This window comes from Chelonia mydas, chromosome 7, assembly GCF_015237465.2.
Source record: "Chelonia mydas isolate rCheMyd1 chromosome 7, rCheMyd1.pri.v2, whole genome shotgun sequence".
Taxonomy (NCBI): Eukaryota; Metazoa; Chordata; order Testudines; family Cheloniidae; genus Chelonia; species Chelonia mydas.
The window spans coordinates 50,258,240-50,385,702 of NC_057853.1; the positions used below are offsets into that span (position 1 = coordinate 50,258,240).

Below are 127,463 nucleotides of genomic sequence, written 5' to 3' on the forward strand. Positions count from 1 at the left end.
AACCAGTCACACTGCCACAGAGGATTGCCCAAAAAAAAGAAGGCTGGCATTCAATAAATTTTAAAGTTGTAAACTTTTAAAGTGCTGGGTGGCATTTTCCTTCCCTCCTCCACCACCCCTCCTGGGCTACCTTGGTCGTCATCCTCCTATTTGTGTGATGAATGAATAAAGAATGCATGAATGTGAAGCAACAATGACTATATTGCCTCTGCAAGCGGTGATCGAAGGGAGGAGGGGAGGGTGATTAGCTTACAGGGAAGTAGAGTGAACCAAGGGGCGGGGGGGGGGGGGGGTTCATCAAGGAGAAACAAACAGAACTTTCACACTGTAGTCTGGCCAGTCATGAAACTGGTCTTCAAAGCTTCTCTGATGCATACCACGCCCTCCTGTGCTCTTCTAACCGCCCTGGTGTCTGGCTGCGCATAACCAGCAGCCAGGCGATTTGCCTCAACCTCCCACCCCGCCATAAACGTCTCCCCCTTACTCTCACAGATATTGTGGAGCACACAGCAAGCAGTAATAACAGTGGGAATATTGGTTTCGCTGAGGTCTAAGCGAGTCAGTAAACTGCGCCAGCTTGCCTTTAAACGTCCAAATGCACATCCTACCACCATTCTGCACTTGCTCAGCCTGTAGTTGAACAGCTCCTGACTACTGTCCAGGCTGCCTGTGTACGGGTTCATGAACTATGGCATTAAGGGGTAGGCTGGGTCCCCAAGGATAACTCTAGGCATTTCAACATCCCCAAAGGTTATTTTCTCGTCTGGGAATAAAGTCCCTTCCTGCAGCTTTTGAAACAGACCAGAGTTCCTGAAGATGCGAACATATGTACCTTTCCCGGCCATCCCACGTTGATGTTGGTGAAACGTCCCTTGTGATCCACCAGAGCTTGCAGCACTATTGAAAAGTATCCCTTGCAGTTTATGTACTTGCAGGCTTGGTGCTCCGGTGCCAAGATAGGGATATGGGTTCCGTCTATGGCCCCACCACAGTTAGGGAATCCCATTGCAGCAAAGCCATCCACTATGACCTGCACATTTCCCAGGGTCACTACCCTTGATATCAGCAGATCTTTGATTGTGTGGGCTACTTGCATCACAGCAGCCCCCACAGTAGATTTGCCCACTCCAAATTGATTCCCAACTGACCGTTAGCTGTCTGGCGTTGCAAGCTTCCACAAGGCTATCGCCACTCTCTTCTCATCTGTGAGGGCTGCTCTCATCTTGGTATTCACGTGCTTCAGGGCAGGGGAAAGTAAGTCACAAAGTTCCATGAAAGTGCCCTTACGCATGCGAAAGTTTCGCAGCCACTGGGAATCGTCCCAGACCTGCAACACTATGCGGTCCCACCAGTCTGTGCTTGTTTCCCGAGGCCAGAATCGGCGTTCCACAGCATGAACCTGCCCCATTAGCACCATGATGCATGCATTGTCAGGGCCCATGCTTTCAGAGAAATCTGTGTCCATGTCCTGATCACTCACGCGACCGTGCTGACGTTGCCTAACCCGGTATCGCTCTGCCAGGTTCTGGTGATGCATATACTGCTGGATAATGCGTGTGGTGTTTAATGTGCTCCTAATTGCCAAAGTGAGCTGAGCGGCCTCCATGCTTGCTTTGGTATGGCGTCCGCACAGAAAAAAGGCGCAGAACGATTGTCTGCCGTTGCTCTGACGGAGGGAGGGGCGACTGACGACACGGCTTACAGGGTTGGCTTCAGGGAGCTAAAATCAACAAAGGGGGTGGCTTTCCATTAAGGAGTATTTCAGGCAGGACTTCACGGAGGGTTCCAATAAGAAATGGTGCACCTAAGTTATTGTTCTTATTGGAACAAGGAGGTTAGTCTGGCCTCTGATTGATACATGGCTAGATTTACCTCGCTGCACCTTCTCTGTGAGTGACTACAGTGTGACCTAGAGGAATGAGTCCCCTAGACGGGGGGAAGCAAATGAGTACAAAACAAATCTGGTCTATTTCTTGTTTTGATACATTCCATCTATCTTTTACATCTTTGACTGGCAGCAGACAGTGCAGAAGGACTGCATGCCATCCACATCTCAGGGCTGCTCGGCAGAAGATGGTACAATACGACTGCTAGCCATCCTCATCTCTTGCCTGCCTGGCAGAAGATGGTACAATACGACTGCTAGCAATCCATATCGCCTGCCTGCTCACCGTAAGATGGTTCAATAGGACTGACTGCAGGACTAAAGAGAATGACTTGATCAAGTCACTCCAAATTTAGTCCCTGCGCCCATGTCTGGCCAGAAGCACCTCGGACATGACGATGATGGGTACCAGTCCTATTGCACCCTCTGCTGCCACAAGGCAATGGGTTGCTGCTGCTGTGTAGCAATGCAGTACCACGTCTGCCAGCACCCAGGAGACATATGGTGACAGTGAGCTGAGCAGGCTCCGTGCTTGCTGTGGTATGGCGTCTGCACAGGTAACTCAGGAAAAAAGGCGCAAAACGATTGTCTGCCCTTGCTTTCATGGAGGGAGGGAGGGAACGGGGGCCTGACGATATGTACCCAGAACCACCCGTGACAATGTTTTAGCCCCATCAGGCATTGGGCTCTCAACCCAGAATTCCAATGGGCAGCGGAGACTGCGGGAACTGTGGGATAGCTACCCTCAGTGCAACGCTCCGGAAGTCGACTCTAGCCTCGGTACTGTGGAAGCACTCGGCCGAGTTAATGTACTTAATGCACTTAGAGCATTTTCTGTGGGGGGGGACACACTCGAATATATAAAACCAATTTCTAAAAAACCGACTTCTATAAATTCGACCTAATTTTGTAGTGTAGACATACCCTAACCGTGTAAATCACCAAACAGGAGAGGGACATTAACTAGTGTAAAGTGTGATCTCCATCAACACCAGCTGGACAAAACACTTGGGTGGGCTCTCCCCCCACCACCCTGAAGATGAGTCTTGCAAGTAAATTCCTCCCAGCAGCTGAGTTTGCAGCTCAAAGCAGAAATGGGAAAGGGAATAAAAAACCCCTAACAAGGAGGAACTGTATCTTTTATACTGCCTGGACTGAGTGCGGGGGGCGGGGGGGGGGCGGGGCAAGGATTACTACTCATAAGCAAAAGATTTCCAGTGCTTAGCCTGGGTTAGTCCTAAAGGACATAGAGGGTGAGTCAACACTGGAATAAAAGACCTCTGGCATAGCTGCGGCTTGCCCAGGTCAGCTGACTTGGGCTTGTGGGTCTGTTTGTGAGGCTAAACACTGCAGTGTAGACCTTTAAGCTTGGGCTGGAGCCAGGGCTCTGGGTACCTCCCCCCTCGCAGGACCCTAGACCTTGGGCCCCAGCCTGACCCCAAACGCCTACACAGCACTATAACCCAACCCTTATGAGCCCAAGCCTGTTGACCCAGGCCAGGCCAGGCCAGCTGCTGTGTAGATACAGCCTCAGAAGCGTCTATAATAAGCAAGCTCTATTACTTTTTGAAATGTAAGACTGGCACTCACGTGTGTGTGTGTGTGTGTGTACATTTACCTGCTTTAACCTTGTTAAAAAAAACCTTGTTTCCTTTACCTATTAAATAGTTCATTATAGGATTGGCTACAAGTGTTGTCTTTGGGGTGAAATCTAAAGTGCAATTGGCCTGATCCTTTGGGACTGGCACTAATCTGCATATTGCTGTGAACCTTGGGACTCAAGATCAGTGAGGATAAAACCAAATATATGGGTGTGAGCTGAGGAGAAGATCTTAGACATGCTTACCTAGCAATCAATTACCACGGACATCATGCACACATATCACTCATACAAATATTAGACAATTCCCCCTTCATCACAAGCACCAGCCCCCTCCCCCCATTCATACTGTTTCACCTGTGTAGAAAAAACACTGTTCAATGGATTGGGCCAGTAGCTGAGAACCATTCAAAAAGCTGAAGCTCCAAGACTGCCTGCCATCTTGATGGCTCTTAGGGCATGGCTACACTTGCAGATGTAGAGTGCTCTGAGTTAAACCAGCCCTCGGAGAGCACACTCTGGAAAGCGCTGCAGTCTGTCCACACTGACAGCTTCAAGCGCATTGGCATGGCCACATTTGTGGCACTTGCAGCAGCATTGGGAGCGGTGCATTATGGGTGCATGCAGCATGCAAGTGGCTGCAATGTGCTTTTCAAATGAGGAGGATGGAGTGTGACAGGGAGTGTGTTGTGTGTTTGGGGGGAAGAGAGAGTGGGTTTTGGGGGACTGAGAGCATGTCAGCGTGCTGTCTTGTAAGTTCAGACAGCAGCAGACCCCCCCTCCCCCACCCTGCCTCTCTCTCTCACACAGCATTCCACACTAATGGCTTGCTTTGTCTCGGAGCAGAGAAGCAGCCTGCTGTCAGAAACAGAGCTTTCAAAGGGCATATCCGCACTCCTGCAGCGATTCAAAAAACAATGACAAGAGTGGCCACTTGACTTAAGGGCATTATGGGACATTTCCGGAGGCTGATCAGAGTGGAGTAAAGCAACACCTCATTCACACTGGCGCCACAAACGTTATTGCACTCGCTGAGGTGGAGTACCAGCAGCACTGTAGCTATGGAGTCAGAGCACTCAACGTGCCTTGCCACCGTGGACAGGTAGTGAGCTAGTGCACCTGGGGCTCCTTTATTATGCTGTAACTCGCAAGTGTAGCCAAGCCCTTAGTGTTATTTCTTCAATGAGGTTCACAGGCGTCGTCAGCAGGACAGCTGTCTCAATGTAGTACAATAGTGTTGTCTTTGGGACTGCCCAGCCGGACCCTGTGTCAACACAGAGTACACAGTGCAGTTCATAATACCCTGCTCCTCCCAGTAGCAACCACTTATTTCAGCTCTGGGTCTTTGTCACCTGGAGCTTGGATCCTGCCACAAACTCTGGCTGGGGTCACCTTTGCAGAACATCTAGAGTGCAGTGGTCCACTCTTTCCATGGAAGCAGACTAATACACTTTGGCTCTGGGGCCTGCGGTGCCTTCTAATTTGTACAGTGCTGATGGCATGGGGATGGGCTGTCTCATGCCAGTTCCTGTGGGTGGGTCAGAGGGCAGGTCCCTAGGGAGGGGGTGATTCCCAGCAGTTCCTGAGAGGTGGGTCCCAGAGAGGCAGAGTCAGCAGGGTGGGATCAGAGGGTGGGTCCTATGGGGGGGGTCAAGAAGGAAGGGGTCAGAGGACAGGTCCTATGGAGGGGTCAGAAAGGGTCAGAGGCCAGGTCCCATGGGGAGTCAGAGGGAAGGGGTTAGAGGCTAGGTCCCATGGGGGATCAAAGAAAAGGGGTCAGAGGGCAGGTTCCATGAGGGTCAGCGGGCAGGTCCCATTGGGAGGGTCAGACAGCAGGTCCTATGAGGTGGTCAGAGGGCAAATCCCATTAGGGTGGGGTCAGAGGGCCGATCCCAGGGGGGTCAGAGGGAAGGGGTCAGAGGATGGGTCCCATGGGGGGGGTCAGGAAGGGGTTAGAGGGTGGGCCCCATGGGAGGTCAGAGGGAGGGGGTCAGAGGCCAGGTCCCATGGGGGGGTCATAGGGCAGGTCCCATGGGGGAGTCAGAGGAAGAGGATGGGCCTGATGGGGAGGGTCAGAGGAAAGGGGTCAGATGCCAGGTCCCAAGGGGGGTCAAAGGGAAAGGGTCAGAGGGCAGGTCCCATGGGGGGGGTCAAAGGCCAGGTCCCATGGAGGGTTAGAGGCCAGGTCTCACTGGGGGAGTCAGAGGAAAGGACTCAGAAGGCCTGTCGGGGGGTCAGAGGGCGGGGGTCAGAGGGCAGGTCCATGAGGGGTCAGAGGGAAAGGGTCAGAGGCCAGGTCCCATTCAAGGGGTCAGAGGGAAGGGGTCAGAGGCCAGGGACACCCATTGGGACGGTGTCACGGAGTGTGGTGGAGTCAGGGCCCTGCACCCCCTACTTCCTCCAATTTACCGTGACTCTCAGCCAGCCTGTAAAACAAACAGGAACACAGTCTAAAACAGAGCTTGTAGGTACAGAAAACAGGACCGCTCAGTCAGGTCCCTCGTGGGGGGTGGGGAGCCCAGACCCAGGTTCTGGGCCTCCCCCCATCTCCCCAAAACTGACACCCCTTCCTGATGTGTCACCCAGCCACACCCCCGGCCCCTCCTGCAGCCTTTGTCCAGTTTACTGGGCAGAAGGTGTCACCTGGCATCAACCCCCTCCTGGGCTCAGGTTATGAAGGTCAGCCGCCATCGTTTATGCGCTGGTTGTCAAGTATCATCCCTCAGTGAAGTCACACCCTTACTTCCCATCACCATCTAGTATTGGTGCAGTACCCCAAGGAAACGGAGGCACGCCCCGTGTTAGCAGAAGACAGTAAACTAGTAAAACTCCCATGCAACATTACCAGGTTAATACTCCCTACTCTGTCACATCTCTCCCCACTTCGAGACTGAACTGAGTGGGGTCACTCTAACCAGTTACCTGGTGAAGTTCAGGTCCCCCTCTCCAGAACAATGCATCAGCTATCAGATTGGCACTCCCCTTCGCATGGACCATATGGTAATCCTGGAGGAGCAGGCTCCACCTCAGGAGCTTGGCATTGGCTTCTTTCATCCGGTGTAGCCAGGTCAGGGAAGAGTGGTCAGTGTACACAGTGACATGTCGCCCAAATAGATATGGTTGTAGTTTCTTAAGGGCCCGTACCATAGCCACGCATTCCTTCTCTATGGCCATGTAGTTTTGCTCCAGAAGTAACAATTTCTTGCTCAGGTACATGATGGGATGTCTCTGCCCTTTTTCATCAACTTTCATTAACAGCGCACCCAGCCCCGGGTCTGAGGTGTCGGTGAACACCATAAAGGGCTTGTCAAAGTCTGGGTTTACCAGAACTGGGCCACTGACCAGAGCCTCCTTCAGAGCACAGAGAGCCTTCTGGCACTGCTCAGTCCAGACCACCTTGACTGGCTTTCCCTTCTTGCATAGCTCAGTGATGGGGGCGGCTATGGAACTAAAGTGTGGCACAAATCTTCAATAATACCCTGCCATCCCAATAAAGGCCTGGACCTGCTTTTTGGTTTGGGGAGGGGGCCAGTCTCTGAGCGCCTCCACCTTGGCTGATTCTGGATTTAGGCAGTCGCTCCCCACCCGAAGATACTTCGGCCATCCCCGTCTTGCACTTCTCAGCTTTTATGGTCAGCACAGCCTTCTGGAGTTGGTCCAGCACTTGTTTAACCTGGCACACATGGTACTCCCAGGTCTGGCTAAAGACACAGATGTCATCAATGTATGCCACAACAAAACTCTCCATCCCCCTCAGTAGCTGTTCCACCAGGCGTTGGAAGGTAGCAGGCATCTCCCTGAGGCCGAAAGGCAGGGTCAGGAACTCATAGAGCCACAGTGGGGTGATAAAGACCGATTTCAGCCTGGCATCTGCATCCAGTGGCACTTGCCAGTAGCCCTTTGTAAGAGCCATAGTGGTAAGGTAGCGAGCTCCTTCCAGCTTGTCTAGGAGGTTGTCAGGCCTGGGCATGGGGTAGGCATCAGACACGGTGATGGCATTAAGCTTCTGCTAGTCCACACAGAACCGGATTGACCCATCCTTTTTGGGGACCAACACCACAGGAGAGGCCCAAGGGCTGGAAGATCGCTGGATCACCCCCAAAGCCAGCATGTCACTGACCTCTCTTTCCAGGTCCTGAGCAGTTTCCCCTGTGACTCGGAACGGTGAGCATCTTATAGGAGGATGCGATCCTGTCTCCACCAGGTGGACAGTCAGATTAGTGAGTCCAGGCTGATTAGAAAACAGCTGTTGGTTCAAATGCAGCATCCCTCTGATCTCAGCTTGCTGGGCAGGTATTAGTAGATCAGAGAGGCAATTGTTTCCAGGGAGGAGCCAGCTCCTCTCTCAGGGAATAGATCTACTAAAGGGTCATCTCCCTGCTCCTCCCAATGCCTACACACGGCCAACAGCACATTCCCCCAGTCACAATATGGCTTCATCATATTAACATGGTAAACTCGGTGGCAGTGTGCCGGTTAGTCAATTCCACCACACAGCTTACCTCAGTTAGTTGCTTGACAACCTTGAAAGGGCCTTCCCAGGTGGCTTGTAGTTTGTTTTTTCTCATGGGGATGAGAACCATCACCTGGTCCCCGGTGGTGTAGGCGCGGGCCCAAACCGTGTAGTCATACCAGACCTTCCGCTTCCTCTGGGCTCTAGCCAGATTCTACTTGGCCAAGCCCATGAGCCCAGCAAGTCTTTCTTGGAAGGTCAAGACATACTCCATCACTTTGATTGTCCAACGGGACTGGCCTTCCCCTCCCATTCATCTCTCATCAGGTCCAAGGGTCCCCTTATCCTTCTTCCGTATAGCAGTTTAAAGGGCAAAAACCCGGTAGACTCCTGGGGCACTTCCCTGTACGCGAACAGCAGTTGAGGTAAACACTGGTCCCAATCCTGTGGGTGCTGGTTCATAAAGGTTCTCAGCATCATCTTTAGAGTTCCATTGAACCTCTCCACCAGCCCATTGAACTGGGGGTGATATGCTGAGGCCCAGATGTGCCGGACCCCACAATATTTCTCCCACAAGCACCGGAGCAGGGCTGACATGAAATTGGATCCCTGGTCTGTCAAGACTTCCTTGGGGAATCCCACTTGGCTGAAAATGGTCAGCAGAGCATCTGCCACTGTGTCTCCTTTGATAGAAGACAAGGCTACTGCCTTGGGGTAACGGATAGCGAAATCTACCACCACCAGAATGTATTTCTTCCCCGACCAGGACGTCTTGCTGAGAGACCCCACTATGTCCACAGCCACCTTCTGAAAAGGCTCCTCTATGATGGGCAAAGGTCTCAAAGCCGCTTTCCCCTTGTCCTGAGCCTTCCCACCCTCTGATAGGGCCGCTTCTATGATGAGCTGCATGCCATTTTAGGGGGTTCAGCCACCACTACCCCAGCCGTGTTGTTTGACTCCTTCAACGGAGATGGAGGCAACACGGAAGCAGGTTTTGGGGACGAAGAAGATGATGGTGATGATGAGGTTGTAGATAGCTCACAGCAAGCAAGCAGAGAAACCGCTTTTCCCGACAGCCAGGAACTGTTTCTCACCCTAGACCTGGAGCCAGTACCCCCCGAACCCACCCAAGGCTGCCTCCTGGACCCGGCAGGTGGAGAAGGGACCTCCGGTGAGTGTACCTTTTAAAATACTATACATGGTTTAAAAGCAAGCACGTGAAAGGATTAATTTGCCCTGGCATTCGCAGCTCTCCTGGATGTACTCCCAAAGCCTTTGCAAAAGGTTTCTGGGGAGGGCAGCCTTATTGCGTCCTTCATTGTAGGACACTTTACCACTCCAGGCCAGTAACACGTACTTGGGAATTATTGTACAACAAAGCATTGCAGTGTATGTTTGCTGGCATTCAAACAACATCCGTTCTTTATCTCTCTGTGTTATCCTCAGGAGAGTGAGATATCATTCATGGTCACCTGGTTGAAATAGGGTGTTTTTCTTCAGGGGACACTCAGAGGAGCCCGTTCCTGCTGGGCTGTTTGCCTGTAGCTGAACAGAAATGTTCCCCGCTGTTGGGAGCGGGGAGGGAGGAGGCAAAATGCGACCTTGTAACGAAAGCACATGTGCTATGTATGTAATGTTAACAGCAAGGTTTACCCTGAAAGAGTGTAGCCACTGTTTTATAAAATGTGTCTTTTTAAATACCGCTGTCCCTTTTTTTTTTCTCCACCAGCTGCATGTGTTTCAATGATCACAGGATCTTCTCCTTCCCAGAGGCTAGCGAAGATTAGAAAGAAAAAAAAACACACTCGTGATAAAATGTTCTCTGAGCTCATGCTGTCCTCCCACACTGACAGAGCACAGAGGAATGCATGGAGGCAAATAATGTCAGAGTGCAGGAAAGCACAAAATGACCGGGAGGAGAGGTGGCGGGCTGAAGAGAGTAAGTGGCGGGCTGAAGACAGGGCTGAAGCTCAAATGTGGCGGCAGCGTAATGAGAGGAGGCAGGATTCAATGCTGAGGCTGCTGCAGGATCAAACCAGTATGCTCCAGTGTATGGTTGAGCTTCAGCAAAGGCAGCTGGAGCACAGACTGCCACTGCAGCCCCTGTGTAACCAGCCGCCTTCCTCCCCAAGTTCCATAGCCTCCACACCCAGACGCCCAAGAACGCGGGGGGGGGGGGGGGGGGGGGGCCTCCGGCCAACCAGTCACTCTGCCACAGAGGATTGCCCAAAAAAAAGAAGGCTGGCATTCAATAAATTTTAAAGTTGTAAACTTTTAAAGTGCTGGGTGGCATTTTCCTTCCCTCCTCCACCACCCCTCCTGGGCTACCTTGGTCGTCATCCTCCTATTTGTGTGATGAATGAATAAAGAATGCATGAATGTGAAGCAACAATGACTATATTGCCTCTGCAAGCGGTGATCGAAGGGAGGAGGGGAGGGTGATTAGCTTACAGGGAAGTAGAGTGAACCAAGGGGCGGGGGGGGGGGGGGGGGGTTCATCAAGGAGAAACAAACAGAACTTTCACACTGTAGTCTGGCCAGTCATGAAACTGGTCTTCAAAGCTTCTCTGATGCATACCACGCCCTCCTGTGCTCTTCTAACCGCCCTGGTGTCTGGCTGCGCGTAACCAGCAGCCAGGCGATTTGCCTCAACCTCCCACCCCGCCATAAACGTCTCCCCCTTACTCTCACAGATATTGTGGAGCACACAGCAAGCAGTAATAACAGTGGGAATATTGGTTTCGCTGAGGTCTAAGCGAGTCAGTAAACTGCGCCAGCTTGCCTTTAAACGTCCAAATGCACATCCTACCACCATTCTGCACTTGCTCAGCCTGTAGTTGAACAGCTCCTGACTACTGTCCAGGCTGCCTGTGTACGGGTTCATGAACTATGGCATTAAGGGGTAGGCTGGGTCCCCAAGGATAACTCTAGGCATTTCAACATCCCCAAAGGTTATTTTCTCGTCTGGGAATAAAGTCCCTTCCTGCAGCTTTTGAAACAGACCAGAGTTCCTGAAGATGCGAACATATGTACCTTTCCCGGCCATCCCACGTTGATGTTGGTGAAACGTCCCTTGTGATCCACCAGAGCTTGCAGCACTATTGAAAAGTATCCCTTGCAGTTTATGTACTTGCAGGCTTGGTGCTCCGGTGCCAAGATAGGGATATGGGTTCCGTCTATGGCCCCACCACAGTTAGGGAATCCCATTGCAGCAAAGCTATCCACTATGACCTGCACATTTCCCAGGGTCACTACCCTTGATATCAGCAGATCTTTGATTGTGTGGGCTACTTGCATCACAGCAGCCCCCACAGTAGATTTGCCCACTCCAAATTGATTCCCAACTGACCGTTAGCTGTCTGGCGTTGCAAGCTTCCACAAGGCTATCGCCACTCTCTTCTCATCTGTGAGGGCTGCTCTCATCTTGGTATTCACGTGCTTCAGGGCAGGGGAAAGTAAGTCACAAAGTTCCATGAAAGTGCCCTTACGCATGCGAAAGTTTCGCAGCCACTGGGAATCGTCCCAGACCTGCAACACTATGCGGTCCCACCAGTCTGTGCTTGTTTCCCGAGGCCAGAATCGGCGTTCCACAGCATGAACCTGCCCCATTAGCACCATGATGCATGCATTGTCAGGGCCCATGCTTTCAGAGAAATCTGTGTCCATGTCCTGATCACTCACGCGACCGTGCTGACGTTGCCTAACCCGGTATCGCTCTGCCAGGTTCTGGTGATGCATATACTGCTGGATAATGCGTGTGGTGTTTAATGTGCTCCTAATTGCCAAAGTGAGCTGAGCGGCCTCCATGCTTGCTTTGGTATGGCGTCCGCACAGAAAAAAGGCGCAGAACGATTGTCTGCCGTTGCTCTGACGGAGGGAGGGGCGACTGACGACACGGCTTACAGGGTTGGCTTCAGGGAGCTAAAATCAACAAAGGGGGTGGCTTTCCATTAAGGAGTATTTCAGGCAGGACTTCACGGAGGGTTCCAATAAGAAATGGTGCACCTAAGTTATTGTTCTTATTGGAACAAGGAGGTTAGTCTGGCCTCTGATTGATACATGGCTAGATTTACCTCGCTGCACCTTCTCTGTGAGTGACTACAGTGTGACCTAGAGGAATGAGTCCCCTAGACGGGGGGAAGCAAATGAGTACAAAACAAATCTGGTCTATTTCTTGTTTTGATACATTCCATCTATCTTTTACATCTTTGACTGGCAGCAGACAGTGCAGAAGGACTGCATGCCATCCACATCTCAGGGCTGCTCGGCAGAAGATGGTACAATACGACTGCTAGCCATCCTCATCTCTTGCCTGCCTGGCAGAAGATGGTACAATACGACTGCTAGCAATCCATATCGCCTGCCTGCTCACCGTAAGATGGTTCAATAGGACTGACTGCAGGACTAAAGAGAATGACTTGATCAAGTCACTCCAAATTTAGTCCCTGCGCCCATGTCTGGCCAGAAGCACCTCGGACATGACGATGATGGGTACCAGTCCTATTGCACCCTCTGCTGCCACAAGGCAATGGGTTGCTGCTGCTGTGTAGCAATGCAGTACCACGTCTGCCAGCACCCAGGAGACATATGGTGACAGTGAGCTGAGCAGGCTCCGTGCTTGCTGTGGTATGGCGTCTGCACAGGTAACTCAGGAAAAAAGGCGCAAAACGATTGTCTGCCCTTGCTTTCATGGAGGGAGGGAGGGAACGGGGGCCTGACGATATGTACCCAGAACCACCCGTGACAATGTTTTAGCCCCATCAGGCATTGGGCTCTCAACCCAGAATTCCAATGGGCAGCGGAGACTGCGGGAACTGTGGGATAGCTACCCTCAGTGCAACGCTCCGGAAGTCGACTCTAGCCTCGGTACTGTGGAAGCACTCGGCCGAGTTAATGTACTTAATGCACTTAGAGCATTTTCTGTGGGGGGGGACACACTCGAATATATAAAACCAATTTCTAAAAAACCGACTTCTATAAATTCGACCTAATTTTGTAGTGTAGACATACCCTAACCGTGTAAATCACCAAACAGGAGAGGGACATTAACTAGTGTAAAGTGTGATCTCCATCAACACCAGCTGGACAAAACACTTGGGTGGGCTCTCCCCCCACCACCCTGAAGATGAGTCTTGCAAGTAAATTCCTCCCAGCAGCTGAGTTTGCAGCTCAAAGCAGAAATGGGAAAGGGAATAAAAAACCCCTAACAAGGAGGAACTGTATCTTTTATACTGCCTGGACTGAGTGCGGGGGGCGGGGCAAGGATTACTACTCATAAGCAAAAGATTTCCAGTGCTTAGCCTGGGTTAGTCCTAAAGGACATAGAGGGTGAGTCAACACTGGAATAAAAGACCTCTGGCATAGCTGCGGCTTGCCCAGGTCAGCTGACTTGGGCTTGTGGGTCTGTTTGTGAGGCTAAACACTGCAGTGTAGACCTTTAAGCTTGGGCTGGAGCCAGGGCTCTGGGTACCTCCCCCCTCGCAGGACCCTAGACCTTGGGCCCCAGCCTGACCCCAAACGCCTACACAGCACTATAACCCAACCCTTATGAGCCCAAGCCTGTTGACCCAGGCCAGGCCAGGCCAGCTGCTGTGTAGATACAGCCTCAGAAGCGTCTATAATAAGCAAGCTCTATTACTTTTTGAAATGTAAGACTGGCACTCACGTGTGTGTGTGTGTGTGTGTACATTTACCTGCTTTAACCTTGTTAAAAAAAACCTTGTTTCCTTTACCTATTAAATAGTTCATTATAGGATTGGCTACAAGTGTTGTCTTTGGGGTGAAATCTAAAGTGCAATTGGCCTGATCCTTTGGGACTGGCACTAATCTGCATATTGCTGTGAACCTTGGGACTCAAGATCAGTGAGGATAAAACCAAATATATGGGTGTGAGCTGAGGAGAAGATCTTAGACATGCTTACCTAGCAATCAATTACCACGGACATCATGCACACATATCACTCATACAAATATTAGACAATTCCCCCTTCATCACAAGCACCAGCCCCCTCCCCCCATTCATACTGTTTCACCTGTGTAGAAAAAACACTGTTCAATGGATTGGGCCAGTAGCTGAGAACCATTCAAAAAGCTGAAGCTCCAAGACTGCCTGCCATCTTGATGGCTCTTAGGGCATGGCTACACTTGCAGATGTAGAGTGCTCTGAGTTAAACCAGCCCTCGGAGAGCACACTCTGGAAAGCGCTGCAGTCTGTCCACACTGACAGCTTCAAGCGCATTGGCATGGCCACATTTGTGGCACTTGCAGCAGCATTGGGAGCGGTGCATTATGGGTGCATGCAGCATGCAAGTGGCTGCAATGTGCTTTTCAAATGAGGAGGATGGAGTGTGACAGGGAGTGTGTTGTGTGTTTGGGGGGAAGAGAGAGTGGGTTTTGGGGGACTGAGAGCATGTCAGCGTGCTGTCTTGTAAGTTCAGACAGCAGCAGACCCCCCCTCCCCCACCCTGCCTCTCTCTCTCACACAGCATTCCACACTAATGGCTTGCTTTGTCTCGGAGCAGAGAAGCAGCCTGCTGTCAGAAACAGAGCTTTCAAAGGGCATATCCGCACTCCTGCAGCGATTCAAAAAACAATGACAAGAGTGGCCACTTGACTTAAGGGCATTATGGGACATTTCCGGAGGCTGATCAGAGTGGAGTAAAGCAACACCTCATTCACACTGGCGCCACAAACGTTATTGCACTCGCTGAGGTGGAGTACCAGCAGCACTGTAGCTATGGAGTCAGAGCACTCAACGTGCCTTGCCACCGTGGACAGGTAGTGAGCTAGTGCACCTGGGGCTCCTTTATTATGCTGTAACTCGCAAGTGTAGCCAAGCCCTTAGTGTTATTTCTTCAATGAGGTTCACAGGCGTCGTCAGCAGGACAGCTGTCTCAATGTAGTACAATAGTGTTGTCTTTGGGACTGCCCAGCCGGACCCTGTGTCAACACAGAGTACACAGTGCAGTTCATAATACCCTGCTCCTCCCAGTAGCAACCACTTATTTCAGCTCTGGGTCTTTGTCACCTGGAGCTTGGATCCTGCCACAAACTCTGGCTGGGGTCACCTTTGCAGAACATCTAGAGTGCAGTGGTCCACTCTTTCCATGGAAGCAGACTAATACACTTTGGCTCTGGGGCCTGCGGTGCCTTCTAATTTGTACAGTGCTGATGGCATGGGGATGGGCTGTCTCATGCCAGTTCCTGTGGGTGGGTCAGAGGGCAGGTCCCTAGGGAGGGGGTGATTCCCAGCAGTTCCTGAGAGGTGGGTCCCAGAGAGGCAGAGTCAGCAGGGTGGGATCAGAGGGTGGGTCCTATGGGGGGGGTCAAGAAGGAAGGGGTCAGAGGACAGGTCCTATGGAGGGGTCAGAAAGGGTCAGAGGCCAGGTCCCATGGGGAGTCAGAGGGAAGGGGTTAGAGGCTAGGTCCCATGGGGGATCAAAGAAAAGGGGTCAGAGGGCAGGTTCCATGAGGGTCAGCGGGCAGGTCCCATTGGGAGGGTCAGACAGCAGGTCCTATGAGGTGGTCAGAGGGCAAATCCCATTAGGGTGGGGTCAGAGGGCCGATCCCAGGGGGGTCAGAGGGAAGGGGTCAGAGGATGGGTCCCATGGGGGGGGTCAGGAAGGGGTTAGAGGGTGGGCCCCATGGGAGGTCAGAGGGAGGGGGTCAGAGGCCAGGTCCCATGGGGGGGTCATAGGGCAGGTCCCATGGGGGAGTCAGAGGAAGAGGATGGGCCTGATGGGGAGGGTCAGAGGAAAGGGGTCAGATGCCAGGTCCCAAGGGGGGTCAAAGGGAAAGGGTCAGAGGGCAGGTCCCATGGGGGGGGTCAAAGGCCAGGTCCCATGGAGGGTTAGAGGCCAGATCTCACTGGGGGAGTCAGAGGAAAGGACTCAGAAGGCCTGTCGGGGGGTCAGAGGGCGGGGGTCAGAGGGCAGGTCCATGAGGGGTCAGAGGGAAAGGGTCAGAGGCCAGGTCCCATTCAAGGGGTCAGAGGGAAGGGGTCAGAGGCCAGGGACACCCATTGGGACGGTGTCACGGAGTGTGGTGGAGTCAGGGCCCTGCACCCCCTACTTCCTCCAATTTACCGTGACTCTCAGCCAGCCTGTAAAACAAACAGGAACACAGTCTAAAACAGAGCTTGTAGGTACAGAAAACAGGACCGCTCAGTCAGGTCCCTCGTGGGGGGTGGGGAGCCCAGATCCAGGTTCTGGGCCTCCCCCCATCTCCCCAAAACTGACACCCCTTCCTGATGTGTCACCCAGCCACACCCCCGGCCCCTCCTGCAGCCTTTGTCCAGTTTACTGGGCAGAAGGTGTCACCTGGCATCAACCCCCTCCTGGGCTCAGGTTATGAAGGTCAGCCGCCATCGTTTACGCGCTGGTTGTCAAGTATCATCCCTCAGTGAAGTCACACCCTTACTTCCCATCACCATCTAGTATTGGTGCAGTACCCCAAGGAAACGGAGGCACGCCCCGTGTTAGCAGAAGACAGTAAACTAGTAAAACTCCCATGCAACATTACCAGGTTAATACTCCCTACTCTGTCACATCTCTCCCCACTTCGAGACTGAACTGAGTGGGGTCACTCTAACCAGTTACCTGGTGAAGTTCAGGTCCCCCTCTCCAGAACAATGCATCAGCTATCAGATTGGCACTCCCCTTCGCATGGACCATATGGTAATCCTGGAGGAGCAGGCTCCACCTCAGGAGCTTGGCATTGGCTTCTTTCATCCGGTGTAGCCAGGTCAGGGAAGAGTGGTCAGTGTACACAGTGACATGTCGCCCAAATAGATATGGTTGTAGTTTCTTAAGGGCCCGTACCATAGCCACGCATTCCTTCTCTATGGCCATGTAGTTTTGCTCCAGAAGTAACAATTTCTTGCTCAGGTACATGATGGGATGTCTCTGCCCTTTTTCATCAACTTTCATTAACAGCGCACCCAGCCCCGGGTCTGAGGTGTCGGTGAACACCATAAAGGGCTTGTCAAAGTCTGGGTTTACCAGAACTGGGCCACTGACCAGAGCCTCCTTCAGAGCACAGAGAGCCTTCTGGCACTGCTCAGTCCAGACCACCTTGACTGGCTTTCCCTTCTTGCATAGCTCAGTGATGGGGGCGGCTATGGAACTAAAGTGTGGCACAAATCTTCAATAATACCCTGCCATCTCAATAAAGGCCTGGACCTGCTTTTTGGTTTGGGGAGGGGGCCAGTCTCTGAGCGCCTCCACCTTGGCTGATTCTGGATTTAGGCAGTCGCTCCCCACCCGAAGATACTTCGGCCATCCCCGTCTTGCACTTCTCAGCTTTTATGGTCAGCACAGCCTTCTGGAGTTGGTCCAGCACTTGTTTAACCTGGCACACATGGTACTCCCAGGTCTGGCTAAAGACACAGATGTCATCAATGTATGCCACAACAAAACTCTCCATCCCCCTCAGTAGCTGTTCCACCAGGCGTTGGAAGGTAGCAGGCATCTCCCTGAGGCCGAAAGGCAGGGTCAGGAACTCATAGAGCCACAGTGGGGTGATAAAGACCGATTTCAGCCTGGCATCTGCATCCAGTGGCACTTGCCAGTAGCCCTTTGTAAGAGCCATAGTGGTAAGGTAGCGAGCTCCTTCCAGCTTGTCTAGGAGGTTGTCAGGCCTGGGCATGGGGTAGGCATCAGACACGGTGATGGCATTAAGCTTCTGCTAGTCCACACAGAACCGGATTGACCCATCCTTTTTGGGGACCAACACCACAGGAGAGGCCCAAGGGCTGGAAGATCGCTGGATCACCCCCAAAGCCAGCATGTCACTGACCTCTCTTTCCAGGTCCTGAGCAGTTTCCCCTGTGACTCGGAACGGTGAGCATCTTATAGGAGGATGCGATCCTGTCTCCACCAGGTGGACAGTCAGATTAGTGAGTCCAGGCTGATTAGAAAACAGCTGTTGGTTCAAATGCAGCATCCCTCTGATCTCAGCTTGCTGGGCAGGTATTAGTAGATCAGAGAGGCAATTGTTTCCAGGGAGGAGCCAGCTCCTCTCTCAGGGAATAGATCTACTAAAGGGTCATCTCCCTGCTCCTCCCAATGCCTACACACGGCCAACAGCACATTCCCCCAGTCACAATATGGCTTCATCATATTAACATGGTAAACTCGGTGGCAGTGTGCCGGTTAGTCAATTCCACCACACAGCTTACCTCAGTTAGTTGCTTGACAACCCTGAAAGGGCCTTCCCAGGTGGCTTGTAGTTTGTTTTTTCTCATGGGGATGAGAACCATCACCTGGTCCCCGGTGGTGTAGGCGCGGGCCCAAACCGTGTAGTCATACCAGACCTTCCGCTTCCTCTGGGCTCTAGCCAGATTCTACTTGGCCAAGCCCATGAGCCCAGCAAGTCTTTCTTGGAAGGTCAAGACATACTCCATCACTTTGATTGTCCAACGGGACTGGCCTTCCCCTCCCATTCATCTCTCATCAGGTCCAAGGGTCCCCTTATCCTTCTTCCGTATAGCAGTTTAAAGGGCAAAAACCCGGTAGACTCCTGGGGCACTTCCCTGTACGCGAACAGCAGTTGAGGTAAACACTGGTCCCAATCCTGTGGGTGCTGGTTCATAAAGGTTCTCAGCATCATCTTTAGAGTTCCATTGAACCTCTCCACCAGCCCATTGAACTGGGGGTGATATGCTGAGGCCCAGATGTGCCGGACCCCACAATATTTCTCCCACAAGCACCGGAGCAGGGCTGACATGAAATTGGATCCCTGGTCTGTCAAGACTTCCTTGGGGAATCCCACTTGGCTGAAAATGGTCAGCAGAGCATCTGCCACTGTGTCTCCTTTGATAGAAGACAAGGCTACTGCCTTGGGGTAACGGATAGCGAAATCTACCACCACCAGAATGTATTTCTTCCCCGACCAGGACGTCTTGCTGAGAGACCCCACTATGTCCACAGCCACCTTCTGAAAAGGCTCCTCTATGATGGGCAAAGGTCTCAAAGCCGCTTTCCCCTTGTCCTGAGCCTTCCCACCCTCTGATAGGGCCGCTTCTATGATGAGCTGCATGCCATTTTAGGGGGTTCAGCCACCACTACCCCAGCCGTGTTGTTTGACTCCTTCAACGGAGATGGAGGCAACACGGAAGCAGGTTTTGGGGACGAAGAAGATGATGGTGATGATGAGGTTGTAGATAGCTCACAGCAAGCAAGCAGAGAAACCGCTTTTCCCGACAGCCAGGAACTGTTTCTCACCCTAGACCTGGAGCCAGTACCCCCCGAACCCACCCAAGGCTGCCTCCTGGACCCGGCAGGTGGAGAAGGGACCTCCGGTGAGTGTACCTTTTAAAATACTATACATGGTTTAAAAGCAAGCACGTGAAAGGATTAATTTGCCCTGGCATTCGCAGCTCTCCTGGATGTACTCCCAAAGCCTTTGCAAAAGGTTTCTGGGGAGGGCAGCCTTATTGCGTCCTTCATTGTAGGACACTTTACCACTCCAGGCCAGTAACACGTACTTGGGAATTATTGTACAACAAAGCATTGCAGTGTATGTTTGCTGGCATTCAAACAACATCCGTTCTTTATCTCTCTGTGTTATCCTCAGGAGAGTGAGATATCATTCATGGTCACCTGGTTGAAATAGGGTGTTTTTCTTCAGGGGACACTCAGAGGAGCCCGTTCCTGCTGGGCTGTTTGCCTGTAGCTGAACAGAAATGTTCCCCGCTGTTGGGAGCGGGGAGGGAGGAGGCAAAATGCGACCTTGTAACGAAAGCACATGTGCTATGTATGTAATGTTAACAGCAAGGTTTACCCTGAAAGAGTGTAGCCACTGTTTTATAAAATGTGTCTTTTTAAATACCGCTGTCCCTTTTTTTTTTCTCCACCAGCTGCATGTGTTTCAATGATCACAGGATCTTCTCCTTCCCAGAGGCTAGCGAAGATTAGAAAGAAAAAAAAACACACTCGTGATAAAATGTTCTCTGAGCTCATGCTGTCCTCCCACACTGACAGAGCACAGAGGAATGCATGGAGGCAAATAATGTCAGAGTGCAGGAAAGCACAAAATGACCGGGAGGAGAGGTGGCGGGCTGAAGAGAGTAAGTGGCGGGCTGAAGACAGGGCTGAAGCTCAAATGTGGCGGCAGCGTAATGAGAGGAGGCAGGATTCAATGCTGAGGCTGCTGCAGGATCAAACCAGTATGCTCCAGTGTATGGTTGAGCTTCAGCAAAGGCAGCTGGAGCACAGACTGCCACTGCAGCCCCTGTGTAACCAGCCGCCTTCCTCCCCAAGTTCCATAGCCTCCACACCCAGACGCCCAAGAACGCGGGGGGGGGGGGGGGGCCTCCGGCCAACCAGTCACTCTGCCACAGAGGATTGCCCAAAAAAAAGAAGGCTGGCATTCAATAAATTTTAAAGTTGTAAACTTTTAAAGTGCTGGGTGGCATTTTCCTTCCCTCCTCCACCACCCCTCCTGGGCTACCTTGGTCGTCATCCTCCTATTTGTGTGATGAATGAATAAAGAATGCATGAATGTGAAGCAACAATGACTATATTGCCTCTGCAAGCGGTGATCGAAGGGAGGAGGGGAGGGTGATTAGCTTACAGGGAAGTAGAGTGAACCAAGGGGCGGGGGGGGGGGGGGGGGGGTTAATCAAGGAGAAACAAACAGAACTTTCACACTGTAGTCTGGCCAGTCATGAAACTGGTCTTCAAAGCTTCTCTGATGCATACCACGCCCTCCTGTGCTCTTCTAACCGCCCTGGTGTCTGGCTGCGCGTAACCAGCAGCCAGGCGATTTGCCTCAACCTCCCACCCCGCCATAAACGTCTCCCCCTTACTCTCACAGATATTGTGGAGCACACAGCAAGCAGTAATAACAGTGGGAATATTGGTTTCGCTGAGGTCTAAGCGAGTCAGTAAACTGCGCCAGCTTGCCTTTAAACGTCCAAATGCACATCCTACCACCATTCTGCACTTGCTCAGCCTGTAGTTGAACAGTTCCTGACTACTGTCCAGGCTGCCTGTGTACGGGTTCATGAACTATGGCATTAAGGGGTAGGCTGGGTCCCCAAGGATAACTCTAGGCATTTCAACATCCCCAAAGGTTATTTTCTCGTCTGGGAATAAAGTCCCTTCCTGCAGCTTTTGAAACAGACCAGAGTTCCTGAAGATGCGAACATATGTACCTTTCCCGGCCATCCCACGTTGATGTTGGTGAAACGTCCCTTGTGATCCACCAGAGCTTGCAGCACTATTGAAAAGTATCCCTTGCAGTTTATGTACTTGCAGGCTTGGTGCTCCGGTGCCAAGATAGGGATATGGGTTCCGTCTATGGCCCCACCACAGTTAGGGAATCCCATTGCAGCAAAGCCATCCACTATGACCTGCACATTTCCCAGGGTCACTACCCTTGATATCAGCAGATCTTTGATTGTGTGGGCTACTTGCATCACAGCAGCCCCCACAGTAGATTTGCCCACTCCAAATTGATTCCCAACTGACCGTTAGCTGTCTGGCGTTGCAAGCTTCCACAAGGCTATCGCCACTCTCTTCTCATCTGTGAGGGCTGCTCTCATCTTGGTATTCACGTGCTTCAGGGCAGGGGAAAGTAAGTCACAAAGTTCCATGAAAGTGCCCTTACGCATGCGAAAGTTTCGCAGCCACTGGGAATCGTCCCAGACCTGCAACACTATGCGGTCCCACCAGTCTGTGCTTGTTTCCCGAGGCCAGAATCGGCGTTCCACAGCATGAACCTGCCCCATTAGCACCATGATGCATGCATTGTCAGGGCCCATGCTTTCAGAGAAATCTGTGTCCATGTCCTGATCACTCACGCGACCGTGCTGACGTTGCCTAACCCGGTATCGCTCTGCCAGGTTCTGGTGATGCATATACTGCTGGATAATGCGTGTGGTGTTTAATGTGCTCCTAATTGCCAAAGTGAGCTGAGCGGCCTCCATGCTTGCTTTGGTATGGCGTCCGCACAGAAAAAAGGCGCAGAACGATTGTCTGCCGTTGCTCTGACGGAGGGAGGGGCGACTGACGACACGGCTTACAGGGTTGGCTTCAGGGAGCTAAAATCAACAAAGGGGGTGGCTTTCCATTAAGGAGTATTTCAGGCAGGACTTCACGGAGGGTTCCAATAAGAAATGGTGCACCTAAGTTATTGTTCTTATTGGAACAAGGAGGTTAGTCTGGCCTCTGATTGATACATGGCTAGATTTACCTCGCTGCACCTTCTCTGTGAGTGACTACAGTGTGACCTAGAGGAATGAGTCCCCTAGACGGGGGGAAGCAAATGAGTACAAAACAAATCTGGTCTATTTCTTGTTTTGATACATTCCATCTATCTTTTACATCTTTGACTGGCAGCAGACAGTGCAGAAGGACTGCATGCCATCCACATCTCAGGGCTGCTCGGCAGAAGATGGTACAATACGACTGCTAGCCATCCTCATCTCTTGCCTGCCTGGCAGAAGATGGTACAATACGACTGCTAGCAATCCATATCGCCTGCCTGCTCACCGTAAGATGGTTCAATAGGACTGACTGCAGGACTAAAGAGAATGACTTGATCAAGTCACTCCAAATTTAGTCCCTGCGCCCATGTCTGGCCAGAAGCACCTCGGACATGACGATGATGGGTACCAGTCCTATTGCACCCTCTGCTGCCACAAGGCAATGGGTTGCTGCTGCTGTGTAGCAATGCAGTACCACGTCTGCCAGCACCCAGGAGACATATGGTGACAGTGAGCTGAGCAGGCTCCGTGCTTGCTGTGGTATGGCGTCTGCACAGGTAACTCAGGAAAAAAGGCGCAAAACGATTGTCTGCCCTTGCTTTCATGGAGGGAGGGAGGGAACGGGGGCCTGACGATATGTACCCAGAACCACCCGTGACAATGTTTTAGCCCCATCAGGCATTGGGCTCTCAACCCAGAATTCCAATGGGCAGCGGAGACTGCGGGAACTGTGGGATAGCTACCCTCAGTGCAACGCTCCGGAAGTCGACTCTAGCCTCGGTACTGTGGAAGCACTCGGCCGAGTTAATGTACTTAATGCACTTAGAGCATTTTCTGTGGGGGGGGACACACTCGAATATATAAAACCAATTTCTAAAAAACCGACTTCTATAAATTCGACCTAATTTTGTAGTGTAGACATACCCTAACCGTGTAAATCACCAAACAGGAGAGGGACATTAACTAGTGTAAAGTGTGATCTCCATCAACACCAGCTGGACAAAACACTTGGGTGGGCTCTCCCCCCACCACCCTGAAGATGAGTCTTGCAAGTAAATTCCTCCCAGCAGCTGAGTTTGCAGCTCAAAGCAGAAATGGGAAAGGGAATAAAAAACCCCTAACAAGGAGGAACTGTATCTTTTATACTGCCTGGACTGAGTGCGGGGGGCGGGGCAAGGATTACTACTCATAAGCAAAAGATTTCCAGTGCTTAGCCTGGGTTAGTCCTAAAGGACATAGAGGGTGAGTCAACACTGGAATAAAAGACCTCTGGCATAGCTGCGGCTTGCCCAGGTCAGCTGACTTGGGCTTGTGGGTCTGTTTGTGAGGCTAAACACTGCAGTGTAGACCTTTAAGCTTGGGCTGGAGCCAGGGCTCTGGGTACCTCCCCCCTCGCAGGACCCTAGACCTTGGGCCCCAGCCTGACCCCAAACGCCTACACAGCACTATAACCCAACCCTTATGAGCCCAAGCCTGTTGACCCAGGCCAGGCCAGGCCAGCTGCTGTGTAGATACAGCCTCAGAAGCGTCTATAATAAGCAAGCTCTATTACTTTTTGAAATGTAAGACTGGCACTCACGTGTGTGTGTGTGTGTGTGTACATTTACCTGCTTTAACCTTGTTAAAAAAAACCTTGTTTCCTTTACCTATTAAATAGTTCATTATAGGATTGGCTACAAGTGTTGTCTTTGGGGTGAAATCTAAAGTGCAATTGGCCTGATCCTTTGGGACTGGCACTAATCTGCATATTGCTGTGAACCTTGGGACTCAAGATCAGTGAGGATAAAACCAAATATATGGGTGTGAGCTGAGGAGAAGATCTTAGACATGCTTACCTAGCAATCAATTACCACGGACATCATGCACACATATCACTCATACAAATATTAGACAATTCCCCCTTCATCACAAGCACCAGCCCCCTCCCCCCATTCATACTGTTTCACCTGTGTAGAAAAAACACTGTTCAATGGATTGGGCCAGTAGCTGAGAACCATTCAAAAAGCTGAAGCTCCAAGACTGCCTGCCATCTTGATGGCTCTTAGGGCATGGCTACACTTGCAGATGTAGAGTGCTCTGAGTTAAACCAGCCCTCGGAGAGCACACTCTGGAAAGCGCTGCAGTCTGTCCACACTGACAGCTTCAAGCGCATTGGCATGGCCACATTTGTGGCACTTGCAGCAGCATTGGGAGCGGTGCATTATGGGTGCATGCAGCATGCAAGTGGCTGCAATGTGCTTTTCAAATGAGGAGGATGGAGTGTGACAGGGAGTGTGTTGTGTGTTTGGGGGGAAGAGAGAGTGGGTTTTGGGGGACTGAGAGCATGTCAGCGTGCTGTCTTGTAAGTTCAGACAGCAGCAGACCCCCCCTCCCCCACCCTGCCTCTCTCTCTCACACAGCATTCCACACTAATGGCTTGCTTTGTCTCGGAGCAGAGAAGCAGCCTGCTGTCAGAAACAGAGCTTTCAAAGGGCATATCCGCACTCCTGCAGCGATTCAAAAAACAATGACAAGAGTGGCCACTTGACTTAAGGGCATTATGGGACATTTCCGGAGGCTGATCAGAGTGGAGTAAAGCAACACCTCATTCACACTGGCGCCACAAACGTTATTGCACTCGCTGAGGTGGAGTACCAGCAGCACTGTAGCTATGGAGTCAGAGCACTCAACGTGCCTTGCCACCGTGGACAGGTAGTGAGCTAGTGCACCTGGGGCTCCTTTATTATGCTGTAACTCGCAAGTGTAGCCAAGCCCTTAGTGTTATTTCTTCAATGAGGTTCACAGGCGTCGTCAGCAGGACAGCTGTCTCAATGTAGTACAATAGTGTTGTCTTTGGGACTGCCCAGCCGGACCCTGTGTCAACACAGAGTACACAGTGCAGTTCATAATACCCTGCTCCTCCCAGTAGCAACCACTTATTTCAGCTCTGGGTCTTTGTCACCTGGAGCTTGGATCCTGCCACAAACTCTGGCTGGGGTCACCTTTGCAGAACATCTAGAGTGCAGTGGTCCACTCTTTCCATGGAAGCAGACTAATACACTTTGGCTCTGGGGCCTGCGGTGCCTTCTAATTTGTACAGTGCTGATGGCATGGGGATGGGCTGTCTCATGCCAGTTCCTGTGGGTGGGTCAGAGGGCAGGTCCCTAGGGAGGGGGTGATTCCCAGCAGTTCCTGAGAGGTGGGTCCCAGAGAGGCAGAGTCAGCAGGGTGGGATCAGAGGGTGGGTCCTATGGGGGGGGTCAAGAAGGAAGGGGTCAGAGGACAGGTCCTATGGAGGGGTCAGAAAGGGTCAGAGGCCAGGTCCCATGGGGAGTCAGAGGGAAGGGGTTAGAGGCTAGGTCCCATGGGGGATCAAAGAAAAGGGGTCAGAGGGCAGGTTCCATGAGGGTCAGCGGGCAGATCCCATTGGGAGGGTCAGACAGCAGGTCCTATGAGGTGGTCAGAGGGCAAATCCCATTAGGGTGGGGTCAGAGGGCCGATCCCAGGGGGGTCAGAGGGAAGGGGTCAGAGGATGGGTCCCATGGGGGGGGTCAGGAAGGGGTTAGAGGGTGGGCCCCATGGGAGGTCAGAGGGAGGGGGTCAGAGGCCAGGTCCCATGGGGGGGTCATAGGGCAGGTCCCATGGGGGAGTCAGAGGAAGAGGATGGGCCTGATGGGGAGGGTCAGAGGAAAGGGGTCAGATGCCAGGTCCCAAGGGGGGTCAAAGGGAAAGGGTCAGAGGGCAGGTCCCATGGGGGGGGTCAAAGGCCAGGTCCCATGGAGGGTTAGAGGCCAGGTCTCACTGGGGGAGTCAGAGGAAAGGACTCAGAAGGCCTGTCGGGGGGTCAGAGGGCGGGGGTCAGAGGGCAGGTCCATGAGGGGTCAGAGGGAAAGGGTCAGAGGCCAGGTCCCATTCAAGGGGTCAGAGGGAAGGGGTCAGAGGCCAGGGACACCCATTGGGACGGTGTCACGGAGTGTGGTGGAGTCAGGGCCCTGCACCCCCTACTTCCTCCAATTTACCGTGACTCTCAGCCAGCCTGTAAAACAAACAGGAACACAGTCTAAAACAGAGCTTGTAGGTACAGAAAACAGGACCGCTCAGTCAGGTCCCTCGTGGGGGGTGGGGAGCCCAGACCCAGGTTCTGGGCCTCCCCCCATCTCCCCAAAACTGACACCCCTTCCTGATGTGTCACCCAGCCACACCCCCGGCCCCTCCTGCAGCCTTTGTCCAGTTTACTGGGCAGAAGGTGTCACCTGGCATCAACCCCCTCCTGGGCTCAGGTTATGAAGGTCAGCCGCCATCGTTTACGCGCTGGTTGTCAAGTATCATCCCTCAGTGAAGTCACACCCTTACTTCCCATCACCATCTAGTATTGGTGCAGTACCCCAAGGAAACGGAGGCACGCCCCGTGTTAGCAGAAGACAGTAAACTAGTAAAACTCCCATGCAACATTACCAGGTTAATACTCCCTACTCTGTCACATCTCTCCCCACTTCGAGACTGAACTGAGTGGGGTCACTCTAACCAGTTACCTGGTGAAGTTCAGGTCCCCCTCTCCAGAACAATGCATCAGCTATCAGATTGGCACTCCCCTTCGCATGGACCATATGGTAATCCTGGAGGAGCAGGCTCCACCTCAGGAGCTTGGCATTGGCTTCTTTCATCCGGTGTAGCCAGGTCAGGGAAGAGTGGTCAGTGTACACAGTGACATGTCGCCCAAATAGATATGGTTGTAGTTTCTTAAGGGCCCGTACCATAGCCACGCATTCCTTCTCTATGGCCATGTAGTTTTGCTCCAGAAGTAACAATTTCTTGCTCAGGTACATGATGGGATGTCTCTGCCCTTTTTCATCAACTTTCATTAACAGCGCACCCAGCCCCGGGTCTGAGGTGTCGGTGAACACCATAAAGGGCTTGTCAAAGTCTGGGTTTACCAGAACTGGGCCACTGACCAGAGCCTCCTTCAGAGCACAGAGAGCCTTCTGGCACTGCTCAGTCCAGACCACCTTGACTGGCTTTCCCTTCTTGCATAGCTCAGTGATGGGGGCGGCTATGGAACTAAAGTGTGGCACAAATCTTCAATAATACCCTGCCATCCCAATAAAGGCCTGGACCTGCTTTTTGGTTTGGGGAGGGGGCCAGTCTCTGAGCGCCTCCACCTTGGCTGATTCTGGATTTAGGCAGTCGCTCCCCACCCGAAGATACTTCGGCCATCCCCGTCTTGCACTTCTCAGCTTTTATGGTCAGCACAGCCTTCTGGAGTTGGTCCAGCACTTGTTTAACCTGGCACACATGGTACTCCCAGGTCTGGCTAAAGACACAGATGTCATCAATGTATGCCACAACAAAACTCTCCATCCCCCTCAGTAGCTGTTCCACCAGGCGTTGGAAGGTAGCAGGCATCTCCCTGAGGCCGAAAGGCAGGGTCAGGAACTCATAGAGCCACAGTGGGGTGATAAAGACCGATTTCAGCCTGGCATCTGCATCCAGTGGCACTTGCCAGTAGCCCTTTGTAAGAGCCATAGTGGTAAGGTAGCGAGCTCCTTCCAGCTTGTCTAGGAGGTTGTCAGGCCTGGGCATGGGGTAGGCATCAGACACGGTGATGGCATTAAGCTTCTGCTAGTCCACACAGAACCGGATTGACCCATCCTTTTTGGGGACCAACACCACAGGAGAGGCCCAAGGGCTGGAAGATCGCTGGATCACCCCCAAAGCCAGCATGTCACTGACCTCTCTTTCCAGGTCCTGAGCAGTTTCCCCTGTGACTCGGAACGGTGAGCATCTTATAGGAGGATGCGATCCTGTCTCCACCAGGTGGACAATCAGATTAGTGAGTCCAGGCTGATTAGAAAACAGCTGTTGGTTCAAATGCAGCATCCCTCTGATCTCAGCTTGCTGGGCAGGTATTAGTAGATCAGAGAGGCAATTGTTTCCAGGGAGGAGCCAGCTCCTCTCTCAGGGAATAGATCTACTAAAGGGTCATCTCCCTGCTCCTCCCAATGCCTACACACGGCCAACAGCACATTCCCCCAGTCACAATATGGCTTCATCATATTAACATGGTAAACTCGGTGGCGGTGCGCCGGTTAGTCAATTCCACCACACAGCTTACCTCAGTTAGTTGCTTGACAACCTTGAAAGGGCCTTCCCAGGTGGCTTGTAGTTTGTTTTTTCTCATGGGGATGAGAACCATCACCTGGTCCCCGGTGGTGTAGGCGCGGGCCCAAACCGTGTAGTCATACCAGACCTTCCGCTTCCTCTGGGCTCTAGCCAGATTCTACTTGGCCAAGCCCATGAGCCCAGCAAGTCTTTCTTGGAAGGTCAAGACATACTCCATCACTTTGATTGTCCAACGGGACTGTTCTTCCCCTCCCATTCATCTCTCATCAGGTCCAAGGGTCCCTTTATCCTTCTTCCGTATAGCAGTTTAAAGGGCAAAAACCCGGTAGACTCCTGGGGCACTTCCCTGTACGCGAACAGCAGTTGAGGTAAACACTGGTCCCAATCCTGTGGGTGCTGGTTCATAAAGGTTCTCAGCATCATCTTTAGAGTTCCATTGAACCTCTCCACCAGCCCATTGAACTGGGGGTGATATGCTGAGGCCCAGATGTGCCGGACCCCACAATATTTCTCCCACAAGCACCGGAGCAGGGCTGACATGAAGTTGGATCCCTGGTCTGTCAAGACTTCCTTGGGGAACCCCACTTGGCTGAAAATGGTCAGCAGAGCATCTGCCACTGTGTCTCCTTTGATAGAAGACAAGGCTACTGCCTTGGGGTAACGGGTAGCGAAATCTACCACCACCAGAATGTATTTCTTCCCCGACCAGGACGTCTTGCTGAGAGACCCCACTATGTCCACAGCCACCTTCTGAAAAGGCTCCTCTATGACGGGCAAAGGTCTCAAAGCCGCTTTCCCCTTGTCCTGGGCCTTCCCACCCTCTGATAGGGCCGCTTCTATGATGAGCTGCATGCCATTTTAGGGGGTTCAGCCACCACTACCCCAGCCGTGTTGTTTGACTCCTTCAACGGAGATGGAGGCAACACGGAAGCAGGTTTTGGGGACGAAGAAGATGATGGTGATGATGAGGTTGTAGATAGCTCACAGCAAGCAAGCAGAGAAACCGCTTTTCCCGACAGCCAGGAACTGTTTCTCACCCTAGACCTGGAGCCAGTACCCCCCGAACCCACCCAAGGCTGCCTCCTGGACCCGGCAGGTGGAGAAGGGACCTCCGGTGAGTGTACCTTTTAAAATACTATACATGGTTTAAAAGCAAGCACGTGAAAGGATTAATTTGCCCTGGCATTCGCAGCTCTCCTGGATGTACTCCCAAAGCCTTTGCAAAAGGTTTCTGGGGAGGGCAGCCTTATTGCGTCCTTCATTGTAGGACACTTTACCACTCCAGGCCAGTAACACGTACTTGGGAATTATTGTACAACAAAGCATTGCAGTGTATGTTTGCTGGCATTCAAACAACATCCGTTCTTTATCTCTCTGTGTTATCCTCAGGAGAGTGAGATATCATTCATGGTCACCTGGTTGAAATAGGGTGTTTTTCTTCAGGGGACACTCAGAGGAGCCCGTTCCTGCTGGGCTGTTTGCCTGTAGCTGAACAGAAATGTTCCCCGCTGTTGGGAGCGGGGAGGGAGGAGGCAAAATGCGACCTTGTAACGAAAGCACATGTGCTATGTATGTAATGTTAACAGCAAGGTTTACCCTGAAAGAGTGTAGCCACTGTTTTATAAAATGTGTCTTTTTAAATACCGCTGTCCCTTTTTTTTTTCTCCACCAGCTGCATGTGTTTCAATGATCACAGGATCTTCTCCTTCCCAGAGGCTAGCGAAAATTAGAAAGAAAAAAAAACACACTCGTGATAAAATGTTCTCTGAGCTCATGCTGTCCTCCCACACTGACAGAGCACAGAGGAATGCATGGAGGCAAATAATGTCAGAGTGCAGGAAAGCACAAAATGACCGGGAGGAGAGGTGGCGGGCTGAAGAGAGTAAGTGGCGGGCTGAAGACAGGGCTGAAGCTCAAATGTGGCGGCAGCGTAATGAGAGGAGGCAGGATTCAATGCTGAGGCTGCTGCAGGATCAAACCAGTATGCTCCAGTGTATGGTTGAGCTTCAGCAAAGGCAGCTGGAGCACAGACTGCCACTGCAGCCCCTGTGTAACCAGCCGCCTTCCTCCCCAAGTTCCATAGCCTCCACACCCAGACGCCCAAGAACGCGGGGGGGGGGGGGGGGGCCACCCGCCCACCAGTCACACTGCCACAGAGGATTGCCCAAAAAAAAGAAGGCTGGCATTCAATAAATTTTAAAGTTGTAAACTTTTAAAGTGCTGGGTGGCATTTTCCTTCCCTCCTCCACCACCCCTCCTGGGCTACCTTGGTCGTCATCCTCCTATTTGTGTGATGAATGAATAAAGAATGCATGAATGTGAAGCAACAATGACTATATTGCCTCTGCAAGCGGTGATCGAAGGGAGGAGGGGAGGGTGATTAGCTTACAGGGAAGTAGAGTGAACCAAGGGGCGGGGGGGGGGGGGGTTCATCAAGGAGAAACAAACAGAACTTTCACACTGTAGTCTGGCCAGTCATGAAACTGGTCTTCAAAGCTTCTCTGATGCATACCACGCCCTCCTGTGCTCTTCTAACCGCCCTGGTGTCTGGCTGCGCGTAACCAGCAGCCAGGCGATTTGCCTCAACCTCCCACCCCGCCATAAACGTCTCCCCCTTACTCTCACAGATATTGTGGAGCACACAGCAAGCAGTAATAACAGTGGGAATATTGGTTTCGCTGAGGTCTAAGCGAGTCAGTAAACTGCGCCAGCTTGCCTTTAAACGTCCAAATGCACACCCTACCACCATTCTGCACTTGCTCAGCCTGTAGTTGAACAGTTCCTGACTACTGTCCAGGCTGCCTGTGTACGGGTTCATGAACTATGGCATTAAGGGGTAGGCTGGGTCCCCAAGGATAACTCTAGGCATTTCAACATCCCCAAAGGTTATTTTCTCGTCTGGGAATAAAGTCCCTTCCTGCAGCTTTTGAAACAGACCAGAGTTCCTGAAGATGCGAACATATGTACCTTTCCCGGCCATCCCACGTTGATGTTGGTGAAACGTCCCTTGTGATCCACCAGAGCTTGCAGCACTATTGAAAAGTATCCCTTGCAGTTTATGTACTTGCAGGCTTGGTGCTCCGGTGCCAAGATAGGGATATGGGTTCCGTCTATGGCCCCACCACAGTTAGGGAATCCCATTGCAGCAAAGCCATCCACTATGACCTGCACATTTCCCAGGGTCACTACCCTTGATATCAGCAGATCTTTGATTGTGTGGGCTACTTGCATCACAGCAGCCCCCACAGTAGATTTGCCCACTCCAAATTGATTCCCAACTGACCGTTAGCTGTCTGGCGTTGCAAGCTTCCACAAGGCTATCGCCACTCTCTTCTCATCTGTGAGGGCTGCTCTCATCTTGGTATTCACGTGCTTCAGGGCAGGGGAAAGTAAGTCACAAAGTTCCATGAAAGTGCCCTTACGCATGCGAAAGTTTCGCAGCCACTGGGAATCGTCCCAGACCTGCAACACTATGCGGTCCCACCAGTCTGTGCTTGTTTCCCGAGGCCAGAATCGGCGTTCCACAGCATGAACCTGCCCCATTAGCACCATGATGCATGCATTGTCAGGGCCCATGCTTTCAGAGAAATCTGTGTCCATGTCCTGATCACTCACGCGACCGTGCTGACGTTGCCTAACCCGGTATCGCTCCGCCAGGTTCTGGTGATGCATATACTGCTGGATAATGCGTGTGGTGTTTAATGTGCTCCTAATTGCCAAAGTGAGCTGAGCGGCCTCCATGCTTGCTTTGGTATGGCGTCCGCACAGAAAAAAGGCGCAGAACGATTGTCTGCCGTTGCTCTGACGGAGGGAGGGGCGACTGACGACACGGCTTACAGGGTTGGCTTCAGGGAGCTAAAATCAACAAAGGGGGTGGCTTTCCATTAAGGAGTATTTCAGGCAGGACTTCACGGAGGGTTCCAATAAGAAATGGTGCACCTAAGTTATTGTTCTTATTGGAACAAGGAGGTTAGTCTGGCCTCTGATTGATACATGGCTAGATTTACCTCGCTGCACCTTCTCTGTGAGTGACTACAGTGTGACCTAGAGGAATGAGTCCCCTAGACGGGGGGAAGCAAATGAGTACAAAACAAATCTGGTCTATTTCTTGTTTTGATACATTCCATCTATCTTTTACATCTTTGACTGGCAGCAGACAGTGCAGAAGGACTGCATGCCATCCACATCTCAGGGCTGCTCGGCAGAAGATGGTACAATACGACTGCTAGCCATCCTCATCTTTTGCCTGCCTGGCAGAAGATGGTACAATACGACTGCTAGCAATCCATATCGCCTGCCTGCTCACCGTAAGATGGTTCAATAGGACTGACTGCAGGACTAAAGAGAATGACTTGATCAAGTCACTCCAAATTTAGTCCCTGCGCCCATGTCTGGCCAGAAGCACCTCGGACATGACGATGATGGGTACCAGTCCTATTGCACCCTCTGCTGCCACAAGGCAATGGGTTGCTGCTGCTGTGTAGCAATGCAGTACCACGTCTGCCAGCACCCAGGAGACATATGGTGACAGTGAGCTGAGCAGGCTCCGTGCTTGCTGTGGTATGGCGTCTGCACAGGTAACTCAGGAAAAAAGGCGCAAAACGATTGTCTGCCCTTGCTTTCATGGAGGGAGGGAGGGAACGGGGGCCTGACGATATGTACCCAGAACCACCCGTGACAATGTTTTAGCCCCATCAGGCATTGGGCTCTCAACCCAGAATTCCAATGGGCAGCGGAGACTGCGGGAACTGTGGGATAGCTACCCTCAGTGCAACGCTCCGGAAGTCGACTCTAGCCTCGGTACTGTGGAAGCACTCGGCCGAGTTAATGTACTTAATGCACTTAGAGCATTTTCTGTGGGGGGGGACACACTCGAATATATAAAACCAATTTCTAAAAAACCGACTTCTATAAATTCGACCTAATTTTGTAGTGTAGACATACCCTAACCGTGTAAATCACCAAACAGGAGAGGGACATTAACTAGTGTAAAGTGTGATCTCCATCAACACCAGCTGGACAAAACACTTGGGTGGGCTCTCCCCCCACCACCCTGAAGATGAGTCTTGCAAGTAAATTCCTCCCAGCAGCTGAGTTTGCAGCTCAAAGCAGAAATGGGAAAGGGAATAAAAAACCCCTAACAAGGAGGAACTGTATCTTTTATACTGCCTGGACTGAGTGCGGGGGGCGGGGGGGGGGGCGGGGCAAGGATTACTACTCATAAGCAAAAGATTTCCAGTGCTTAGCCTGGGTTAGTCCTAAAGGACATAGAGGGTGAGTCAACACTGGAATAAAAGACCTCTGGCATAGCTGCGGCTTGCCCAGGTCAGCTGACTTGGGCTTGTGGGTTTGTTTGTGAGGCTAAACACTGCAGTGTAGACCTTTAAGCTTGGGCTGGAGCCAGGGCTCTGGGTACCTCCCCCCTCGCAGGACCCTAGACCTTGGGCCCCAGCCTGACCCCAAACGCCTACACAGCACTATAACCCAACCCTTATGAGCCCAAGCCTGTTGACCCAGGCCAGGCCAGGCCAGCTGCTGTGTAGATACAGCCTCAGAAGCGTCTATAATAAGCAAGCTCTATTACTTTTTGAAATGTAAGACTGGCACTCACGTGTGTGTGTGTGTGTACATTTACCTGCTTTAACCTTGTTAAAAAAAACCTTGTTTCCTTTACCTATTAATAAATCTTTACATAGTTCATTATAGGATTGGCTACAAGTGTTGTCTTTGGGGTGAAATCTAAAGTGCAATTGGCCTGATCCTTTGGGACTGGCACTAATCTGCATATTGCTGTGAACCTTGGGACTCAAGATCAGTGAGGATAAAACCAAATATATGGGTGTGAGCTGAGGAGAAGATCTTAGACATGCTTACCTAGCAATCAATTACCACGGACATCATGCACACATATCACTCATACAAATATTAGACAATTCCCCCTTCATCACAAGCACCAGCCCCCTCCCCCCATTCATACTGTTTCACCTGTGTAGAAAAAACACTGTTCAATGGATTGGGCCAGTAGCTGAGAACCATTCAAAAAGCTGAAGCTCCAAGACTGCCTGCCATCTTGATGGCTCTTAGGGCATGGCTACACTTGCAGATGTAGAGTGCTCTGAGTTAAACCAGCCCTCGGAGAGCACACTCTGGAAAGCGCTGCAGTCTGTCCACACTGACAGCTTCAAGCGCATTGGCATGGCCACATTTGTGGCACTTGCAGCAGCATTGGGAGCGGTGCATTATGGGTGCATGCAGCATGCAAGTGGCTGCAATGTGCTTTTCAAATGAGGAGGATGGAGTGTGACAGGGAGTGTGTTGTGTGTTTGGGGGGAAGAGAGAGTGGGTTTTGGGGGACTGAGAGCATGTCAGCGTGCTGTCTTGTAAGTTCAGACAGCAGCAGACCCCCCCTCCCCCACCCTGCCTCTCTCTCTCACACAGCATTCCACACTAATGGCTTGCTTTGTCTCGGAGCAGAGAAGCAGCCTGCTGTCAGAAACAGAGCTTTCAAAGGGCATATCCGCACTCCTGCAGCGATTCAAAAAACAATGACAAGAGTGGCCACTTGACTTAAGGGCATTATGGGACATTTCCGGAGGCTGATCAGAGTGGAGTAAAGCAACACCTCATTCACACTGGCGCCACAAACGTTATTGCACTCGCTGAGGTGGAGTACCAGCAGCACTGTAGCTATGGAGTCAGAGCACTCAACGTGCCTTGCCACCGTGGACAGGTAGTGAGCTAGTGCACCTGGGGCTCCTTTATTATGCTGTAACTCGCAAGTGTAGCCAAGCCCTTAGTGTTATTTCTTCAATGAGGTTCACAGGCGTCGTCAGCAGGACAGCTGTCTCAATGTAGTACAATAGTGTTGTCTTTGGGACTGCCCAGCCGGACCCTGTGTCAACACAGAGTACACAGTGCAGTTCATAATACCCTGCTCCTCCCAGTAGCAACCACTTATTTCAGCTCTGGGTCTTTGTCACCTGGAGCTTGGATCCTGCCACAAACTCTGGCTGGGGTCACCTTTGCAGAACATCTAGAGTGCAGTGGTCCACTCTTTCCATGGAAGCAGACTAATACACTTTGGCTCTGGGGCCTGCGGTGCCTTCTAATTTGTACAGTGCTGATGGCATGGGGATGGGCTGTCTCATGCCAGTTCCTGTGGGTGGGTCAGAGGGCAGGTCCCTAGGGAGGGGGTGATTCCCAGCAGTTCCTGAGAGGTGGGTCCCAGAGAGGCAGAGTCAGCAGGGTGGGATCAGAGGGTGGGTCCTATGGGGGGGGTCAAGAAGGAAGGGGTCAGAGGACAGGTCCTATGGAGGGGTCAGAAAGGGTCAGAGGCCAGGTCCCATGGGGAGTCAGAGGGAAGGGGTTAGAGGCTAGGTCCCATGGGGGATCAAAGAAAAGGGGTCAGAGGGCAGGTTCCATGAGGGTCAGCGGGCAGGTCCCATTGGGAGGGTCAGACAGCAGGTCCTATGAGGTGGTCAGAGGGCAAATCCCATTAGGGTGGGGTCAGAGGGCCGATCCCAGGGGGGTCAGAGGGAAGGGGTCAGAGGATGGGTCCCATGGGGGGGGTCAGGAAGGGGTTAGAGGGTGGGCCCCATGGGAGGTCAGAGGGAGGGGGTCAGAGGCCAGGTCCCATGGGGGGGTCATAGGGCAGGTCCCATGGGGGAGTCAGAGGAAGAGGATGGGCCTGATGGGGAGGGTCAGAGGAAAGGGGTCAGATGCCAGGTCCCAAGGGGGGTCAAAGGGAAAGGGTCAGAGGGCAGGTCCCATGGGGGGGGTCAAAGGCCAGGTCCCATGGAGGGTTAGAGGCCAGGTCTCACTGGGGGAGTCAGAGGAAAGGACTCAGAAGGCCTGTCGGGGGGTCAGAGGGCGGGGGTCAGAGGGCAGGTCCATGAGGGGTCAGAGGGAAAGGGTCAGAGGCCAGGTCCCATTCAAGGGGTCAGAGGGAAGGGGTCAGAGGCCAGGGACACCCATTGGGACGGTGTCACGGAGTGTGGTGGAGTCAGGGCCCTGCACCCCCTACTTCCTCCAATTTACCGTGACTCTCAGCCAGCCTGTAAAACAAACAGGAACACAGTCTAAAACAGAGCTTGTAGGTACAGAAAACAGGACCGCTCAGTCAGGTCCCTCGTGGGGGGTGGGGAGCCCAGACCCAGGTTCTGGGCCTCCCCCCATCTCCCCAAAACTGACACCCCTTCCTGATGTGTCACCCAGCCACACCCCCGGCCCCTCCTGCAGCCTTTGTCCAGTTTACTGGGCAGAAGGTGTCACCTGGCATCAACCCCCTCCTGGGCTCAGGTTATGAAGGTCAGCCGCCATCGTTTACGCGCTGGTTGTCAAGTATCATCCCTCAGTGAAGTCACACCCTTACTTCCCATCACCATCTAGTATTGGTGCAGTACCCCAAGGAAACGGAGGCACGCCCCGTGTTAGCAGAAGACAGTAAACTAGTAAAACTCCCATGCAACATTACCAGGTTAATACTCCCTACTCTGTCACATCTCTCCCCACTTCGAGACTGAACTGAGTGGGGTCACTCTAACCAGTTACCTGGTGAAGTTCAGGTCCCCCTCTCCAGAACAATGCATCAGCTATCAGATTGGCACTCCCCTTCGCATGGACCATATGGTAATCCTGGAGGAGCAGGCTCCACCTCAGGAGCTTGGCATTGGCTTCTTTCATCCGGTGTAGCCAGGTCAGGGAAGAGTGGTCAGTGTACACAGTGACATGTCGCCCAAATAGATATGGTTGTAGTTTCTTAAGGGCCCGTACCATAGCCACGCATTCCTTCTCTATGGCCATGTAGTTTTGCTCCAGAAGTAACAATTTCTTGCTCAGGTACATGATGGGATGTCTCTGCCCTTTTTCATCAACTTTCATTAACAGCGCACCCAGCCCCGGGTCTGAGGTGTCGGTGAACACCATAAAGGGCTTGTCAAAGTCTGGGTTTACCAGAACTGGGCCACTGACCAGAGCCTCCTTCAGAGCACAGAGAGCCTTCTGGCACTGCTCAGTCCAGACCACCTTGACTGGCTTTCCCTTCTTGCATAGCTCAGTGATGGGGGCGGCTATGGAACTAAAGTGTGGCACAAATCTTCAATAATACCCTGCCATCCCAATAAAGGCCTGGACCTGCTTTTTGGTTTGGGGAGGGGGCCAGTCTCTGAGCGCCTCCACCTTGGCTGATTCTGGATTTAGGCAGTCGCTCCCCACCCGGTGGCCCAGGTAAGATACTTCGGCCATCCCCGTCTTGCACTTCTCAGCTTTTATGGTCAGCACAGCCTTCTGGAGTTGGTCCAGCACTTGTTTAACCTGGCACACATGGTACTCCCAGGTCTGGCTAAAGACACAGATGTCATCAATGTATGCCACAACAAAACTCTCCATCCCCCTCAGTAGCTGTTCCACCAGGCGTTGGAAGGTAGCAGGCATCTCCCTGAGGCCGAAAGGCAGGGTCAGGAACTCATAGAGCCACAGTGGGGTGATAAAGACCGATTTCAGCCTGGCATCTGCATCCAGTGGCACTTGCCAGTAGCCCTTTGTAAGAGCCATAGTGGTAAGGTAGCGAGCTCCTTCCAGCTTGTCTAGGAGGTTGTCAGGCCTGGGCATGGGGTAGGCATCAGACACGGTGATGGCATTAAGCTTCTGCTAGTCCACACAGAACCGGATTGACCCATCCTTTTTGGGGACCAACACCACAGGAGAGGCCCAAGGGCTGGAAGATCGCTGGATCACCCCCAAAGCCAGCATGTCACTGACCTCTCTTTCCAGGTCCTGAGCAGTTTCCCCTGTGACTCGGAACGGTGAGCATCTTATAGGAGGATGCGATCCTGTCTCCACCAGGTGGACAGTCAGATTAGTGAGTCCAGGCTGATTAGAAAACAGCTGTTGGTTCAAATGCAGCATCCCTCTGATCTCAGCTTGCTGGGCAGGTATTAGTAGATCAGAGAGGCAATTGTTTCCAGGGAGGAGCCAGCTCCTCTCTCAGGGAATAGATCTACTAAAGGGTCATCTCCCTGCTCCTCCCAATGCCTACACACGGCCAACAGCACATTCCCCCAGTCATAATATGGCTTCATCATATTAACATGGTAAACTCGGTGGCGGTGCGCCGGTTAGTCAATTCCACCACACAGCTTACCTCAGTTAGTTGCTTGACAACCTTGAAAGGGCCTTCCCAGGTGGCTTGTAGTTTGTTTTTTCTCATGGGGATGAGAACCATCACCTGGTCCCCGGTGGTGTAGGCGCGGGCCCAAACTGTGTAGTCATACCAGACCTTCCGCTTCCTCTGGGCTCTAGCCAGATTCTACTTGGCCAAGCCCATGAGCCCAGCAAGTCTTTCTTGGAAGGTCAAGACATACTCCATCACTTTGATTGTCCAACGGGACTGTTCTTCCCCTCCCATTCATCTCTCATCAGGTCCAAGGGTCCCCTTATCCTTCTTCCGTATAGCAGTTTAAAGGGCAAAAACCCGGTAGACTCCTGGGGCACTTCCCTGTACGCGAACAGCAGTTGAGGTAAACACTGGTCCCAATCCTGTGGGTGCTGGTTCATAAAGGTTCTCAGCATCATCTTTAGAGTTCCATTGAACCTCTCCACCAGCCCATTGAACTGGGGGTGATATGCTGAGGCCCAGATGTGCCGGACCCCACAATATTTCTCCCACAAGCACCGGAGCAGGGCTGACATGAAGTTGGATCCCTGGTCTGTCAAGACTTCCTTGGGGAACCCCACTTGGCTGAAAATGGTCAGCAGAGCATCTGCCACTGTGTCTCCTTTGATAGAAGACAAGGCTACTGCCTTGGGGTAACGGGTAGCGAAATCTACCACCACCAGAATGTATTTCTTCCCCGACCAGGACGTCTTGCTGAGAGACCCCACTATGTCCACAGCCACCTTCTGAAAAGGCTCCTCTATGACGGGCAAAGGTCTCAAAGCCGCTTTCCCCTTGTCCTGGGCCTTCCCACCCTCTGACATGGGTCACAGGATCTGCAGTGCTATTGGACAGTATTAAAGACTCCAGCCAGTAAAAGTTCTGTAGCAGCCTCTGCCTGGTATGCCGGATTCCCAGGTGTCCTGAGAGAGGGATGTCATGGGCCAGGTACAGTAGCTTGTGGCGATACCTCTGCGGGACCACCAGCTGCCTTTGGATCCCCCATGACTCCACTTCCCCTGCGGGAGCCTATTCTCGGTACAGGAATCCCTTGTCCCACAGAAAGCTGTCCTGGCAGCCTTTCCCCATGGTCTGTGCCACACTGAGGACAGCCAGGTCCCTTAGCTTCTGCAAGGAGGGATCTTTCTGCAACTCGGCCTGTAACTCAGTGGGTGCGGAAGGGATGGGGGCTGCTCCCTCTTGCTGGCTGTGTCTGAAGCTGCAGCCCCTCAGAGCCTTGTCCCTGGGCACTCCGTTCCCACCAGGGCAGGGTCCTGCGCCTCCAGTGAGGTACCCTCCCTGATGTCAGGGTGTAGTGCCTCTTGCCGGCTCTGGCTACGGGTCACGACTAGGGCATTCTGGGGGTTGTTTGGCCAATCCTCTAGGTCACCCCCATCAACACCTCAGTGGGCAAATGATGGTGTACCCCCATGTCCTTGGGGCCCTCCTTGGCCCCCCATTTCAGATGTATCCTTGCCACAGGCACCTTGAATGGGTCAGGGTCAGGTAGCTATCTGGCACCACAGGATCTGGGGCCACCACCTCGAGCCAGGCCAGTGTCACCTCAGCGCCCGTGTCCCAGTATCCATTGACCTTCCTCCCATCCATCTCCAGGGGAACAAGGCACTCGCTCCGCAGGCACACGCCAGCACCCACCCTGTAAACTGAGAACCTTGAGTCTAGAGCATCAAGCCCCCGAGAGGAGCAGGTTGGGGAAACTCCTCCCTCCTGAGCAGTTGGTAAGCTGCCAGCCCCTCCTGCCTGGGAAGCCTGCCCCTCCTCCGGCTGGATCCCTACCCAGTTAACCCTGTGAGGGTTCGATTTGCTCAGTCTGGCCTTGAGCTTGGGGCACTGGGTCCGTATGTGGCCTCTCTGCCCACAGTAATAACAATTCACGTGGTTGTGTTGTAGGAGCAGCAGTGATCTGTATACCTGTATGCTCAAAAAGTCTGTTACCTCCCCACACCCCACCTTGTCTCCTCTCCCTCTTTGAATACCTGTGAAGTGGCTTTCCACCTCCACCTCCCTCCTGGAATGCTTATGGGATGAATGGGCTGTTTAAACAGCTGGAAGATCAGAAGAGCTCCAAGGTAGACAAGGTGTCTGTGACTCTAATCAAGCAGCGATCACACACCCAATGCATGGACACTGCCTGAGGTGGAGTGTGTTCAACCAGATGCGGCCAAGTCATCTCTAGTCGCAGGCCATGAAGAGCTGGTCCTTAAAAGGGGAAGGGGCCATGTGCTCAGAAGCGCATTCACAAGTTTGTACCTCCCATGAAGGCCCTTCGCCCGGTCCGCCTGACCAGTGGTTCGCCACACTGCATTCCATCGTACCTCAAGGAGACTTACCTTCATCATACCATCCATTGCTGTGCTGTGGGACACTTACCTTGAAGGATCCTGACATCTCCAGTGCTGTGCCTGTCCTTGGAGCATGAGTATGCAAGTGTGAGTGTGACCCCTCCTCCCCCCCCCCCGGCTTCTTTTGAGCTTATCTATCAATATAATAAATGTGCTGCTTTCTGCCAAACTCTGGTGGGTCATTAGTCCTCCCTAAGCTTACTAGCTGGCCCAATTTCGGGTAACATTAATGGTGGAGAATGCAGCCAGCTTAGTGGAGGATTTGACCCAAGAGTAGAAACCCCCTGGTTCCCCCCAGTGGTCTCTTGGGTGGGTCTGGCTCGAGCCTGAGTGGAAAAGTGATAGGCTAGCAATCCACTGCAGGGAGAAAAGGATGCCGCTGTTAAGTGCCAGTGTAGGGCAAGGGGGAGAATTAGGTGTAAACCCTCTGGTGGTCTCTTGAGTGGGTCCAGCTCAAGCCTGTGTGAAAAAGTGGTAGGCTAGCAACCCACTGCAGGGAGAAAAGGACGCCACTGTTGAGTGCTGGTATAGGGCAAGGGAGAGAATTAGTTGTAAATCCCCTGGTGCCCCCAATTGCTTCTTGAGCGGGTCCGGCTTGAGCCTGTGTAAAAAGTGGCAAACTAACAACCCACTGCAGGGAAAAAAGGATGCCGTTACTAAGTATGCTATTGTGGGGCAAGGGAAAGAAAAAGGCGAAGCAGCCCGAGTGAGAATATACCCCCCTTGGGGAGCAGCACCGCCACCCAGGGTGTTGTTAGAATGCCTCCAAAGAAAGGGGCAGACCCCTGGATGCCAGGGGCGTTTCCACCTGGGAGTACAATTCATGAGTTGGAGAAGGAATGTAATATGTGGAAGGCGCAGGCTCTGACTGCTAGCACCCAGGTGTCTTCCCTCTCTGTAGCCACAGTACAGGTGGTGGCAGCAGAGGAGGAGTGTGAGAATGCTGCTCTGACCCAGGCAGTTACCTGCCTGAAGGATCTGGTCGTGGAGGGGTCTGCTCGGGAGAATAGGGTCCGCGGGGCTTATTCAGCCCAGGTCGCTGCCGTTGGGGTGAAAGCCCAGGGGGGTGCGGGACCATATGATGATTGGGACAGGGATATCTGGTATGATCCGGATCCCCTGGATCCGGACCCCGGATGGCCGGACCCCAGACACCATGTTGCAGTGGTCCGGAGGGTGGTCCGAAACTACGGGCCTGCACCTGCAGGGGGTGGGGCAGCCCCAAGTACTGGACACACTGTGGCAGAGACCGAGTTGACTCTCACGCAAGCAATAGAGTTAACAAAAACCCCGGAGGGAAAATGGGTACACTGTGGACAACTCAAACAAGCAGGGTCTGCCACGATGGGAGCACTGTGCTAATTTGTTTCTAAGCTTCTATCTTTCAGCCTCCGAACCAGAACATCAGGAGAGTTGGTACCAGCTGAAGAGTTATAAAAATACCATGGTTATAGTGTCGCGACAAAGTCTGTGTTGCATTTTCTGTGTTGCATGTTCTGTGTCTGTCTCTGGTGGGTGTCCTGTGCTAGCACTGGGTCCAGAGAGAGAGGGAATACTACACTAGACAGGGTAAATGCCTTTTCTTCTCTCTACTTCCCCCATCTCCAACCAAATTACCAATCACATCCACCTCTGTCCAAAAGACTTTGGTCCCCAATACGTAAGGTTTATTTTTTTGTTAGGTTCTCTAATAATCATTTTGTTGTTGACTTTTGTTATTGATACATTTGTATTGTTAGTTACATTTGCTTGTACTGTTAATTCCATACTTTCCTCTATGCACTCTGGTTCTACTTCCCCAAGCCCTGAAGGGTACTTCATGGGCCCCCATAACCTGCAAGACCTTGGCCCGTGATTGTAGGGCCCTGTCTGTCAGGTCCCCAGAGACCTCTTGAGAACAACTGTTAGTAATAGGGGATTCTGCAACATTTTAGCAACTAAATGTTAGTATAAGTCCAAATCAGTTTAACCTTGCATGACAATTGTGGTACTCCTACAAAATCTTATTTGTTGTGTGTGCTTAAGGAGGTCCAGACCTCAGTGACTTTTATTGTTTGATGGCTATTGCAGCATCAAATTTGGGCCTCATTTTATTTGTCAGTGTACCCAATTATTGTAATGGTGATGGTTTTATTGTATTCCCAATTATTATGATTGTTTGCATTTATATTTATATCTGGTGTTTAGTCAGTTGTAATGGTTTCAGTTATATTCACCCGGATATGATTGTTTGGTTTGTTTGCAACAGATCACCTGTGCCCTACAACGACAATAACTATTGTACTGGTCATAGCTCAAGGGGCGGAGTGCTGTAGGAGCAGCAGTGATCTGTATACCTGTATGCTCAAAAAGTCTGTTCCCCCCACCCCACCTTGTCTCCTCTCCCTCTTTGAATACCTGTGAAGTGGCTTTCCATCTCCCCCTCCCCCTCCCTCCTGGAATGTTTGTGGGATGAATGGGCTGTTTAAAGAGCTGGAAGATCAGAAGAGCTCCAAGGTAGACAAGGTGTCTGCGACTCTAATCAGGCAGCGATCACACACCCAATGCATGGACACTGCCTGAGGTGGAGTGTGACCAACCAGATGCGGCCAAGTCATCTCTAGTTGCAGGCCATGAGGAGCTGGTCCTTAAAAGGGGAGGGGGCCATGTGCTTAGGAGTGCATTCACAAGTTTGTACCTCCCATGAAGGCCCTTCGGCTGGACCACCTGCCCAGTGATTGGTCGCGTTGCATTCCATCATGCCTTGGGAAGACTTACCTTTATCACACCATCCATTGCTGCTCTGTGGAACACTTACCTTGAAGGATCCTGACATCTCCAGTGCTGTGCCTGTCCTGGGAGCGTGAGTGTGACCTCCCCGCTTCTTTTGAACTTATCTATCAGTATAATAAACGTGCTGCTTTCTGCCAAACTCTGGTGGGTCATTGGTCCTCCCTAAGCTTACTACCTGGCCCAATTTTGGGTAACAGGTTGGTCCTGGTGCTGGTTGTTCCCCTGGAGAGGGGGTTCTTCACATTCCCCCTTTGGGAGGGCCCAAGGTGACTCTCTCTCTGCACCGTGTTGGGCTTATTCTTTTGGGACTCCTCCGTTCCACCCCCTGACCAGCTGTCCATCCCTACAGCTTTGGGGTCCAGTAAGGGGGTGAGAAACTGGAGCCTATGTCCTCCCGTTCCTTAAACTGGGACAGGATGTGCTTATCAAAGTTCCATGTAGTCCTGGGTCCCCCCTCACTCACCGCAGCAGAGGGCCCTCTGCTCCTCAACTTTGCCAACTCCAGTTCATGCTGCCGCTGTTTCTCCTGATCCTCCAGCTCTTTCAGTTTTATCTCCCTCTCCCATTCCAGCTGCCTCAGCTCCAGCGATGGGGAGCTTGGCTGTGAGAATCCCCTGCTGGCTGCGGGGGTCACGGTGTCCCTGGGTTTTGCCTGGCTGCTTCTAGCCCCTCCCCAAGCCATACGTAGGAGGGGCCTCGGAGTGCCCTTGGCAGCAGTCTGACCACTCCCAACTGGGACAGACACCGGTGCTGGCGCTGCATCTGCTGGGCTGCTTCCCTCAGGGACAGGGATCAGCTCCTCCAAGCGATCCTCCTCCTCCAGCTGGGCAATCAGCTGTGCTTTGGTGGCCTTCCCTCTGCGAAGCCCCCTCTCCTTGCACAGCTCTACAAGGTCCCTCTTAAGGAGATGGTTATACATTTCCCCACTGTTCCCAAATTGTTCTAGACTCAGGCTAGTGTGCTCTCAGCTCCCTCACAGTTTCTGTGCCAGCCCTTCTCCAGGTCACCACTTCTCTCCCAAGGTCAAGCCGCAGACTCCCCCGCCCCTGAAACCGCTCACCACAGTCCCCAAGGGGACCCCGTTACTGCAACAGTTCTTCTTTCTGGTCACACACTCCCAGGGGTTAAGCGTAGCTCCTCCGCCTCCTGAAACCGCTCCTCTCTGAGCCTTCAGTGCACCTGGTTCTCGTTCATCCCGCTTCCTTTTACTGTTCCCCAGTCACTTACTGCAGAAAGCGCCATCCATGGAGTATAGTACATCCCACCTCTCCCACCAGTTGTCACCGTGTGTGGGGGAAATCAGGTTCTGGGCCTTCCCCCCGACTCCCCAGCCAGCTCCAAACTGAAACTCCTTTCTGCTTTCTACCCCGCCCCTCATCCAGCCTTTGTCCAGTTCCCAGGCAGAAAGTGGCCCCAACCCCCTCTTGGGCTCAGATTAGGAAGGGCAGCTGTCATCATTTACATGGTGACCGTCAAGTATCATCCCTCAGTGAAGTCACACCCTTACTTCCCATCACCATCTAGTATTGGTGCAGTACCCCAGGAAAACGGAGGCACACCCTGTGTTAGCAGAAGACAGTAAACTAGTAAAACTCTCATGCAACATTACCAGGTTAATACTCCCTACCCCGTCACAGAGGGTCAGAGGAAGAGGGCAGAGGGTGGACTCAATGGGTGATCAGAGGGAAGGGGTCAGAGGCCAGGTCCCATTGGGAGGGTCAGAGGGAAGAAATCTGAGGGCAGGTGGGTCCCCTTGAGGGGGTCAGAGGGCGGGTCCCAGGGGGTGTACAGAGGCGTCACGGAAAGTGGTTCAGAGCTTGTTCCCCCCCATACCGCGCCGTGATTGGATGGTTCCCGATTCTGTTGGCCAATGGGCGGTCGCGGTCCCCGTGGGACAGGCGCGTCACGTGTACCTAGCGTGTGTCCGGAACCCGCCGGCGGCTCAGCTAGCTGAGCGACCCTGGTTCAAGTGTTTGAAGGACAGCTCCGTTAGCTTGTCAACGTTCTGGCGGCGCACTGGCGGGCGGGCTCGTGCTGTGATTGGTGCATCTCTCGGGGAAGCGGGGACCTGGCCGGTGCGGTTGCTATGACGGCAGGCGGTGGAGTCTCCGCCTTTCCGGGCGCCGCCATCTTGTTGTTGATTCGAACGGTTAGGAGCGGGCGAGGGGGCGCCAGGACCGAGCCGGAACCGGGGGTCCCAGCGCCGCGTCCCCCGGGCGGCAGGGAGAGCCCGTCCCGGTGAGTGAGGGCACCCGGGGGCGGGCTCCGCTCCAAGGCGCCGGGACGAGTGGGGGAGGGGCTAGCGGGCCGGGGGGGTGCGGGGCTGGGAACGGACCGGGGCCGAGAGGCACAGTGCGGTCTTGTCTCACCGCGGCGGCGGATGGGGATGGTTTGGGGGGGGGGCTTTGTTATAATGTTTCCCCAGACGTTGAAAGGACGGTTCCTTTCGTTGTTAGCACTGTTTGTTTATTCAGGAGGAGGCTTTACCGGGTTTACAATCCGTGCCATGTAAATGTCAGGGACAAAACAGCGATCGTTATAACAGCGAACTTCTGTTTAACGCGACATTCTACGGGACTCTGGCCATGGGATCTCTCTGTTTAACAGGTGTTACCTTACTAGGAGCGAGCATCGTTATAACGCTGTGCTGTCTAGTGACTTATATTACATTGAGTTGAATCTCTGGTACAGAGAGGGCATGTTTATCGAATGGCAGTGTTAAAAAAAAAGAGACAGGTGTGCTCATTAAAGGAAGTTTTAATTCTAATAAAAGGTGCCAGCTTGACATCCCTGGAGATGTAATATGCTTGTTTGCCCATTGGGCTGGGGAATTGGACTGAGACCAACATTTGTGAACCACCAGATAGGAGTCAGGCTAGACCATGTGAGACATGGTTACTGACTTTTGCTCACTTCTGACCTGTACTGGATTTGAACTAGTGATGGGATCTATAACCCTTGAGGGTCTTAATGTTCTAAGCCTGCTGCCCATGTTTCTCTCTGTAAATGTGCTGTGGTATATCTGTAGTACCTTCCCAATTACCCTGTGTCATGGCATGTTGCCACCTTAGCTGCTCCTCTTCCATCCAGAGTCACCTGGGTTTAACTCACCCAAAGCTGAATCCAAAATGGCAGTTTATTTACTAATACAGCACAGATTTCATGGATGGTATGATCTTCTGTATATTGCCCTGTCTTCATTTAACAGTTTTTGTTTGTTTTGGTTTTTTTTTTTAGAGTGGGCAAGTTAGTTTGTCTGAAGTTGGCTGACAGTTTGTCACAAGTTTGTCATAAAAACTCCATATGCCAATATGCTTAGAGCAGGTTCTGTTTATGAGCTGTGCCTGTGCATCTGCTAAATTAGTAAAGATGTGTATGTTGAGTAAATGGCTCTCAGGGAATCTGTATTGCAGTTAATATGGCAAAGAGCTAGGGCTCAGATTCCTCTTTTAAAAAAATCTTTCACATCTCAGTAGTGCTAAAATCAGTCTCTTTTACCCACTTGGCAGTTTCACTGTTAAGATGACTACGTAGTTAGGGTTGAGATAGATGTTCCTGGGAGTCTGCAGCTCTCTTATGTCTTCTTCCCTGTCCCTTAGAAATTCTGTAAAATATTTCTTGGGTTGTGATAGCTCAGCTCAGAGCTGAATCTTTTGTTTTCATTTCAGGGCTTTGAGTAGTGAAAGATGATGTGTTTTGGGAAAACTAAACACATGAACTGTCTATGGAGGCAACATTAGGCTGAGATTGAACTACATAAAACTCAGGGTCTCTCTTCGTTTTTTCGAGTATGCTAGGGAATGTATCTTCCCCCAGCATCTTCAAATGATGGTTTATACTTTCCCCATGCCCTTCAATGCAGCTTTTTACTTAGATAAGCTGCAGGCAGTCTTACGCTGCTTAGGTTTGCTTCACTGGCTTATGGTTTCCTGTTTACATCTTCTGGCTTCACTTCCCGTTTAAAGGTGGTAGGAGTATTTGGGACAGTATGAAAAATCACCCTCTGCTCCTTCTCTGGGATCCATCACATTCCAGCTGCTTGGGGTGGTGACCACATGAATTGAAGAGGACATTGCGTGGGGAAGGTTGAAGGCTACAAGGGCAGGGGGAGATCAGAGTTACTATTGGGAGTCTCTTCTGAACAGTGTGAGATGTTCCTTCCTCAGTGAGGTCCTGGCTTGCTGCTTACAGCAGCCAGCTCTGGTTCTTCACAACTTTCCCATGTGACAGCCTCTCCTGTTAATGAACAGTCTGTGGTTGAGATGGAGTGGGGGAAGGAGGTAACCACCTGACAGTGGGCCAAGAGCCACTCAGGTGTACCTCTTCCTTGAAGCAGCATTCGTCCACCAGCAACAGGCATTTGCTCAGATTCCCTGTCGCGCAGCTCTTATTTTTAGGATTAGCAGTGTAATGACCTAGCGATGCATACACAAACATCTCTTCTGCCTTGCATTTGTGCATTACTATAGGGTTTCTCAGGATATGATTCTCCAACAGTAGGGCACATGACAGTACTTGGCAGATATTACTGTACTAAATTCTAGAATGTAAAATTGTTGTCCGTCTTTTGGCATTGCTTCTCCTGACAGATACTAAGAGTAAAATGACTTGCACCTTATTTTATATTGCACATCAAAACAATGTTAGAAGAATGGTAAGGTTACAAAATCAAGCATTCAGAAGTTGGGCAACACCAGCCAAACGTGACAGCAAAATGGCGGCCGTAGCCCTAGCGGGGGCCCTGTGGCTGCTGCAGAGCCAGTCTCGGGACAAACCTGAGACCCCTCACCCCCATTATCCTGGGATTTTGGAATCCACTGAAGAATATAAATTTGTGGAGAGACTCATTCCACCCACCAGAATTCCTGCTCCCTCCAAACACACCCAATACCCCATCCCGTCTAGTTGGAGAGCGCCATCAGATACTCCACCTGCCCTTCCTTCCTTTGTGAGACGTTCCTGCAGGCACAAAATTCCAGTCTATATAAGGAATCACCTGTGGCAATAGGAGGATGATTGTCATCAGGAAAATCGAAGGAGATATCTGGGCCCTGGAAGAGGAAGTTAAGGAGTTCCTCGCTCAGCTCGCTGGGAAACCACCACCTATTCAAGTCAACGAAATCACTGGCAGTTGCTGAAGGAGGACTAGCATATGGTATAGCCAAGACATTTGGGTCAACGTTGAGTGTTGAATTTTGGGACTTTATAAGTTGCTCTCATTGAAAGCAAGCTGCAACCTTCTCCATTTTCTGTTTAATTTGCAAATGTGCCAAGTTGTCAACATAACTGTTGGGCAAAATTTGAGCATTGTCCCTGGCTCTGGGGGTCTACTGCAGTGGTTCTCCACTTATTTATCATTGTGGGCCACATATGCAACCCACAATGTGTTACCTGGCCACAGGGGCTGGGTGGCAGGGCAGCAGCAGCCCTGAGCCCAGACCGCTGCCCCCCATGGGGCCAGCTGGCTGTCCGGACCCCCTTCTTCCCCCCCCTCCCCCATGTTGGCCGGCCTTTAGCACACAGCTGAGCTGGGTCACAGCTGTGTGCTAATTGGGCCGCATGTGGCCTGCAGCCCGCTGATTGAGAACCGCTGGTCTACTGTGTAACAGCTCAGCAAAGCTGTACTCATTAGTTTATATAATGTGATGACTGGCATAAGGATGGCTGCTTCTGTTCATGTGTTCCCACATTCTCTGAAAAGGAGTCTTGCCTCAGAAAACCCCCCAAAACAACAGAGTAAATTGTAAGGGTCCTTGGCTAGTTCTGAGATGGGCAGCCTAGAGAAAGGGAGAGTGTGAGGAAAATACAGCAGAAATCTCTGTGGGAATCCTATCAAAAACTTCGATTCCCAGTTGTCATGAAGAACAGGCTGTTGCTGTCTAGAAACCGAAGGAACCTAGTCCAGTGTATGGAAAAAGTGGCTCTGGCTCAAGTAGGGAGCAGGCTGCCAACAGTGTTCTCACTGTCCTTGATGTGACTGAAGTGCGAAGCTGGAGGCTGGCCAGTGTCCCTTTTTAGGATTGCTACAACTGCTACCAGGGGTGAGGCTAAAAGCTGGAGATTGCTAGCCGTGGCCGCTCCAAGCCCTGCTTTCTAGACCCCTTTCACAAGTAGTGCTTGTGCTGCTCTGATGCTCAGATGGGGCAGAGAGACATTCTGCTCAGGACATTCAGAAATGTAAGTCACTGTTACCCCTCTGCCTCAGCAAGTGAGAGCTTTGCTGCTGCTAAGCTGTGCGTGAGCTTCCTGACACTCCAGCTTGTCTGATTGCCAGCAAACTCCTCGAGGCTCTGCCAGTCTGAACCTTACCTTTGCAGGTAACATTCAGTGAGCGCCAGCTCCCCAGAGACGTCTCCTTGCAGTGTCCAGTTCCTCTCACTGGACACTCACAGAAAGTAAGTTCACTGTCCCCAAAGAGATAGAGCACGCCCCAGACCGTTCGTTTAGCTGAGGACTCACACTTGCCTTAATATAGCAGCGCTGAGATGATTTATAGTAAAACTAAGAATACCCTTATTAACCGAGAACAGAGATTTAAGTGACACTAAGCAAAAAAATAAAAAGAGATAGGTCTACTTACAAACAGAACAAAACATGCTTTCTAGTGACTAAAACTTAATTCTAGCAAGTTATATCTTTGCCTAAAATAGTTGCTCGCTTACAGCAAATTCAGGAGCTCCTCCCCTTCAGGCTAAGAGGATCCAACCTTCGCAGGCTCTGAGGGTGCTGTTCCATATGTCTCCTAAGTGGTGGATAACTAGAATGTCTTGTTGCCTCCCCTTATGTTTTCCAGAGTCCATTATCTTTGTCTCAAGAGCCAGGAAGACTTCCTGTGGGGTTCAGACTTGGAACCCTGGTGGTGTGTTTACTAAATTGATTCCTCTGTTGCTTGTTAACTTGGTTGCCTTGTATATAATGTACTTTCTTTGTCCTCTGCCTGTAATCTAGCTGGTCAGACAGCTAATCCCATTGCTTTGTCTAGGCCAGGCTGGGTTGCCTCCCAAGCACATTTTTAAGAACACTTTTTTAGCACACCCATATAACTCTTTACACACAACCTGTGCACACAACATGCAGGGATTTTTCAGGACCAGCATGTCACCAGTTTACATCTGATACCTTATGTGACATTTTAGAGACATTTTCATGACAACAGTTTGTTGGGGGTAGTGAGCATGTCAGGCCTGAGATGAGTTACAGTATGGTGTGCCCTTTGCCAGTGAGCATTGAGGGCCTCCTGGGGTCACAGGTAGCAACTCTTGTTTGTTTCTCAGCCTTCTGAGTGATGCTCTTTGGAAACTAATGCTTTTCTTGTGAGTGCAGTTCCTTTAGCTTAAGTGCTAGTTATCAGTGCTTCCTGTGCAGACACTATCAGCTGTTACCTAGTTCTTGTCTACACTACAGACCATGTCAGCATAACCACATTGTTCGGGGTGTGAAAAAGCCACCCCCCGATTGATGCAGCTATACTTACCTAATCACCTGTGTAGACAGCGTTCCGTTGACGAGAGAGCTTCTCCCACCAACATAGCTTCCGCCTCTTGGAGGTGGATTAACTATGCCAATGGGAGAACTCTGTCAGCATAGAGCATCTTCATTTAAGCACTAGTGCAGTGTTTTAAGTGTAGACGTGCCCTCAGAGTGCACAGAGAGAATGAAGTTTTGGAGGACTAAGTCAGGTTAAATTGACTTTTTTCTATGGGCTTGTGTACACACACAAATTGTACCGCTTTAACTCTACCGGTAGTTTACTAAATTTAACCAGTATAGTTAAAGTGCTACAATCTCTCTGTCCCTCTAGGTGTGGACACGGTTCTATCAGAGTAAAGGTGCTTCTACTGGTATATCTAGTCTTGTAAGGAAAGGAGAATAGATTATACTAGGCTTTGTCTACACTACCAAGTTTTGTTGACAAAACTTATGTTGACACCCAAAAGTTGACAAAACAAAAATAGCCTAAGGGTGTTTGCACTTGCTCCCTCTGTCAGCAGATCATGTCCACATTGTGGGCACCATCATCGACAGTGTGAGCAATGCACTGTGGGTATGTATCCCACAGTGCGGTGTTGTGGGAAGGCGGAGCTGATCGCTGTGCATCTTGGGAGGATTCCCTCTGAGTTCTCCCACAGCCTCCTCAGCTGCCGGGAGTGGCATCATGAGTAGCTCTGGGAGCGCTCCATGCTGAGGAATGTCAGAGCAGCACAGCAGTCTCTTCTTCCTGTGTCCCTGCGGCAGCAATCTGTCTGCCACTGTGTTCCTAGTGCAGGGCAGAACCAGAGCATTCCAATGATTTGCTCTTTGTTCCCCAAACGGAACAGCACACTCAGTTGTCAGATACTTCCCGCAGCTTTGAAAGGGGAGGGATGCATGCCTGTAGGGCAGTGGAGATCAAAACACTAAGCAGAGCGATCAGGGCGGGCATTATGGGATACTGGAGGAAGCCAGTTCTGTTGACAAAACAACCAGCGGTGTCTACACTGGCTCTTTGTTGACAGTAAAGGGAGGGGAAAAGAGAAAAGTCTCTTGTAGGGGTGGAAGTTTTTTGTTGCCAAAACCGGGCATTTTTTCCAACAAAAGTCGCATTGCAGTGTGTACTCTCTCACTGTTTTGTCACCAAAAGGCAGGTTTTGGCAACAAAACTTGGTAGTGTAGATAAAGCCCTAGTGTAAGACACCTTTATACCAGCATAACTGCATCCACAGTAGGACTTGTAAGGGTGTAACTATTTGTTGAAATCCTACTCCTAAGTCCTAACCAATATGTTATACCAATACAAAGCCTGCATGTGGGCCAGGTAAGTGGTGTAAAGTAGTCTGCAAGGTCCCAGGCTGTTCCTACATGCCCAGTAGGATGTTACTACATTTGGCAGAGAATAGTGTGAGTGGTTGCATCCCAGCAGACTATAGCTGTGGAGTGTGGCTGTGAACTGGCCATGTGTAAACACAGGGGAAAGTATGGTCTTAAACCTTACCAATCCAATGGCCTGTTACGCAGGTAGAGCGCAAATGAAATAGATGTTCCTTTAGTTTAAAATATCCACTCCCTTCCCCACAAAACTGTTTTTTCAGGCCAACTTCCTGCCCCCTCCGGACTGTGTTGGCTTGGCTTTGCATTCTGGCAACTATTCACCGAAAGAACTTGCATGGCTTACTGAAGATACCTGTTTTGCTTTACACAACATGAGCATTTGCACATGTAGATGCAGCGAACATTCAGCAATGAGAAAATTGTAGCTTCTCTTCTTAGTTAAATTACATGCTAAGAGGAGCTATCAGCCCAGTATATCCATGTATATCGTGGGTTACTCTCCAAATCACCCCTCTTCCTTGGAGGAGGCTGCAGTGATATCCTAAAATGCAAAGAGAAGTCCAGTCCCTCTTTATAGTTGTTGCTTAAATATAATCAAATAGGAGCGCACCATCTTGACAATGTGATCTAGTTGGAGATTCACTCGGGAAATGCAATTCAGCACGAGGGTGCTTGAGAGATGCGATGCTACCAGGGTTTGAAGAGTAATTCTGTTGTGTTTGAACAATTCTGGTTAGTGGGATGGTGGCTGAACCACTTCTAAATCACCCTACAATGCCTACTCTAGAACTAGGCAATAATTTGGGTATTTTTTTCTGTTTTGTGAGTTTAGCATGAGTGAAGGTTGCTGGCTTTACAGCCCTTCTGACTGAAGGTCTTTAGCCACAGATGAGATGAATCAAGCAGAGTGGCCAGGCAATGTTCCTCCACACTGCTCTACCAGTGTACCACAGTCTTCTTCCTCTAGGGTGAGAAGTAAATTCAAGCACCAAGACCCATTTAGTCCTTCACACCTCGATCCAGCTTACCAGTGGTTTTTGTGATTCGGGCACTTGTTTGCTAGAAACTGGCTGTCAGCACAGACTTGAGTGATAAATATTTCCATTTTTCCACTGCATGCATCCGATGAAGTGAGCTATAGCTCACGAAAGCTTATGCTCAAATAAATTTTAGTCTCTAAGGTGCCACAAGTACTCTTCTTTTTATAATAAATATTGTTACCACAAATTGTCTTAAATAGTAGTGGTGCTTCATAGACAAGTAGAAAAGAAATGAGTTTCTGTCCTATGGCACTAGCAGCCACCACTATTTTGAAATGTACTAGGTAGTGACCAAAGAAGGCAGTAAGCACCAGGAGAGCTTCTGTAGGATGGGGAGAGAGGCAGTGCAACATTCTCTGCAGAGAATGCTGCCCTGTGACTTTTATAACAGCTGACCTGTAGGGGATTTAATTGCTGATCTAAAGGTGAGAGCCATGCTCTTGCTTTTCTCATGCTGTCAGATGCTGAACTGCATTTTCTATGTTTCAGCCTCATCAGAGTGGACATCTGGGAAGTATCTATAACATGGGAGCTTCAGCTGAGATTGGAGTGCTGTTCATGGATGATATCAAAATAGTGATGGGTATTTCTGAAAAGTTTTAAAAATTAAGGCAAATAAGATCTGCATGGGGAACAAATATTTAATAATGGGCTCTGCAGACCAAGGTATAACATGATCTAGTGGCTGAAAGTTGAAGCTAGACAAATTCAGATTGGAAATAAGGCCTAAATTTTTAGCAGTGAGGGTAATTATTCATTATACCAATTTACCAAGGCTTATGGTGGATCTTCCCCCATTGACAATTTTTAAATCAAGATTGGATCTTTTTCTAAAAGCTCTACTCTAGGAATTTTTGTGGGGCAGTTTTCTGGCCTATTATATAGGAGGTCAGGGTTGATAATCACAGTGGTCCCTTCTGTTTGATTCTCAGCTCTTTGTTGTCTGTCTATTCATGGAAGTTCTGCGTACGTGCTTGTAGCTCTGGTCTTCTCAGATCCGTACTGGAAGTGCCGCTACAGCAGTCTGCTGATGCCCAGTCTGTCAAAATGTTACCCTAAATGCAGTATTGTTTTAGTCAGACCCTCAAGGAGAAGGAACGTCTCTTGATCAGGCAGAGTGAGCTAATCACAAATGCACAGATCTTGCACAGATTCTGTTGGGTGGATGGGACCTGGCCGTGCTTCTACGGTCACCCGTATATAGTTTCTTGTTATTTACATTCACAAACACCAGAGTTGTTGCCTTTGCTTGCCTTGGCTCAAGTTCTGTACGTTTTGTTCGTACACAGTATACTTAACTGGCATCTGTCCAAGGTGGATTGTTTTAAAAAATCTGATTTTAAATGCATTTTTAAATGAGTTAAAAAACAAACAAACCCTAAACCTGTTTAAAACTAAATTTGAACTTGCCAATCTTTAAACAATTTAACAAAGAGGGATCAATGAACACTCATAAAATTTAACTAATGATTTGAAAGCTGCTTTTTTCTGTACAGAATCAGATGGAAAACATCTTTAACTTTTGAGGTCAAGCTTTGTAAATATGGCACAATATCTGATTCACTGCATTAAGCATCTAGATCACCTTCAGTCTTTATAATAGAGATAATACTAGTGCTTTTTTTTAAATGTCAGTACTTTGTTTCTGTTCCGCAGAAAAGCTTTTTCTTTAACTACTTTTGGTTTCAATTTAGCAGAAATCTCTAGTTTAGTTTTTGCAGTCTGTTCATCAGTCATCTAACCTTCTTAAGATTATAGCTTCTTCTAGTGGAGATTTCAGTGGGGGGAAAACTTTGGCAGTTTTATTCAATTAATAAAAAAAAATTCAAACTTGTTTTGCATTTTTTTAAAGTTTAATTTCAATTTCCAAATGCACCTTGAGTCAAATCATGAGTAAAACATTAATTATATATTAAACAGCATGATGAATGTATATTTTCCATAGCAGATCAGACTCGTGGTCCCTGTAAAACCAGACAGTTTCTTCCTAAACCCTGCAAATTAAAAGTTAGTGTGTATTGTGGAGCATAAGGTTTATATCCCTTCTGAGCTATTGCTGTCTTTGTTAATCCTTTCTAATGTAACTCTGGATTTTATCATCTGTATAAATGCTCAATCCTTTAGAGTCTTCTTAAGCTCTTGGTCTCAATATCCTATGGCAATGAATTCTACAGGCTAATTGAGCTGTATGTGTAAAGTGTTTTGTTTTACCAGTTCTAAGTTTGCATTTAATGTTTTTCCGTTTCATTCTTCTATTATGAGGGAGGATAAGGGCCTGATATACCGTTTCTGTATCATTTGTTATTTTATATGCTGCTTTCATGGCCCTCTTATTTGTCGTCTCTAAACTAGATAGCCTGTCTTTTCAATCTCTTGTCATTCAGAAGCCTTTCCAGTCACCAATTGTCCACCTCTGAACCTCTTCTATTTCTGCAATCCTTTTTTGTGATGTGGTAAGCAGAACTGCACACAGTATTCCAGGTGAGGGCCTTGGTATTGTCTCTGTTGCTCTTTTAGTAAAAGAAGACTTGGAAGAAGGTGAGACTGGGCTGAGACATTGTGCCTATCACTTTTAGGCCACTAGTTTAAATTCAACTTTAGTTGATAGTCATGGAAAATCATTGCACATCTGTTCAGCTTCTTTGAACTGAGGGAGCAAGCAGTTTCTGTTCAGAGGGCTATATCACAGATGGCACTAAACTCTCAGCAGAGAGGCCAATGATAACCTTTCAAGTGTAGACAGGCCCTTAGAGAAGAGAACTCAAAAGTTTGTCCTTTTACTAGATGTTGTAATCTTCTATTTTCCATGCTGTTTAAACAGGAGGAGCATCTATTCCCCACCCTGAGACCTATCTATTCTGATCAGGATCTTGGCTTATTAGAGAGGTGTCTGTCACTGTCCCGGGAAGCTTCACCTATGTTCCCCCTCCTGGGTCTAGCAAAGGCACCCACTGTAGGCTTCCGGCTCCTCAGCTGTCACCTCTCTTGTGGGGAGACCTTCTCTCACCCCCCTTCTGGCTCTCCAGGCTGCACAGTTCCCTGTTACGCTGCGAATTCCCCAGCAAGTCAGACTACCTAAGCAGGTCTGCTTTGCTTTCTCCTTAGAGACTATAAACAGTGTAGTTGCCCACAGTTAAGTTACCCCACAGCTCTTTCTAAACAAGCACATTTATTTTTAACATGAAAGCATTAGCAATAAACAAACCAACACACATGTCAATAATCACCCCCACATCTAACAAGGGCTCCAGTAGGCGAACAGTTCTTTAAACCTCAATAGAGGTTTTTCTGTGGTTACTAATTCATAACAGCTGTTAGCTCAGAACAATCACATCCATGAGTCTGAGTCCCCCCCTTTTACAGTCTGTCTTTGATCTACAAAGACCTTGAATAGGTAATTAGCCAAACAGTGGTTCTCTCTGCAGGCTGTAGCTTCAAAAGGTTGGGTCTGCCTTCCTCTTGCCCTGGGTATTTCCTGGGAAACCCACTTAATTTTGTTTCTTCCTAAAGTGCCTTCTTGTCTGGTACATTAAGATATAGTTTTTTGAAGCTCATAATACTTTCCAGCATTTGTTTACAATGTTTCTGTGTTCCCTGTAAGCTGCGTGCTTGGGTGGCTGTGCAGGAGAGATTCAAATGCTGCCCAGCTGATTAGAGAGCGTGCACAATTGGCAGCATGTGTTCAGGTGCCCCTCCCCCCACGTTGCTCCATCCATCTGGCTGTGCAGAGCAGAGTGGGGGTGCTGATGTCAGGGATCTCCCTGCCCCTGTACCCCATCTCTGCAGAGCAGGGCAGAGGGGACAGCGTGGCTCAGGAGGACTCTGAGCTGCTGAGATCTGAATGGTGAGTGACTGAGTGCCTTTCTTAAAGAGACAGTGCACTGTTTCTGAGATTTCACCAGCAGCCAGCTCACACAGTCTCTGTCCGTCACACACACACTCTCTCTCTCTCTCTCTCTCTCCCTCCCCCCCATGTACCCCATCCCCACAGAGCAGGGGAGGGGAGGTAACAGGCTCAGGACGGAGCAGGGGAGCTTTCCGTGAGTATCTTAAAGAGACCATGCACAGCTTTTCCCCATCAGCCAGCGCGCGTGCACACAGTGTCTCTGTGACACACTCACCTCCCAACAGATACTAGTAGTATTATTGTGGTTACTTCTTGGTACTCCTGCAATACACACATATTCTCTGTAATTCTATTCTTTCAAAGTGTGTTATTTTAGTGTTTTGACTGGTCTATGCATGTCATAATTTTTATTTCTCTCTTACACTTAAATTGAATTCTTTGGGTAGTGAGTTCTAAAATGTCTAACCTGTCCTGGCTGGAGTAATTATCCCTATGGTAACTTTTTAAAAAATATATATTATATCTAGGTTTTTTGTTTTTTTGTGATGGTGCACATGCACACATTACCTCGGTGCACATAACAAATTTTATTCCACACATGGACGGAAAAATTTAGAGGGAACATTGCCATGTGCCCCCCTGGCCGCCCCCAGGGAAGTTACATACAATCTAACAACAACATGTAAACTTTGCATTTATAATACATTGGATTCCATAGCTAGTTCAACTTAAATCAATAATTTGTCCCAAAGATATTGCAAGAAATGGCCATATCAGTTAGTCTATATTTATCCTATGGGAATGACAGAGAGAGAGGCTACAGCCTAAATGTTCTGGGTTATTGCAGGGTGCAGTGGGAGCTGAAGGAGTGCTATTTCAGAGAAGCACTTAGATGGGTGAGTAAACACTGAGTTGGAAAAAGTGCACTGGCATGGCAGGGTATACGTTGGGGCACTTGCTATCTAACCACAGTGATGTGAGGAGTGTTGATAGAACTCTGGCTGGAGTATTGAAAGGGCTGTTCCCTTGGGAGGGTGAATAAACGGGCAAGAGTGTGAGATGCATGTGTAAGGGCCCCCAATGACCCCAGGGCTGAAGCCCTGTGTCATGGAGTCACCAGGGCGATGCTCTGGAACTACTCCCATACAAAGCCAATCAGGACTATGGGGGAAGCATGCCTCCTCTCTCTGAGCATACTGTCTCCAAAGCAAGCAACTTACACAGCTTCAACTTTACTGGTTCAGACCTCTGAGCATTCAGCATCCCATTCCACACCGTGCGCTTCCCACAATGAGTCCGCCTGAGTCGGGCTCCTGGGGAAGCCAGAGGGCCCTGCATCCCAACTCCGCAGTCAGACATGACTCTCAGCCAGTCGGTAAAACAGAAGGTTTATTAGTCAACAGGAACACAGTGTAGAACAGAACTTATTAGCACAGAAATCAGTGACTTTCAGCCAAGTCCATCTTGGGGGGAGGGGAGCCCAGAGCCAGGACTCTGGCTCGCCCCCTGCTCCCCAAGCCAGCTGAGACTGACTCGCTTCCAGCTGCCTGGCCCCTGCCCTGCCTGTTGCTCCTCCTCTGGCCTTTGTCTCACTTCCTGGGCCAAGAGTCACCTGGTCGCATCCCCCCTCCTGGGTCTCGGGTTACGAAGGGGTAGCCATAGCATCTGTGCAGGCAGCTGGAGCAGCCTCTGGAAAAGTCACACACCCTTATTCCCATCACCTAGACATTGGTGTGAATCACAGGGGAACTGAGGCACACACAGCATTCATGGAAAACAGTAAGTATCACATAGGGTCACGTACAACATAACAGGGAAATCCCCACTTTGTGTCACCCTGTAAACAAGGAACACTTCCCCTCCTTCCTCCTCCTCCACCTCCTGTGCACATCTGTCTTTAGAGCCCAGACTGTTAGTCTGAAGCACTGCAGGCAGAAGATAGCAAATGAATGCAGTACTAGTGCCTGACTTGAAACTTGTATAGCTTATGGTTCAGTAAATACCAAACTTAATTGTTCTTCGTTATGAAACATTTAGTATCTTGCTCAGCTTGTAAAACTTTGAAGGGTCTCCTCTCTTGTGCTGTTACTCAGGCGAAACAGCTGCAGACTAAGGACCGTCGCTTTTGGGCCCACTGAGTCGTGGGAGCGCATTATTATGGAGGTCTGGGATGACAAGCAGTGGCTGCAGAACTTTCGGATGAGGAAATCCACTTTCCTGGAACTGTGTGCTGAGCTCACTAGAGTCCTGTGGCACAAGGACACCCAAATGAGAGCTGCCCTCTTGGTGGAGAAGTGTGTGGTGATCGCAGTATGGAAGCTGGTGAATTCAGACTTCTACTGGTTGGTCGCAAATCAGTTTGGAGTTGGGAACTCGACTGTTGGGGCTGCATTAATGCCAGTGTGCAGGGCCATGACTCTGGGAAACGTGCGTGAAATAGCGCATGACTTTTGTAGCGCATGTGCGTGAAATAGCACATGGAGGGGCAATAGATGGCATGCATATTCCAATTTTAGCATGGGACCACCTTGCGACGGAGTACATCAATAGAAAAGGGTATTTCTCCATGGTGTTGGAAGAGCTTGTGGATCACTGTGGGCGTTTCACTGACTTCAGTGTGAGGTGGTTGGAAAGGTGCATGACACATGTATCTTTAGGAACACCAACCTGTACAGAAAGCTGCAAGCAGGGGCTTTCTTTCCAGACCAGAAGATTACCATGGGGGATGTTGAAATGTCCACAGTGATCCTGGGAGACCTGGCATACCCTTTAATGCCACAGCTCATGAAGTCTTACACGGGCAACCTGGGTAGCAGTAAGCAGTTCAACAATAGGCTGAGTAGGTGCAGGATGACCATGGAATGTGCATTTGACAGATTAAAGGTGTGCTGGTGTTGCCTTTATTGCAGGTTAGACCTCCATGAGAATAATATTCCCATGGGAATAGCTGTATGTTTCACGTTGCACAATATTTGTGAAGGAAAGGATGAAAAATTTGCTCGGGGTGGACTGCTGAGGCAAAACGCCTGGCTGCTGCTTTTGAGCAGCCAGATACAAGGGCTAGTAGAGGGGCACAACGGGGGCAATTTGAATTAGAGGGGCTTTGATAGAGCACTTTGAAGATGAGAACCAGTAATGTATTGCTATGCTCTGGACTGCAATGCTTAATGAAATTGAGTTTTGTAAGGAAGTACTCGAGATTTTTGTGGCCTAGATCTAATGTAAGCAAGTGATTTAACTGCTTGTGTATTTGCTGCTGCTATCTGCTATCACAATTTGCAGGAAACAGAGTTCTTATAATTCAAAACACCTCACAGACACATAATTGCTGGAGGGGAGAGGAAGTACCAGGGGAGGGCTGACTTTCAGAGCTGTGCGTAAGTCCAGCTATCATTTGAAAAGGTGTCCGGAGGTGGAGTGAATGGGACAGGAAGAAGTCCCACACAGCGGAAAGGAATTTGCGGGTGGAGTTTGGGGAGGGCCTGGGAAAGAATTCTGAATGTGCGGAAGGAGAGGGTAGGCACGCATCTGCTCTGTCTGGAGGGTTATGAGGGACCGTTTGCTTCTCCATAACTTTAATCATCCTCTCGGTTGCATCCATAGCGTAGGCCTCATTTTCTTGTCTGTCCTGCCTTTCGATTTCCCTCCACTGCCTGCATTCCCTTTTTTCTGCATCTGAGCATTGCATCACCTCCCGGAACATGTCTTCCTTGATCCATCTTGGGCGTTTTCTTATCCAGCAGAGATGCCCCACCGGTGTGTAGGGAGTGCCTCTGAAGGCCACATCTGCAGAAGCACAAGGAACAATATACAGAAGCATGATTGTTAAGTAGCATGGGGCACGGGTCACTTGCTGCAGGATTCTCTGCTCCTTGAAGTCTTTAAACTACGATTTGAGGACTTCAGTAGCAGAGATATAGGTGTGAGGTTTTTTGCAGGAGTGCTGGGTGAAATTCTGCGGCCTGCGTTGTGCAGGAGGTCAGACTAGATGATCATAATGGTCCCTTCTGACCTAAATATCTATGAATCTAAGTACACGCACAGCACTGAAACAGTACAGTAAAATACACCTCTAGTACCATATCAACCACTTTTTCACTGACCTGTGACAAGCATGCATGCGGGCGAACACCCCAAGCATGGTGAGTTTACCCTGGGGTGGGGGGCATTGTATGTGGGGAGAAAAGCAATATGAAAGGGTTGTGGAGCAGTCGACTAGGGACAGTATTCTAAATTTTCCCACCCTTTTCCACAGGTGGGTGTCATTGTACTAGATATCTCACTCCTGAGAGTAAGCAGGAGCAAGGGTGCATCTACTGCACACTTGCAGTTTCTTCCCTGATCTCTATGCTGCTTGCCTATGTGCCTCTTTGGTCCCTGCATAAGTGATTGCAGAATGGCACGGGAAACTTTGCTTCAATGCGGGAAGGAACAAAGCAGTTTTGTCAAGGAACTTTCCTCCAGGAAAGTTTCTTTAAGATCTCTTCGGAGGATTCCTGTGAAATCTTGGTGTGCATCAACACCCTGTTCCGCCATACTGCTGAGCTGCATGGGGAAATGTCCAGACACAGAAAACCAGCCAGCCTTGTACATTTCTATGCCTTCAACCCACTTCCGCACTTCACAAAGCAAAACCACTTACCCAGGGGTCTCCTCTTCTGCTTCTTTCTCGCCAAAGTGTGACTGCTGAGACTGGTTAGACACCTCCGGAGCGGAGAACAGCTCCTGACTGGACACACCACCGGGCAACATTGCTGTGGGCTCCACATTGTCATCTGCCTCCCCCTCTTTGTCAATGACTTCGTTTTCTGGATTAGTTCCACTTTCTGCTGGCTCCTGCCCCACCGAAGTATCCACAGGGAGGTGGGGTCGCCGCTGAGGATAGTGACCAACTCCTTATAGAAATGGCAGGTCTTCAGCACAGCACCGGAGTGATGGTTTGTCTCCCTTGCATTCTGATATGCCTGCCTCAGCACCTCAGTATTTGCTCTGCACTGCAGTGTGTCCTGATCATAGTCTTTTTCACACAAGCTTTGTGAAATCGGCCCGTATCAATATTCCTATGACTGGAGTGCAGCTGGGACTGCACAGCTTCCTCTTCCCAAATACAGAGCAGATCCAACAGCTCTGCAGTGCTCCAAGCAGGAGAGTATTTGCCGTGTGGAGCTGCCGTTGTCAGCTGGGAAGATGTGATGTGAGCTCTCTATGCCAAGCAAACAAGAAGTGAAATTTCACTGGGGCTTTAAAGGAGGAGGGGCCAATGGTTGCTTATCTGTCTGCAGGGCAGCGGAGTTGGAGCTGCTGACCAGAACAGTCAGGATCGGCATTGTGGGACACCTTCTGAAGGCCAATTAAAGCAATAAAATCAAGCACGGTGTCTACAGTGGCACTCTGGGGACAAAACTTTTGCGTAAAAAAACCCCTGTGACTCTCGTCGAGGTTTTATTTTGTTGCCGAAACTGAGGAGTTTTGTCGCCAAAAGTGGCATTGCAGAGTGTACACCTCCACTGTTTCGTCTCCAAAAGCTGCCTTTTGTGGAAAAAACTCTACAGTTTAGACAAGGTCTTAGCCTCAGATTGTCACTGGGTTCCATGGATATGGATCGGGGAGTTCACACCTCCTTGTAGCCATTGGCTTCGGTAATCAGCACTTTATCATGGTGAGGGGAAATCACAGCCCTTCTGTCCCAGCCCATCCTCTCCTTAGAACTTGTCTACATGGAGAAGTAATCCTGGGATCAGGTAGTGGTGTGAATTTAAAGTGGTATAGTTACACTGGTATAACTGCCCATGTGGACATTCTTATCCGAATTCTGATAAGTGATTCTGACTGGGAGAACTCTTTTCCTACAAAGGAATGAGAGCAGCATGATAGTTGCATGTAGAGGTATGAACTGCAACATTTCGCAGCATTCTCTGTAGATTAATGGGGGAAGGGTTTGGAAGTGGTGGTTCATGTCAAGGAAATTCCGGCCCAGGAAGCTTTCAAACAGTCCTTCCTTTCCTCATGAATGTCATCACGTTGCCACCCTGTGATAGTAACTGGATGATGGGTAACACTTACAAGGCGCTACTTGCTAACCTTTGTCAGCCAGTGCTTATCAATAGGATGTTTCATACCAGCATAGGCATCTATGTTCTGTGTCCAGTGGCTTTTTCGACATCGAGGAAAGGACCTCCAGTACATTCTGCCTGGTTTCATTTAGAGTCATCTGTGTGTATGTGAACTTGTATGTCAGTTTGGCTGAGTGGTTCTCTAGGCCTTTTTGGAGATGTCACAGTCATATAGGAACTCTGTGTTGCCTAGCTCAGACTTTATCACTCTCCTACACAGTCCCTATGCTCCTCAAGTCCAGCAGGAGAGGGATTAAAGCTTACTGAGAGCAGAGGCAGGATCGAGGATGGCTAGATGGAGAGTGAAGAGAGGCGGTTGTGTGAGGGAGAAGGTGATGATTAAGGATACAATGAGGTCATGAGTTTCCAGGACCTCCGTGACTTTTTCTAGGGCAGGGCTGGAGCTGCTGTCAGCCCTGTGGCTGCCGGAGCAGCAGCTGCCGGAACAGCAGATCAGAAGCCAGCCCTGGTCCACCAGCCACTGGAGCAGCCCACATGGCTGGAGCAGCTGCAAGCCCTGGCAGTGCTCTGTTTTTGTGTCTCACTCACACCCACCCACCAGTCCCCCTCCCGGGTGTTTTTAATAAAAGTCAGGAACAAGTCACAGGTTTCCGCCAATTTTTGTTTGTTGCTTGTGACCTGTCCCTGACTTTTACAAAAAATACCTGTGACAGAATCTTCCTTAGTGATGTTTTAAATGCCCTCGCCTCCAAAGGGCTGAGCTGCCCATTCGCCAGCAGATTGTGGGGTTTTTGGTCACGTTTAACTCACTTGCCAGTGTAAGCTACACTGGGAGCTGTCCAGTAGTCCATTTTTTCTTAAGTGTTTCTAATGTGCTCAATGCTTTACTATGTGGGTGCTGATGGACTGTCTTGTGATAGTGTGTGCACAGGTCTGAACTAGTGTAACTTCTTTTGTTTCATCAAAATGTATAGCTTTTGAGGTCACTCTTCATTGAGTGCATTGTAGTTTGGTTAGTAGGGATACTAGAATTGACCATGGTAGGTAGGTGTCCACAAGCACGCTTATAGTCATGTACGCACAGTCCTGTGGTGAGGGCATGAAAACAGCAGCAGGAGCAAAATAATAAAAAATATTAGATTTTTCATTATCTTGACTTAAAAAAATCACACTCTCAATTTCTCATTTAGGCTATACTTAGGGTTACATTTAGTGTATTGCGCAGCAGAACTGAGCATTGTTCCAGATCCGTTACAAGTAATTACGGTGGCACAGGCTGTCTTGCTTAGCATAGGTGTATAAATAGGAGTTTCCGTTGCTCAAGATGATGCCCCTGTTCTTTCCATTTTTCGAAAGCAGTGGTCTCCAGCCTTTTTACACACAACATCACTTTTTGAATTTAAGTGCAACCCAGGATCTACCCCACCTGTTCCCCGAAGGCCCACCCTGCTCCATCCTCCCCTCTCTCTGTTGCTCACTCTCCCCCACCCTCACTCACTTTCCTCGAGCTAGGAACGGGGGGTTGGGAGGGGGTATGGGCTCTGGGCTGGGCCAAGGGGTTCGGAGTGTAGGAGGGGGCTCTGGGCTGAGCCTGGGGCAGGGCCTTGGGTGCAGGAGGGGGTAAGGGGTGCAAGCTCTGGGAGGGAGTTTGGGTGCAGGAGTGGGTAGGGGGTGTGGGCTCTGGGAGGGGGCCCAGGGCTGGGGAAGGGGTTTGGGGTATAGGAGGGGTATGGGGTGCTGGTTCCAGGAGGGGGCTCAGGGCTGGGGTGCAGGCTTCCGCTGGGTGGCACTTACCTCAGGCAGCTCCCGGCTGGCGCAGTGGGGCTAAGCCCCTGCCTGCTGCAGCCCCACACCACTCCTGGAAGGAGCCAACACGCCCCTGCAGCCCCTGGGGCGGGGCATGTTGCTCTGCATGCTGCCTGTTTCTGCAGGCACCGCCCCTGTAGCTCCCATTGGCTGCAGTTCCCCATTCCTTGACAGTGGGAGCTGTGGGGGCAGTGCTTGTGGGCAGGAGCGGCACGCAGAGACCCCAGCCTCCCCTGGGGCTGCGCTGGCCGCTTCTGGGAGTAGTGTGGAGCCAGGGCAGGCAGGGAGCCTTCCTGAGGCCGGAGATCACGATCGACTGGTAGAGTCTCCAGGATTGACCAGTCAATCACGATCGACCGGTTGGTGACCACTGTTCTAAAGAGACCTGTACATGCACAGGATTTCCCTTCAAAGAATCGTGTCTGCAAAACCTTTAGGACGTGTTCAGTTTCATAGAGTTTAAGGCCAGAAGGGATCATCAGATTATCTAGCCTGATCTCCGTCACAGGCCATCTGTGGTGTCATGAATCATTAATCATAGATGCACTTCAGGGAAAAATAGTTCTTTCAGCAAAAAGACCGAGGAGTACTTGTGGCACCTTAGAGACTAACAAATTTATCTGAGCATAAGCTTTCGTGGGCTAAAACCCACTTCGCTGGATGCATGCAGTGGAAAATACAGTAGGAAAAGAGATATATATATATATATATATACACACACACACACACGCACACCGAGAACATGAAAAGATGGGTGTTGCCATACCCACTATAATGAGAGTGATCAGTTAAGGTGAGCAATTGGGGGGGGGGGAGGGGACTTTTGTAGTGATAATCAGGATGGCCCATTTCCAACAGTTGACAAGAAGGTGTGAGTAGGGGGGAAAAATAAGCATGGGGAAATAGTTTTACTTTGTGTAATGACTCATCCACTACCAGTCTTTATTCAAGCCTAATTTAGTGGTGTCCAGTTTGCAGGTTAATTCCAATTCAGCAGTTTCTCGTTGGAGTCTGTTTTTGAAGTTTTTTTGTTGTAGTATTGCCACTTTTAGGCCTGTAATCGAGTGACCAGAGAGATTGAAGTGTTCTCCAACTGGTTTTTGAATGTTATAATTCTTGACGTCTGATTTGCGTCCATTTATTCTTTTACATAGAGAACTGTCCGCTTTGGCCAGTGTACATGGCAGAGGGGCATTGCTGGCACATGAAGACATATATCACATTGGTAGATGTGCAGGTGAACGAGCCTCTGATAGTGTGGCTGATGTGTTTAGGCCCTATGATGGTGTCCCCTGAATAGATATGTGGACAGAGTTGGCAACAGGCTTTGTTGCAAGGATAGTTTCCTAGGTTAGTGTTTTTGTTGTGTGATGTGTGGTTGCTGGTGAGTATTTTCCTTCAGCTATGGGGGCTGTCTGTAAGCAAGGACTGGCCTGTCTCCCAAGATCTGAGAGTGAGGGATCGTCCTTCAGGGTAGGTTGTAGATCCCTGATGATGCGGTGGAGAGGTTTTAGTTGGGGCTGAAGGTGATGGCTAGTGGCGTTCTGTTACTTTCTTTGTTGGGCCTGTCCTGTAGTAGGTGACTTCTGGGTACTCTTCTGGCTCTGTCAATCTGTTTCTTCACTTCAGCAGGTGGGTATTATAGTTCTAAGAATGCTTGATAGAGATCTTGTAGGTGTTTGTCTCTGTCTGAGGTGTTGGAGCAAATGTGGTTGTATGGAAGAGCTTGGCTGTAGACAATGTATCGTGTGGTGTGGTCTGGATGAAAGCTGGAGGCACGTAGGTAAGTATAGTGGTCAGTAGGTTTCCGGTATAGGGTGGTGTTTATGTGACCATCGCTTATTAGCACCATAGTGTCCAGGAAGTGGATCTCTTGTGTGGACTGGTCCAGGCTGAGGTTGATGGTGGGATGGAAATTGTTGAAATTATGGTGGAATTCCTCAAGGGCTTCTTTTCCATGAGTCCAGATGATGATGTCATCAATGTAGCGCAAGTAGAGTAGGGGCGTTAGGGGATGAGAGCTGAGGAAGCGTTGTTCTACGTCAGCCATAAAAATGTTGGCATACTGTGGGGTCATGCGGGTACCCATCGCAGTGCCGCTGACTTGAAGGTATATGTTGTCCCCAAATGTGAAATAGTTATGGGTGAGGACAAAGTCACAAAGTTCAGCCACCAGATTTGCCGTGACATTATCGGGGATACTGTTCCTGACGGCTTGTAGTCGTTCTTTGTGTGGAATGTTGGTGTAGAGGGTTTCTACATCCATTGTGGCTAGGATGGTGTTTTCAGGAAGATCACCGATGGATTGTAGTTTCCTCAGGAAGTCAGTGGTGTCTCGAAGATAGCTAGGAGTACAGGAAGCATAGGGCCTGAGGAGGGAGTCTACATAGCCAGACAATCCTGCTGTAAGGGTGGCAATGCCTGAGATGATGGGGCGCCCAGGATTTCCAGGTTTATGGATCTTGGGTGACAGAATACCCCTGGTCGGAGTTCTAGGGCTATGTCTGTGCAGATTTGTTCTTGTGCTTTTTCAGGGAGTTTCTTGAGCAGATGGTGTAGTTTCTTTTGGTAACCCTCAGTGGGATCGGAGGGTAATGGCTTGTAGAATGTGATGTTAGAGAGCTGCTTAGCAGCCTCTCATTCATATTCCGACCTGTTCATGATGGTATAAAAAAATTCAGTTTTTTCAGAGTAGACGTAGTGACTCCTTATTACTGGATTTCAATTTTCAGTTTTCAGGTGTACACTTTGCCACAGTGGGCTGATCTATGACATTGTTGGTGTGTCAGGACATTGCATAAAGAATAAGTGAGCCTTAGCCCTGGAGATATTTTGGTCAATGATAAATTCTTTGAGGAACCCCAAGAAGCAGTGGAGTTTTAAGGGGAGATTGAACTGTTGGTGTTATGCTTATTCCTGAGCATTGTTACTAAAGTCTGCTGTAGCTAAAAGCATAGGCAATATCAGAATTATTAGTTGATGTGGGCATAGTATAGTGGAGCCAAACGATAGGAAGGGAATAGAGAGCAGGAGATTTTAAGGGGTGGTATAATATGTGAAAGCAAAGTTGATTGAAACTGCACTGCACTGCATCTTGCTCTGTTTAGTCCTTATCAGTATTAAAAGACCTGCTAGATTGATGGACCAGTGATAAAGTCCAGTAATTTGGAATCTGACACAGGGCTTTGGAGCTGTGCTCCGGCTCCGCTCCAGCTCCAGGCAAAAACCTGCTGCTCCGGGCTCCAGTTCTGGGTTCCTCTCCAAAGCCCTGATCTGACAGGACTAGAAATCACTGCATTCCAGCTGACAACTATATGTGGTGTGTAATGCATTCACTTCTAGCTCTGGGAGATGGAGATATGACAGTTCAAAATCTTGTGTGCAGTGTTAGAACCATGTCAGTCCCAGGATGTTAGAGGGACGAGGTGTGTGAGGTAATATCTTTTACTGGATCAACTTCTGTTGGTGAGACAGACAAGCTTTCAAGGTACACAGAGCTCTTCTTCAGGTCTGGGAATTGGGAAACATAGGCCTTGTCCACACTGGCAAGTTGCTGCGCAGTAAAGCAGCTTTCTGCACTGTAACTCCTGAGGTGTATACACTGCCAAGCCACTTAATGCGAAGAAACTGCATAGTTGTAGCACCCAAAACCCCCCCCCCCCCCCCCAACAAGAGGCGTACAGCTTTCTGCACCGGGGCTGCAGCTCTGCAGTGCCACTGTAGATACCGTGGTGATTACAGCACTGCAGTTGGCCTCCAGGAGGTGTCCCACAATGCTTATTCTCACGTCTCTGATCATCGGTTTTGAACTCTACTGCCTTGCTCTCAGGTGACCAACCGTCATCCCCACCCTTCACGTTCCTCTGCAAATTTGAAAGTCCCCTTCCTGTTTGCTCGGTGATGTGTGCAGTGATCTCAGCACATCTTTCCAGGTGGCCATGCCTGCTCCACACACCAGCATTTGGGGAGAGGAGGCTGTGTAGTCCCAGATGCGCTCCAGCCATAGGAATTATGATACCTATGGACAGACTTCACGATGCATGATAGAAAGGGGCCATGACCGGGACACAATGCAGTATAGGAGCTGCAGAACACCTACCCAAGGTGTGGGAGGCAAACCGCCACTCCAGTGCTGCACCCACGAGCTGCTGGTTCTACAAAGAGCTGGACGTGATACTCGGTGGCGACCCCACCTCCACTGCAAAGGCCCCTGTGGATACTCCTTTGGCTTGTGTGCCAGTCGAGAGTGGACTGAGCCAGGAGGAGGAAACTTTGATGGGGAGGGGGACCCAGAGGCAGAGGATGACTCAGAGGCCAGGGATGCATTCAGCCAGGAGCTGTTTTCTACCCCGGAGGAGCCTAGTCAGTCACAGCAGTCGGATCTTGGCGAAGCACAAACAAGAAAGGAGGCCCTTGGTAAGTGAATCTGATTTTGGGAATTGCTGAAGCGAGTTGTTCTGGGCAGGAGGGTTGCAGAAAGCAGGCTTGTCTCCCACCACGTGCCTAGTCTGAGCAGCAGAAAAGGGTGTTGATAGATTCCCTCACTTCATGTGAATTTCCCTCAGAGATCTCCAGGAAACTCTCATAAAGCTCCTGGGCAATCCGCTGCCGCAGGTTCCTCGGCAGAGCTGCTTTGTTTCTTGCCCAATTAACGATAATTTTCCCGTGCCACTTTGCCATCACGGGGAGACTGTGTGTGTGTGTGTGTGTGAGTAAAATCATTGCTGCACACAACAAGCTGCATAGGGGCCAGGGCGGAAGCCGCAGGTTTGGAGAAGACCCTCCCTTGGTTCCCTGCTCACCCTCAGCAGCGAGATATCTTCCATAATGATTACATCCTGTGGAAAGTGTGGGGACAGGAATGATTATCAGGCACCCCCTGCAGTGCTGGCTTGCCTGGGTTCAACCAGTTAGTGACAGGTGTGTGAGTACTGGCTGTGTTTTAAAGCACTGAATCAGAGTTGTCTGTGTTGCAAACAATAATGCTTCTGTAAAATGTTGCATTTAAATTTCACAAAGATGACCTTGAGAGCCCAGTCTCCCTCTTTGTTATCGGCGGCAGAACGGCTGCGCAGAATTAGAAAGCGGCCAAGAAGAACTTCCTCCGTGAGGTTATGTTGCACTCCGCCGCTGAGAAACAGGAATTGAAGGAGTGGTGGGAATGTGAGAAGACGGACTGAAAGGAGAACGTGGCACACCAGAAAGAAGCCACGGAGTGGCTCTTAAATGTTGTGGAGTGCCAAGTGGACACGCTCCAAAGTTCTGCAGCCACTGCTCGTCATCCCAGACGTGCATCATGATGTGATCCCACCATTCAGTGCTTGTTTCCCGAGCCCAAAAGCGGTGTTCCACTGTAGTCAGCACCTCTGTGAGTGCCACAAGCAATCTCGTGTTGTTACTACGCGTGGCGAGATCAATGTCGCACTCTTGCCTTTGTAGTTTAAGGAATAATTCCGCTGCCCCTCATGACATGTTGGTCAGTGCGAGCAGCATTCTTGTCAACAGCTCAGGATCCATTCCTGCAGCCAGAAAGAGGTAGGGCAGGGCGCGCAGTAAACAAATGATTGAAAGATGGTGCCAAATGCAGATGGAAGAACAGGGATTGCTGGGATGCGAAGCAATGCATCATGGGGCATTGGGACAGGACCTAGGGTGCCCTGCAATTCTTCCCCCTTTTCTCCCCTCCCCCCCCGCACCCCGGCCTTCCCACTAGTCTTAGCGGCAAAAGAGAAAGAAGGGCTCTGTGGGATAGCTGCCCAGAGTGCACCGCTCTGAATACCACTGCAAGTGCCGCAGGTGTGAATACGCTATTGTGCAGGCAGCTGTCAGTGTGAACACACAACAGTGGTTTCTCTTCTGCACTTTCTGAGTGGCGTTGTAACTGCCGGCACTGTAACTTTGCCAGTGTAGACATGCCCTTAGAGTGTTACAGCTAAATACAAAGGTGAAAAAGATTGTTTAGCATTCAAGGTGAAGTGGCCCATTAACACCCCTCCACCACAACTTTAACTACCCCCCCCACCCCCATCCATTAAACTCTTGGGAACACTCCCACATCAGCATCAACTTCCTGGACACCAACAATGGAACTCGACAGAAAACTATATACAAAAACCCCACGGATTACCATACCTACTTTCATAGATCCAGTAACCACCCCAAACATACCAAGAAATTTCTTATCTACAGCCAGGAGCTCAGATTCTCCTCAAAGCATGTTCTCTGGTAAGGTTAGGGTATACACCTTAACATGCTCAAAACTGCCTTCACCAAAAAAGGACACTCCACAAGAGAAGTAGATCCTATCATGGAATGGGCCACTGAGAGAACCTGTTTTAATATAGAAATAAAACTCCCTCTCAACGCACATGTTAAGGGGCTTATTCCTTCACCTGCTTACTTCCCTGGTCCTTCTCACATGAACAGAGAGCAATAATACCCAAAGTCCAAAGGTGCAAACAATTTGATGTTTATTGGGGTGAACTTCCAGCAAGTTTCCTTCCAGTTTCCTTCCTCAGTGTCCCCCTTCCCAGCTCTGACACTACAGAGCCTTACCTGTGTCCGTGTTCCCATTCACCCCCTTAGCAAAACATGATTCTAATTTCCCCACCCCCATTCACTGTTCCCATTTCCCCCCCTTACTTCCTGATTGACTGCAGACTATATAGTAAAACTTGAGTTCTGCTTAGCTATATCTTAACCAATCATTTTCCTGAAATTTAACTAACCAATCCTAACATATTGTAACATGATTATTTAACCAATTATATCCCACCACCTTAATTAGTTTACACCCAGCAAAATTAATTATACAGCAGACAGAAACAATCACAGAACCAGACAGAGACCATGCAAATAAACAATAGCAAAGTGGGAACTATAATGACAAAACAGTACAGAAGTGAGGATTTCACAACTACATCTATAAAGACATAAGGGTTTCCCAGCTGTCTATTGATAAGTGAGTTCTTACCGAACAGAAAACTATCAGACTAAACTTCCTTTTACGTCCTCTAGGCTCTTCCCTTTCTCTGGAGGTGATAGATCAGATCACCTTTCTAACAGCCCCAGATTGCCTTATTGGAATGTGAAGATGTGACCATACGCTTCCCAGGTTATGGCTGCCTCTGCTGTTTAGCCAAAGATCTTAGCCTAAGAACAGGGTCACTGTAAGAGAGAGCCCGTAAACAGGCAGACTGTGATTTTTATTCTTTCTTTTGTACCTCTATAACTAGCTAAGTGATAAGAATACACCTAAATTCTTAGAGTATAGGCCTTTACAGACAGGCCTGAATATCTATATCCTAACAGCACACCGCTAGTTGTCATCTACCACTCCAAACTGAAACTCATATGGGGTATCGTCAAATAATTACCACCCATATTCAGTGGGGGATCCCATCCTGAAAGAAATCTTTCCTGAACCCCCCTCTTCTGGCCTTCAAAACACACCCCCAACCTCTGTAAGCTCATCAGAAGCAAGCTCCCCATAGACCAGGACACACCAACAAATAGCATCAGAACCTGCCAGAACAACAGATGTGAAACTTGTGGACATATCTCCACTGCTACAACGATCAACACCCCCACAAGACACCTTTCAAAATCTGTGGGTCCTACACGTGCCTATCACAACATGTGATGTACCTCATCCAGTGCACTAAATGCCCCAGTAACAACTATACGGGAGAAACCAGACGATCATTATGCTCTCAAATGAATTCACATAGGAAAACGATAAAAGGCAAAAACATGCTGTCACCTGTGGGTGAACACTTCATAAAGAGGTCACATACAGAATGATCAATCAGTCCTTATCCCCTAAAGGAAACCTGCACAAAAGACGAGCCTGGGAGCTTAAATTCATAACTTTGCTAGACACTAAAAATCATGAATGGAATAGACACACTGGATTTATGGCTTAATACAACAACCCACTAACACCCCGCCTCCCCAGCGACTTTTCTCCTTCTCCCTTCCTTTCCTCCTTGTGACTGGAGGGGTGTTAACTGGCCACTTCACCTGGAATGGTCCCTTTAAATATGTTAACTACTTAAGTTGAACAATCTGTTCCACCTTGTATTTAGCTGGGACACCTAAGTTTCTCAGACCTGAAGAAGAGCTCTGTGTAGCATGAAAGCTTGTCTCTCTCCCCAACAGGAGTTGGTCCAATAAAAGATATTATCTGACCCACCTTTTCAATTTTAAATCTTGTCACTCTGACTACAGTCTTGGTTCTCTCCCCAACCCCCATGATTCAATTGTGACGTAATATGAAAATCTCTGTATCCTACTGTATTTGAAAGCAGCTTAAAAGGGTGGGTCTCAGATGGTATTCAGAGTGTCTACACTGCATTTTAACTCTCGGTTAAAGATTTTCTGACCTGTGCTCAAACCCAGTGCTCTGGCATCCACACTGCAGTGCACAGACCTGAGTCAAAGTAACCCTATCCCAGAATGCCTAGTGCCACCCCCCCACACCGGTGTCAACATTCTAGCCCAGTGGTTTTCAAACTTTTTCAGCTGAGCCCCCCATTTGAGTTAAAATTTTTGGTTGTCCTCCCCAACCCAGACAGAAAGAGGTCAGTTGGTGTGGAAGTGGTGCTCCCTCCCCAAGCTCTGGCCTTCTGAATGTTCCTCCGCAGGTCCTGGCCCACAGTTTGAAAACCTTTGCTCTAGCCCTACAAATGTTTTGCACTGTGGGAAAATTCTACTATCTACCCTTTTTCCTAACTGTGATGGTGCTACTGATGGAATTCAGGTGCCCATAAGGAGGGGGGACACTGCATAACGAGCTCCTTTGATAGCTGTCCTAGTAGAATGACTGCAGTTGGAGAAGGCTTTATACTGAACTACCATCTAATCTGAGAATTGTGCTGAGTCACACTGGCATGAAAATGCCCACATGCCCCTGTTTTGAGGATAATGAGGACATCAGTCTCCAGGGCTGTCAAACTATTAAAATTAAACTGCAGTTCTTAAGATTTTTAAAGGAGCTGGGTGAGGAGCTCACTGGACTGTTAATGTTGATTTTCAGTAAGCCTTGGAGTACTGGGGAAATTCCAGAAGACTGGAAGAAAGCTAAAGAGCAAATTTTTAAGAAGGATAAATGGGCTGACTTAGGTAACTATAGGCTTGTCAGTCTGACATTGATCCCTGGCAAGGTAATGGAGCAGCTAATATGGGACTCGATTAATAAAGAGTTAAAAAAGGTTATGCAAATCAACATGGGTTTATGTAAAATACTTCGACAGGCTCTAATTTACAGTCTTTTTTTGAGCAGATTGTGTTTGGTTGATAAAGGTAATAGTGTTGACATGACAGATGTCTGTAAGATGTTTGACTTGTTAACCACATGAAATTTCAATTAAAAAACAAAACTAGAACAATATAAAATTAACACAGCACACATGAAACGGATTAAAAACTGACTAACTGATAGGTTTCCAAATGTTCTAGAACAGCGGTTCTCAAACTGTGGGTCAGGCTCGGGGGCTTCAGCCGGGGAGGGCTCAAGTTACAGGCCTCTTGGCTGGGGATGAAGCCATTGGGCTTTGGTATTGACCACTTCCCCACCAAGGCGCTGGGGCTCAGGCTTTGGCTTTGGCCCCCGCCACCCAGGCCAGTGGGACTTGGGTGAGCTCAGGCTTTGGTTCCCCATCCTGGGGTCATGTAGTAATTTTTGTTGTCAGAAGGGGGTCGCAGTGCAATGAAGTTTGAGAACGCCTGGTCTAGAACAAGACCTAGAAACCTATTTCAGGGCAGAGCAGTTAAAGCCAAATGCCACAAAGAGTGGTCTCAGCTTTCCATTTGAATAATACCCAGGCCAAGAAGACATTAAACATCAATTTCTGTGGGTCGCCATTAATGCACAATCATAATCCATGGTACCTGGGGATAACCCTGGACTGCTTGCTCAGTTTCTGTCGCCACCTTGAACAAACCGAAAGGCAAACAAAGGCCAGGGTCAATATCGTACAGAAGCATGCAAGAGTGTCTTGCGGAAGTGACTCACACACCCTCCAAATATCAATACTAGCTCTGGTCCATTCCACACTATGCCCCAGTTTGGAGCGGAAGCTCACACGCCATTTTAGTGGACACTGAAATTAACACCGCTCTTTGCATAGTTAACTGCATCCTGACACCAGTGCTATTTCCATGGCTATCAGTATTGGCTAACGTTGCATGAGCAACTATCCAACAAGATGCTGCAACAGTTAGGGAGTACGTAAAGATCATGGCAAATACTACACTACTGCTCCGCCATGATCTGGAACACTCCCCTCGCCACTGACTAAAACCAAGAAAACCCTTCTGATCTCGTGCCACAGCCCTCCTTATGGAAGAGAAGGGTGTTTGCAGAAGAGGTCTGAAGCCTGGGCTGCTGCCAGCATGCCAAACAAAAATCTACTCGACCCAACCGTGCAAGTGCCAGGCTTCTCCTCCCCACAGTGTGTGTGGACCGCTCAAAACCATATTCGCACCTGATATGGAAGATGTACATATTTACTCCATAGAGGGAAAGTGGGGGAATCATCAAACTGTGATGGTGGTGTGATGCAAACTATTGGATGCATCAGACGATCACATGCTCATCAAAGCAGACTCCAACAAGAGACTGCTGAATTGGAATTAATTTGCAAAGTGGATACAATTAACTTAGGCTTGAATAGAGACTGGGAGTGGATGGGTCATTACACAAAGTAAAACTATTTTCCCATGTTTATCTTCTCCCCCCCGCCCCCACCCCCCACTGTTCCTCAGACGGAACTGCTGGAAATGGCCCACCTTGATTATCACTACAGAAGGTCCCCCCCCCACTCTCCTGCTGATAATAGCTCACCTTAAGCGATCACTCTGGTTAGAGTGTGTATGGTAACACCCATTGTTTCATGTTCTCTGTGTATATAAATCTCCCCATTGTATTTTTCACTGAATGCATCCGATGAAGTGAGCTGTAGCTCACGAAAGCTTATGCTCAAATAAATTTGTTAGTCTCTAAGGTGCCACAAGTACTCCTTTTCTTTATGCTCATCTTGGAGGTGTCACAGGCATTCACATAGCTAATACCTCTGCTCTGGACTGGATAAAAGACCTTAAGATCCAACTGTAGTCATGCCATTGCTTTCACTGTTCCACTATCACCATATGGCAGAAAAGAATTGTAAATAGGGAATCATCAGTCTGTTTCCAGTAGGGTCCTGCAGGGGTCTGTTTGTGACCATATACTATTTAACATTGTTGTCAGTGACCTGGAAGAAAACATAAAATCATGAGTAATAAAGTTGCAGCTGATACCCAAATTGGGAGAGTGGTAAATAATGAAGAGTATAGGTCACACATACAGAGTAGTTTGGATTACTTGGTAACCAGGGTGCAAGGAAACAATATGCATTTTAATGTGGCTAAATGTAAATGTGTAAATCTCAGAACAAAGAATGTAGGCCTTACTTACACAATGGGGGAGACTATCCTGGGAAGCAGTGACTCTGAAAAAGATTTGGGGGTGGTGGTGGATAATCAGCTGAACATGAATTCCCAGTGTGGTGCTGTGGCCAAAAGAGCTAATGCATTCCTTGAATGCATGCACAGGGGGATCTTGTATAGGATAGAGAGAGTGTTTTACCTCTGGATTTGGCACTGGTGTACCGCTGCTGGAACGCTGTGGCCATTTCTGGTGCCCACAAATCAAGAAGGATGTTGATAAATTCGAGATGGTTCAGAGAATAGTCAGGAGAATGATTAAAGGATTAGAAAACATGCCTGATAGTGAAATACTCAAGGAGTTCAAAGAGAAGATTAAAGGTTGACTTGATTATAGTCTATAAGTACCTACTAACCGTGGGCTTTTCAGTGTAGCAGAGAAGGGTCTAAAATGATCCAATGGCTGGAATTCAGACTGGAAATAAGGCCTACATTTTTACAGTGAAGGTAACTAACCATTGGAACAATTTACCAAGGGTCATGGTGGATTCTCCACCGCTGACAGTTTTTTTTTAATCAAAATTGGATGTTTTTGTAGAAAACACTTTTGGGGAAATTCTCTGGCCTGTGTTACATAAGAGGTCAGAATAGATGATCGTAGTGGTCTCTTCTGGCCTTCGAATCTATTAAAACCTATTAATCAAACAGCTGATGTATTGTTACATCTCTGCTTTCTGTATGGTTTCTTTCTGCTATCTTAACCACCAAGTTCAAATTCCTAGGATTTGCAAAAACTAAAAAAGCAATGTAGAACCTCCGTGGTGTTAGTATTTTCCATTAGAGATTTAACCATTTTTTGCAGGATGTTGAAATAGTAACTAGACAGACAGCAGGTCAGCTGTTGGAAGTTTGTTTGCTGTGTGAGCAGCAGACCTGCTATTTTTCTGAAAGCCTAAATGGAACACTAGTGTCTCTTGTCTGTAACAGCTCCCCAAATTACCGTACTTTGGCATTACAGGGCTAGTAGACTTCTTAGTGATCATTATATTGTTAGTTGTGGTTGTAAACTAAAGTTACCAGTACCCTGTGTCTGAAACTTCCAAACTTGGGTGCATAAAGTTAAGAGCCTAAATCTGAATTTTTGATATTTAAATGAATTCCCACTGAAATCTCTTTGTACTCTGGATACTTTCATCTCTGAAAATCAGACTGCTAGGAAAGGTACCCCCACCTGGTATGCTCCTGTACCTTTCCTGGGTGCCATGGTCAGTAGAGCTGAGGGCTGAAGTGCACACTGCCTGGGCACCACACTGGATGACATCTCCCACCTGATGTTGCTGGGATGGAGCAGAGAAAAGTGGAGTAGTTGTAGCCGCTAATAGCTAAGAGGGGAAAGGAACAGCAGCAGGAAGGGCTGGATTAACTTTATTTTTGTTGCCCCTGTATTTTTGTTGCCCCTGGTACCCTGTCCCACAGGAGCAGGAAAAGGTATCACATGAGTGATGTGGATTTGAGTGGGCTCTCAAATCCCTGGCACAATCTTGCCCTCTGAGATGAACTCTTGGGTCAATAATTTTTGTGGGTCAGAAGCCACACTGACCAGTCTTACAATATTTGAAAGGTCGATGGAAACCCATCCGTCAGTCTGACTGTACGGCTCTGTAGAACCCTTGTCCTTACCTTAGCATCCATGAGAATGGGTGGTGAGAGGAACTTGGGAGTGGGAATGGAGGGTGTAAATTTTGTGATTATAGACACACATTCCCCCTGATCTTGCAAACTCTCATAATTTTCTGAAGAAAACATTTGATTTTGCAGATAGCTTTTTGTCTTGGTTTGAAGCTAACTGTCCTTCTGTTTAAACTTTCTGGGGTCAAAGATTCGGGGGTTGGAGGGGGAAACTGGTTAAAAGAACACTGTGCTGGATTTTCCAGTCTGTTGTGGCCACTTTGCATCAAAGTGGCTAGACTCTGGCTGTAGCTGGCCTGTGGAGAATTCCTCCTCATTCAGGGGAGCTCTCCATTGGTGGAGATGACAGAATTGTCTCCTGTGCCAGCTACTTCTACCCCCTGTGTAGGGGGTGTGGCAGAGGGGTACTCCATATGTCAGTGGAAGATTGGGTGTCAAGTCTCCTAGAGATCCTATGTCAGTGGCTTAAGTTAGAGCCACTGCAGCCAAGGAACTGCTTTAACTTATGCTGATGCCAGGGGGCACAGGATGGTGGGGGGAGGGGTCTGCAGCTGGCTCCCTCATGCACAGTTGAGAATCTGGCCCACTGTATTTTCTATAGCTCCCCAGATTTCCGCCCCTCCCCCCGCGTTGCCTATAAAAAAGCCTAAACGGAGGGCCTAGTCTACACTAGCAGTGCAACATCACTGTCGCACATCTGGTGAAGATGTGCTATGCTGACGGGAGAGAGCTCTGCCATCGGCATAATAAATCCACCTCCTCAAGAGGTGGTAGCTATGTGAGAGAAGTCTCCTTCACGTAATCCCCTTGAAACTAATAGGACTCCTTGGAGTTGGGTGCTGCTCAATGTGAGCAAGGCTGGCAGACTGCGGCCCAAAGAACTTTGAGAATGCCCTTCCTGTGTCATGCAAAATGTTACTTGTTGGTTCAAGGAGAGAGAGTTTTAAAAACCGGCATAGCGTGAGCTTGCGCTTGTACTGCTGATCCTGGAGGACAGTACGGCAGGGTATTTTTTCTTGTATGTGCTGGGTGAAGGGAGGAGTGCAATCGATAGCGTGTAGTTTAGGACATTTGTAATTTTCCACTTCAGCTGTCAGTAATATGGAAAATGCTGTGAAAATATTTCCTTGAGGAAATGGCACGTCCGTTAGTCAATAAAGGTGCAGGAATATAGGGCCAGCTGAGAGAGCTTTAAGTAAGGGTAAGGGAGCAGACTAGTGTGGTACGTCTGTGAGCTACAGGAAAGGGAAGTAGAGTCCCCACCCTTGGTACCTTTTGCGGGCTGACAAAGTGGTATAGCAGTGCAGGAGAGCCATGTGTGTGCAGGGTGACTCCAACACTCATAAAGGAAAACCACCCCAGACCCTTCCGACTTGCCTTTGATCAGTGTTCTGCTTGGTGTTCCTTGTACCTTACCCTGCCAGTAGTGTGGTGAAGTAATAGAGTAAATATGCATTTATCGCAGTGCCCAAAGGTCCCAGTTGGGATTGGGGCCCCATTGTGGCTGGGTACTGCACACACATAGTAAAGACTACCCCTGTCCTGAGGGGCGTATGGGGTACCCCTAACTCAGTGCTGTGGCTAAGAGGACCAATTGGATCAGGGGAATGTTGAGTTGGAGTAGGGAGGTAGCGTTACCTCCGCATATAATATTAGCGAGACCGTTGATGGATACTGTGATGATTCTGGAGTCTGCACTTTGGAAGGGACATGGAAGGAAACTGGAATGGGTTCAGAACACATTCATAGAGTTGAAATCCAGAAGGCACCATTAGATCATCCACGCTAACCCTCTCTGTCGCATGCCATTACATTTCCCCCAGACACCCCTGCATTGAACCCAGTGATTTGTTTATCTAAAGCAGAGGTCCTCAAAGTGTGGGGCGCATGTGTAGGACTGTCCGGGAGGGGGGCTGGCAGGGCCTGGGTAAGCCCCCACTGGGGCAGGGAGAGAGCATCACCCAGCCTCCCTTGTATCCTCTCGGCTCCCGTAGCAGCAGCAGCAGCAGCAAGAACAGCAGCAGCGCCATGTCTTCATCTCCATCCCAGGTGCGCCAGAACTACAACCAGAACTGCGAGGCGGCCGTCAACCGCCAGATCAACCTGGAGCTCTACGCCTCCTACGTGTACCTCAGCATGTCTTTCTATTTTGACCGGGATGATGTGGCTCTAAAGAACTTTGCCAAGTATTTCCTGCACCAGTCCCATGAGGAGCGTGAGCATGCTGAAAAACTCATGAAGCTGCAGAACCAGAGGGGTGGTCGCATCTTTTTGCAGGACATCAAGAAACCAGATCGTGATGATTGGGAGAATGGGTTGACAGCAATGGAGTGTGCCTTGCACCTGGAAAAGAATGTGAACCAGTCACTCCTTGATCTGCACAAGCTGGCAACTGACAAGAATGACCCTCATTTGTGTGACTAACCCTACCCCCCCCCCCCCCCCGCCCACAGCTCTGCTCTGGTCCCTGGCTGCATCCCCAGCTCCCATCCCCACGCCTGGCCTGTGTTCCCTATAAGCTGCATGCCTGTGTGGCCGCCCAGGAGAGAGTCAAATGCTGCCAGCTGTTAGCAGAGCGCGCATAGGCAGCAGCTTGTGTTCAGGTGCCCCTCCCCCCACATTGGTCCATCCTGCAGTTGTTCCCAGGAACCTCCTTTTGGCTGTGCAGAGTGGGGGGCGGGGGAGGTCCTGATATCAGGGTGTCCCCCTCTCCTCCGTCCCTATACCCTATCTTTGCAGAGCAAGGGACAGAGCCTGGCTCAGGACTCACGGTGAACAGTGAGTGAGTGCCTTTCTTAAGGAGACAGTGCACTGTTTCTGAGATTTCCCCAGCAGGCATCTCTCCCCCTCCCACCCCCCAACAAACACACACTTTCAAAGTGTGTCATTTTAGTGTTTTGACGGGTCTATGCATTTCATAATTTTTAGTGAGTTCTAAAATGCCTAATCTGTCCTGACTGGCGTAATTATCCCTATGGTAACTTTTAAAAAATATATATTGTATCTAGGTTTTTTGTTTCTACTGGTGGCGCACATTCGCACATATCGCGGTGCACATAACAAAATTTATTCCACACGTGGATGGAAAAAATTAGAGGGAACGTTGCGCCTGGCCCCGTCCCCAGCCTCAGCGCGGCTCCACACCCAGCCCTGTAATAGCCCCGGCCGCTGGTCGGGGCTCCGTTCCTGGCCTGGGGCCGAGGCTGGGGCCAAGGCCAGGAACAGAGCCGCGCCTGGCTGCTGGCCCCTACCGCAGTCTGGCTGTGGCTCTGCCCCAGCCTCAGTCTCACTCCTGGCCCCAGACCCACCCCCAGCCTACGCCCCTTTACCCCTGTCCATTCACCCTCCCCCAGCCTTCTCCCGGCTCCAGCTCCAGGAGGGTCGGAGGGGGGCTTGGACAGGGGTGAGGGGGGTGCAACCCTCAAAAGTTTGGGGACCGCTGATCTAAATCAAATCTTCCAGATGACAGCCCTAAGAAATTAGACATCTTCTGGAAAACCTGCCTTACCATGAGAATGAAGGAGGTCAAATTTCTCTTAGCCATCCAGAAGGGTTCTATGGATTGATGCGAAGGTTGGTTATGTCCTGTGTGTACCTACATGGGGAAGAGGTTTCTGATGTTGGAGGGGTCTTTAACCTATTGGACAAAGGCAGAAAGATACAGTGGCAGGAAGTTGAAGACAAGTTGAGACTAGAAATAAGCTGCAGTTTTTTAATATTGAAAGGAATTATTACAACAACTTATCTGGGGACATGGTACATTGTCCATCACTTGGAGTCTTTAAATCAAGAGTGAATGTTTACTATTAAGATACATTACAGTTCAACCAGAAGTTATGGACCTGAGGCATGCATTACTGGATGAGGGTTTAGGGTGTTCTGGAGCTCAAAGCTTTATTGCTTCTGACCATAAAATCGGACAATCCCATCCAGTTCCTCCTGAAGTGTGTAGCGGCAGCATGAGAGGTGCATGACCAAGGACCAGTTGTTGGGGGAGGATGCTCCCTGTACCCAGCAAGGCCTGTCCCCCCAATGGCCTTCAACACCCCTTCCAAGGGCATTGGCATTAAAAGAAATACCAAAACAATACTAATGTTCTTATAAGGCGCGTGGAAGGGAACTTTAGCACCATGCTTCCTGGTTGAAGATTTGGGAGTGAAGCTCCTCCATTCTGGGATGGCATGAGCAGCATGAAACTGTTTGTAAGGTGCCTGCAACCTTAACTGCACCTTTAAGGCTTTTTGCGTGTCAATTAAACCTCTGAGTTCATTATTTATATCTTTGCCGAACTTTAAATTGACTTTTTTCACACCTGGTCTCTGCCTCAAGGTGAAGAACGTTGGAAAGTTTGAGCAAAAACAGTGTAACAGTTTCAGAGAATAGGGTGGCCAGATAGCAAGGGTAAAAAATTGGGACCGGAGGGGAGGTGGTAATAGGGTCCTATAGAAGATAAAGCCCTTAATATCGGTACAGTCCCAATAAAATCAGGGCATCTGGTCACGCTATTTGAGAATAAGGTTAGGGAAAAAATGGTAGTTTTCCCAGCGTGTTAACTTTTTCTAACCATTTCTTTGAAAAGTGTTTGCACGATTTGAAGCTGGGAACTCAGCGTTTTGCACGGGGTCTTCCTGTTCTCAGGAGTTCTGTCGGAGCTCCTTACCATACAGAATGCATTTTACCACTGCTAGGTGTTAGTTGCCATAGGCTTTGTAAAACAGGGCAACCCTGTCTGGATGACACTTATTCAGAGTATTTCCAATATAGGCATTTCTACTGAGCATGGACGAGGGCCCACCATGATATCTGGGATTGGTCATCCAGTTCATACTGCAGAAGTGCCAGTTGTTTCTCTCAGTGCCTGTGTTCAAGGCAAGTATGGTTTACAGTAGGCTATGTCTCCTGCTTTATGGCTGCAGCTATAACTGTTATCCTTCAGATACAATGAGGTCTTGGAAGGGGTTGAAACAGACTTAGAAGTAATGCAGATTTCAGAGATGCTTAGTCAGAGCCGGATCAGATTAAGGTTGGTAGATGCAATCTGTGGCATTGCCCTTGGTGTATTTTCTAGGAAATGAGGCTAAGTAATGACAATACCTTAGAGGCGACTGACAAAGAGTGAGCTAGAATGCTAGCTACTTCGAATCAGCAGTTGCTCAAGGAGGGTATGATGGCACAACTGAAGCTACCCCATGAGTTACTCACAGTATAAGTGACTTCTGCCATGTCCCTTGCCTAATAAGATCACACAGAGAAAAGCATCTCCTGGTGTCCTTTCCATCCTGTCATAAGGGATGTCCAGTTTTACTGATGCCAGCTTTGTTGGCTTCTTTCAGAGAATACAAAACGGCAGAAATTTTCGCCTGAAGGGGAACAGGTAGGCCGAACTCATCAGAATTCTGCATTTGGGAAGTGAAACCCTAGTGGCTGGACTGTCAAATCCCCAGACTCTGTCAGTCATAGGGGGACACTTCAAAACTATTACCCTCGAAGATCTGTAAGAACACTTGCTAGTGGGAGTGCTTATTATAAATCAGTGTTTATATCTAGCCGGAGAAGGGGGGAGTTGCTGAGGCCGGAGATGGAGTATGCACTTTTGTAATAACTAGTCAGTGAAAGTCCCAGTGCAAACCTCTGAAGTTTTTCAGGGTGCTAGAATCCCCAGCACGTCCTTTCATGGTACAGGGGGGACAGTTTAGTCTGTATGTTCCTGTTCTCGGAGGAGAAGTGGAATCCCCAAGCAGCTCCTCTGTGACCATGGGACAGGGAATTGTGCTATGTTAGCTGCCAGCTGTCTTGACTCCCTTTTCTAAGATTTTCTTCTCAGTCTGCTAGCTTGTTAGGAAACAGTACTTGGTTATCTGGAGAGAGAGTGAATTTAGTCTAACCTAGAATTCCTTTCTTTGCCTCCTTGGAACTGGCTATTTGGTTTGCTAGAGAAGAGGAGATGAACTAAATCGCACAAGGAGAGAAAGCTGCAGTTCTTGTGGTTCGGATTGTTAGTATTTTCCAGACTGGGAAGTCATGTGTTGCTTGTTTGTCTGCCTGCCTCCCTCTTTCTCTCTCTGTGTTGCAGCCTGCTCTTACTCACTGGATCAGATCATTTAACATGCTTTCTGAGGGCTTTAGATTTAACTAAAGGTGTAGGGTTTCTTTTTAACCTGATTTAGTTAATTCACTGTCAAAGGCTGGGTGGACACTGGTTTTTGTTTAAACTAGGTTTATTTGGGTTTAACCGAAGTCCATTAGGAACAAGTTTAGGCTAGTCCACACAGCATCCCATTTATGAGGACAAAGCCTGTGATGCATGAGCCATACCAGGTATTGTCTGTCTGAGCTCTCTCACTTCATTAGCAGTTGTTCATGAGTCCCCAGCTGCTCCATTCTGCCCCTCCCAGTATAGATCTGTCATCTACAAAGTGTAAGGGTTTTCATGCTTACAATACAATACAGTCGTCTTGACTGTAGTTTTTGTTTGAATTTCTCAATCGTCTCCCATCCTCCTTTTTAAGATGAAACATGCCCAAGAGACAGGGAATTCCCATTTACCCCTTTGACTGCACTGAATTTCCCTGTCAAAGCAAAGCTCTGCAACTGACAGGTCCAGGAGTGCCAGGACATTCCACTGATTTCATTGCCTTGTCACTTGCTTGCAGCACACAAGTATGATGAAGGGTTAAAGACTAAAGGCCTGGTTGGGTGTTATCTCTTCCCTATAGTCTTCTCCAACCCCAGCTTGTTATACCAGTAAAATAAAAACCAGCAGGATCTTATTAAAGGGGAAAAGTAAAAATGCCACATTTATTGTGAATACAGAAAGAATCGTAATTAGCAGTTACTTATAGCTATAACATTCCATTCAGTTTCATATTTATTCACACATTCATTCATACACGCATGCAGGTTATGAAAGGTTGTTATCATAGTTACCAGCCTTAGAGTTGCTCATGCCAAGCCACTGGCCGGGTGGCTTGGACACGAGGAGGGAGCAGGGCCTTGTCAGATGCACATCTGACGCTCCTGGAAGTTGGTTTGCAGAATCAGACCCCAAAGTTCTCAGTTTCTAGAGTCCAGTTTTATAGGAATTTATTCCTATGCCAGTCTATGGGAATTGCTTCATCATGCTGTTGCTGAATCAATCAGCAGATGGCACATTCCTGATGGCTCCGTGTTGTTCTTCGGTTCTCCCATCCTTGAGGCTGTTGGGTGGATTCCAGTCAGCCCTCCAGGCATCCTCTGGTTGTTTCCCCTTGACGCCTTCTTTGGCCGATGGACACGTGATTCTTAGGCTGGCACCTCCCTGATCATTCAGTTATTATCCACACCAAGCATCCATCCACATACATCCTCTATTTCTATTTTAATCACAATTGTTAACAAAGTGAGATAAATACAACAAAAGGGCGGGGAGTCTGTGTGCTATTTTTGTTACAAAGTGTTGCTTTGAGAACAGACTCTGTCTTAGGATGTACTAACACAATTCACTTGCAAGTTTCACACAGAGAGGGAGAGAAACAGTACCAAAAACCAAGAGACCTCTTAATTAGTAATACCCTGGAATTTAAACTATGGGGAATCAAACTCATTTGTGATTTTAATACAGAACTTCTTTAATATGATCCAGCAAGCTTTGGCTTAACAGTGCTTCCCTGCTTGTGTCTGTGTCAGAAATATAAAGGGAAGGGTAACCACCTTTCTGTATACAGTACTATAAAATCCCTCCTGGCCAGAGGCAAAATCCTTTCACCTGTAAAGGGTTAAGAAGCTAAGGTAACCCCGCTGGCACCTGACCCAAAATAGCCAATGAGGGGACAAGATTCTTTCAAATCTGGATGGGGGGACAAAGGGTTTTATCTGTGTGTTACCTTTGCCAGGAACAGATCAAGGATGCTAGCCTTCCAACTCCTGTGAATTTAGTAAGTAATCTAGCTAGAAAATGCGTTAGATTTTCTTTTAGTTTTTGGCTTGTAAAATTCGCTGTGCTGGAGGGAATGTGTATTCCTGTTTTTGTGACTTTTTGTAACTTAAGGTTTTGCCTAGAGGGATTCTCTGTGTTTTGAATCTGTTTCCCCTGTAAGGTATTTACCATCCTGATTTTACAGAGGTGATTCTTTTACCTTTTCTTTAAATAAAATTCTTCTTTGAAGGACCTGATTGATGTTTCATTGTTCTTAAGATCCAAGGGTTTGGGTCTGTGTTCACCTGTACCAATTGGTGAGGATATTATCATCCTCAAGCCTTCCCCAGGAAAGGGGGTGTAAGGGTTGGGGGGATATTTTTGGGGAAGACGTCTTCAAATGGTGTCTTTCCCTGTTCTTTGTTTAAATCGCTTGGTGGTGGCAGCATACTGTTCAAGGACAAGGTGAAGTTTGTACCTTGGGAAAGTTTTTATCCTAAGCTGGTAAGAATAAGCTTGGGGTCTTTCATGCAGGTCCCCACATCTGTACTCTAGAGTTCAGAGTGGGGAAGGAAGCTTGACATGGTGGCAGAGCGATGGGATCATTTTGAACCAGAAGCACAGTAGGATTTTAAAAGGTTTTGTAAAAGGTGATTGCAGCTACAGATTCTGTCTCTCGGCCTGGGGACAGAGCAGCACCATAACAAAAGGATTTTTCTGTAGGCTGAGACCTTTTGTCTCTGATAGCTGTTATCAGATTACAGCACAGCAAAATTTTACAAGCCAGGTTTTTTTTTTCTTTCTAACTCTTGGGTATAGTTAGGTTTAAAAACAGACTATCTAAGATGACAGAAAGCCATGCCCAACAGAAACTGGAGTTAGCCAGACTGAAAGCAGAAGAGAAAGAAAAGGAACACCAGAGGCTGGTCGAATTAAAACAACTCGATATGGAGGCAGCGAAAGCCCAGGAGGCTGCCCACCAGAGAGCTAGAGCTATGGAGGCAAAAGAAAAAGAAATGGAGGCAAAGGAAAAAGAAATGGAGGAGAGGGGAAAAGTGAGGAAGCATGCACTGGAGATAGAGAAGGCAAAGGCTCAGCAGAATATACCGGATAACCCTAACAATCCTTCCCCAACAATCCACAAATGGGAGCGACTATGTCCACAGTACGATGAATCCAGTGATATTGCTGAATATTTTCTCACCTTTGAGAGACTGTGCACACTCCATAAAATTCCTGAAGCTCACAAGATTACCACATTGGTCCAAAATTGACTGGAAGAGCTCTGGACATATTCAATAAGATGCCTTTTGAGGAGGCTTCTGACTATAATAAATTCAAGGATTTGGTTTTAAAACAATTTCAAGTTACACCTGAAACTTAGATTAAAATTTAGAGCCCTTAAGAGAGGACCTGGACTAAGTAATACGGCTTATGTAAACCAGATGACAGATCTGTTTGATAAATGGCTCAAAGAATGGGATGTAACTAGCTTTGGAGGAATGCGGGATTTGATGATACAAGAGCAATTCCTGAATATGTCCAAGGATGATATAATACAGTGTTTATGGGATAAGAAAATGGACTCAGCAGAAAGTCTTGCTTCTTATGCTCATCAATACGAGCAGTCCCAGACCGCCAGAGAGGCGGGGCAAACCGGAACAAAACGGGTAGAGGGAGGAGAGAGGAACAACCCTGACCGCAGTTGGAGCGGATACCAGACGGGACACCCTCAGACCCCACCCTACAACTGGGGGAAGCGCAAGGCCCCAACTACACCCCAAGGAACACTCCAGACACCTTATCGCCCACCACACCATTCTCCAGCAACCCACCTCGCCCCAGTGACCAGTCAGCTGGGCGATGTTTTAAATGTAACGACATGGGGCATGTAAAGGCCAACTGCCCCAAGAACCCCAACAGATTACAGTTCATTGCACCGGAATCACACCAAAGGTCCTCAGGCCCAGATGTCTCCCAAATACCCTCAGAGTGGAGGGAAACTGTGAGTGTGGGCAGGAAGAAGGCTACAGAGTGGAGGGACACCAGAGCACAAGTGTGGGCTATCCACGCTTCCTTAATGGACCCCAATTTAATCGACCCAGAGGTCCAAGTGACGATTCAACCCTCAAGTCAAACTCTTTTGACTTGCCTACAGCCAAGTTGCCGGTCCAGTACAAGGGCTGGTCAGGAACATGGACTTTTGCAGTCTGTGATGATTATCACATCCCCATGCTGTTGGGGGAAGACTTGGCCAATCATGTAAAGCTAGCCAAGAGGGTGGGAATGGTCACCCGCAGCCAGGCTAAGCAAGCTGTCACACCTAGCTCTATTCTGGAGACTTCTACCAGGACCAGAGGTGATGGAACCGGACCCCATGCCAACATCTGCAACAGCAGTAGTGGATCCAGTCACAGAGACCCAGACAGAGCCAGTCCCAGAACTGGCGGAACAACCAATACCAGAACCATTGTCAGCACTGAATCCAGTGCTTGCAACCCCAACACCAGAGGGCCCCACCGGACCTGCAGCAGCAGATAACCCTACACAAGAGGCTCAGTCAGAGCCTGAGCCCCAATATAGTGCACCAGCAGAGAGCAGTTCACAGTCAACTGAAACAGCCCCATCACCTACATCACTTCCAGAGGGACCAAGCCCAGGTCCATAATCCAATGAGGAACTGATGTCTCCAGTATCAAGGGAACAGATCCAGACCGAACAGGAAGCAGATGAAAGCCTCCAGAGAGCTTGGACGGTGGCACGGAGCAACCCACTGCCTCTCAGCTCTTCTAATTGATCCAGGTTTGTTGTAGAAAGAGGACTTTTATACAAAGAAAGTCTTTCTGGTGGACACCAGGAAGACTGGCATCCTCAGAGACAGTTGGTAGTTCCAACTAAATACCGGGTAAAGCTCTTGAACTTAGCCCATGATCATCCTAGTGGCCATGCTGAGGTGAACAGAACCAAAGACCATTTGGGAAAGTCGTTCCACTGGGAGGGAATGGGCAAGGATGTTTCTACCTATGTCCGGTCTTGTGAGATGTGCCAAAGAGTGGGAAAACCCCAAGACCAGGTCAAAGCCCCTCTACAGCCACTCCCCATCATTGAGGTTCCATTTCAGTGAGTAGCTGTGGATATTCTGGGTCCTTTTCTGAAAAAGACACCCAGAGGAAAGCAGTACATACTAACTTTCATGGATTTTGCCACCCAATGGCCGGAAGCAGTAGCTCTAAGCAACACCAGGGATAAAAGTGTGTGCCAGGCACTAACAGACATTTTTGTTAGGGTAGGTTCGCCCTCCGACATCCTCAGAGATGCAGGAACTAATTTCCTGGCAGGAACTATGGAAAGCCTTTGGGAAGCTCATGGGGTGAATCACTTGGTTGCCACGCCTTACCACCATCAAATAAATGGCCTGGTGGAGAAGTTTAATGGAACTTTGGGGGCCATGATACGTAAATTCGTAAATGAGCACTCCAGTGATTGGGACCTAGTGTTGCAGCAGTTGCTCTTTGCCTTCAGAGCTGTACCCCATCCCAGTTTAGGGTTTTCACCATTTGAACTTGTATATGGCTGCGAGGTTAAGGGGCCATTGCAGTTGGTGAAGCAGCAATGGGAGGGGTTTACACCTTCTCCAGGAACTAACATTCTGGACTTTGTAACCAACCTACAAAACACCCTCCAAACCTCTTTAGCCCTTGCTAAAGAAAACCTAAAGGATGCTCAAAAAGAGCAAAAAGCCTGGTATGATAAAACGTCCCAGAGAGCGTCCCTTCAAAGTAGGGGACCAGGTCATGGTCTTAAAGGCGCTCCAGGCCCATAAAATGGAAGCGTGATGGGAAGGGCCATTCACGGTCCAAGAGCACCTGGGAGCTGTTAATTATCTCCTAGCATCCCCCACCTCTAACCAAAAGCCTAAGGTGTACCATATTAATTCTCTAAAGTCCTTTTATTCCAGAGAATTAAAGGTTTGTCAGTTTACAGCCCAGGGAGGAGATGACGCTGAGTGGCCTGAAGGTGTCTACTACGAAGGGAAAAGTGATGGTGGCGTGAAAGAGGTGAACCTCTCCATGACCCTTGGGATATGCAGCAACAGCAGATCAAGGAGCTGCGCACTAGCTATGCGCCGACGTTCTCAGCCACCCCAGGACTGACTGAACGGGCATACCACTCCATTGACGCAGGTAATGCTCATCCAATTAGAGCCCAACCTTACTGGAAAAAGAAAAGGAGTACTTGTGGCACCTTAGAGACTAACAAATTTATTTGAGCATAAGCTTTCGTGAACTACAGCTCACTTCATCTGTGCATCTGATGAAGTGAGCTGTAGCTCACGAAAGCTTATGCTCAAATAAATTTGTTAGTCTCTAAGGTGCCAAAAGTACTCCTTTTCTTTTTGCAGATACAGACTAACACGACTGCTACTCTGCAACCTTACCGGCTGTCTCCTCAAGCTAAAACTGCTATAGAACGGGAGATCCAGGATATGCTACAGATGGGTGTAATCCACCCCTCTGGCAGTGCCTGGGCAACTCCAATGGTACTAGTTCCCAAACCAGATGGGGAGATAAGTTTTTCCATGGACTACCGTAAGCTAAATGCTGTAACTTGCCCAGACAACTATCCAATACCACGCACAGATGAACTATTGGAGAAACTGGGATGGGCCCAGTTCATCTCTACCTTGGACTTAACCAAGGGGTACTGGCAGGTACCGCTAGATGAATCTGCCAGGGAAAGGTCAGCCTTCATCACACATGTCGGGCTGTATGAATTTAATGTCCTCCCTTTCGGGCTGCGAAATGCACCCGCCACCTTCCAAAGACTTGTAGATGGTCTCCTAGCAGGATTGGCAGAATATGCAGTCACCTACCTTGACTATGTGGCCATATTTTCAGATTCCTGGGCAGAACACCTGGAACATCTACAAAAAGTCTTGGAGCGCATAAGGGAGGCAGGACTAACTGTTAAGGCTAAGAAGTGTCAAATAGGCCTCAACAGAGTGACTTACCTTGGACACCAGATGGGTCAAGGAACAATCAACCCACTACAGGCCAAAGTGGATGCTATCCAAAAGTGGCCTGTCCCAAAGTCAAAGAAACAGGTCCAATCCTTCTTAGGCTTGGCTGGCTATTATGGGTGATTTGTACCGCAATACAGCCAAATCGCCGCCCCACTGACAGACCTAACCAAAAAGAAACACCCAAATGCAGTTCAGTGGACCGAAGAGTGTCAGAAGGCCTTTATCCAGCTTAAAGCAACACTCATGTCTGACCCTGTGCTAAGGGCCCCAGACTTTGACAAACCGTTCCTAGTAACCACAGATGTGTCCGAGCGTGGTGTGGGAGCAGTTTTAATGCAGGAAGGACCGAATCAAGAATTCCATCCTGTCGTGTTTCTCAGCAAGAAGCTGTCTGAGAGGGAAAGCCACTGGTGAATCAGTGAAAAGGAATGTTACGCCATTGTCTACGCTCTGGAAAAAGTATGCCCATACGTTTGGGGATGGCATTTCCAGCTGCAAACCAACCATGCTGCGCTAAAGTGGCTTCATACCGCCAAGGGAAATAACAAAAAACTTATTCGGTGGAGTTTAGCTCTCCAAGATTTTGATTTCGACATCCAACGCATTTCAGGAGCTTCTAACAAAGTGGCTGATGCACTCTCCCGTGAAAGTTTCCCAGAATCAACTGGTTAAAATAGTCCTTAAGATGTGAAAAATATTGTTAGTCTTTATACAGTTGGTAGTATATTTAGAGATGCATGTGTCTTATTAACTCTGTTTTCTCCTAGAGCTCCAGGAAGAAATCACAGCCAGTGTTTCACCTTATCTGTGATTTGGGGGGCGTGTCATAAAAATAAAGGGAAGGGTAACCACCTTTCTATATACAGTGCTATAAAATCCCTCCTGGCCAGAGGCAAAATCCTTTCACCTGTAAAGGGTTAAGAAGCTAAGGTAACCCCACTGGTGCCTGACCCAAAATGGCCAATGAGGGGACAAGATTCTTTCAAATGTGGAGGGGGGGACAAAGGGTTTTCCTGTCTGTGTGATACCTTTGCCGGGAACAGATCAAGGATGCTAGTCTTCCAACTCCTGTGAAGTTAGTAAGTAATCTAGCTAGAAAATTAGTTAGATTTTCTTTTAGTTTTTGGCTTGTAAAATTTGCTGTGCTGGAGGGAATGTATATTCCTGTTTTTGTGACTTTTTGTAACTTAAGGTTTTGCCTAGAGGGATTCTCTGTTTTGAATCTGATTACCTTGTAAGGTATTTACCATCCTGATTTTACAGAGGTGATTCTTTTACCTTTTCTTTAAATAAAATTCTTCTTTGAAGGACCTGATTGATGTTTCATTGTTCTTAAGATCCAAGGGTTTGGGTCTGTGTTCACCTGTACCAATTGGTGAGGATATTATCATCCTCAAGCCTTCCCCAGGAAAGGGGGTGTAAGGGTTGGGGGGATATTTTTGGGGAAGACGTCTCCAAATGGTCTCTTTCCCTGTTCTTTGTTTAAATTGCTTGGTGGTGGCAGCATACTGTTCAAGGACAAGGCGAAGTTTGTACCTTGGGAAAGTTTTTATCCTAAGCTGGTAAGAATAAGCTTGGGGTCTTTCATGCAGGTCCCCACATCTGTACTCTAGAGTTCAGAGTGGGGAAGGAAGCTTGACAGCTTGTCACTTGCAGATATCATTATTTTATGAGGGCCGTTGAGGTCATGTGGGCATGGAATTATCTGATTTCAGGGGAAGTCAGGCAATCTGGAGCTAATCTAAAACTCCAGTGTCCTAGCCAAAGCCCCACTCAATGTGACCAAAAACCTGGGGATCTAATTTCCCTTGCATAAAATGGAGCAGACTGCAGCTACCTGTACTAAAGGGGAAGGTGGCTCTGGCCTGCAGTTTTATAACCTGCTGTGATGGAGTAGGGAGTATTAACCTGGTAATGTTGCATGGAAGTTTTCCTAGTTTACTGTCTTCTGCTAGTTTTAGTGCCTCTGTTTCCCTGGGGTATTGCACCAATACTAGATGGTGATGGGAAATAAGGGTGTGACTTCACTGAGGAATGATACTTGACGGCCAGCAGTGTAAACTTATAAATTGTCTGCCTTCTATAACACTGATAGAGAGATATGCACAGCTGTTTGCTCCCCTAGGAATTAATCACTTGCTCTGGGTTAATTTATAAGAAAAGTGATTTTATTAAATATAAAAAAGGATTTAAGTGATTCCAAGTAATAACAGACAGAACAAAGTAAGTTACCAAGCAAAATAAAACAAAACTCAGAAGTCAAAGCCTAATACATTAAGAAACTGATTACAGATGAAATCTCACCCCCAGAGATATTCCAATAAGCTTCTTTCACAGACTGGACTCCTTCCTAGTCTGGGTCCAGCAATCACTCACACCCCCGTAGTTACTGTCCTTTGTTCCAGTTTCTTTCAGGCATCTCTTTGGGATGGAGAAGTCATCTCTCAAGCTAGCTGAAGGCAAAACGGAGAGGCTTCCAGGGTCTTTTGTATTCTCCCTCTTGTGGGCTGAAACCCCTTTGTTCTTCTGTGCAAAGTCACAGTAACAAGATGGAGTTTGTAGCCACCAGGCAAGTCACATGTTCATGAATGATTCAGCTTTTTGCAGGCCGACGCCAGTGTTTACATGTTACAGTACAGACCTGTTTACACATGAATCCGCTTAACGCGCGGTAGCGCCATGCCTCCCAGTGCTACCTATTTAACGCACGAGACTTGTTAACACATGATACAGGAACTTGCTGTGTAGCGCTACAGATTTGCTCACTAACTCACTGACATAGAAATCGACAGGAAGTGTGGAGTGGAAACGTGTTGTACGTCTTTGCTGCCGATCGGGGCGGGGGGGGGGGGGAGGGGCAGCAATGTTAAAATGTTAAAGGATGGTCCTTTGCTGTGGCAGTGCTTTAAGGATCCTCAAAGCAGCTGCCCTGGTGCCAGTGATTTAAAATGGCCCGGGGCTCCAGACACTGCTACCGCAGCAGTGGTGTCCGGAGCCCCGGGCCCTTTAAATCAACACGGGAACCCCAGGTGGCGCAGACCAAGCGGCCTGGAAGGGCTGGCTGGGGGATGCTGAACCCTAGCCCTGCCTTTCTGCCCGAGGCCCCGCCCCTTCCAGGGGCCAGAGCAGCCCCAGCCCCGTACCAGTAAGTGTCCTGAGTTACTTTCACCCCTGTGTAGTAGTAGTAGTAGTGTTTTTATTAGATAACACATTTGAATTTATATTCTTGCAAAGCGCCATTAACAGATAGGCCTGTAGTATTTGGAACGCTGTGAATACGTATGTAATCCTAGATAATTATACGTGTGTGTGTGTGTGTGTGTGTGTATATATATAGATATCTTAAGATGTTTCAGCATGGCCCTCTTAACCCGTGGTCCATTAACACACGGTTGTGACGGCTTGACTCCCAACATCCGCTCGTAAACGGATCTGTACTGTAGTTTGAACTTTCCCAGGAAAGCTCAGATGTGGATTGGCGTCTCCCAAAGTCCATTGTCAGTTAAGTGTTTCTTGATTGGGCACTTACTGAGAATAGTCCTTTCTCAAGTAGCTGACCAAATGCTTCACTGTGGCTACTTAGAATCAAACACATTGAGATGCAAGTACATAGCCAATATTCATAACTTCAAATACAAAAATGATACACACATACAGCATAATCATAGTCAGCAAACTACAACTTTTCCATAGACACCTCAGTTGACCTCCTCCACTTCACCATAGGACCAGGGCTTTGGAGCAGCTCCACTGCTCTGGAGCTGCTCCGTGCTCCAGCTCCGGGCTCCGCTCCAAAGCCCTGCATAGGACCCTGGCTGCAACAATGATCTATACGGTCACAGGTCATGTCAATAACATCACATAGGGTTTTTTAAATTAAATTTTGAAATTGTAAACCTATACTGATGTTTATTTAAAATATGTTTATAATAATTTAAATGAAATACAAAAAAAAATTAAGCAGTACATGATTGCTGCAAAGTTTTAAGAGAGTCAGACCACTGAACTGGTGGAAGTCACTAGTTAAGCGCCTAGAATCTGAGTTTGTTGAAGTGCTAAACTAGCTTTTGACAGCAGGAGCGTCTTCTGCGGGTGTAGAGAGAGTATTTTCTTGATTACAGTTTATTCAGTTAGTTCAGTTCATTGGCTAGTTCATTCAAAGTTAAGAAACCAACTGGTAGTTGAAAAAGCAGGAAAGTTTTTCTTTTTGCAATCCGTGAATAAAAGCTAGATGTGAGAGGATGATATCTACTAGTTCCAAAATCCTGAAGGATGGGCATGATGACCAGAAACTATCAGTTCAATTCACTAACTACAGATAATACTTCCTTTGTTTAATAAATCAGTTTTAAATGGAAAACATGTTTTGACAAACTTTTTTCTTATGTATCCAATACACTTAAATTTAATTTTTAAAATGTTGGTTTTGTGCATTTTTATTGAATTTGAATTTCCATCCAGATAGAGCTTGACGCCAATCACAAGCAAGACATTAATCATCTAGTAAAAAGTTAAGCTATATAATTGCTTAAATCAGTGTATAGATATAGTGTACCCTCCTGGTTAGCAAAAAGAAACACTAAATTTCGTGTAAAGGCTATGATTAGTTGCAGATTGACATATTTTAGTGGGTACCAACCAATGAGAATCAATCTTTCTTTAGAAGAATAACTAAAAAGTACAAATGCAGAATATGATTAAAATTGATTATTTAAATTAAGGTTTTCTACTTGCTGATTTAAATCATGATTAAAAGCTGATTTAAATCAATCCATCCTGCTTCACAAATTTTTTTCGTTAAATTGATTTAATGTTCTGTTGCCTTTTGATAAGATTCTCATTCCTTGGTTTGACATATAGCAGGAACAAACACAGCAGCACCGAACAGCTGCCAAAGAACCTGCTTGAGTGAATAGATCCCTCTCCAATTCATTCTCAGCAATAGACTGACATTATGCATGTTGTGTTGTGCAGTACTACTGCAAGTACAGTGATTTTGATAAGAGGCTAGCTAAACAAGATTAATAAGAGCCAGGATGAGTAATTCTTAAGCCTTCAAGTATCTAGAGTTTTGTAACTGGTTGAAGGAGCCATCTGTCAGTTTAGTGCCTGTGTAGTGTCCATGTGTAATAATAATCATTTACCATACATGCTTTCCATTAGACTACCTCAAAGGCAAGGGAGTGAGTAATTACGAATGGCAAATAAACTTTTTGAAAAAGGCTCTGCAAATACTTGCCATCAATAAAAATGGTTCATTCAATCAGGTATATTATTCACTACAAATAATTTGTCCAACTGTACTTGAAATGGGTTTTGAGTGCTGCAGCCATCACTTTATTTCTGAGAGCACAGCTGAGTAAATGCAGCAGTCTTTCTTAGCCAGTTTTGTGGGTGACTCTTTTATGTCAGGTCATTGGGAATAAAACCTTTTCTTTGTGATTAAGCCTTTGTGTTTTAGGATCATACTGAGGGTATGTCTACACTCGCAAATTTCTGCGCCACAAGCTATACCACTTTTATTAAAACACTAGAATTACATCACCTGTGTTAGACTTGCTGGAGTCCGGGGCTGAAGCCTGAGACCCATGACCCAGGGCCAAAGCATGAGGGCTTCAGCCCTGTGTGGTGGGGTTCAGGTTACAGGCCTCCAATTTGGGGCTTTGTCCCCCCCGCACACATACACCTGGAGCAGTGGGGCTCGGGCTTTGGGCCCCCCACCTAGGATGGTGGGGCTCAGGCGGACTCAGGCATCAGTCCCCACTCCAGGGGTTGTGTAGTAATTTTTGTTGTCAGAAGGGGGTCATGGTACAATGAAGTTTGAGAACCCCTGCATTAGAAGAACAGAGCTGTTATATCCCCATTCTAGAGATACTTCGGGTCCTTTCAAATATGTGCGGCAACAGAGACATCTTGTGGCCAGTTGAGGAAGAACCTCATCTCTGTGTTCCCCATGTGGGAGCCAGGAGATGCATCCCAGATCCTGAGGTCAGGATGTCCAACCTGTGGCCCTCAATGTGACTGTACAGGGCTGCACCCTGTGAGGTTTACAGTGAAGGGTTTGGATCAGTTTTAGTCACTGTGGTGGGCACTGCCTCCCCCCCCGCAGCACAAGTTACAACCCCTGTCTAGAGCAGCTTTGCTTTGAACCAAAATGCTGTGAGCAGCTGTTGTCCCTTCCCTGCTGCAGCTGTTTAGCAGCTCCCCTGCTGGCTTCCTGCTGCATTACAGGAGCAATGAAAGTACCTGTGGCTGTTCGTTACCTCCCTGCTGGGCTGTGGGAACCTCAGCAAGTGGGACAGGAGTTTGACTGACCGCACCTAAGACTGGGGAGTCTCCCCCATGCAGCCTAGGAGTGGGGGAAAATCAACAATCCATTACAGCTTCCTGGTTCTCTGCCCTGCCCCAGGCTCATGTGCTAGCTGACTGTGGTCCCCAAGAGATCACTTGCCAGTTAGGGATAGCTGGAGGGCACCAGACACAGCCCCTCCCACTCTCAGTATGCCCTTGTCCTGTCCCCACCCTAACAGTGCTACACTGGGGCAGAGGTCAGGAAGGCATAAGAGCTGAATATGCTGGCTCTGCACCCACTGGAGACTCCCTCCACCGGGCAGCTTCTGCTCTCTTTGCATGACCCAAGGGGCATTGAGCAAGTAGACTGGGCCAAAGGATCTGCTTCAAAGTATCAGTGTGGACCCATGGCCTCCTTGACATAAGTTTGACTCTCATGCTGATAGGGCTGGTGCCAAAAGCCCACCTCAGGCATGTCTCTCACTCTACCATTGGCATACTTGTAAATCTTTTCTTCTTCAGCTGAGATTCCTCTGGAATCGCATGAACCCCAGACCTGGGTCACTAAAACTTCAGATGGTACGACAGTCCCGACCAGGTTGAGAGACCTGGCAGTGCTGAGGAAATCACGTCTGTCATTGAAAAGGTTGATTATGTCCTGGCTAGACCTTCTTCAGGGAACATCTTTCCCTCTTCACATACCTGTGCTGTAGGGAGGCAAGGTGGAGGCTAACGTGCTCCATCCAGTCTGCTGGGGAAGAACTGCAGCCTGTGACTTGATTACAAGAAACCCACATCAGAGCTGTGACAGAACCAAAGTCCTACCTTGGAGGGGCGATGGAACTGTTTGTATAGTGGGGGTGCTGAAAGTTGTTGAACCCTGTATATGATGATAGCCATGCATTTGGATGCTATTATGTCAGTGCCCCTTGCTTTGTCTGGTACAGAGGTGCTGACAGGACCTCACACTGCAGAATGCTGGGAATATAAACTTCTCCTAGGCACCATTGAGACTGCAGGAAGAGACCCCAAATAACTCCTGCCTCGTTCTGCTCTAATCTGTGGCTGACCTCCAGTGCACAGCACCATCTTGCCCCTCTGCCGGTCTCCTCCTTGTGAAAAGGCAGGGGATGGAAGCATTAGAAAATTCTACTCCCCTTTTCTATGTGGTTCAAACCCTTGACCCACTTCCAAGAAACACCACAGAAGCTGTCTGCACTCCACAGTGATTGGCACCTGGGTCTGAGCACCCTGCTTAGCCTCATCCAGGTTGGAGCATCCCTACAGCACAGACCTATCCACTTTACTGTGCCTTTACTGTGTCTGTGCTTACCTGAGTGTCTCTGGGGGCATATCCCATAGTTCTTAGTGCTGAGACACTCTAGGATTCTTTCCCAGTCCGTTGTGTCAGTTGCAGGAGAACTTGTCTGTCCTCTGGGGGGAAGTTGGGGGAAGGGTATTGCAGGACTATCAGCATGTGAGTGAGGGGTTTTTTTTGTTTGTTTTTTGCCTGCATCCTCAGCACAAAGGGGGTGGTTCCAGCCTGAGTTGAATTGGAGCCCAGGTTCTAACCTGGCTCACTAGGTGGGCCAGCTAGCCTGGGCATAAAGTACCTCCAAACTCAGCTCCAAGGGTCTTGTGCATGGACAGAGGGAGGTTTGGGCTAAGACCTGGGAAAGATTCCAACTTAACTGTGCAGTGAAGGCAGAGAATGGCAGGCAGGCCAGCCAATCTGCCCCATCAGCATCTCTCAGGCAAGAGTCCATCTTCTCTTCATATGACTTCCTTAGTTCTGCAGCACCCATGGGCGTGCAAGACCCTTCACAAACAAATTAAAGGAGCAGGTCCCTGCCGCAAAAAGCTTCTGTTCTCAGAGATTCCAAGGCTAGAAGGGACCACTGATCTAGTGCTGGGGTGGGCAAACTTTTTGGCCTGAGGGCCACATTGGGAAATAGAAATTGTATGGCGGGCCATGAATGCTCATAAAATTGGGGTTGAGGTACGGGAGGGGGTGAGGGCTCTGGTTGGGGGTGCGGGCTCTGGGGTGGGGCTGGGGATGAGGAGTTCGGGGTGTAGGAGGGAGATCTGGGCTGGGACCGAAGGGTTAGGAGGGGGATCAGGGCTGGGGTAGGGGCATGGGAAGGGATGCAGGTTCTGGCTGGGGCTGCGGGCTCTGGGGTTGGGCTGGGGATGAGAGGTTTGGGGTATAGGAGGGTTCTCTGTGCTGGGATCGAGGGGTTTGGAGAGCAGATAGGGGGTCAGGGCTGGAGCAGGGGGTTGGGGCATGGGAAGAGGCTCATGGGTCCAGGCATCGAGCGGTGCTTGCCTCCGGTGGCTCCTGGAAGCAGTGGCATGTCCCTTCTCTGGCTTCTAGGTGTGAAGTGGCCCCTGACCCTCGGAGTGGGGCCATGCCGTGGCTTCTAGGAGCCACGTGGTACGGTCCCTGACCCAGTGCCCCAGCGGGAGCGCCAGAGTGGGGCTGAGCCGCGTGGTGTGGCTCCCGACCAGGCTCCCCAGCTGGAGCTTGTGGGCCAGCTTAAAATGGCTTGCGGGCCGCAGTTTGCCCACCCCTGATCTAGTGTGAGCCGTTGTATAGCACAGGCCAGAGAGCTGCCCCATAATAATTTCCACAGCAGAACTTTTAGAAAAACAGCCCATCCTAAATTAAAAATTGTCAAGGATTGTTCCAGTGGTTAATTACTCTCACCATTATAAATTTACACCTTATTTCTGGTCTGAATTTGCCTAGCTTCAACTTCCAGCTAATGGAGCAGGGTCCACATGAATCCTAAGCACACTCGAACTAAATGTTCATGAGCCAAGCCACTAAGGCGGGATTTGAAGCAGGATATGCTTTACTGGGGAGATCCTGCTATGCATAAGGGGCAGCATGAGAACGCAGGAGGCATGTAAGGGATGCTGACTGCTGGGCGGTAGAGGCTGGGAATGCTGGCAAGGTGGGGTTAATTTTGTAGTCAGTTACTAGATCACTGAGGTACGGCAGCACTAAGTTAGGAAGGGCCATGGGCTTGTCTCTACTGTCCATTTTTTTGTGAGCAGAGCATCTGTGGGACGTAGACTGAGGTGGTCAGAGTGACAAGCCAGCAAGGCAACCTGAGCAGCTGCGTTCAGAATGGACCCAAGGCAAGCAAGGTGTCGTATTGGGGGCCAATGAGGAGGGGCTGCAGTAGCCATGGTGTGAGACATTGAGGGCTGGGGTGGGAGTTTAGCTGTGTTGGCGAAGAGAAAAGGCCAGTTTCAGAGATGCTGCTTTTTCTTATGCAGCGGGATTTGGACACGGCCTGAATATGTGAGTCAAGAGGGAAGGCCGAATCAGAGAGGTTACAGGCCTGAGTGACTGTGGCGATGATGGTGTCCACAGGGAGAGAGGAAGCTGAGAGGCTGGGGAATGGGGCACACAAGCAGCTCAGCATTGGCCACCTGGTCAGGTGAGGCAGGGTGAATAGGGGGGCTGTGCTCGAAGCTGAAGCCAAGGAGCTTGAAGAAGATGATTAGTGGAGCTGGAGGAGCCAGTGGAGAGAGTGGATGGGGAGTGATGTAGGCAGGGATCGGGGCAGGAGGATGTGGCCAGAGGCTGTGTTTTGGGTGGTGGTATGTGCCATCGGGAGGGCAGGCACGGGAGGTTACAGCAGTCCTCACTGGAGACTAACTAGGATGGTAGCAGTTCATCAAAGATAAAGTTGGATCCTAGAAACGTGGTGGCAGAAATAGCAGGATTTGGATTCCTGAAGGAGTTTTCTGTGTATTTGTGCTGCTCTTAGCGCTAGATATTTGCGGGGAGGGTTGGCAAAGGGGGGGTGTCTCCCTCATAACGTATGCTGCAATTGTGACATCACTTTATTAATGGCAAGATCCATTAGCACATGGAAATAACTTTCTAAGTGGGAATCAAAATACTAGATTTCTTCCAGCCATCACTTGACAAACCCCTGTGGGAAAGTCCTGCTAGCCCTAAAGAGTCAGAGCATCTGCTGGGCGTGGGGGTGGGGTGGGGAGCTGGACATTTTTGATCCAAATACTAATAGTAGCGAGTGTGTGTATCCCCGTCCATGCGGGCAGGGCTACAGGTATGGTTGAAGGATCACCTTTGCTTCCTTAGTAGAAAACTTGTTGGACTCCTATGTGGTAAAAGTTACTAGGGAGACAGGCCAGACAGTGAGGTGAGAACAGCTCTTTTCTCATAGGATTCTCCATTGTTTTGCAGATCAGAACAAGACTAATTCCTGGGATTTCTCAGCCGTGGCTGTCTGCCTCTCGTGAAGCTGCCCCCTCCCAGCCCATGCGGCTCTCCCCATGCCCCAAGTGTGCAACTGGTGCCGAACGCAATGTGTGTTTGTCAAACCATGGAAGTGGGCAAGTATGGCAAAAATGCCAGTCGAGCCGGAGAGCGAGGGGTCCTGTTGGAGCCTTTCATTCACCAGGTGGGCGGCCACAGCAGCATGATGCGCTACGATGACCACACTGTTTGCAAGCCCCTCATTTCCCGAGAACAGCGCTTCTATGAGTCCCTGCCCCCGGAAATGAAGGAGTTCACGCCTGAGTATAAAGGTGAGCCCCAGTGCTGCTGCACAATGTAGCTTCCCACTCTGTGGGGCTCCTGCAGCTGGGGGCAGGTTCTGTTTGTCATTCCCTTCACTCCTGCTGCTCTCCACTGATATGATGTGAACTGTGTGGTGGGTAGGGGTGTTCTCGGTCTGTGTGTATGGGGCTGAGCATGTGGCTGATGATCAAGGAGATAATTTCAGTGCCATGCTTCATTCTGAGAAGAGTCCTGAATTAGCTCCTGACTGAGCTATGTTCAGTGTATGTGGATCGGCCGGAAAAGTCCTGTTTTTGAACCCTGCCCAGATAGCCTCAGAAGGCTCGTCCTCCCACTCTTCACATCAAACAAGGAAGTTGTTAAACGGAGGTGATGGGTGCCTCTTTATACAGCTGCATGCCGAGTGTGCTGGATTCCAGCTTTTGTTGGGGGGAAATGAATATGGAGGTATCACCAGGGTGAAGACCCTGCTTCCGGATGGCTAACAGAAGCAGAACTGAAAGTGCTACTTCTCTGAGCTTCCCCTAAGCTCCCTGCAGCGCTCAACACTGCTCCCCATGGCACTCAGCATTGAGTGTAAATAGAACAGTGAAGTCGGTACCTTTGCTTTCTGGGCTTGACTGTATGAGCTCTTTTCAGTACTCTGGTTCTTATGGGGTTCATCTATGGGAACAGATGTGTGGAAAATATGAACAAACTGCCAAGGCAGATGTTCTGAATCTGGTCCTAAAAATGTGCATTCCTGGTTTTCCTGACCTACTTGCTGTTTGTGAATATTCAGGGGAATGGGGGCATTCGGTGGCAGCAAAGCATGTTGAGCTGTCACCCCCTCAAAGCCTGATCTGCTTTGCAAGTACCCTGCCTTCCTATAGACGTGAAACGACTCTGTCTTGGGCGGGCTGAGCTGCATCTGTGCCAGAGTAAGGCAGTTAGATACGCTCCCTGGAGGAAGGACCTTTTCATCTTGGCTTTCCTCAGCATTACCGTTCTAACCACGCAGTCTGGATGCAGGGACTAGGTCCAATTTACAGATTCACCAGGCACTCCATGTCCGAGTGCGCTGGTGTGTGATTCATGATAGTACGTTAAAGCTTGATGGGTGTCTAGCTGGTCATCCTAAAGAGCTGGTGAAATCTTTACCCCTCCTGTATGTGCCAAATTTGTCACTGAAAAACCATTCACAGATGTGTCAGAGCGTGAAAACGTTCACTTGGAACTGAGTTGTCTACCCCCTCCAAATGCAAACAGTCTCTAGGAGTCACCGGGCTGACCAGGAGCACCAATAACTTTTCAAAGTGACCAAAAACTAAAACTAGCTCTGGTTTAAAGTCTTCCATCTCCTGCAGGAAGTGATTTGTGGGGCCACTGGGATATGAGGAATTGCCTTTCCCTGTAGCCAGGCTTGGCAGAGTTAGATTTGCATGTATGTAATTTCAATGGAGGAGGATGTTTGTTTTTAAGCATTTTTAAAATTTGTATCAGTTTAAATTTTCCCAGTTGTGGGAAATTATAGGGGAGTCAGACATTTATTTAGTGACAGTAGACATTGAGGTTCAAAAGGTTAAAGTTTTATAACCATTCAAACACGCACTGTCAACATCAGATGTCAGACTATCCAAAGGAAATAGCCTTACATCAAATGCAAAGCTCTTAAGCAATTGTTTCTTACATTGCTGAGCTGTAAATGTCTATGACTTTGGATGGAAATATATTTTCATTGGTTTGTGTGTTTAGGGGAAAAGTAAAAACCATCTCCTTCCAGGCCTAGAGGTAGGTCACTACAGGTCACCTCTTCCAGCCTCAGGTGGAAGCTTGAGTCGAGACCTGTGTGGGAGGGAGGTTCACAACAGGAAAAGCATCCCCACTGGCACATGTCAGTACAGCTCACTCGAAGCTACTCCCTCAAGCCAAGGGACAGGACTCCTGCCAGCTAAAACTCCTCATTTTCCTCACTGCCCATTTCTCCTCCCTCCACCCCCACTCTGGTCCTCTGCCTGGCCCAGGCTCTTTGGGAGGCACATGCTCTGCATGGCACATGCAGACTTTGGCTTCTCTTGTCCCCTTCCTGCCTGCACACTAGGTTATCCACTTGTTACCATAACTCCATCAATTGACTGCTGCACGACAGGCTTCCTGCTCCTCATGCCCCTCGGGGGTGGGAGTCCAGAACCCCAGGCTGGTATGCTCAAAAGCTGGGAGCTGCTGCCGTAGTCTGCCCAGGTACCCCCAGAGAGTGTTAGTGTGCCAAGGGGAAGCAGGCAGACTTACAAACATGGGGCATACCCTGTTCAGGTGCTGCTTCTCACATAGTCATGCCTCCATGAGGAAATCTTCACCTGACATGCTGGACACTGGGCTGGCTTCTCTGTGATTGTGCACCTGGTAACGAGGCAGCCAGTTGACAAATGCAGACAGCTCCCAAAAATGTGTCCATTTCCCCCCCTTTTTATCAAATTTTGAAAAGTTTCACCCAGCTCTGGAAACAAGGAGAGACAGCTCAAGGTGTGAGTGCAAACTCTCCTAGCCAGATTACTGTCCTGTCAGGACTTCTACGCAGGCCCTAGCCAGAGTGCCGCTTGGCAGTCTGAAGAGGAGCCCTGAGTTGGAGCTTTTCAGTGACATTCCCACTTCTTGTTGCCATCCCTGCAGAGTGGAGTTACTGTTGGGGGATTCCAATTCTTAACTGGGTATTTCCGGAGTCTGTAAGTTTCATGGTTTTCTCCATCTTGCACTAATACGCTCTCTGGGACATGTGGGGGGATTAGGGGCATGTCCATGCAAGTGATACTGTGCAGCAAGTTGGGTTGTAATTCTGCCACGCTCCAGCCTGCTGCAGCACCGAGTGGCTGCGCAGGCCCAGCCGCCATGGCACTAACAGCTGTCTCATGCACTTTGCTGTAGAGCAGGCTGAAGCAACATTACAGTAGAGTGCCCTTGGGAACTTTTAGTGCACAGCAGCAGGTTCACCCAGACAGTTAGTGTGCAGCACGCTGGAGTGCTCTAGATTTACACCCCAGCTTGCCGTGCAGACATTGCTAAGGTAGACGTGCCAAAGTGAGCAGCTCCTGACTTTCTAATGCCTGAGTTGGGGGCTTGGAGTCCAATGCCCCAGTGGGCACCGGGAGCTTGACTGCTCAAGCCACAACCCCACCAGGGAGAACTTGCATACACAATGGCTCTTAAGGAGACATCCTTAGCAATTGCTGTGGACAGTTGTTGCATCAACCGCAGCTCTAGCTGCAGGTCTGCCCCCTTCCCTCAACACCCCCAAAGCACCCCAGGAGCACGGTAGCAGGGGACTGTGGTGGCCTGTACATGGAGGCTGCCTCAGGTTCAGGAGTGCCATGACTCACAGTAAGATCACATCTCCAGGAATGCCAGCTCAATAATCGACTTGGTGTGCCCAGGTGCAGCCCAGCAGCGGCTCTCCCCGCAAAGCTTAGAAAGCGCCTCTGCCTTAATCATAGAATCATAGAATATCAGGGTTGGAAGGGACCTCAGGAGGTCATCTAGTCCAACCCCCTGCTCAAAGCAGGACCGATCCCCAACTAAATCATCCCAGCCAGGGCTTTGTCAAGCCTGACCTTAAAAACTTCTAAGGAAGGAGATTCCACCACTTCCCTAGGTAATACATTCCAGTGTTTCACCACCCTCCTAGTGAAAAAGTTTTTCCTAATATCCAACCTAAATCCCCCCCACTGCAACTTGAGACCATTACTCCTCGTTCTGTCATCTGGTACCACTGAGAACAGTCTAGATCCATCCTCTTTGGAACCCCCTTTCAGGTAGTTGAAAGCAGCTATCAAATCCCCCCTCATTCTTCTCTTCCGTAGACTAAACATTCCCAGTTCCCTCAGCCTCTCCTCATAAGTCATTTGTTCGAGTTCCCTAATAATTTTTGTTGCCCTCTGCTGGACTCTTTCCAATTTTTCCACATCCTTCTTGTAGTGTGGGGCCCAAAACTGGACACAGTACTCCAGGTGAGGCCTCACCAGTGTCGAATAGAGGGGAACGATCACGTCCCTCGATCTGCTGGCAATGCCCCTACTTATACAGCCCAAAATGCCATTGGCCTTCTTGGCAACAAGGCCACACTGTTGACTCATATCCAGCTTCTCATCCACTGTAACCCCTAGGTCCTTTTCTGCAGAACTGCTGCCGAGCCATTCGGTCCCTAGTCTATAGTGGTGCATTGGATTCTTCCGTCCTAAGTGCAGGACTCTGCACTTGTCCTTGTTGAACCTCATCAGATTTCTTTTGGCTCAATCCTCCAATTTGTCTAGGTCCCTCTGTATCCTATCCGTACCCTCCAGCGTATCTACCTCTCCTCCCAGTTTAGTGTCATCTGCAAACTTGCTGAGGGTGCAATCCACCCCATCCTCCAGATCACTTACGAAGATATTGAACAAAACCGGCCCCAGGACCGACCCTTGGGGCACTCAACTTGATACCGGCTGCCAGCTAGTCATGGAGCCATTGATCACTACCCATTGAGCCCGACAATCTAGCCAGCTTTCTATCCACCTTATAGTCCATTCATCCATCCCATACTTCTTTAACTTGCTGGCAAGAATACTGTGGGAGACAGTGTCAAAAGCTTTGCTAAAGTCAAGGAACAACACGTCCACCACTTTCCCTTCATCCACAGAACCAGTTATCTCGTCATAGAAGGCAATTAGGTTAGTCAGGCATGACTTGCCCTTGGTGAATCCATGCTGACTGTTCCTGATCACTTTTCTCTCCTCTAAGTGCTTCAGAATTGATACTTTGAGGACCTGCTCCATGATTTTTCCAGGGACTGAGGTGAGGCTGACTGGCCTGTAGTTCCCAGGATCCTCCTCCTTCCCTTTTTTTTAAAGATGGGCACTACATTAGCCTTTTTCCAGTCATCTGGGACCTCACCCGATCGCCATGAGTTTTCAAAGATCATGGCCAATGGCTCTGCAATCACACCCGCCAACTCCTTTAGCACTCTCGGATGCAACGCATCCGGCCCCAAGGACTTGTGCACGTCCAGTTTTTCTAAATAGTCCCAAACCACTTCTTTCTTCACAGAGGGCTGGTCACCTCCTCCCCATGCTATGCTGCCCAGTGCAGTAGTCTGGGAGCTGACCTTGTTCGTGAAGACAGAGGCAAAAAAAGCATTGAGTACATTAGCTTTTTCCACATCCTCTGTCACTAGGTTGCCTCCCTCATTCAGTAAGGGGCCCACACTATCCTTGATTTTCTTGTTGCTAACATACCTGAAGAAACCCTTCTTGTTACTCTTAACATCTCTTGCTAGCTGCAACTCCAGGTGTGATTTGGCCTTCCTGATTTCACTCCTGCATGCCCGAGCAATATTTTTATACTCTTCCCTGGTCATTTGTCCAATCTTCCACTTCTTGTAAGCTTCTTAATCCACCAAAACTGGCACAGGGAGCCAGAATAGGCTTGGGAGGCCCCACAGCCAGCATCCAAACTAGCTGATTCGACTCCTGGGCAGCCCTTATGAGTCTCCAAAAAGCTGTGGGAACCCCAGTGAGCCCAATACTGGTGGGGGTGACCCCAGCAGCTCACAAGGCAGGTAGTTCTTGTGCCTGTTCCCTCCCTCTCGCTGCAGGATCTTAATGCCTCCCAGCCACTTCTGGCTGTACCTAGCCAACACCCAGGAGAGGTGGGGAGCTGTTACGCCCTGTACAGAGGGCCTGAGGCCCAGAGAAACAAAGGCCACCTCCAAACATTTTGGTCTAAGTTACTTACCCAGCATCACATAGAAAGTCTGTCAGGGCCTGCATTCAAACCCAGCTCACCTGGGTCCCAGGCTAATGCTTTAACAATGTGACCAAACAGAAAGTAACTGTCACCTTAACTGAACTGGCCATCCTGCATAACTCAACCACTGACCCAGCTACTAGATAGATAACACAGGAGTGGTGGTCTTATTTAGTCTGCAGAAGAGAAGAGTGAGGGGAGATTTGATAGCAGCCTTCAACTACCTGAAGGGGAATTCCAAAGAGAATGGAGCTAGGCTGTTCTCGGTGGTGACAGATGACAGAACAAGGAGCAATGGTCTCAAGTTGCAGTGGGGGAGGTCGAGGTTGGATATTAGGAAACACTATTTCACTAGGAGGGTGATGAAGCACTGGAATGCGTTACCTAGGGAGGTGGTAGAATCTCCATCCTTAGAGGTTTTTAGGGCCTGGCTGGACAAACCCCTGGCTGGGATGATTTAGTTGGTGTTGGTCCTGCTTCAAGCAGGTGGTTGGACTAGATGACCTCCTGAGGTCTCTTCCAACCCTCATCTTCTATGATTCTGTGATCAGGATTCTGGATTAGGAGCTCAATTCCTGACCTGTACAAGACATGTGATCCAGTGGTTAGACAGGATAGACAAGGAATAGATTTAGCACATTCACTCCCAAAGGCAACGTGGATGAGACCTGGATTCTTTCCCTAGCTCTGCTGGAAGTGACCTGCAACCTCAGTTGTTGTATCTCTAAAATGAGGCAGTGGGGTAGGATAGCTGCCTGTTCCTACAGTAGGGTATGGGACCTCAGTAAAAAGGGCTGTCTGTGTAGCGCTCAGAAATATTATCAGCAGCCAGTGGAATAGGAATCTTGAACTCATGGCTGCGGGGTCCCAGAGCTGTCATGGCTTGCAGTTCCCTGATTGCATCTGTGCAGTATTGCTACAAGCTGGGTAGTGACTGTGTGTGTACAGCCGGACACAGTCTCATGGAGCACTGGAACAAGTCATTTCTGGAGCTGAAGACTAGCTCTCGCTGGGTGCAGACCAGGGATAGGAGTGTTGTGTGACTCTTTCCTCCTGTTCTCTCTCTCTCTCTCTCTCTCTCTCTCTCGGGACAAAAGTTCTATGTTTGATAGGGCTGTATCACAGCAACCTCTTGACCAAATGCCCCTACATGTGCATCATGAATTCTCCCGAGTCCTGAACTGCCATGTCCATTTTCAGTCAATCTGATTTAAATAGGGTTGAAAACTGGGCTTTAAACAGAAACCCTGTTGTCACTATGGAGTTGCTAGCATAACTAGGATAATTCCCAGGACGGGTGTCTGGCATGTGCTTCCTCTGCTAGCTTCCTCATGCTGCTGAAGGGTAAAATGTCTGTTGTAATAATCTACCCCAATTTTGGACTGCAAAAACCAAGCCAGGAGACCAGAGATCCCAAGTAGAAATGCTTAATTCACTACCATGGATCCTTCTCTTGGTTCTCCAGTGATGGGCATATGGCTGCTATTGCTTGCTGTCACAGGTGGGCACTCATTTAATTTAGAAATACAAAAAACTACATTAATGTTCTTTACTGAGTAAACTAGAAATCTGAATTGCTGATGACTTCTTCGAGCAAGAGCTCTGAGGAGTGCTGTTCGGAATGCCTAGGTGAATTTCCTACCTGTCCTCCTAGAAGGGGACCAGAAAAGTGCCTTCCTGAACTGGAGACATCACATAGATGCGTCCATAACTAGTTGGAGTGACCATCTGAGAGATGTTGCACCAAGTCTCCCTTGGGCCCCTCCCATAGCAGTGTCAGTTGGGGAGTCACTAGCATTCGGTTTAGACCACACCTTGAGCCGTGGCTTTCGAAGATGCAGAGAGGCAACACTGCCTCAGCAAACAGACTGCTGGGTGCGGGGTGAACCTTGCCTGCATTAGCTGAAGGGCAAGCTGCTGACGTGGCAGGAGGATAAGAGATGAAACTTTCAGGCTTTCTGTAAATTGAGGATGATGTGTTGGTGGGCTTCCTGTGACTGCTGAGGCTGCCCTGCCTGTAGGCGTTCAGCCACCGTTGCCATGCCCTCCTCTGCGGGGCTAGGAACCCCACAGTGATTGCTACGTGTTCATACACCAGTGCCAGTAGCTGGGTGTGGTAGTTTGTTTGAGGAATTTTCCCTTTGCAAGATCCTCGTGCGGGTTGCAGCATCTCAGATCCGTTCCTGTAGAACTGTTCCACGGTTCTAGGTTTGTACTGGTGCTGTCTGCTTTCCCTTCCCTGCTGACAGCTCTTACACTGCCAGTCACAGACATGCACGGCTACCCCTTGAGGGACTGCTTGGATTGAGATAAGCTACCTCTCTCTGGTAGGTGTGGTGTCTGTCTGCTTTGAGGGAGACAGTGATGGCTACATTAACTTGGTAGCATATCCCTACGTGGAGAGCGAGGCCTTGGAGCAGGATGACATGCCAGAGAGGGACCAGCCTCGGCGTAAGCATTCCCGCAGGAGCCTTCACAGATCCAGCAGTGTCGGTGAGCACAAGGAGGAGAGACCCAGCCTGGCCAATGACAACCCTGAGAGGTAAAAGGACGGGGGCTGGGAACAGTGCAGACTGCAAGCACACCGCTTCCTCATCCCTCGGTCAGCTCTGGGGCTTCCTGGCAGAATAGCTTTCCCTTGCACTCCCCATGTCATACAGTGACTGGCCCCAGGCAGTGATGCAGTGCAGAGCTTGCTGGAGTGTGGTCCCTGGCTCACTTGTCAGTGCGCACACCTGGCTGTCACACACTGCCCACGTCTAGGCAGCATCTCGTCCCAGTCACTGGCCTGGTCCCTCCCTCTCTGAGATATGCTCAGGCTGGAGCCACGAGGCCCCTGGGGACTAGCTGCCACTGTGGTACATTCTTGAAGGTCCCTGGGGCAAGCTCTTTGCCTGCCGGGGTGGTCTAGGGGAAGGTTCCCCTTTCAGCAGCCTGTGCCCTCCACTGATCCTGCTCCTGCTTTGTGCAGATAGGCCCCCTCCAGCATGGAGGCTCTGCTGCAGGCTCGCCCTGGAAGAATTGCTGGCTTTCACTGAGACCAGAGACTGACATTGCTGGGTTGGAGGTCCGGGCGTATAACAGGAGAGGGGATGGGAGGTCTGGTGATGGGAGGTCTTGCCAGGAGAAGGTATTGGGGTCTGGTGCTGTAGTCTAACTCCTGTCTGTGACAGATTAGCTGTCTAGCCAAGGACTCCCTAGCATGCATGTGTTCTCTTCTTTGTGCCAGCAGCATCCAAGAGACAAAGAGCCCCAAGGTGGAGCTGCACATCCATTCCGATGTTCCGTTTCAGATGCTGGATGGGAACAGCGGCCTGAGCTCAGAAAAGATCAGCTACAATCCATGGAGTCTGCGCTGCCACAAGCAGCAGCTGAGCCGCATGCGATCGGAGTCCAAGGACCGAAAGCTCTACAGTATCCTCCAGAAAGCAGAGCCAGGGCAGCTGGCTGCGTCTGCCAGAACGTTGCCGGCAAAGGCTTCCCATCTCTGCAAGGAGTGACTGGCACCTCGTCCTTGGCTAATGCTCAGAGCACACACTCCCTTTGCCATCAACACAAGCAAAACCAGCTGGGCCAAAGACTGGGGCCCCTCTTCCATTACTCCTTCCATCTGTCCCTGCAGCAGTGTCTGTCCAGGCACCTGGGAGGATTGTCAGGTTTCTGCCAAGGACACTGGCAGTGCCTGCTGGCTAGGTGCCATCTGTGTCACCAGGTCATGTCTCCCCTTCTGGTCCCTCTGACAGAGACTGGGCTCATATTTTCCTGCCCGGTGCTACTGCCTTGTGGGCTCTCTCCTTTTCTCCCTACTGGGCTTGTCGTATTCCCCTCTTCTTGGCTGCTGTGTCCCTGACTCCCTTTTGTCCCCTTGTGCCCACTCTCCGGAGTGTGTTACAGCTCCAGGAGTCCCCAGAGAACTCGCTTGGTTCCTGGTGGTTGGCAGCTCTGAGAGATGAAATCTCCTTGACATGTTTCTTAGAGTTCCTTTTGCTGGAGAATGTGGTGCACCATTTCCGATTTCCCTGTGTGCTTGACCTGAAGATGGGGACCAGGCAGCATGGAGATGATGCTTCTGAAGAGAAGGCTGCTCGGCAGATGAAGAAGTGTGAACAGAGTACCTCAGCCACGCTGGGCGTGAGAGTCTGTGGAATGCAGGTACAATATCCCAGGGTTTGTCTGGGGTAGCCTGTGGCACAAAGACATCTTCCCCACTCCTCCTCGAACATCCCCAGCCCACTAGGGGAAAGTACAGCAGGATAGTGCTTTCCGCGGGGCAGTGTTCCTGTGACACTTCTTCCTTCCCAGCCCCTTGACAGCTTGCCACCAGTTGTGTGTTCCAAAGAGTGCATGCTGTTACGCATCACTTCCCTCTCTGTTCCACTGGAATGAGGGAGTCTATAACTTCTTATGGGGTGGAATGGGCCATGGCCTGCTTTGCACAGTAACCAAATGTAGTGAGTGTTCTAGAGAAGGGCTAAAATTCAGCAAGCCTAATTAGTAAGGAGCCTAGCAATTGGTACCTATTCCAGACAGGTCAGTGGTATCTGTGGCCTGGGGTCTTGTCTCAGTAGCATCTCACACACAGTCACAGGCCACTTGTGGCTTCCACTTGTGGGGCGGGCCGGGGGGGGGTTCCTTTCTTCCCTTCTGGGTATGCCCTGAAGCATAAGGAATGAGTGCCCTTGTACTCCTACTCTGGCTAGTGTGATGGGGAGATGCCCTGGTCCTTTTCTGGAATCTGATTCTGCAGCAGTGAGTGCCACGGGTTAGTCGTATGCCACGCTGAGGGGCAGACCCTTCTTAGCAATCCCTCCATTCCGTGTGGCTCAGCTGCTGACACACTCAGCACTGATCCATCTGGTCATGTGTGAAGGTTCTCCCCACCCCGCTACTTTGGACACACTTTGCTGTGCTAACAGATGTGCTGCTCTCTGCTTCTGGAAGGGGAAACCCAGCCTGGGCAGCCTTCAGTATCCCAGGCAGTGTGAGAAGGGAAGTGCCACCTTGCCTGTAAGTTTTCCAGGAGCACCAAAAGTATTGCAGACCTGCCTGCTGTTGAGTCTCAGGAGGTCCCCTCAGTGTCACGCCATAGGGCAGTCCAGTCTTTCTATGTAACTGTGTGTCACTAGCACTTCCCATGCTTCCCACCTAACATGAGCTCTGGTATTCTAGGTCTATCAGCTGGACACAGGACATTACTTATGCAGAAATAAGTACTACGGCCGTGGTCTCTCCATCGAGGGGTTCCGTAATGCTCTCTACCAGTACCTCCACAATGGCCTAGAGTTGCGCAAGGACCTCTTTGAGCCCATACTCGCCAAACTCCGGAGCCTGAAGGCTGTGCTGGAGAGGCAGGCATCCTACCGCTTCTACTCCAGCTCCCTCCTCATCATTTATGACGGGAAGGACAATAGGGCAGGCATGTTCATGGAGCGCAGGGCAGAGATGCGCCTAAAGCGAGTGGACACCTCTCTCCCAGAGAGCCTGCAGGATGACAGCAGCACAGAGCCCAGCCCCTCCGCCCTGCCCAAGGTGGATGTGCGCATGATTGACTTTGCACACAGCACGTTCAAAGGGTTTCGGGATGACCCCACTGTGCATGATGGACCTGACATGGGCTATGTATTCGGGCTGGAAAGCCTCATCAATATAATGGAACAGATGCGGGAGGAGAACCAGTAGGCCTGGGCTGTGCCCGTTCATTCCTACCCTGGTGGCGGGAGCAGGAAAAAGCAAACAACTTTGGTATTCAGTGGTTCGCTTGCTCCCTTGTTTATAACTGTCCCCTAGGCTGGAAGAGCTGTGTGAGGAGTGTGAAGATATCTGCCATCCTGCTGCCCATGTGGTTCTGACTCCACTGGCCTTACCTTCTGGAGGAGGCTCCCAGGGGCCCCACTGGATGATGGGCTCGCTGCTGTTGTGCATCGATCTCTTCATTGTGTGTGCATTCTGGAAGGAGGACCTGGCCACAGGGAAGGGAGGAGTAAGCCAGCCCTTCAGGGTGGAGATGGGGGTTCCGACTGGAATTCCACTGCCTCTGCTCCCCAGAAGTCCCAGCAGAGCCTTTGGTTTGAACCTCTTCTGTCATTTGGAAAGGGCGTTCATTGAAATGAGCCAGAAATATCTATGGGGGCTGATGGGCACAGCACACTCATGCTGTTTCCTATGGTACCAGCTGTTCGTGCAGCTAGCCCTGCCCCAGGGGTGTGATTGATTTGATTGGGGTGTTACTTTGTGATACGACATTTATCTTCTCCAGTTTGGGCATTGTGACAAATCATCCCAAATGGGCAGGAATAAATGACCAAACAAAACCCATTGCAGAGCTGCAGCAATGGGTAAATCACCATGCCCAGTTGCTGTGGGGTCAGTCAGGGAGGCTTTGCTACCACCCCTCGCCACCATCTGCAGCTGGCAGAGAAACTTATGCAGGGCTGTAAGGGCAGGCCTGCCTGCTGGAGTTTCTCTTCCACCAAGGATAAGCATGAGGTTCCTGTGCGATTGACCCTGCCTTGGTGCATTGATCCAATGAGAGTTCAGCTAACTGGCCGGCAGTGGTGTTGACAGCAAGTGAATTCACTCCCCAGCTCTTCCACTGGAGTATATCAAGCTAGTCCCAACCTCAGTGTTTGTATAGCATAGGCACAGCAGCTGGGATGGACGTGTCTTCTGAGCCACATCCAGACCTGGCACTGCAGCACGAGACTGTTGTCTTCTTTGACTCCTCCCAGGGCAAGGCTGACCCCTTCCACACTCTGGAATAGTCCGTCATACTCCCTGGGGTGGGAAAAGGGAAGTGGCTGAGGGGACGGGGTTTCAGCCTTAGCTTGGAAGGATCCTAGTGGAGTTAATGAGGAGGAAGAGTCTTAGCTGAACTGACAGAGGGCTTCAGGCTGTCCCCATCATGTTATCTATTGAGCCCCATGCTGGAGTTACTCATTCGCAGAAGTGCCCCTTCTGTGGGTGGAAGTGGCTGGCTGGCATGGTGACCCCCAGCTGGAAGCACTGCCATCACTACCTGGCCTACCCTCAGGGAGCTGATATCTGCTGGCTTGTGTTAGGGTTGGATACAGCTAAACATTGCTTGGCTATGCTCTGCCCCTATTCTCCACTCCCACTAGTGGATCTCTGTGCTGGGGACTTGAATGACAGCAGGGAAAAGAGGTGCTCTGAGCTAAATGAAAGCATCAGGTAAATCAGCTACATGAAAGCCTGATCGAAGCTGTCCAGTCTCCAAGCTGAGGATGGACACGGTGCCTGTGGCTCAGGGTATTCTGTGTCAGAGGGATTCTCCACCTAGATGTTATTTCCATGACCCTGAGACTAGCTCTTCTAACCCAAACTGTCATCTGCGGGCGAGGGGGCATTGCCATCTGCGGTTGCTGCAGAGAGTGCAGGATTTGGGGCCGTTGGGTCTCAATCCTGTTACTGCTAGTTGGGGGGAAGACAGGAGCAGTGCTTGAGTTTGTGCTAAAACTTAAGACTGCCCTGTCTCTTTACTACTCTTCTGAGCTTGGTTAAAGTCCATGTCCCCCTCAAGCCTTGCAGATGGGGGCTGGACTCTTGGCCATGGCATTAGCATTTGTTAAGTTACTCCTCCCTCCACGTCCATGAGCTCTTCCTCCCCAAGCAGCTGCTAATGGGATTTTCTCAGTGGCCAGGACACAGCAGTCAAAGGTGGGCTGCTGGAAGCAATGCAGTTATTTCCATGGTTGAGGCAAAGAAGTCCAAGTTAGCTGGGCAGAAATGCATTGAGGTCCTTGTGCATTGTGACCAATCAAATCCTAGTCAAGTGGCCTGCCTTCCTCACTGGCCCTGCTATGGCAGGTAGCGTTAATGCGAGGCATTTCACACCAGGGAGGGGACTCGTCCACATATGGTCGCTTGGTCTTTCAGCATTCCCATTGTCCCCCATTCTCGGTATTGTTGAGGGAAGCGGGGATATGTGTCACAGCTCTCGTCTCTCCCATTGGATCCTGCACTGAAGTCCTAATGCTGAGTGTGGCACCTCAGCCATCCTGGTGAGGCTTGTACGTTGGCTTTGGTCCAGTACCAACCCTGTATTACATCCTGGATCCAGGGTCACACCGACATAGCTGGACTTGAGGGGAGATCTTGTCTGTACACCAGTCTCCTCAGTCATAGTGAGGTGTATACACAGATCACTAGCAACATGGTGCGTTCCCTGTTTGGTTTCTTGTGATTCCCCTTGCAAAGTATCTTTGGACCATCCTGACAAAATTTCCAGAACTTGTAAATAGCCTTGACAACGGAATTGTTCTGCTTGTTGGAGGGGTTTTTATTCTGTTTGTGCTTCATGAAGAACCAAAAGAAATGAAGGGTTTAGTTTTGCCAGTGCTGCAGTGTTACATTTCTGCACAGCCTTGCTCAGCAGCAATAACCCTTCCCATCCAGCTGAGTGCAGTGATATGCAGGACATGGCGTTGGATGGGCTTCAGGCTGGGCCGGAGATGAATGCAAGTGCCTTGGACTTCTGGAGGCTTGAGTTGGTTATCTGGCTTAGAGCACAAATGGAATGGCTGTTTTCCTGCTAATCCCTCCTAGACACCATCAACACACTCCTTGTCACCCTTGCCACAGCCTCCTTAATACAGGCGTAACTGGAATTGAGGTGCATAGGCAGAGCTAGTTGTGGGACACTCCCGCAGAGCATACATGATGGAAGTGAGGCACTTTCACGTCTGGCTGTCAATCCAGGGCAAGTTAGTAACTTGAAGGCAGCCCAGTAGGCACGCTGCGTGGGCAGCCCTTGTATCTTGGCACTTCTTTGAACCCAGAGCAACATGGGGCAGTGGAAGTGACAATAGAAAGGCTTCAAGTGGGAGCTGGCCAGGTCAGCACATGAAGAAAGTCTTTTCCTCAGCTGCTCTTTGCAGTTAGACTTCTAGATGATTGCTCTGGACGAACATGGAGCCGTTGCTGGATTTTATCTCCCTCTTGCTCTTGGAGATACAGCATAGAGCTCGATGCTGGCTTTGCAAGCAGCTCTGGTTGATATTTCCAAGGCAGTAAACGTCTCCAAAAGTGAGACTTGCAGATCCATTGGCTCCTGGTAGCCTCACAGCTTGCCCTGCCTTGCAGAGAAGGGAATGAAGTCAACTCCAGGTGTCTGCTTCTGCCCAGGGCTCCTACAGGATGGTCTTGGCACCTTCTCTGTTATGTGGATGGGCTTTGTTGCTGGTTTGCAGAGATTGTTACTTTACTAGTTTGGGTGAAACAAAGTTACTGTTAGGAACTGTAGCCCCAAGCATGGCCAGGATGAGAGCATTTGCTGTTAACACTGTAGCAAGTGTCCTTTCCCTTCTGGGACCAGGAACCAGGAGTCTCTAGATAGCCACTTCTTGAGCAATGTGCCAGCCCCTGGCTACTACCTCTGTCTAGGTAAATCCTCACATTAGATAATTATGTGGTTAGCAGAATCCTCATAGAGCTGATCCTGTTTAAAAATGGGTTCTGTATTTTTCATTGTGGAACTCCCCAGTCATTCCCCAAAGCCAAATGGTTCAGTATTTCGTTGGTTTGACTTCAGAGAACAAAAGAAAAGGTGCTTTTCTCCCCTGCCCTGGGAAGCAGTGTTGTAACTGGTTAACCTACCACAAGGAGGTAGGAGTGAGTTGATGTGATGTAACCCTGACCTAATTTCCCAAGTGAGTGCACCCTTATGTTTAAATGTAGAGGACTGGCTGACCTGGTCATAAATGCAGCTGCTTGGTGTTGGAGTGCAGGGTTACGGGGGTGCTTTTTGGACTGCCCTTTCCTAAAAAACTATTTTGCATGCATTGTACACAGTCAAATCCACTTCAGGTGTGTGCGCATAAATAGTCCTTCAGTCCTGTCAAGCAGCATAACCTGTTTGCCTCCTTTCAGAGCTTGCGAACATTTCACGCCCAGCAGCGTGAACTTCTGTAGTAGAATATAAACGCACTCTGTAGTTGCCTTCATGTAGAAAGATGGACCTGCTTGCAGCCTTTTGGAATACATAGCCAGTCAATCTCTAGCAATAGTATGATCTGCCAGCATTGAGAGCATGTGTAGGTCTATTATCAATGCAAGGGTTTTTCTGCGTCTAGGTCCCTGGTCTTACAAACATGGACAAAAGAGAACAAGACTGTTCTTCCGATAAACACTCTGTGGTTGGGAGGGTAGCAGGGGCTTGTTTTATTGCCTAAAGCCATGAGGATTTGGATGGGTTGCTGCTGTCTTGGGGAAGATGTTGGGGAGTCTTCCTCTTTTCCTGGCCTGGCCTGTAACTTGTCGTACCCTGTAACTTGTCATTGGCAGCTCTTCTTGCTGTGTCAGTGGGAGTGGAGGCTACTTTCCCTAGCTAGCAGCTTTGATGTTTGAGTTGGGCTGGTAAGTGTAATCTCTGTATAAGAACTAGCAGATCTAAGGCTTTGAAGCCTTCCTGTGGAGATGTTGAAATCTGCGTAAAGTACACCTGGCTCCAAAGTGGGTAGCACATTTTGTGCAGTTTCTGTGAATTTGGCCCCTTACGTGTAGTGGCTCTTCTCAACTCTTGTGCTAGAGCAAAAGCCGCAGGGAGCCAGTTCCCTCAGTGCTGGAGAAGGGCATGAAGGAGTTGACTCATCAGCTGTAACTTGCTCATTCCTGCACCCTAGCCTGTGAGACCTCAGGCTTGTGCCAAACAGCCCTGTCCCCACAGAGGACCAAACCGTGACTCAGGGCCCGCCTGCATGCCTGCTGCTCCTGCATGTGTTGTGTTATGGGGCCAATGGAGCAGCAGTAGCTGCTCGAGGATGTTTGCCCAACCCAGAGCTATGTTACCTAATTCATCATATAAAGCTGATGATCGAGATAATGTGGAGGTGCAGTCTGTAGATGTGGCAGCTCCCCAGCATGCACTGCTCCGTTGTGATGCAATCAGCCTGGTTGTACTTCTTGCTGTATAGGCCAAACCTCCATGTTAAAGCAGAGAGCAGTGGCATTCTGACTTCCTGGAGGGGTGATTGTTGAGAATCCAGTCCTGCAACTTCCTCGTTTTATGGTGGGCCCCATCTCCTCATTTCCCACTCCTGGACTCTGCCCAGAACAGAGTCACCCAAACCAGAAGTTCAGACTTCGATGTTTGTATTTGTACTGTTATTGCATGTTTATCTCAGGAGCAAAATGCTTGTGTACTTGAAAGGTCCAGGTGTGGAGGGATCTGTGGCAAGTGTAGAAGGACTTGTTACTGGAGGAAGGGAGGGGGCCCTCTGAAGCAGAGAGCTTTAGCCCTCTCCTGCCCTGCATCCCTTTGGCTTGTCTGGGAGGTATGCAGCATCATATTGTCTTTGAGCATTTCCTGCATATTTTTTTGAATTCTCTTTCAGCCCCACTTTACTGGGCCAAGTCAAGCTTATGGGCATGAAAAGTACCAGTACCTGTACTCCAGACGCTGCAACGTTACCTCTCCTGCTGTCTCTAAAGTCATGTATATACAAATAAAAGCAGTTAGAAATTTAGCAGTGATGTGCACGTCTCTCTGTGCTGTTGTTTTCTCCCACCAGACGTTTCCCAAACTCGTGGTATCAGGTAGGCTGCAGGAGTGCAGTCACTTCCTTATCACAGATAGGGAATGATCTATAAAGACAAAGCTGAATTGGTGGGGGAGGGGATGTAACATACATGCCAAGCAGTTGAGGTGGTGATATGTGGCTTTGCCATCTTTGATCCGAGTACATTGCAGTGGGTATGGTGGGAAAATTGACCAGAGAGGAATCCAGGGACTGCTATGAGAAAACATCAGCCTACGCTTCCTCTAACTGCTGTGCAATCTCAGACACTGCCTGGGAAAGGATCTCCACAGTCCATTGGACATCAGCGTGGCCTTGGTTACGGAGGCACCAATAGTGGCTTCATAGTTAAGGTTGAGTTTTGCAACTTAGGGATTCAGCTTCTTACGGAGGAAGAGTACAGTGTACCCTCCATACATTCTGTGTTAACATCTGTTAATGTTTGAGTTACAATTCAGTAAAAATGGGCACAATTAACAGTTCCCCTTGTCAGCTGTCCCTTCTGTAGCTAACAAGCAGCTGGCTTTTACCTTTCACAGTCCTGCAAACAAGTGCACTGGCAAATTTGAAATTTGGTTTTAATGAAGCAAAGTTCCTGAAAACTGGTTACTCACCTTGTAACTGTTCGAAATGTGTTGTTCATGTCCATTCCAATCAGGTGTGTGCGTGTGCACAGTAGCCAGAAGACTTTCCCCTAGCAGCATCCGTGGGGTTGGCCTGGGTGCCCAATTAAGGGCCCTGCCGACCTGCCACCCCTCAGTTCCTTCTTGCCGGCTACTGCCACAGAGGGGAAGGAGGGCGGGTATTGGAATGGACATTAACAACACATCTCGAAGAGCAACAGTTATGAGAAGGTAACAGGTTTATTCTTCTTTGAGTGCTTGTTTGTGTCAATTCCAATCAGGTGACTCACAAGCCCAAGTTCAGGAGGCGGGGTTGGAGTTGTCCGCTGATTGGAACACCGCTCCTCCAAAGGTTGCATTGTCTCTGGCCTGCTGGGTAATTGCATAGTGTGTGGTGAAAGTGTGGATGGAGGACCACATCTGACTGCTGGATGTGAGCGTATAGCGTGTTGAGACCTTTTAGAAATTGGCTGACCATCGGGTTAGCAAAGACAGAGCGGCCCTCCATACCTGAGTGGAATGCTGCGATGGCGGCCAAGTGAACCCTTACTGGCAACATTGAAAGCCCCTGCTGCTTCAGATGGAGGAGGCAGTCCAGAATAAGTGGCACTGGGGTAGCGTTGGGAGCAAATGGTGCTCTGCCGACCAGATTGAAAATCTCTTCCACTTGGCAAGGTAGGCAGCTCTCGTAAAGGGTTACCTGCTGCTAAGGAGGACTTGTCTAACCTGGTCTGAACAGAAAAGGTCCACCGGGTTCAACCTCGGAGTTTCCATGCTGTGAGGTGCAGCGCCTCAAGGTTCGGATGTTGGAGACAATCATGATCTTGTATCAGGAGGTCGGGAAGAGTGGCAGGGCAACTGGAGCTTCCACAGACATGTCTAGGAGAGATGTGCACCAGTGCTGGCAGGGCCAGGCTGGAGCTATCAATATGACCTGAGCTTGTTCCCTCTGGAGCTTGAGGAGTACCTTGTGAATGACCGGTATGGGCGGAAAGGTGTATAGAAGACAACCTCCCCATGGGAGGAGGAAAGCGTCTGCGCTGGAGACTGGGCTGTGATTTTTTGGAAGGAGCAGAACTGCTGGCACTTCCTGTTGTGTCGCATGGCGAATAGGTCTATCTGGGGAAATCCCCATCTCTGGAAGATTGAATTCACGACGCCTGGGTGAAGGGACCACTCGTGGCCATGAAAGGACCTGCTAGGTGGTCCGCCAGCTCGTTCTGTACACCAGAGATCCGTGTGACATCATCGCTAGCTTTCCCTTTGACTGAACAGGGTGCTGGGATGGAGCCTCTGGTGCCAGCACATCCACCTGCTTCGGGGGCGAGAATGACACCATGAGTCTCAGCAGGTCCTGCGCCGCCTCAAAAGCCTCCGGGGTGGACAGGAGCAGCAGGTGCTCCAAGGAATTCAGCGAGCAGGATGGGCCTGGACTAGACTACCTCACTTGGGCAGGAGTCGACGTAGCCCCTCTCAGAGCAGTGGCCCAACTGAGGTGCCACTGATGGATGGTCCCTGGATCTTGCCGAGGGGAATCAGCCTCTTTCCGCTGTCTTCTGCGTGGTGATTGGGACCGGTGCCGAAGGCTGGAGTGCCCCCGAGAGACTCCATGACGGTCTCGAGCCTTCTTGGAAATGTCCTTTTTCGACGCCGCATCTCTCAAAGACGGTGCTGGAGTGCTCCGCACCGAAGAAGACGTACTGGGAGCAGGATCCCTGGTGCCAGGGTCTGACTGAGGTCAGAGAGCTGTCTCCATAAGGAGGATTTTATGCCACTACTCCCTCTCTTTAAGAGTTCTTGGTTGGAATGCCTGACAGATCTTGCAGTGGTCTTTTTGGTGACCTTCGCACAGACACCGTAAACAGGAGGTGTGGGGGTCACTTTTAGGCATGCACTTCATGCAGTCTTGGCAAGTCTTGAAGCCCAGGGATCAGGGCATGCCCTAGTGACAAATAGGAGGGGGGGGGAAAGTGAGGGGGGGAACCCCCCATAATTGAAACTTATAAATGAACTATCTACACCAACTAGAACTCACTATCTACAGCGAAAAGTGAAAGTACAGCTAAGCTCCTTGCCGAAGCAAGAGCAAGGGGAAGTTCAGCCATAGTCACTGGTGGTAAGAAGGAACTGAGGGTGGCGGGTCAGCAGGGTCTTTTATTGGGCGCCATGAAGGATGCTGCTAGAGGAGAAAATTTCTGGCTACTTTGCACATCCACAAACCTGACTGGAATGGAGATGAGCAAGCAATTGAAGAGCCATTATTCCATCTCATTTATAGTTAAGGGCAGCTAAATAGCATGACATCAGAAGTAACTCAGCCAGTCACCACGGCTAGTCCTCTACAGCTAATTTACCTGTTGCAATGTTTTTGGTTAAAGTGAGTCAAGGGCATGAGGGGGAGCAGACAGGGATGAGGAGTTCTCATTACATTTGAGCAGCTGTGCACAGATAGTGCAGGGGCTTGGCTCTAGGCCCTGCCCTACTTCCACTCTCAGCTTTCTCTCAGTGGGGTGCCCAGGTACTGCTGGACTACCTCAATTCAGTCTTCTCCCCCAGAGAGGGTACATGTGGGGGGATCCAGTTCAGCATTCTGTATGGAGGGGCAGCATAATGTCACCAGTCCCCCTGCGGGGAGTGAGGGAGCAGAAAGTGCACAGGGGCAGGAGCATCATACCCACACTGGGATGGGTGGGGAGATCTTGCCTCACGCAGCTAGTAGCAAAGAGGAAGATGAGCGACCTAAGAAAAAGATTGAGACTCCCTTCCACAGCTGAAGAACTTGAAAAGTCAATTCTTAGACACGAGGCCTGTTGAATGGGGGTTCAGCCTCAGCAAGACCTATAAGTGGAAGCGGAGCCATGGCGGCTCACCTTCACCCACAAGACATCAAAAACCCATGGACTTCTGTTAGGCTTACTTCTAAAAGAGATCCAAAGCCATAAGGGTGAGAAACACCTTACCTCCCCCTCCCCCCTGCTATGGCCACCCCCTGCTAGAGAAACCCCTTGCCTTCCACCCCCTGCTCCAACCTGCCCTGGCATAAACCCCCTCCCCCCCAGCTAGAGAAACACATTGCCTTCACCCCCACCCTGGCACAGCAGCCCTGGGCAAGAAAAACACCTCGCTTTCCCCGTCCTGCCCTGGCACAGCCACCCCAGGCTAAACAAACACCTTGCCTCTGCCCGCCCCCACAGCCTGCCCTGCCCTGGCACAGCCCCCCCCCGCTAGAGAAATAGCTCACCTCCCCCTGCCCTCCATGGCACGGCCACCCCGGGCTAGAGAAACATCTTGCCACCCACCCCCAGAGCCTGCAAGGGCACGGCCACCCCAGGGTTAAAGAAACTCCTCACCCTGCCCTTGCACAGCCGCCCCGGGGTAGAGAAACACCTCGCTTCTGTGCTGTCATGGCGTCACCCAGTCAGTGCTCTGGAACTACTCCATACAAAGCCAGCCAGGACTCTGGGGAAGGATGCCTCCTCTCTCTGAGCATACTGGCACCAGGGCAAGAAGCTTACACAACTTCCACCTTCCTGGGTCTGACCTCGGAGCATTCAGCATCCCCTTCCACACCATGCGCTTCCCACAGCGAGTCTGCCCAGGTGGGGCTCCTGGGAGGTCAGAGGGCCCTGCACCCCAATTCCACACTCAGATGTGACTCTCAGCCAGCCGGTAAAACAGAAGGTTTATAAGGGCATGTCTACACTTACCTCCGGAGCAATCGATCCAGCGGGGATTGAGACATGATAAATCGACTGCTGAGCACTCTCCCGTCGACTCCATTACTGCACCGGAGCGAAAAGCTTAGGTGGAGTCAACGGGAGCGTCAGCAGTCGACAGTGAAGACACTGCGCTAAGTAGCTCTAAGTACATCAACTTCAGCTACTTCAGCTCGCACCCACCTCCCTGCCCCCCAGTGGAGACCAGGCTTTAGTTGACAGGAACATAGAGTAGAACAGAGCTTGCTATCACAGAAATCAGTGTCTTTCAGCCAAGGCTATCGTGGGAGTTCTGGGCCAGATGCCCTGGACTCCCCCTCTTCTAGTCCCCCCCATGCAGACAGCCAGTTTTCAGCAACCAGACCTCTGGCACACCCCTGTTGCTTCTCCTTCTCTTTGTCTTGCTTCCTGGGCAAAAGGTGTCACCTGGTGGCATCCCCCTCCTGGGTCTCGGGTTACATAGGTGCAAACAGCTGGGTTGCCTCACCTGCCCTGAGTGCCTCAGCAAAAATCTCACACCCAATTCCCAACACCAAAGTACTGCTGCAGAAACTAAGTATACTGCAGTACACTCGGAAACACAGTATTAGTACAGGACAGTAAGACTCATATGCAACAAAACAAGATGAATAAAACCTCACTTCATCCCATCTCTCCCCGCTTCAAGACCGAACTGAGGACTGGCTAAAAACATAGATATCATCAATATATGCCAGGGCAAAATTCTGCATCCCCTTGAGTAACTTGTCCACCAGGCACTGGAAGGTGGCAGGTGTGCCCTTTAGGCCAAAAATTAGGAACAGGAACTCATATGGCCCCAGAGGGGGGATAAAAGCAGATTTCAGCCGGACATCCAGATCCAAAGGTACTTGCCAGTAGGCCTTGGTGAGATCCATAGTAGTGAAATAACGAGGCCCTCCTAGCTTGTCTAGGAGATCGTTGGGCCTAGGCGTGGGATAGGCATCGAACTTGGTGATGGCATTAAGCCTCTGGTAATTCAGACAAAACTGGATTGCCCTGTCCTTCTTGGGGACAAACACCACGGGAGAGGCCCAAGGGCTGGAGGACAGCTGGATCACCCCTAAAGCCAGCATGTACTTGACCTCTCTCTCCAGGTCCTGGGCTGTTTTCCCAGTGACCCAGAATGGGGAGCATCTTACAGGAGGGTGGGCTCCTGTCTCCACCTAGTGGACAGCCCAGGTTAGTGAGCCTAGGCTGGTTGGAGAACAGCTGCTGGTAGGAACCCAGCACCCCTCGGATTTCTGCCTGCTGGGCAGGGGTTAGCTGTCAGAGGGGGAATTTATTCCAGTGAAGGGCCGGCACTTGCCTCAGGGAATAAATCCACCAGGGGATCATCTCCCTGCTCCTCCCACTGACCACACATGATCAGTACCAAATTCTCCCTGTCAAAAGTCCAGCGTCATGTTGACATGGTACACCTGGTGGCCATGAGCCTGATCAGACAGTTCCACCACATAGTTCCTCATTCAGCTGCTTGATGACTTTAAAGGGTCCGTTCCAGGCAGCTTGAAATTTGTTCTTCCTCATGGGAATGAGAACCCTCCCCTGGTCCCCACTGGCATAGGAGTGGGCATGCGCTGAGCGGTCGTACCAGACCTTCTGCTTCCCCTGGGCCATAGCTAGATTCTCCTGGGCCAAGTCCATGAGCTCAGCGACCTTTTCCCAGAAAGTCAGTACATACTCCACCACTGATTCTCCATCGGGGGAGCTCTTCCCCTCCCATTCGATCCCTCATCAAGTCCAGGGGTCCCCTCACTCTCCTCCTATACAGCAACTCAAAAGGAGAGACCACAGTTGATTCCTGGGGCACTTCCCGGTACGCGAACAGCAAGTGGGGTAAATACTTGTCCCAGTCCTGCAGGTGTTGGTGTGACAAAGTGGGGATTTTCCCTTGTTATGTTGTATGTGCGCCAATGTGAGTCTTACAGTTTTGCATGAATGATGTGTGTACCTCAGGTTCCATGTGTATTGCACAATGTCTAGGTTGTGGGGAATAACGGTGTGAGACTTTGCAGGGGCTGATCCAGGTGCCTGGATGCTATGGCCTGCCTGGATGCTATGGCCGCCCTCTTCATAACCTGAGACCCAGGAGGGGGATTCGACCCAGGGAATTCCCTTGGCCCAGGAAGAGAGAGAGAGGCCAGAGGAGGGAGCAACGGGCAGGGCAGGGGCCAGGCAGCTGGAAGCAAGTCAGTCTTGGGTGCCGTGGGGCGCAGGGAGAGGACCAGAGCCCTGGCTCTGGGCTCCCCTCCCCACAAGTTGGACTTAGCTGAAAGTCACTGATTTTCTGTGCTAACAAGTTCTGTTCTATGCTGTGTTCCCTGTCGACTAATAAACCTGTTTTACCGGCTGTCTGAGAGTCACATCTGACTGGGGAGTTGGGGTGCAGGGCCCTCTGGCTTCCCCAGGAGCCCCGCCCCAGGCAGACTCGCTGCAGGAAGCACACGGTGTGGAAGGGGATGCTGAATGCTCCAAGGTCAGACCCAGGAAGGTTGAAGCTGTGTAAGCTTCTTGCCATCGAGACAGTATGCTCAGGGAGAGGAGGCATGCTGACTGGCTTTATATGAAGTAGTTCCAGAGCATTGCCCCGGTGACTCCGTGACAACTGCTGGCAGCGGTGGGATAAACTGCACAGAGCATCCTGCAGTAAGTGGCTGGGGAGCAGTAAAAGCCAGGGGCATTAGCGAGAGACGGGTGTGCTGAAGGCTCCGAGAGGTGAGGTGCAGGAGGCGAAAGAGCGTATGGCTTAAGTCCAAGAGAGAGTGGACCCCTTGAGAAGGGCTGTCGCACTGAAGGGGTTCCTCCCAGGGATTGTGGGGAGCTGAGAGAACACAGGCCTGTGACACCGTGACCACTTGGGAACAGCATGAGATGGCCTATAACCATCTCCTTAAGAAGGACATTGTAGAGCTGTGCAGAGAGAGTGGGCTGCACATTGAAAGCTCACTAAGGCACAGCTGAATGCTCAGTTGGAAGAGGAGGATTTTTCTCAGGAGCCGGTTCCTGACTCAGCTGGGGCCGCAAAAGAGGCTGGGAGCACCGGGTGTCCCAGATGACCCCATGTCCCCGACCAGTAGGGGGTCTCCACTAGGTTCCCCATCAGTGGATCTGAGAGGGATGGAATTGGAGCTAAAATCGAAGGAGTCAGAGGACCATGAGAGACAGGGAAGGCGTGAAGCAGAACAGCAGGAGAGAGAGCGGCAGCATGAACTTGTGATGGTTGAGCTGAGAGGCAGAAGGACTCATCCAGGGGTGAGTGTGGATGGATCCCAGGGTGCCAATTCTGCAGGGAACCTCGAGACTAAATTGCTGCCCCAGGTTAAGGAGGAGGAAGATTTAGATGCCTGTCTTGCAGCCTTTGGGAAGGCTTGCAATCAGAACCAGGCTGGCCCTGAGGAAAGCTCCAGTGTCGAGCCCCCTTCCTGGGTCCCAAGGCCATAGAGCTGTTTCACCAGATGGGTGGGGTGGCAGACTGGCTCTTACTCCTGGCCCCAGCCTATATGTCTGTGTGGACTCTCCTGGGCTCAGGCCCATCGGACCCCCACTGGGAGCGGAAGGTGATGGTCAATGGGGAGACATTCCTGGGGTGGCAATATCCTGGGACAGAGAGAACTGTTGTCAGGCCCTAGGTGATGCAGCCTCACCAGATGCTGAGGGGTTGAGTGACCTTGGTGAAGGTCCCAGGGATGAAGCCCCTTGCCCTGCCTCTGGCCCAGATCCCTGTGCACACACTGGAGGTTTAGGCTGGCTGGTAGTTGGGGTTTTCCAAGATATCAGCTGTGACCTCCTGTTCTGCGATGACCCTTGTCTATTTGGGACAGGAT

General features: G+C 49.7%; 2 protein-coding genes across 8 annotated transcripts; both read left to right on the forward strand.

Annotated features, from left to right (window-relative positions):
- The first annotated feature begins 45,435 nt into the window (after positions 1-45,435).
- On the forward strand, positions 45,436-119,228 carry IP6K1 (inositol hexakisphosphate kinase 1). 7 transcript variants are annotated; one of them, XM_043551115.1, is made up of 7 exons: positions 45,531-45,772; positions 93,548-93,711; positions 101,659-102,002; positions 110,080-110,290; positions 110,978-111,162; positions 111,725-111,900; positions 112,918-119,228. In XM_043551115.1, exons 3-7 carry the CDS (start codon positions 101,780-101,782, stop codon positions 113,425-113,427), a joined length of 1,305 nt encoding a protein of 434 aa, XP_043407050.1. In that variant the 5' UTR covers positions 45,531-45,772; positions 93,548-93,711; positions 101,659-101,779; the 3' UTR covers positions 113,428-119,228. The 7 variants fall into 7 exon arrangements, with proteins under 7 accessions (XP_037761663.1, XP_037761661.1, XP_043407050.1 ...); XM_043551116.1 differs by having other exon boundaries at positions 45,532-45,772; positions 110,981-111,162; XM_037905735.2 differs by lacking the exon at positions 93,548-93,711 and having other exon boundaries at positions 45,436-45,772; positions 110,981-111,162.
- On the forward strand, positions 75,430-80,651 carry LOC102940606 (ferritin heavy chain-like). The gene is made up of 2 exons (XM_037905737.2): positions 75,430-75,434; positions 80,239-80,651. Exon 2 carries the CDS (start codon positions 80,254-80,256, stop codon positions 80,647-80,649), a length of 396 nt encoding a protein of 131 aa, XP_037761665.1. The 5' UTR covers positions 75,430-75,434; positions 80,239-80,253; the 3' UTR covers positions 80,650-80,651.
- Positions 119,229-127,463: the final 8,235 nt, after the last annotated feature.

Bases quoted from the DNA above. Each gene is read 5' to 3' on its own strand.
- IP6K1 (XM_037905733.2), top strand. From the start codon at position 101,780: ATGTGTGTTTGTCAAACCATGGAAGTGGGCAAGTATGGCAAAAATGCC. The intron at 111,163-111,724 runs GTATCCTCCAGA...CATGTTTCTTAG, and splicing joins CAAGGACCGAAAGCTCTACA to AGTTCCTTTTGCTGGAGAAT. The intron at 111,901-112,917 runs GTACAATATCCC...CTGGTATTCTAG, and splicing joins TGAGAGTCTGTGGAATGCAG to GTCTATCAGCTGGACACAGG.
- LOC102940606 (XM_037905737.2), top strand. From the start codon at position 80,254: ATGTCTTCATCTCCATCCCAGGTGCGCCAGAACTACAACCAGAACTGC.